Source organism: Meriones unguiculatus, assembly GCF_030254825.1.
Source record: "Meriones unguiculatus strain TT.TT164.6M chromosome 13 unlocalized genomic scaffold, Bangor_MerUng_6.1 Chr13, whole genome shotgun sequence".
Lineage (NCBI taxonomy): Eukaryota > Metazoa > Chordata > Mammalia > Rodentia > Muridae > Meriones > Meriones unguiculatus.
In genome coordinates this window covers 2,500,072-2,644,250 of record NW_026843580.1, presented here as the reverse complement: position 1 = coordinate 2,644,250, position 144,179 = coordinate 2,500,072, and the positions used below count along the sequence as shown (strand labels likewise).

Below are 144,179 nucleotides of genomic sequence, written 5' to 3'. Positions count from 1 at the left end.
CACTGAACACATTCATAGGGTTTCTCTCTGGTGTGTATTCTTTTATGACTGTGGAGACCACTACAACATGAAAAGGCTTTACCACATTGACTACATTCAAAGGGTTTCTCTCCGGTGTGTGTTCTTTTATGCCTGTGGAGATGACTGAGTCGTGAAAAGGCTTTACCACACTGAACACATTCGTAGGGTTTCTTTCCGGTATGAAGTCTTTCATGGCTTCGAACATTACTGCCATGTACAAAGGCTTTATCACATTGGTTGCATTTGTATGGTTTCTCTCCAGTGTGTGTTCTTCTATGCCTCTGGAGAAGTCTGTGTTGTGAAAAGGCTTTCCCACACTGATTACATTCAAAGGGTTTCTCTCCAGTATCTGTTTTTCTATGGACATGGAGTTTACTGTGTCGTGAAAAGCCTTCCTGACACTGATTATATTTGTATGATTTCTCTTTGGTGTGACTTCTTTTATGTCTTTGGAGATCAGTGGGCTCTGTGAAGGCTTTCCCACACTGGTTACATTCATAGGGATTCTCATAAGTAGGTGTTCTTTCATTCCTGCAAAGGTAATAAGTATTCATGTAAGCTTTACCATGTTCATCACGTGATGAATCTTTTTATCGGTGTAAATTAAGTTGGCAACTGGGTCTTATTGTAAAATGAAGATACATCTTTACCACTTTGTTTACATTCATAGTCTTCCCCTTGACTGTGGGTGTTTCTTACCTTCCAAGACACCTCTGATGGTGAGAAACTATTACACTTACAGCATCATTTTTCTATACGTGGGTTTTCACATATTTCAAAGGACCTAGGAGAGCTCAGCTTCACCACAGCGAATGCATTCATAAATTTTCCTATATTCGTCGTCACACTGAATTTGTAAAGTGAACTAGAATGAACACAGCAGTTTCCACAGGGCCAGTAATCATCGGGATTTCTTGTAGTGTGACTTCTTTGGCTATGTTCCTGATGGGTTTGGAAAACTAATTGAGTGTATTACTTTAATTATTAATAGTGCCCTGCTTTGCCTAGACTTTCTGAATGTGATACAAGTTTATGATTCATTTGTTGTTAATCATGAATGAATGAACACATGAACAAACATTAATTTATAGTGTTGTGACTATCGTGTGTTCTAGTGTACATGAGTAGAGTGAAGTCTGGAACACAATAGCCTATGGCGATGAGCATCTGGAAAAGGCCCATTCAGGAAGAGTGGGCTTTGCTGGATCCTTCCCCAAAGCATTTCTACACAGAGGTGATGATGGAGATCTATAAGATCATCACTGCTATTGAGGAGACAATAAATATTATTTAACAACTAATTTATAAGTTAGTGATGAATAAGGATCAATGAATTAAATGTAAATTTGCACTGCATTCAGAAACCAGATGGTTTCAGTGCAGAATTCTACCAGTCCTTCAAAGAAGAGCTAACTCCAGTTCTCTTTAAACTATTCCACAAAATACAAACAGAAGGAACATTACCAAACTCATTCTATGAAGCACATTCACCTTGGTACCTAAACCTCACAAAGACCCAACAAAGAAAGAGAATTTCAGGCCAATCTCCCTTATGAACAATGATGCAAAAATACTCAACAAAATACTTGAAAACTGAATACAAGAACACATCAAAGATATCATCCACTATGACCAAGTAGGCTTCATCCCAGGCATGCAGGGGTGGTTCAATATATGGAAATCCATCAATGTGATCCACCATATTAACAAAATAAAAGAAAAAACCCACATGATAATCTCCTTAGATGCTGAAAAAATTTGACAAAATCCAACATCCATTCATGTTTAAAGTCTTGGAGAGATCAGAGACACAAGACAGAGATCTAAACATAGTAAAGGCAATATACAGCAAGCCTATAGCCAACATCAAACTAAACAGAGAAACTTAAAGCAATCCCACTGAAATCAGGGAGAAGGCAAGGCTGTTTGTTCTCTCCATATCTCTTCAACATAGTACTTGAAGTCCTTGCTAGAACAATAAGACAGTTGAAGGAGATCAAGGGGATACAAATCAGAAAAGAAGAAGTCAAAATATCACTGTTTGCAGATGATATGATAGTATATGTGAGTGACCCCAAAAACTCTACCAGGGGACATCTACAGCTGATAAACACCTTCAGCAGAATTACAAAATTAACTCAAAAAAATCAGTAGCCCTCCTGTATACAAAAGACAAATGGGCTGAGAGAGAAATCAGAGAAACACCCTTCACAATAGCCATAAAGGATATAAAGTACTCTGGCTAAAATGCTCAATCCCTATCCAGAAAGGCAAAGAGGCTGGACATCAGAAGAAGGAGAAAAGAGGGAACAAGTCAGGAGCCTGACACAGAGGACCTCTGAAAGGCTCTGCCCTGCAGACTATCAATGTAGATGCTGAGACTTATGGGCAACCTTTGGGCAGAGTGCAGGGAATCTTAGGAAAGAAGTGGGAAACAGTAAGATCAGGAGAGGATAGGAACTCCACAAGGAGAGCAACAGAACCAAAAAATCTGAGCACAGGGGTCTTTCCTGAGACTGATACTCCAACCAAGGACTATGCATGGAGATAACCTAAGACCCCTGCACAGATGTAGCCCATGGCACTTCAGTGTCCAAGTGGGTTACATAGTAATGGGAAGAGGGATTGCCTCTAACATGAACTGATTGGCCTGCTCTTTAATTACCTCCCCCTAAAGGGGAAGCAGCCTTACCAGGCCACAGAAGAAGACAATGCAGCCGCTCCTGATGAGACCTAATTGACTAGGATCAGAAGGAAGGAAAAGAAGTCCTCCCCTATCAGTGGACTTGGCGAGAGGCATGATGCAGAGGGTGGAGGAAGGGAGGGATTGGGACAGGAGAAGGGAGGGAACCACAGAGGGGATGAGAAGTGAATAAAGTGTAATTGATAAAGCATTTAAAAAAGCAAAAAAAGAAAGAAAACAGTCGATCCGAGATGGCGGCGACCAGTGTGTACTGGACTCAGGAGGCGGAGACTCGGCAGCTGGTGAGTGGAGGGGCAGCTGAGCCAGAACATCGACCCTGAGGCTTCCCGGGCAAGAGGGACAACGCATGAGCTGGGACCATTGGGATCCGGGTCATCTGCGGCCCCTCTGGGGACTGAAGGTGGGAACGTTCCATCTCCTGCTCGTCCCTTTGTCAGGTCTCCTTGTCCCCAGCATGGGGGCCCCTGTCCTGCAGGTCCACCTGTGGACTCCAGGCAGACAGCTCCCGGAGCGCAGGCCGAGCTGGATCCAAGGACACCATGACAGGCCCATGGGACACTCGAGGACTCAGAGACTCTGCACGCTCAGTGCCCATGGACGCTGCCAGCACCACATTCCAGACACCTACATTCCCCAGCACTCGTCCTTCACGGCACGCTTTCACATGCGTGCACACGCGTGCTCCCTGCCCTCCTGAACCCGCATCCACACACGTGGACCTTCTTCCCTTACCTACAGCTGAGGCACCAGTGCACACTACCAAACCACTGGGTCTCTCTCACCTTCCTCGCTGGAGAAGGACGAAACCAGTCAGGACTACAGCATTTGAACAAAAGGCGAAGGTCACGGAGAAGCCGATGGCTAGGAGTCGGCACAGGGACACATCCAACAGAGATCCGGACATCATGGCTTCACCAGTGACTCCCCAAATCAATGGATACTCCAATTCATCAGAAACAGGGAAATGACTTTAAAGCCGTGCTTATACAGTTATCAGAGGCACAGAAAGAGGAAACGCACATATTTCTCAAAGAAATAGCCAAGAGGAAACAAAGTTCTCAGGGAAACAGCCACACAAATGAAGGTAAATGAAGAGGAAACAAACGAAGCTCTTAAGGAAATATAGACAAATATGGCCAAACAAATGGAGGCTCAAATAGACGCACAACTAGTGACATACAGAACAGAAATGAACAAAAAATAGACACCATCCCAGAAAGACAGGAATCCACATTCAAACCAATGAAGGAAATGGTGCAAGGCATGAAAACAGAATTAGAATCAACAGAGAAAACACAAACAGAGAAAACCCTGGAGATGGAGGACTTGGAGAAAAGATCGGGAACCACAAAGCTAAATGTCACCAATTGAATTTAAGAGATGGAAGAGAGAGTCCAAGGTGCTGAAGATCCACTCGAAGGAAATGAGACTTCTCTCAGAGAGAAAGGAGAATCGGAAAAGTTCCAAACAGAAAACATCCAAGAAATCAAGGATGCCACATACAGACAAATCTAAGAATAACAGGGATGGATGAAAAAGAAGATTCCAGGCTCCAAGGTCCGAAACGTATTTTCAAGAAACTCAGAAGGAATTTTCCCCAATTTAGAGAAAGAGTGGTCCCTAAACAAAGAGAACACCAAACAGACTAGACCGAAAAAGAAACTCCTCAGGTCACATCGTAGTCAAAACACCAAATCTACAGAACAAAGAAAAGATATTAAAAGCAGCAAGGGAACAGGGCCCAGTAACAGATGAAGGTAGACCAATCAGAATCACGCCAGACACCTCAACAGAGACTGCGAAAGCCAGAAGGGCCTGGGCAGAGGTTGGGCAGACTCTACGGGACCACAGATGCCGACCCAGACTACTCTACCCAGCAAAGCTTTCACTCCACATAGGTGGAGAAAACAAAATATTCCACGACAAAACTAAATTTAAACCATCTCCACACAGAACCTGAGACGTACAGAAGATACTGGAAGAGAAACTCTATTCCGATGGAGACAACTACAGCCGGGGAAAAACAGGACACAGTGAAAATGAAAAGAGAACAAGCAATGGGTCACAATAACAGCACCAACTCCACAGGAAAAGGGACTAACATTCATCGGTCAGTATCGTCTATCAACATCAGCAGACTTAGCTCTCCAATGAAAACACACAGACCGACAGAATGGTTCCAGGATGCGACACTCTGTTGCATCCGAGAAACGCACCTCTGCAACCAAGATAAACACTGCCTCGGAGTAAAAAGATGGAAACGGGTTTCAAGCTTGGATTCAGGCGTGGTGGTACATGCTTTAAATCCCAGACTATGGGTGTAAAAGTAGCAGGTAGAAGGGGGCAGCCATATTGGAAAGTGCTAATTCAGTGGCAGCAAAGGTGACAAACTCAGAAAAATATTGGACAGCATAGGATGCATGAATCTCTCACGAAAGAGAAAGGAAACGAAGCTCCCAAAAGGGGTGCTACCTGGAGGGAGGAGGGAGTTTTACGGGGACAGTAATAGACAGACAGGCTGGAGACAGAGAGCTAAGGGCAAGATCAAATGAGCCAGAGAATGAAAAAGAGCCTGAAGGTTAGAAGAGATGGACGGAGTTAGTCTGAGACTAAAGAAAGCAATTTAGAGGACAGCAGAAGAGACAGAGGTAATAAGTGAAGTGGGAGAGGAGTTTGAGCCAGAATCAGCCATCTGTGAGCTCAGAAAGAACAGGACAGGGTGGGCACATCAAGCAGTCATTCTCGGAGGCTGAGCATCTTCTAGGCCTAAGGTAGACTGTATGGAACCTAGAAGCTGCCCTGCCCAGGCTAAGGGGAGCAGACAGAGGGGCAGTAATCTTCAGACTCTAATTTCTAGATGGAATAAAAGTCCTCTTTACAGTAACATCTGTTCAGCAAGGGTTTCACTGTCCTCTTCTATATGGAAATGCCTTGCAAACATAAACAGGAGAGCTGTCATCGAGGAAAGTGGGTTTGGGAGAATTTAATATGCCTTAATACTCTTAGTGTGTTGGGTTTGCTACACCATTGCTTTTCTTTAAGACTCCTGGGACACATGGAAAGTTTTTCAATATTTATATCAGCTTCCAAGAGATCATTACCTTCCATATCTTCTAGAACGTTGACACTGTTCTTCAATATTATGGTCTTCCCATTTGTAGCCTAAAATATGCACCAGAAAGGGTATGATTTCTTACTGAAAAGTAGGCAAAATTTAAGTTACTCTCTTCAGTGAACCTTAGAAACTTGCCTGATTTTTTCTCCCTCATTCCAATTGAAATTACCTAAGAGCATCAATGAGAAAAATCAGCAACAGATGTCCCCTTTACCCTAATAGTGAAGGAAAATACACTGTCCTACCTATGGCTGTGAGGTGCTGGCAGGTGTCCAGCATCACGTCTTGGTAGAGACTCCTCTGGGAAGGATCCAGCAGAGCCCACTCTTCCCGGGTGAAGGTCACATCCACATCGTCATAGGTCACCGAACTCTAAACAATGCCGACATAGGTATGAGAGAAGGCACAATGGTGGCAACAGCATAAAAGCCTACTTCATCGACAACACATTCACACGATTCCGGTGCTTCCCCGACTTATGTCCTGACGGAGACGTTCTGACAAGCTCACCCAGTCGTTTTGGAAGGGAACTAAGTGAGGAGGCTCGCCTCATTTCCTCACCCTTTGAACCCTTTGAACAGCATAGAGCCTCACGAGAGGATTGCCAGCTAACAGACGTGAGGGAAGGGAGACAAGGAAGCTGACGAACAGCACAGACCGCAGATCACAGAAACGGCCTGCACGTTAGTGACTGCAATAATCATGGGCAAGCAGGACGAACCAGCTCATGACCTCAGTGCCAGCAGTCAGGAGGCAGAGGTAGGTGTATCTCATTGCGCTGGAAGCCTGTCTGGTCTCCAAGACAACTCTCCTGACATGAGAGGAGGTAGAGTTAGGGTCTGTATCTGCTGCAAAAGCCCTTCAGCTAAGGAAGACACAGAGAATGTCGTGCACTTCTGAAGTTCCCACAAGGAATGACACACTCAATGCCGTCCTGTATCTGTCTTCCGGGAACCTCAAGTCCCAGCTTAAGCTCTTACAGGAAGGGGCGCTCACTAAAAGGCACAAGCGGACAGATGGAGACATTAGTCCGGGAAGAGTTGGTCGTAGGGGAGCAACCTGAGGCAGCTGAGGGGGCTCAGCAATGGAAACTAACTGGGCTCCTTGGCCAGCATCCGCACGGAGGCTCACAGCCACCTGTTACTCCAGACCCTGAAGCTCCGAGGCCAGCGGCTGGGTATTGTGAGGACCACGAGAGGCACACGAGAGGTGCCCAGTCACACATGGGAGCACAATATTACTCCTATTCACTCCGTTAAAACCAAACAGACACGAGGAGGGAAGAACGAGACACGCCTGCAATCCAACGACTCAGAAGACTCAGTATTGATGTCACGAATACAAGACACCCTGAGAAACTGAATACACTCCCGGCCAAACATCGGAGCTCAGGAGTGGATGTGGGTAAAGATCAGGACGGTAGCACATGCTTGACATGCACAGAAAGCTGCACACCCCATCAGCCAGAAAATCAAAACAAAAACTGCCAGGCATACTGGGCCCCACTGAGTCCCAGCCCTCTGGAGCCAGGGCGAGGTGGACCTCTAGCTTTGTGGCCGGGCTGATGGCGTCCCTGCATCCAGGACAGCTGAAGCTACACAAAGCCTTGGTCTTCAAAAACAACAAAATCAAAAACATAAACACCTCAGGGTACCGAAACGGCTCAGCAACAAAAAACAATTTCTCTGGCTCTTTCTTGTGATTTAGAGATGGATAGAAGGGAACAGAGTGATCCGTGTCCATCACGACACGCCAGACGGAAACGAAGGGAAATGGTTTGCGATCACAGATGCTCGGATCCAGTCCCCAGTGAGGAATCTGGACAGGTCCCTCCTGCAAAACCTTCCACAACTTCCTCCAAAGATGCACATGAAGAAAGAAACGCTCAGTGACATTCTCCGACTTCTGTGGCCTTTCACCACCCTCTGGTGCTGAAGACCCAGGTCTCAGGCTCCCCCAGCACTCTGCAAGAACAGCAGTGGCCGCTCCCTCTCCTGGGTCCACATCTCCCGTGGATTACACACTCCCACTTTCTGTTCCGTTCAAGCCCTCAGGGCACCAACAGACCCTTGAGAACAGAACTCCCACAAGAAAGGAGTCCTGAGACCTACGACCAATAAAACAGAGAGAGGAGATGGGGAAACAACGAGGCAGAGGGTTGGTTCTTTGTGGGAACAAGATAGACGAACCCTCACCTAAAGCAAATGAAAGACAGAGAGGAAACACCTAAAATAATAGCCTCGAAAATTGTATTAAGAGTTTCTGTTTCTTTGAAATCCCGCTTGTGTCATGTGAGTGTTTTTCTTTTAACCCCAGGTGTGGAGTCCCTGAAGAAGGGAGAAGCTGCTGCTCTTCCTGAGCTGTTCACCCACTCTGCTGCTCTATTTGTTGCTGCTGGGCTGCTGGGCTGCTGGGATACTAGGCTGCTGGGCTGCTGGGCATCCTGGTGATGCTTTGTTTGTCACTGCTGGGCTGCTGGGCTGCTGGGCGTCCTGGGGACTCAGAGGTGTCGCCTCTTAGCAGCTTGAAGAGACCTTTATTTCTTTCCCCTCTGGCCTTCCCTCTCCTTTACCTAGTGGGGGCTTTGGAAGGAATAATGGTTGTCAGGGAGGAACAGGTTTAAGAACCCAAACACAGGGCTGGAGAGAGGGCTCAGGCTTGGAGCACCAGCTGCTCTTCCAAAGACCCCCAATCAAGGAGACTGAAACAGAGCACGCTGTGTGCTGTCCGCTGCTTCGGCGGGCTTCTGGGTCCCACAACCGGGACAGGTTTGCACCAAAGACCCCAGTGACCCTAATTGGCGTCAAGTAGCCGGAGATCTGTGCTCCTCATCTGTACGAGCTGTTTTCCCTCCTAACTGGGGGTGGTGGGGGGAAGGGAGGTAGAGGTACCTAAGAACCACAAACAAAGTAGGTATCTGGGAAGGGAAAGCCTGCAGTGCTGCTCTCAGCAGTATGAAATATAATTCCTAGTTGAAAAAAAAAGCCTCATGTCACACTTTTTGTTTTCTCTCCGTACAAACCTGTGATGTTCCTGCTCATTTCATTCCGAAGCAACACTTTTGTTTCTTAAAAAAAAAAGAAAGAAAGCAACCGCACCCGTGTCCCTTCCCTCCGAGGCCTCTGTCCCCGCGCCTCACTCCTCAGGCCACCCGTGCCTGTGCCCTTACATGGAAGGACCCACTGCTGTGTGGCTACATGCGAAAGCCAGAACCCACGTGTGTTCTGGACGTATTTCATCAGACAGGAGCCTGCTCTCGAGTCCGGAGGTGAGCTGCTGGGGGGATCTCCATCCCTGACTGCAAGACATGCTAAGAGCAATAGTAATCAAAGCTGCCTGCGGCCCGCATAGGCATGGGCAGGGCGGTCCATGGAAGCAGAGACCCAGAAATAAGTGCACGCACGCAGACTGCCTTCTCAGGGCAGCCCCGAGATCACAGTTAACAGACAGGACAAGACCTGTGGAGTGATGGGCTGCTGCTGGGAGGGAGAGCAAACCTGTACAAGCCCTTTGGAACTTGATCTGTGGCTTTCTCAGAAGCCTGGGAGAAGCCACACCACTGGGCCCAGCCACCCCGCCCCTGGGCGCTCGCCACCAGGAGGATGCTCCTAGCCCAGGGCAGCGTTGCCTCTACCAACCAGACACCGGGAACAGCCCATCTGCCCCTCGACCGGAGAATAACGGGTAAAGAACTGATCCATTTACACCACAGAGTGCTGCCAGCCACGGGGAACAAGGAAACCGGGAAATCTGCAGGAAAATGGACGCAGCCAGAAAAGGTCTTCACGAGCAACATCACAGACCCGGGGAGACAGCAGAAGACAGTACTAAGCCTCAAGGACAACATGAACAGGACAAGGAAGGTCCCTCTCAGATGCTCTAGCAGAGGAGAGATCCAGGGGCTCAGCACAGGCTGCCTCAGCTCTGTCCTCCTCTTGGGGGGCAGACAGGGCCTTTCCTGGTGAAGAGCTGGTTTAGTGGTGTCATCCCCTCTCCCAGGGCACACATTCATCCTACAAGGCCCAGGCCCTGCCTGTGCACATCTCATCGTCTCAGGGCTGAGAACCCCGCAGCCACCCTCAGCCGGACACAGACTGTGGCAACTGAGGCCCAGAGGGACTATGGTGGACTCTAGAGGAAGGAGTGGCAGGTGGGGGGGGGAGGGGAGAAGGAAAACAATAAAAATTAGACGACGTGGCTCTTCCTAGGCCTGGGTCGGGAAGGTACAGGCTGGGACCCCCGAGGTGAACACGATTGGGAGCCATGGGGGGGGGGTAGACAGGGAGGAAAGAGACACGCCAAAGCAGGGGACTGTGACAGTGAGTCATAGATGAAACAGAGCAGGTGGATTTCAGGGAGGAGGGTGGCTGGGTGAAGGGTCCTGGGCCACAGGACCGTACGTGCCAGCCAGGTCCGGTGATCAGGGAGGGACTCAGGAATGCTGGGCAGCGTGCACCAGCCGTGTCCCGTGAACAAAGATGCTGGGCAGTCTCAGGCCTGGGCCAGAGGGCTGCATGTGCCAGCCAGGTCCCGTGAACAGAGATATTGGGCAGCTCCAGCCGTGGGCCGGAGGGCTGCATGTGCCAGCCATTGCCGTGTCCTGTGAACACAGACTCTGGGCAGCCCTGCTGGCCAGTTCTCTCTGAAGTGTTAGACAGGCGCCTTGGCCGTCTGTCAAGGGAGCCTCGTCTCCACAGTGTCCAGGCAGCCACCTCTGCTCTGGCCACTGCCCATCCCGCCTCTACCCCGTGGGACTCGGCCTCCCTCAGGCCAGGACAAAGGGCCTCGCGGCTGATGGCTGCGGGCTTGCCCGGGCAGGACCACCCAGCCCAGCTCAGGCTCGGCCTCCTGCTTGCCAGGGACCAAGAATCTCAGGCACGCAGTTAGGATGGATGCTGGTGCCAGGGGCTGCCATCAGCTCTGACCACCTGGATAGATTGCTTCAGGAGACTGAGAACCACCCCCACCCGACTGGTTTAACAGTTAATGATAAAACCACGGAATGCCTCAGATGACCTCTGGCCCCTCTCCCTCCTGTTTTACTACCTCATTCTTTGAACATAAAGGTAAAGCCTCGCCCTACAATAAACGGATTTGACAAACCACCCCTTGGTTCCCTTCCTTTTCTCTCGCCCGTTTTTCTTTCAGGCTTGGTTTTCCTCGAATCCCACAAATAATCTGAGGCCCAGAGGGGCTGTGGACTCCAGAGGAAGGAGTGGCAGGCGGGGGGGGGGGGGCGGGGAGGGAGCTCATTATCCCGGGGAAGGCACAGGCGGGGACCCCGAGGTGAACACACCTGGGAGCCACGGGGGGGGGGGGGAAGGGGAGGAGGGGGACACGCCAAACTAGGGGACTGTGACAGTGAATCCTAGATGAAACAGAGCGGGTGGATTACAGGGAGGAGGGCAGCTGGGTGAAGAGTCCTGGGCCACAGGACCTTGCGTGCCAGCCAGGTCCCATGAACAGGGAGAGACTCTGGGATGCTGGGCAGTCCTAGCAATGGGCCTGCCGGGGACCAAGAGTCCCAGGCATCTAGTTCTGGTGACTGGAAAATCACTGCCCAGGTATATAATCAACTTCAACCACCTGGACGGGACCTCCTGAGACGTTGCTAGACCCCCCCCCCCCCCCGCCCTGACTGATTTTATCGATCCCAGGAAGAGCCACAGAATGTGTCACTTATGCAAGAGATAATTTGCCCCCTTTCCCCGCTTGGGAGGGTAGTCGCTCCCTTATTTCAAAAATGTAAAAGTACAGCTCCAGCGAGCAGGAAACAGACCTCGACAACTCATGGCCTGGACTCGTTCCTTGTCTCTCGCCCGTTTTTCTTTCAGGATTGGCTCTTCTCGGACCCCACGAATTACTAGGTCCCGCGTGTAGGGGCCTGGGCCGGAGGGCAGCGCGTGCCAGCTGTGTCCCGTGGACACAGATGCTGGGCAGCCCCGCTGGCCAGTTCTCTCTGGAGTTAGACAGGTGCCTCGGCGTTCGGTCCCAGGTGCCGAGCCTCCACAGTGCCCAGGCCACCACCTCTGCTCTGGCCACCGCCCATCCCACCTCTACCCCGTGGGGCTGGGCTCGGCCTCCTGCCCCTGGGGGCGGCCTGTGGGGGACTCACCATGTCGCCTCCCGGGACCCCGCGGCTGAGTTCAGGCCGCTGCAGGCCAGACACTCCGGACAGCTCCAAGCCGAACCCTCCCTTCCTCCGCTGCAGGCCTTGCCTGGAGGCCCTGATGGGCGAGGAGTCCTGAGCGCAGAGCAACTCCCCTGGGGTCACCGGGGACTGGAGAGACACAGCACAGCGCTGCCTGGCTCAGCAGGGGTGGAGGCCTATTTGCTAGTCAAGGGAGCAAGGCGGGCCAGGCTCAGGGGGACCTGACCCTGAGGGGCCTGTCAGCTACTGCCACAGCAGAAAAGCTCCTCCCTCTCCCTGCCCATCCCCAGCTCCTCCCTCTCTCTGCCCATCCCAGGCTCCTCCCTCTCCCTGCCCATCCCCAGCCCCCTCCTCCCTCTCCAGGATCATCCCCAGCCTTCTCCCTCCCTCTCCTTGCCCAAACCCAGCTCATTCTTCCTTGCCCATCCCCAGCCCCCTCCTCCCTCTCCCTGCCCATCCCCAGCTCCTCCCTCTCCCTGCCCATCCCCATCTCCTCCTTCTCCTTGCCCATCCCCAGCCCTCTCCTCCCTCTCCCTGCCCACCCCAGCCCCCTCCTCCCTCTTCTTGCCCATCCCCAGCTCCTCTCTCTCCTTGCTCATCCCCAGCTCCTTCCTCTCCTTGCCCATCCCTAGCCCCCTCCTCCCTCTCCGTACCCATCCCCAGCCTTCTCCCTCCCTCTTCTTGCCCATCCCCAGCTTCTCCCTCTCCTTGCCCATCCGCAGCCCTCTCCTCCCTCTCCCTGTCCACCCCAGTCCCCTCCTCCTTCTCCCTGCCCACCCCAGCCCCCTCCTTCCTTTTCCTGTCCATCCCCAGCTTCTCCTTCTCCTTGCCCATTCCCAGTTCCTCCCTACCCTTGCCCATCCCCAGCCTCCTCCCTCCCTCTTCTTGCCCATCCCCAGCTCCTCCTTCTCCCTTGCCCATCCCCAGCCCCCTCCTCCCTCTCCCTGCCCACCCCAGCCCCCTCCTCCCTCTTCTTGCCTATCCCCAGTCTAAAGAGTGCCACTTTGTGGCCAAAGGTGGCGAAAATGTGGGGGTCTGTTAGACTTTGGCTGGGGTAGGATTGCGTGGAACCTTTTGGTGATGTAAGACCTCGTGTCTCACAGCTCAGCAGCTCAGGATCATGCCCTTCCCAGGAACACTCACAGACCACAGCTCGATGCAAAAGCAGGAAGTTTATTCCAATCGTGATAGGGTCGCCCCTCCAAAGACAGGAGACAACCCCGAACATGCAAAGCACAGGGTTTTTATACCTGAAAATCAGACCACTTTTGCTCTATACATTGATTTGTCAGCAAGAATAGCATGAAGATAGTTTACAGCTGGTTGTTTATGGTTTATCTCAGAACAGTTCATCCTGCCCTTCAAGAGGTATGCGCACCTGGATTCAATTCAAATAATCACAGTTGTTTTTCTCTTTCCTGGGTGGTCCCTCAGTGACAGGGGATAAATCTTTGAGTTTTCAGGTGAGCTGCTTGCCTTTAAATAACCCTCCCTTCTTGTCTGGCTTCTTGCCTTTCCCACGACCACCTCTTCATTCCCTCTAGCCTTCCCGAGCTTTCGCTCTCTTTTCCTTTTTGGCCTCTGTGGATACAGTCACTGTAAACATTAAATGAAAACTCATTTCCTTCAAGCAGGGTGTCCAGCTCCTGGCCAGGACTTTTCAAATATGAGCCCTTGTGCAAATGAAGTAGGGAAAAACAAAACAAAACAAAACCAAAACAAGGCCTTCGTGAGCTGAGCCATCAAGTGATCTTAGTTTTATTGCTACTCACAAAGGTGGAAATCTGGACACACGATGCCGCTGGACAGACTTCTTGAGGGCTTGGCCCGGCCCAGGCATCTAGATTTTCTTGTCTCCAAGTTTTAGGGAGCCTGGGACATGAGTTCTTCCTTTCTGCCTGTAAACTTGGCCTTTCCCTGCCTATCTCTGATGAAGCACTGAGGAAGTAAACAGGGCTCAAGCGATCAGGTACAGTCCCACAGGTCTGTGCTTGCCTTCCTAGAACGAAGGGTTTGAGTCTCAGGCACCACAGGACACAGGGTCTAGCTTCTTCACCCACTCTGGAAATCACTGAAAGTCTGTCTCCATTTCTAGGCTCTTCTAGATAGGCACACCTGTTGCCTCCGCTCACGAGCCTCTGAGACCTTCACTCCCCACCTGACCATCCTGGTAGTTTTCCTCCAAAGCATACACCATGAAATTCCAGCATCCTGGAATGTTTTATTCATCGATTGTGCCTTCAAACGAGCACATTGATAGCGAATTGCACTAGCTCCCCTCTGAGGCGACCTCCAGAGTTGCCCAGACTCAGTTCACACACCTCCCAGCTAGGTATTGCATACGTGACTTACTTCACTGTGCAGAATTGATGCTGTCTGGTTTATGAGACACGGGTATGAGATATTGTGGCTCCCCCTCTTCCTGGATCACTTACTCTGATGACACCCACTGGCACACCATGGGAAACCCAGGCACCACACACTGGTAACTTGGGTGCTGATTCTCCAGGGCCTTGCCAAGTCTTCAGGAGACTGCAGTGTCTGAGACCAAAGCAGGCACCTTACCTGGGTCTCCCCTGAATCCTGACCCGTGGAAAGCAGGAGACAGTTTTTACCTGTGTTCTAAGCTGCTGGCTTCAGGGGTGGTTTGTTATGCAATAGCTGGTAATAAATGCCTCATTATTTTAAACATTAGAGAATTTTTGTAGGATAAAAATTATTCAACAGTTTCCCAGACTTGCTTGTCTGTGAAGCTATTTTCAGGTAACACCTTCTGGCACCCACATTTTGGGAATTACTTTATCCAGGAAAAAATTAATTAGGGGAACTGGTCTAACTGGTCTAAGTTGGCTGTTTCTTCTTTCCTTTCTCCTGCCTCAAAAGAGGAAAACCCATCTTGGCCTCACCACACTCTGTGGTGAGAAGGATGAGAAATCTACAGAACCCAGCTGGACCAATGAAGGCTGGAAAACCAGAGGACATTGGTCCAGGGTGAGAAGGAACTTGACAGTGTAAGAGTTTGTGGGACTGGCAGGGAAAAGGACTAGAATGTTTCTATATGGAAGTAAGGGACAGGAGGAACCAGGGATTAAGATCATTTCATCTGAATGTCCTCAAGATCCTCTGAACTATTTAAGAGTTTGGGTGGCACAGGAATGCCTTGAGAATATTGTGGGGATAGTGATCTAGAAGGCCAGCCTGGGAGAGTATTAGGGTCACCAACAGAGCTCTGTCAAGCCAAAGGCACTATAATGGAGGACAGAGGCTTAGATCTCAGAGGAGGATATTCCATTCAAAATGTGTTTAAAGAGAAGTAGAAGAATGTGCCTCTCCCCAGGACAAACATGATCCTAGAGAGGGTAGAGAAGTAGCTGGCATCAGTCAGGTATTAGAATGTACCAGCTGTCCTGCCTTTCTTCCAGGATTTTGCAAAGAGGCCTGTTGATACAAACTGACCATCTCAAGCCTGGATCATCTCCAGCTTGCTGCTCCTACTGCCAACACTGCCTCCTCCTCCTCCCTCCTTTTCTTCTCCTTCCTCCTCCTCCTTGTAATGAAAGTTTTGGTTTCATTGTAAACTCAGTTATGTTATGTAAATATGTTTTTGTTTTAATCCCAAGTGTGGGATTTTAGTTTGGGCTATAGTTTGTCCAATAGTTGATAATTGTCTCATTTTGGGTGTGCCTTTACCAGCCGGTAATAGCCTGCAGCATGGAGAGGGGCATGGTCTAGGACTCTGAGAGATATAAATATATATGGGAGCCTGGATTGAGAAAGTGTGGCATTCAGTGTTGGCATGTGGCATGTAGCAGTGTGAAGTGAACAGAGACAGAGTGCAGGGAATCATATGAAAGAAGGGGGAGTTAGTATGACTTGGAGAGGATAGGAGCTCCACAAGGACCAAATATATCTGGGCGCAGGCATCTTTCCTGAGACTGATACTCCACCAAGGTCCATGTATGGATCTAACCTAGAACCTCTGCTTGGATGTACCCCTTGGTAGCTCAGTAACCAATTGGTTTTTCCTAATAAGGCGAACAGGGACTATTTCTGACCTGAACTCAATGGCGGGCTCTTTGACCTCTCCACCCCTCCATGGGAGGAGCAGTCTGGCTAGGCCACACAGGAGTACTTTGCAGCCAGTCCTGAAGATACCTGATAAAACAGGGTCAGACGAAAGGGGAGGAGGTCTTCCCCAATCAGTGGATTTGGAAAGGGGCAGGGAGGAGATGAGGGAGGGAGGGGAGGATTGGGAGTGAATGAGGGAGCAGGATACAGAGTTAATAAAATGTAACTAATAATAAAACTAAAAATAAAAAAAAATAATAATTTTGTCAGAAAATAACAAGAATAATTTTTTTAAATTTTTATTCTTGGTTCTAGATTATCTCCATGAAAGATCCTTGGTTGGAGTATCAGTCTTAGATAAGACCCCTGTACCCAGATTTTATGGTTCTGTTGCTCTCCTTGTGGAGATCCTGTCCTCTCCAGGTCTTACTATTTCACACTTCTTTCATAAGATTCTCTGCACTCTGCCCAAAGTTTGGCTATGAGTCTCAGCATCTGCTTTGATACCCTGCAGGGTAGAATCTTTCAGAGACCCTCTGTGATAGGCTCCTGTCCTGTTTCCTGTATTTTCCCTCTTTTGATGTCCATCCTCTTTGCCTTTCTGGATGAGGATTGAACATCTTACTCAGAGTTGTCCTTCTTGATTAGTATCTTTAGGTGTACAGATTTTTAGTAGGTTCATCCTCTATTATATGTCTAATATCCCCTTATGAGTGAGTATATATCCTGTGTGTCTTTCTGCTTCTGGGATAGCTCACTCAGGCTGATCTTTTCTGATCCCACCATTTGCCTGCAAATTTAATGATTGCCTTGTTTTTAATTGCTTTGTAGTATTCCATTGTGCAAAAGTACCACAATTTCTGTATCCATTTCTCAGATGAGGGGCATCTGGGTTGTTTCCAGCTTCTGGCTATTACAAATAAATTCGCTACAAACATAGTTGAGCAAATGTCCTTGTTGTATTCTTGAGTATCTTTTGGATATAGGCCTAAGAATCATATAGCTGGATCTTGAGGTAGAACTATTCCTAATTATCTGAGAAAATGCCAGATTGATTTCCAAAGTGGGTTGTACAAGTTTACATTTCCACCATTAGTGGAGGAAGGTTCTCCTTTTTCCACAACCTCTCCAGCATGTGTTGTCTCTTGAGTTTTTGATCTTAGCCATTCTGATGGGTGTAAGGTGAAATCTCAGGGTTGTTTTGATTTGCATTTCCCTGATGAGTATGGATGTTGAGCATTTCTTTATGTTTTTCTCTGCCATTCGATATTCCTCTATTGAGAATTCTCTGTTTAGCTCTGTACCCGTTTTTTAAATTGGATTATTAGATTTGTTGCTGTTTAACTTCTTCAGTTCTTTTAAAAATATTTTTAATTTTAATTTTTATTAATTACACTTTATTCACTTTGTATCCCCTGTAGCTCCCTTTCCCCACACCTCCCAATCCTACCCTCACTTCTTCTTCTCAATGTATGCCTTTCCCCAAGTCATACATTGGGGAGGTCTTCCTCTCCTTCCTTCTCATCCTAGTCTCATCAAGAGTGCTTGCATTGTCTTTCTCTGTGGGCTGGTAAGGCTGCTCCCCTCTGAGGGAGAGGTTATCAAAGAGCAGGCTAATCAGTTCATGTCAGAGACAGTCCCTGTTCCCATTTCTAGGGAACCCACTTGGAGACTGAGCTCTCATGGGATACATCTGTGCAGGGGCTCTAGGTTTTCTCCATGAATGGTCCTTGGTTGGAGTATCAGTCTCAAAAAAGACCCCTCTGCCTAGATTTTTTGGTTCTGTTGCTCTCCTTGTGGAACTCCTGTCCTCTCCAGGTCTTCCTATTTCCCAATTCTTTCATAAGATTCCCTGCATTCTGCCGAAAGGTTGGCCATAAGTCTCAGCATCTGCTTTGATACCCTGCAGGGTAGAGCCTTTCAGAAGTCTTCTTTGGCAGGCTCCTGTCCTGTTCCCTGTTTTCTCTTTGTGATGTCCATCCTCTTTGCCTTTTGAATGGGGATTAAACATTTTATCCAGAATTCTTTTTGATTAGTTTCTTAGGTGTACAGATTTTAGTAGGTTCATACTATATTATATGTCTAATATTCACTTACTTAATTTGTTGCTGTTTAAATACTTGAGTTCTTATTTTTTGTGCTATTTTATTTTCTTATTTTTTTTAAAATTTTTATTTTTTTAATTATTTGCAATTTGTTAACTTTGTATCCCTGCTGTATTCCACTCCCTCTTTCCCTCCCAATCCCACCCTCCCACCCTCATCTCCTCCCTGCCCCTTTCCAAGTACATTGATAAGGGAGAACCTCCTCCCCTTACATCTGATACTGGTTTATCAGGTGTCTTCAGGACTGGCTGCAAAGTCCTCCTCTGTGGCCTAGCAAGGCTGCTCCCCCCTGGGGGGGGTGTCAAACAGCCTGCCATTGAGTTCATGTCAGAAACAGTTCCTGTTCCCCTTATTAGGGTACCCACTTGGATACTGAACTACCAAGGGCTACATCTGAGCAGGGGCTCTAGGTTGCATCCATACATGGTCCTTGTTTGGAGAAACAGTCTCATAAAAGACCCCTGTGCCCAGATATATTTGGTCCTTGTGAAACTCCTATCCTCTCCAGGTCATATTAAACCCCCCCCCACTTTTTTTTGATTCCCTGCATTCTGCCGGAGGTTTGGTTATGAGTCTTGATACACTGCTAGGTAGAGTCTTTCAGAGGCCTTCTGTGGTAGGCTCTTGTCCTGTTACTTGTTTGCTCCTACATCCAATCTCCATCCCATCTGTCTTTCTAAGTGAAGATTGATCATCGTACCCTGGGTCCTCTTTCTAGTTTATCTTCTTTAGGTGGACAGATTTCAGTATATCCTATCTTATAGGTCTATATAAGTGAGTATATACCATGTGTGTCTTTCTGCTTTTGGGATACCTCACTCAGGATGATCGTTTCTAGGTCCCACCATTCGCCTGCAAATTTCATGATTTCCTCATTTTTAATTGCTGAGTAATACTCCATTGTGTAAAAGTACCACAATTTCTATATCTATTCCTCAACTGAGGGTCATCTGGGTTGTTTTCAGGTTCTTGCTAGTATAAATAAAGCTGCTACAAACATGGTTGAGCAAATGTCCTTGTTGTGTACTTGAGCCTCTTTTGGATATATGCCTAGGAGTGGTATAGCTGGATCTTGAGGAAGCACTATTCCTAATTGTCTGAGAAAGCGCCAGATTGATTTCCAAAGTGGTTGTACAAGTTTGCATTCCCACCAGCAATGGAGGAGGGTTCCCCTTTTTCCACAACCTCTCCAGCATGTGTTGTCACTTGAGTTTTTGATCTTAGCCATTTTGGTGGGTGTCAGGTGAAATCTCAAGGTCGTTTTGATTTTCATCTCTCTGATGGCTAAGGACGCTGAGCATTTTTTAAGTGTTTCTCTGCCATCTGTATTCCTCTACTGAAAATTCTCTGTTTAGCTCTGTACCCCACTTTTTAATCGGATTGCTTGATTTGCTGCTTTTTAACTTCTTGAGTTCTTTATATATTCTGGATATCAGCCCTCTGTCAGATATAGGGTTGGTGAAGATCCTTTCCCAGTCTGTATGCTGTCGTTTTCTTTTGATGACTATGTCCTTTGCTTAACAGAAGCTTTTCAACTTCATAAAGTCCCATTTATCGATTGTTGCTCTTAGAGCCTGTGCTTTTTGGTGTTCTGTTCAGGAAGTTGTCTCCTATGCCAATGAGTTCCAATGTCTTACTCACTTTTTCTTCTAACCGATTTAGTGTATCTGGCTTTATGTTGACATCTTTGATCCACTTGGACTTTAGTTTTGTGCAGGGTGATAAATATGGATCTATTATCATTTTTCTTCATGTAGACATCCACTTGGACCAGCACCATTTGTTGAAGATGCTGTCTTTCTCCCACTAAATGGTTTTGGCTTTTCTGTCAAAAATCAAATATCCATAGGTATGTGGGTTTAATTTTCGGTCTTCTATTTGGTTACATTGATTCACTGTTGTATTTCTATGCCAATACCATGCCATTTTTATTACTATTGCTCTGTAGTACAGCTTGAGATCAGGGATGGAGATGCCTCCAGATGATCTGCTGTCTGTATTGATGATCTGTCCATCGTTGAGAGTGGGATGATGAAGTCTCCCACTATTAACTTGTGTGGTTTGATGTGTGATTTAAATTAGTAATTTTTAAAATGAATGTGGGTGCCCTTGTGTTTGGGGTATAGATATTCAGAACTGAGACATCATCTTAGTATATTTTCTTTTGATGACAATGATTAATTTTGGTTGAAAGTATACTTTAGGGGCTGGAGAGATGGCTCAGAGGTTAAGAACACTTGCTGTTCTTCCAAAAGTCTTGAGTTCAATTCTCAGCAACCACATGGTGGCTCATAAACGTCTATAGTAAGATCTGGTGTGCAGGCAGAATGTTGCATAAATAATAAATAAATCCTAAAAAAGGTCTACTTTACTAGATACTGGAATGGTTATTCCAGCTTGCTTCTTCAGCATGTTAGCTTAGAAAACCTTTTTCCAGCCCTTTACTAGGAGGTACTCTTTCTACTAGGAGGTCCATCTTTCTTGTACCCAGCAGAATGAAGGATCATGTTTTCCAAAAATATAGAATGCTTCACAAATTTTCATGTCCTCTTTGTGCATGGGCCATGTGAATCTTTTCTGTATCATTCCAATTTTAGTATATGTGCTGCCAAACATAACATACTTTATTGAAATGAAAGGAAGAATTATGAACCAATGAAATCACATTGTATTGTGAGAGATTAAGATATTGTGGGACACTGAATAAGAGATTAAAAATGGTGGGATACTTGTTTCAGCCATTGTATTTAGTTAACTAATATAAAATAGTTTTAATTTTTAATTACATTTGAAATGAATATTCCTTATTGAATGGGTTTTGTGCCTGATGTCAACACAGCAGTTCTTATCTGGCCTTATCAAAATGATGTAGCACTTGGGTACAAAGATCAAGCCAAGGAGTGCTGCACTGGAGGCCAGAATAGAGAAGACTTCCATAGCCACCATGACCTTCCCCTTTGTGCTGTGGTAGACAGGGAGGAAAGTGACCCAAACACAGAAGAATACCTGCATGCTGAATGACAGATACTTGGCTTCATTGAATGTGTCAGGCAGATTCCTGGACAAGAAGGCCATGGTGTAGCTCCCAAGTGCCAAGGAGCAGAGGTATCCCAAGACACAGTGGAAAGCAACTGCTGAACCCTTGTTGCATATGATGATTATGTGGGCATGTTCAGCATGAGCATCTTGATCAACAAAGGGTGGAGAGGTAAACAACCAGACTCCATAGAGAATAAGTTGGGTCAGTGTGCAGAAAGGTATGATGAAATTAGGGGCTCTTGATACCATTAACCACCTCACCAATCTAGCTGGAACAGTGACCTTGAATGCAATAACCACTGTGATAGGTTTGGCCAACACTGTGGAGAGAGCCACAGTGAACAAAATCCCAAACACTGTCTGCTGCAAGATGCAAGTGGCTGTGTTGGGCTGTCCAATAAAGAGCAAGGAACTGAGGAAACAGATGATGAGTGTCAAGAGCAGGGTGTAGCTGAGAGCCCGATTATTGGCCTTGACAATGGCTGTGTCTCTGTGCTTCACAAAGACTACTAGGACCGCAGCTGTGAGTGCAGAGAAGCACAGTGCTGTGATGGTGAGAGCCATCCCCAAGGGGTCTTCGTAGGCCAAAAATCTCACAGTTTTCTTGAGACAGTGGTTCTTCTTTGGGTCTGCATAGTGACTTTCTGGACACTTCACACACTGCTCCATATCTGTTTAGAAATCAAGTGTCTGTGATTCAATCCTCAGGTAGTCCCCTTCCCTCTAAGCTGTTACTCAACCTCAGCTCATTGAAATGTTCCTTGACTCCCTCTCCTTTATTGTTTAAGAAACATATACTTAAATACTCTATGAATCATTTCAAATCTATAAAGCAATCTTTACTTATGGTGACAAAAATCAAAGAAGCTCAATGCTATTACTCTGTGTAGGTTGCATCTGTATTATAAGTCATAAAATTACCGAATAATAGTGTATATTTCTAATTGGATTCTTACATCCCCTTGTGAAAATAATCTCTAATTCTGGTCATGTATTTTGTACAATATGGACAACAGTGTTTGTAATTAATTAACAAAATTAATTAACAAAAAGTATTGCTCTATAATATGAGACTCACATTTATTTATTTTCTCATAATCCAATAATAGTCTAGTTTGTTTCATACTCTTAATAATTTTAAAATAAAGTATACCATTTTGTTCTTAAAGCTTAAATTCTGCACTACTAATATGTTGTTATATTTAGCTACAGAAAATTTTGATATATGGTGAGAGAGAACTTTTGAAATATTTCTAGTCATTCAAAAAAAAGAAAATCTGAATACTTTGTTTCTAAATATTTGTGTCATTTATCTTGAATTAAAAACATATACACCTCTGTTTTTAACGCCATATTTCTATTACATACCTCAAACCTTTGTGAATTTCTGACAACCAACACCACATCAATGGATTTCCTCATGTTTAATATTTTCGTTAAATATTTATCAAGTGTATTTTCAGGACAATAAAATCTCTGTTTTACTCTCTTGTTTGTTTTTTCATTTCTCAAGATATTTTCTCAACTATTTTCAACAGTCACAGCTTATTTCTTTGCTTCTGTTATGAGTGATTTGTTATTGATTTTCTATTGTACAATGTATGCTTTAGGCATAGAATTCTATCTCTGACTTAAGCTACATGATATATGATTATTAGCTAATTTATAGAAAATAACACTTCTTTCTAAAAATAGGCTTTGCTTATTCTTTAATAATGAATCAGTGAATCTTTGAATTTTTATTTTTATCATGTGTTTACCATACTTTGATTTATGTATTGTTTCAAAATATAGTCACTAAGAGAAAACTGTGAATGATTTAGTATATTCATGACTGAAGTACTCCTACTTTTGCATATTGAATATATTTATGGACACACAATGTAAAATGCACAGGAGGAATATTCATCAAAGAATATTTCCTTCCTGGTACTATAAGCCCACATGAAATTTCATGGTTGGGGGAAGGAGGTCATATCATATAAGGAAGAATGAAATGCTGCCATTTAGCTTAATCTACTTATTGTCAAACAATCTTCTGAATGTTTGTGATTACACACATTGCAAAGTAACACTCTCCTTACTCAAAGAAGCCTTTCACAGTGATCTGTGCTGAGGGTGGAGAAGTGTGACTGTGGAATATCCTGAGAAGTAGTTTTGCCTTAATCCCCATCAATAAACAAGGACTTCTATAGCATCTGCTCTGACACTCAAGAAATGTAATGGAAATGAATGCAAAATGCATATAAAATGAGGACTGTGAATTGCCTGCTTCCAGGCTACACATGTATTGCATTAAGAATTACATCAACTAATAGGGATAAGTTCCTGGTTGGTTCTGTTAAGTATGAGCTGAAGAAAAATGAGGGGATTTTCTTCCTTTCCCTGCTAAACTATGTCCTGCAAAGACACCCAAAGAAAGGACAAGTTAATAATTTTGCTTGTGTAACAATTGAAGACTACATTATTTTCCAAGGTACAATCTGAATCCAACGGTCATGCAGATGACCATGATGAAACCAAATAGGACATAAACAAAAATAAAAAAAAGAAACTATTAAAGGGACTGTTAAGGATGAGTGTTGAGAAGTGTTGATAGGGGGAGCATGCCTGCAATATATTAAATACATGTGGAAAATTGTAAAGGAGTAAACTTGACAAAATAAGCCAAATGGAAGCCATGCCTGCCAGAAAACCAGATAGACTGCCTGCAACATTCTTCTCTCTCTGTTCCTCCAGACCCCATTTCTCAATCACATCCTTAGTGGTTCAACAGAACACCTGCTGCAACCTCTCTTGCTCCCTGTCCACATTTTCTGTGGATTCCACAGACATCCCCGTCCTATTTTACTTCTCCCCACTATTAGCTGCATCCTAGCATCCAACTCCAATAGGAAGATCCTGGGGAAGCAGTGGGCATTCCTGCCAGAAAACCAGCTAGGCTGCCCACAGGCTTCTCTTCTCTCTCTGATTTCCCAGGCTCCAAAGCAGACCAGCCTTGGCAGCTTTCCATGCACCTCTTATCTCCTGTGGATTCCACAAATCTTCCGCCACTATCCTTTCTCTCCTTGCTTTTTGTTATGTCTCAGATCCCGTCTCAGTCAGGCAGGGCAATAAGAAGTCTAAAGCAAACCTATGTTTTTTAAAGAATAAAAGAGGGAGGACTCTTGCTAAAATGCTCAATTCCTATCCAGACAGGCAAAGAGGCTAGACATCAGAAGAAGGAGAAAAGAGGGAACAAGTCAGGAGCCTGACACAGAGGACCGTTGAAAAGCTCTGCCCTGCAGACTATCAATGTAGATACTGAGACTTATGGGCAACCTTTAGGCAGAGTCCAGGGAATCTTAGGAAAGAAGTGGAAACCATAAGATCTGGAGAGGACAGGAACTCCACAAGGAGAGCAAGAGACCAAAAAATCTGAGCACAGGATTCTTTCCTGAGACTGCTATTCCAACCAAGGACTATGCATGGAGATAACCTAAGACCCCTGCACAAATATAGCCCATGGCAGTTCAGTATGCAATTGGGTTCCATTGTAATAGGAACAGGGACTGTCTCTGACATGAACTGATTGGCCTGCTCTTTATTTTCTTCCGATTGAGTAGGAAGCAGCATTACCAGGCCACAGAAAAAGACAATGCAGCCACTCCTGATGAGACCTAATTGCCTAGTATCAGAAGGAAGGAAAAGAAGTCCTCCCCTATCAGTGGACTTGGGGAGGGGCATGCAGGCAGAGGGTGGAGGAAGGGAGGGATTGGGATAGGAGGAGGGAGGTAATCACAGGGGTGGAGATACCAATTGAGTAAAGTGTAATTAATAAAGAAAAATAAAAATAAAAGATCATCCTGAGTGAGGTAACCCAGACACAGAACGACACACATAGTATGTTCTCACTTATAAGTAGATTTTAGCCATAGTACACAGAAAGTATACTATGTGGCACAGGCCCAAAGACAATAAGGAGCATTGAGGACTCACAGGTGGAGGCAAAAATCTCACTCAGAAGGGAGATAGGACAGACATAGGTAGTGGTTGAAGACAGGGAATAATGTAGGAATCAGGCACAGAGAGTTAAGAGGGTAGAGATCAGACCTGGGGAGAATGAGAGTGAGAAGACAGAATGCTGGTAGACAAAATAGAAACGAGGGTAGGTGTTTCTCTGTGACAAGCTGGAGATCTAAAACAGGGTAGGCTCTTTGGAGGATATGATATGTACTCAAACCAAAACTCCTAGTAGTAAAGGTCATAGAGACAGAAGAGGACACCCATTTCTAGTCTTTTATTCACTCTTAAATATCCTACAACTTAAAGTCCTTCCTTTGTGCTTAATCCCTGTCAGCTGGTTTCTTTTTCCACCTCTTGACCTAGGGTTTACTTTATATAATCCTGTTTACAAAAAGCTCCTGGAATAAAAGGTATGTGCTAAGGCTGAATCACACTAGAAGTACTTTTACAGTACACAGAAAGCTCTAGCATCAAAAATTGAGCCACATTTAAAAAGAGATTTTGTTTTTTATATTTCTGAAACTCAGGGTTCACGATGGGATTCATTATCCTGCAACACAGACACACACACTGACACTTCTTAGGAGATCTAATTCCCCCAGTCTCATTTCCAGTGGTATACCAGATATTTGTTCCCCCTTCTTCTCTGACTCCATCCATTACAGATCACATGGACTTTCTCCTCCAAATTTCCTTCCCCCTACTCATTCCAGAATGGCATCCCCATAATCAGGAGGCATTCCCTGTGAACACACCAGTTGAGCAAGCAAGTAAAACAGGCAATACACAGCCCCTACACTCTCTAAAATCCAAAGAGACAACAAAAGCCAAGGAACAAAACACCCATTTAACATAGACAAATATCCAGAAATCCTCTCCTAGACATATAATCACCCCATACCAAGATGCCTAGGTGATGGCATAACAACAAAATCAATAACAGCCAAGGCAATATGTCTACACTAGCACTCAGGTATGCTAAAACAGCAGATCCTGAACATTCCAACTTAGCTGATGCAACAGTAAAAGACCTTAACACAAACTTTGTAAAGATGGTAGAGGTCCTTAAAGAGAAATAGAATAAATCCCATGAAACAATGCATAACACAAACCGAAAGTTGGAGAAAATGGCCAAATCTCTTAAAGAAAGCCAAAAAAATCTAAAACAACTGAAGGAAACAAAAGTGTAAAAGAACTGAAAATGGAAATAAAATCAATAAAGTAAATACAAACGAAGGAAATTCTGGGAATAAGAAACAGAGGAAGAGGAAACTACAATCAAGATATCTTGTATGAAAAATAATTGTTTTCAATAAAAAACAAAATAGTAAATAAAGTCGAAATAAATAAATGAAGTGTTTATGGAAGGCCTTGGGAGGAGAAAAAATAACAATGGGATTATGAAGTTGCAGTATAAATTTTAAAAGAAGAAATAGCAAAAATGAAAAAAAAAAAAACACATTAGCAGAAACAGAGGTCCAAGATGAGCACCAGATTTCACAAAGAGACATATCTAGGTGTGAAACTCCGAAGAACTTAAAAGAAACTCCGCAGATCTAAAATCACAAGTCTAACTTAATACAGTAATAATGATTGACTTCATTGTAGCACTTCTAACAACAGTGGCCCTAGAGAACTCCTAACAACTTAGGCTATTGCCAAAGATATTTGTTGCTCTCCACAAACAGAAGATAGGTGAAATTCTGACATCCCATTTTTCACCTTTAAGAATGCTTAAGAACAAAAATATATTTATCTGCTCATAATGGCAAGATGTAGAGTAGGAACTCTCCTTCCTTACTGGTGGGAAGGAAAACTTGTGCAGCAAATTGTAATCAGTGAGCTATTTTTATCAGAATGATGAGAATCAATCTTCCTCAAGATTCATCTTTACCACTCTTGGGAATATAAACAAAAGATGCTTCATCCTTCCACAGGGTTGCTTTATTAACCATGTTCACTGCTGTTCTATTCACAAATCCAGAAACTAGATACAACATAAATGTCCCTCAACAGAAGAATGAATAAAGCTTATACGACACATTCACATGATGCCCTCTAAATAAGCTGTTTAAAAATGACACTGAAATTTTTAGCTAAATAGATGGAGATAGAAAAGATTATCTGGAGTGAGGTTAGCCTAATGAAGTCCTATTGAAATCTCCTAATGAAGTCTCCAAATAGTGGGGGGATAGAAACCCAACTGGCCATCTCTTGTCAACTAATGCAGCTTCAATTACCAGGATGGGTTTCATGATCTTGAGCTGTTGCCTAAAAAGATGAAATGGAAATCCCAAGGAAACCAGCCTGCTGCCAAGACAAGAGGTGTTCCTGAACAACCTGACATCAAGGCCCCACAGTGAAAGACAAACACAACAAAGCAACTCATTAAACATGAAGAGGTTAAAATGGTGCTACGTAGAACCTTCACCCTCCAGGTTCTAACTGTTTATGGCACAGAATGGTACTTTTAAGTTGCCAAAAGATGTGTGCTTACACCAACGTAACTACCAAATTTTGGTATATAACCAGCCTTATCTACAGAATATGCTAGGTAATTAATTGTGGCACCAACCTTGAGGGAATAACAAACCAATATCTGTTTATACTCATGAATCTCTGCATGAGATGATACAAGTTCCTGATACTATTTGAGCGACCAAGGACCAGAGACTTGATAACTCAGAGACCTTTGGTCAAACCAATGTTATTGTTCTAAAAAATGATGTTTGATTATTTTCTGCCATACTCACAGATTAGTGCCTTATTCAGTCTAAAAAACCAGAAATCACAGAGCCCACACTTTTCTTTATCAGGTCCACTGCACATATACTAGAGCTTCCAGTTTAGCACTTTTATTGTACTCCTGAAAGTGTAAACAAGTGAGTCTCTGATTCCTATGCCCTCTCTTGGGGCTTTTAATTTTCTATTGTATTGTCTTCTCCAACTTTGATATGATGGGTTTTTATTTTACCTATTTAGATGTTAATTTCTTATGTTTTGTTATTATTTCTCAGAAACCCGTTTTATTTCTAGTGAGACACAGATAAGTGGATCTGGATGAGAGAGAAGGTAAGGGGAAACTGAGAGAAGTGGAGGACGGGGAAATTCATTTGTATTATATTGTGTGAGAATGAGTCTATATTTAGAGAAAGGGAGGTAGATTAAAAAGAACAAATTATAGGAAATTATCTATTTTCAATATGATACCTTATCATAAAAATAAAATACATGTACTTGGGAGATCAAACCCAACTCTTCAGTCACCTGCAGTGTTGAAAAACACTTGTACTAAGAATAAACATAAATGGGATGTGAGAAATCCAAGCCTTAAGCGAATTATGAATGTGACTATAAAGAAATGAGACTCAAAACACTGTGTCTATTCTGGAAAGGAAGAGACTGTTATTATTCTTTAGGAAAGAATATTTGCAATGGATCAGCAATGTAAGTCAAGGATGCCTTTAATGTCTAGAGTGTTTTATCTATGCATTATCTATGTATCTATGTCTGCATATGTCTAATATCTATCTATCTAAAAGAAAATAAAAGTAACAACAATGTTTAAATTTCTAATCAAGAAAACAGTTTATGTCTTCTCTCCAGTCCAGTACCATTTGCTTAGGTATTTGAGATAACCTGTGTAGAGATAGGATAATCCTCTGTAAGCCTGTATTGACCTGTTTCATTTGAAATCTCATTTTCTTCACAAGGAGTGCAATCATAGCAGCAGACAGCCTTGCCTTCCTGGGCGGCTTTCCTGAATCCTGGCCTACAGCTCTCACTGCACACAGACTGTGGAATCTGAGAGAAATAAAAGTTATTAGCAAATGCTCTGTCTCTTGTGAAAAATCCAAGTTATTAGAGAATTTCTGAGTATCACTGAATAATAAATTTGCAAATTAGTACTCATACTATTGAAAACAATGGGTTTGGGTATTGTTGATTTTGGCAGCTTTGGAGCTACACGGAGCACATGTTTAAAACTTGGTACAATATATAAAGCTGCTGTTAAGAGTAGATCATTAATGTAATGTTCTAGAAAGTCACAGTATGGCTCTAGAAAGCTGTCTGTCTATTTGCCAATAGGGTGAGCTTTATATCCAATGTGGTTGTGAAGGCTGAGAACTTGACAGAACTTGGCTTCAACATGGAAACAAATCTTTGGGCATTTCTGTGAAAAGTTTCATGTGAGGGGAAAAATCCACACAAAATGAAGCCAATATTTTATTGGCTACTATCACAAATAGAGTAAACAGAAGATAGAAGGGGAGCAACTACGTTCTTTAATCTCTGATTTCCTTCTGTGAATTTGATATCATCATCTAATTTGCCTCCTAAAACAAACTTTTTCCATCATGATACGTTGCATGCTCAGTGTCAGCCATGCTCAGTGTTCTCTCTTCAGTTGCTTTTCTAAAATATTTACTTATACTAGAAAACCAAATATCACAATATCACACACACACACACACACACACACACACACACACACGTCATGCAATTCTACCTTTGGAGTGGCTGGCAAAACAAAATGTCACATTTTCTCTCACTGAATATTCTTAGGCTGCATAACCAATTAACTTCCTTTTAATGTTTGGAGGCAATGGCAACAATCTAATAGACACTCTGTTCATAAGTACTTCTTGAGCTTCTACATAACCAGGCTATCAAAGCTGATAATGAGACTCATAGTGAAACTTTGGGCAGAGTGCAGGGAAACTTATGGAAGAAGAGACAGATAGAAAGACCTGGAAGGGACAGGAACTGTACAAGGCGACCAACAGATTAAAAAAATCTGGGCCCAGGGGGACCTGAAAATACTGATACTCCAACCAAGGACCATGCATGGAGAGGACTTAGATGTCCTGCTTAGAGGAAGCCCATAGACTGCTCAGTTTCCAAATAGGTTCACTAGGAAGGGCTGTCTCTTATATGAGCTCAGTGGCTGGCTCTTTGATTACCTCCCCCTTTGAGGGGTGGTGTTTGCAGCCTTGCCAGGACACAGAGGAAGATGATGCAGGCAGCCCTAATGAAACCTGATAGGCTAGGGACAGTTTTCTTCCTTATCAGGTGTCTAAAGAAAGGGCATAGAGAAAAAGTAGGGAGGGTGGTAGGATTAGGTGGAGATAAGCAAGAGAGCTACATCAGGGCTACAAAGTGAATAAATTGTAATAAACAAATAAATAGGTAGATAGATAAAAGAAAAAAGAACTGTATGAGCTTGAAGAAAATCCTTTGTATTGTTCAGAGGCAGGGAAAAAGAAAGTAGTTCATATTGGCTGTGATTTTGGGTGGTTCTTTAATGGTAGTTAAATATTGATTGGTACTGAATGACTGTCCAAAGATCATTACATCCTGAAAATTATTTTCCATTTCATGAAAAATCAAAGCAATGAGATGAATCACATCTCACCTTTGTAAACCTTATTGGCCATTGAATCAACTGCTCAGATAAAGACAACTGTTGAACCTGAGGAGCATATGAAGAAAAGTTTCCTACTTTCACCTTTAATCCAAAACCCTTTGGAAAATTCCAAAAGTTGAGAATATCATATACTGAGTCTATTTTCCTTCCCTCATCCATTACTGTGTGACTGCTCACATGATTTTCCAGAAGGGTGTTCTTTAGGAAAGGGTGGAGCTACAAGAGAATCAGAAACATATGTTGAACAACATCACAGTTAATACAAATACTTTTTAAAAGGTAATTCAATGAAATCTCAGTGGTTTTAACCCCTCACAATATAAAGAAAATTTGAAGGAGGCATCAAATTAATGTTATTTGGTTGAAATGCACTAAGTTTTAAAATTCCCATTCTGTTCCAGAGATATCACTGTGCAAAGCATGTTTAAGACAACAGATTATGTTAATTGAGATCATCCATATTGCTTTGAAAAAGGTAACCAATGTTTGAAATATATTTAGAGCTTCTATTCTTCAAATGAGGGCCCTGAAGTCTAAAGTTCACTTTAAGGTGACCCTTCATTTCAAAACCCTATGGCAGTGCTCGGAAGCATACCAAATTAAGAATTTACTTCATCTACTTCTGCTCTGAGTAATCCTGATGGGAAACCCCCAATTTTCACAATGCAGAGATTATGAAGAAACTATGAGGCAACTTGTTATATGAATTTAACATTAACTTTTGTTTTTCTTTGTTCCTGGCATGACATTTACAAAAGACATTTACTTAGGATTTTCTACTGCCCTCTATGCAGGGAAACAAAATATTCTCCATTGCTTATGACAACATATGTAAAATCCATGATACCTGATTTGAGTGACTTAGAAAATAATAAAAATGTCATATTGCAGATTTTAAAACATACAAGAAGGAATATTACCTGCCAGGGGAAGAATTCCATTTCTTTTCCATTAGCATGTGGTTGTATCTGTGTTTGTTGAAAGTTCATCTCATGGAGACTGTAGGCCACAGCATACACAGAATTGTATATATTGTAGCTCTCTTCTCTCATAGCTGGATCAAAAATGTGTCTGGTCAGTAACTTGAAAGAAGCATTGGGTTGGCAGTTTTCCAAAAGTTGACAGTCAAACTCAGAAAATGAGCACTTGAAGAACAAATACCAAAATTTAGGAAGATAAGTGTCTTCAGGGTATTTGTAGGGATTAACTGTTTGAATGAAATTTGTAAACTCAACCATCTCTTTATGATGGTGTGTAAAAATAAGACTCCCATGAAATGAGTCTACCATGAAATAATCAGCATGGCTGACAGCATCCCACTGAGAGTTTAAGACCCAGACTTTCCATGTCATAAACAGGTGCCCAATGTGTCGCATTAAGCCTTGTGAAGATCCAATGTCTCCATAAATAACATTTGCTGAGGATTCCTGAATCTCCTCCAGATTTATCAATAATTCATTGGAATATGAATTCATGGTGTCAGAGATCAATTTCAAAAAGGCTATGCAGATGCCATTACTCTCCATATCTTTTCTCAAATCTGTCAGCATCTGATTTCCTCTGTGGTCATCTGGGAGGATCAGACCAACCCAGGACCATCTGAAATGAAGCAGCAAAGAGACTATGGCAAGTGATAGATATGTGTCCTTGGGGGCCATCTGATAGAGAGAATTAAACCTACCTTGGTCATTCAAGGTAGAATCAAAAGGCCCAAAAGAGAGCTATAGAAAAACAAAATTGGAAATAAGAGGAAGAACATTGACATCAAACAAAATCTCACTGCTGAGTCAAAGGGTCAATACATTTGGGATGAAGATGGGATTTTCACATTTTAAAAGTAAAACCCAATACAGAGTTTTCCACACACACACACACACAAAATTACTGACATGTCTCCAGTTTAAAGAAACTACCTGGCCTCATCTAATTCTCCTTCCTTTTTATTTCAAGTAATGGAAATGTGGTACTATCATCAAAACCTTCATATTTTCCTTTCACAGCTGGTTAATTCAAGGGCCCCTATTTTACATTTTCAGAGCCCTATAATGTCAACAAAGGATATTTGAAACTCCCCGTTCCAACATTGTATCCCTCACCTGAGGTATTTTGTAGAGTTGTAGCAGGGTCCCAATATGTGCAGCTGTTGCCCATGATGTTCCTGTGAGAGCAGCAGGTGATTTTCTCTTCTGTCCACACTCATAATTAACAATATTGTTCATACCCATGAGCCAATGAAAGGCTCCCATAAGAATAAGCTGTTCAGAAAATGCAATATTATGTAGCTCAAAGCCCAGAGTTGTGTTGGGTAGAAGGTGAGGGTTTCTGTTGATCTCCTCAATGGCAAATACAAGGGCCAGAACAAACTGGTAGTTCTTAAACCTATACCTGCATGGGTTTCACAAGATTACACAGAAGAAATTAAACATACAACCTTCATATTTAATGCAAGAACTTTTAAAATTCAAACACCAATATTTCTGTAAAATCATTTTACTGTCTTCTCATTAATGACTGGAATTATAGTGGACATTTTATGTAGATAGTATGAGGTAAGATTAACACTCATTAACTATGGTCCCAGGAAGTATAATTTATTATTGTATTTTTTATTTAGTTTTATTTTTTATGTTTGGGAAAAAAGTAATTATTCATGAATAAGGTTTATGAGTGTCAATAACTATAAATGAAAGATATCAAGGTCATTCCAAACTGTGTACCTTATTGTACACAGTGTCTCTTAATCACTTGTTTAAGTATTGACAGACTGACTAGTTTATTTGATTGATTGAGACAGAGTCTTATCGTAAAGCATTAGCTGTCCTGGAACATGTTTACATTAAACCCCACCTGGCCTTGAAATCACTAATTCTCTTTCTGCATAACCTGTCCTTGAGCTGTGAAGAAGAAAGAGTAGCACACCAAATGACCTCATATTTTCTTGATTGTGTTCAGCACATAAGCCTGGCACTCTGGCTAGCAGACTTGTAGAGAGTTACCTCTCCCAGTTTCTACCCTCCATATGATCACTGAATAACAAGAAGGCATTCATGTTCCTTGGGAGTTCTGAACTTAGGTCCTCATACTTGAACCTAGGGTGTTTTACCTTATAAGGCAAGCCTTGATTTGTCTACTAAAAACACACTGAGGACAGAATTCACACTCTTAATAATGCCAAATCCCCCCAAACAAAGGGATAATATTTTATTTTAGTGTTAAAATGTGCTGTTCACAATGCTATATTCTTAAGATTAAATTTAGTAAATTGTTTTTCAGTTGACTGTAGAAATACTTTGTATTAAGACATTTTTAACTGTTCATTGAAAAGCAATATTTATTATTTTTGGAAAGATCTACACAGAGACTGCTTCTACACTAAATATAACTGAAAAAAGAGATTCAGCACATCTTTACATGTAGAATTTTAGTCAGAGTTCTGGCCTTTTATTCACATCCATTTTTTTTTTGTTTTCTTTTTGTCTTTGTGTCATTTTTGTATTCTCCATCAAATGTTTGCATCTCTGATTCTTTGTGCTTCTCTACTCCTTTTCCAAAACTTTTATTGCTGCCTGGCATAGCTGTTGGTCTGCCTAATATCTGATATGCATGCATCTCAAAGAAAAGTGTATTTTTTTCCTCCTCAATATTCCTATTCTGGATTGTTGCAGAGAATTACATATTGTATGCCATTGTGTTTCTTTTAATCCTCATAGATTTGTCTAGAATTTTCACACAAAATGAAACAAAAGAAAACACTTAATATATATCATAATTCAAAACGAATAAAGAAGGATGCAATTATGTTTAGCAGGGTACAAGCATGAAAACCAGAAAACTTAGGAGCACTATGACAGACTACACAGACTGAAGTAGGAATGCAGACACTAGGAATGAAAGTATTTTAATTAAAGCTCTATTAGAAAGACTTTTATTTGAAAAAAACACCAAGCACCACAATCAACTAGACCAGAAAACTGTATAACTCTGTGAACTTGTATACAATTAGAATAATTATTCTGAATCACATTAAGAAAGTCAAATACAGATCTTCTGTCCTCTTGCCCTTGGTCTTCCTAGGTTTGTTCTCCACCCTCTTAACTCTCTGTGACTCTTCTAACTTGTTCCCTCTCTTCAGTCACTACCTCCATCTATTCTACTCCCCTTCTGAATGAGAATAACATCATCATTTATATCCTCCTTGCTACTTATATTTTGAGTCTGTACCTTGTAATATGATTATGAAGCCAGAACGAGAAGTCAAAAGGACTGTAGAGAGAAAATGAAACCGAGGGGGGTATCTCTGACAAGCTTGAAACCTAAGTCACGGTAGGCTCCTGAGAGAATATGATGTGGAGTCAAGCAGAGACACCTAGTAGCAGAGGCCATAGAGACTGAAGAGGATGCCCTTTAACTAGACTAGTCTCAGCACAGGGAGGGGAACACCAATAACCCCACTAATACATTGACCCCAAGTTTTTCCTGCCTACAAGATGTGCAGGAATAAAGATAGAACAGATAGAGAAAAGATTAAGAGAACGTCCAACACATTTCTGTCCCAACTAAAGACATATACTATAGGAGAGTACCAACCCCTGACACTTTGAGGGATATTCTGCTATATTAGCAAGACAGGAGCTTGACAGAATTGTCCTCTGAGAGTCTATACCCAGCAGTGATTCAAAACAGATCTGAGACTCACAACCAAACATTGGGTGATTCATAGGGCATCTGGTGGAAAAGAGGGAGGGAACATAAAATGACGTGGCAGTGACAGGAGCTCCAGAAGAAGACAAACAGAGTCAACTATCCAGGACCCAAAGGGGCTTGCTGAGACTGAAGCATCATCCAACCATCATTCATAAAGTGGACGTAGGTCTCCTACAAAGATGTAGCAGATAGGCACATTGGGTCTCATGTGAGTCCTCTAGTAAGGGAAGTGGGGAAGCATTGGAAAGAGATTCACTTGCTCTTTGATCACTTTTCCCAAATGGGACTGCCTTACCAGGCCACAGGGGAAGAGGACATGCTCATTCCTGGTGAAACTTGGTGAGCTGGGCTGGATGGGAAAGGGACCTTCCCTATTCTGAGAAAAAGGAAAGGGGGAAAGGGGAGTGTGGGACTGGAAGGAGAGGAGGGATAGGGTTACAATAAGGATGAAAAAAAAAAACAGTGTATCGTTCATATTCATCATCTAGAATATATATCAGCAATGTATAAGATTGGATCCTTCAAATTTAATGGTAAGAGTTAATTGCTGAGGGCACTACATACTCGGGGAAATCTAGCTGGTCCTCACCTGGATACTTTTCCTCTCCTGGTTAGATTCATGATGCTGAAAGGTTCAATGTATGCCACTAAAGAAAACAAAAGTAGTCATCTCTCTCACTCATCTGTGAACCATGAAGGAACCAGTACTCACTTATCTTATACCACATGCCTTCTGGTACAAAAATGGCATACATGTTACATGAGGAACAAACTTTTGTCTCATTTACTATAAGATCCACTCCTTAGATCTTATGTGCTGGGCAGTATAAAACTGGCCAGAGTCTGTGATTAGGGACATCATAGAACCCAAAGGAAAATTTAATACTGTTATTCTGCTAAGTCAATAAGTATGAAATGAACTTCTAATGACTTATTGTTGTACCCATGGATTAGTACATTGCTCTGTCTTCATCTGCAGTAGATGTCAAATAATACAGAAACCATAAGTGATCATAGTACAGGTAAAATTACCCATGAGGTGCTCATCCATAAATGAGGCTTATCTATAACACCCCTGACAGCAAGCCTGAGGGATCATGGCTGAAGAGAAGTGGGAAGATTGTAAGGGCCATAGGCTACAAATGAACTCAAGAAAAACAATAGTTTCTGTCCACAACAGGTTAGTTGCCCCTTTGAACTCACAACAATTATGAAAGCATATACAAGAAGAAGTGTACTCAAATAAGACCAAATATCAGCATGGAAAAGGAGATGGTCATGGAATCTCACATTTAGGGGTGATGTTTCTAAGATCTGAGTTTTTACTGGGATAGATATAGCCCCTATGGATAAGTCCCCTATCAGTGGACTTAGAGAGGGGCAGGGAAGAGATAAGTGACAGAGTATGGGACTGAGAGGGAATGAGGGAGAGGGCTATACCTGGGATACAATGTAAATAGACTGTAACTAATATAAAAAATAAAAATTTAAGTAAAAAAATCAGAGGAAAATTTATGATTTCAACATAAAATATTTCAAGCTGTACTACAGAGCAACAGTAATAAAATCTGCATGGTGCTGGAATAGAAACAGACTGGTAGATCAATGGAATTGAATTGGAGACCCAGGAATAAATCTACTCACCTACAGACATTTGATTGTGACAAAGAAGCCGAAGCCATATAATAGATCTTCAATAAATGGTACTGGTCTAACTGGATTTCTACATGTAGAAAAACACAAATAGAAGTGTACTTATCACCCTGCACAAAACTCAAGTGTAAACGGATCAAGGACCTTAACATAAAACCAGACACACAAAATCTATTAGGAGAGAAAGTGTGGAAGAGCCTTGAACTCATTGGTATAGGTGACAACTTCCTGAACAGAACACCAACAGCTCAGGTTCTAAGATCAACAATTAATAAATGGTATCTCTAGAAACTAAAAACCTTTTCTAAGGCAAAGAATACTGTCAACAGACCAAAACAGCAGACTACAGTTGGAGAAAAGTTCTTCACTGATCTTAACTCTGTGTTAGGGTCAGTATAATTATATATATATAATTCCCAACAGAGGAATCTCTGATGTGTGAGACCTACTCAAGGAAATGCTCATAGCCATTAGTAATCAGAGAAATACAAATCAAAACGACTCTGAGATAACATCTTAAACCCATCAGAATGCTTAAGATAAAAAACGGAAGTAAATAGCACATTCTGGAGAGGATTTGGAGATAGGGGAACACTTCTCCATTGCTGATGGGAGTGCAAACTTCTATGACCACTTTGGAAATCAATCTGGTGCCTTCTCAAATTTTGGAATAGCTCTAATTTAAGGGCCAGCTATGTCACTCCACTCCTGGGCATATACCCAAGAGATACTCTATCATAGTAAAACATTTGCTCAACTATGTTCATAGCAGCTGTTTTGGACAGACACTGTCTTGCCAGGTTTTCCTGGCAGGGCTGCCTTGCCTGGTCACTGTGGTAGAGGGAGCACTCAGTCCTGATAGACTTGATGTGCTGGGATGGCCGGGCTCTCCTTTTCTGAGGAGGTGAGGAAGGGGGATACAGGAAAAAAGGTAGAAGTATGGGACCTGGAGGAAAAAGAGGGAGGAGTCATTATTGGGATGTAGTGTTAAGAAATTAATTAATTAGAAAAGAAATTCAGAACTATTTATTTATTCAGTTAGGGGAGAGAAAAATGAACCATTATAAAATTAAATAATCTCTTAACCCACTGACTTAAAAAAGGATTAATCTAGAAAGGTCTGAATTCACAACTATATCTGTAAGTAAGAGTTTGAAATAAATGGTAGAACAATCCCCATTCTGCTGACAATGACTGCACTCACTTGAGCCAGACCCTAGCAAAATCCATTACAACAGAGAAGTTGGTCTATACTTGATGGGTTAGTGTTGTGTTTCTGGTTGTGCTGGAAAATACCTCACTGTATTACATCTTCTTTGTCCTGAGAAAAGCAAAACAAGCAAATACAACCCAATTTTGAATTAAAAGAACAATCTGGAGATGAAAAAAGATCAGTGGATGCAGAAGAGCAGACATCTACATTGGACTTCTCAAGCAGATGAATGAAGTCCAGACACATGATAGTCTTCCATTAAAGGATTTAGAGGACACTCAGGGGCCATTCTGACTGTACAAGAAAAGACCACAGGCCTGCTATTCACAGAATTGGAGACCTAAATTACAAGGCTACCAGCAAAATCAAAAAAATTTGCTCAGGATCAAGACAAGGTTAAGGGAGGAACCATTTTCACTACTAATACTCAGAAAGATAAAAATGAATAAGGAAATCCAAGAATGATTTTTAGACACCACATCAACACCACATCAATGTCCTAGAAAACTTGCAGTTGCACTATTTTACCTGTTTTTCCCAGAAAAAAATATAATTTAAATATTTTTAAGTATATTCAAAAATATGATTGGGCATTGCATTGAATAAGATAGTATTATTAAACTTTTATAGTAAAAATACTGTTTTCATGTCATGAACTACTTTGATTATATTTTTGACTTGTAAAAAGTTGAGTAAATTTTACAGGATACAATGCTTTTATTCATCATGGACAAGCAAGACACTCTTGGCTCATGTAACTGCAAGCATAATCTTTTCCCATATGGGCTTGCTGTTATGTGATATAAAGAAAATATGTATAGTTGTGCCTGAGCCACTGAAATTAGAGAGCAGAAGGAGAGTAACAAGAGGCATTTCTTTTATAATGAAATAAAAGGTGTCCACCCAACAACAAACGTTCCCAGTCTGCTGGGACAAATTTGTGATTTTAGCTGAGATAAAATATGATTTTTAAGAAATTAAATCTACCTTGAATTACTGCATCAAGATATGAATTATTGCCTTAGATATGAAATTTTAGATATGTACTCATCTATGCTGTTAGTTTTAAACTAATTTTGTTACCACTGCCAAATATCTTAAGAATTTTTATATCTGAACATATTTGTTCCTCCACTGTCCTCGATGTTTGATTTAGCACCCCACCAACATTTTAAGAAATATTCAGTAATGCCACACTAAACACAATTCCCCTTCACAACTATATTTTATTTTGTAAATTTTTACCTATTGTCTTCTTACTGATTTCTCAAGTGTTCAGATATTTGCAAGGTTCATTGCTTTACTTTAGAGTCTTTTTGAATTAATCTGTGCAAATATGGACTGTGTTTACGGTATAAGCACGGTTTATTTTCTCTATAAAAACACACACTTGAATATTTGTCATTAATTTTCAAGGAAACTGCTTATAGGACATCATTCCTTAATTTTCATATTTCAGAAAAAATTAGAAAAAATAAAACAAAACAGCTTTAAGTGACCACCCTCAAAAAAGAGCGTCCTAGTGAGCACACAAATATAAATGGGAAAAAGCACTGGAAACTTATATGGCAAAAAGGTAACCATTTACCATCAGTCTCAGCATATAAAGGACAAACAACGAAACACTGAATAGGGAAAAAAATAGACAAACAAAGACATGTGTTGAGAAGAAATGTGATCCCCAAGTTTAATTGTGACATTCCTATTGAGAAATTAGCTGCATTAACACAGTCAATCCTTGTCACTCAAGCATCATTCTAAGTACTCAGAAAACTCTGCATTCAGTGACATCATCTCTTCTCACAAGAGCACATCTGAACTTAAAGGAAGTACAGAGGTACCATTCATACTTACATTGAATAATCCATACTCTGAAATCATAACACTGAAAATATTAAATCCATCTGGCATTGCAAGAGTTTAAAATGTATACCATTAAATTGCAACATCATATGAGTGAGAAAAGCAAAATGAATGACACCAAAATTATCACTTTTCCTTTGAAAGAGGAAAGAAAGAGAAAATATACTTGAAAAGATTTGAGAATGAGAAAGTGATTGCTGAAAACAGAACAATTTTAATCCATACATTCTTTAAAACACAAGAAATCTGAACTCTGAAAATCAATAATTTTACTTACTGTATGTGAAGGTCCTGGAAAAAGTATGTGTACTTTGTATCAGGAATATTGTTGCGCGTGTAGAAAACATGAAGGGGGAAAATGCACCAATCATTACATCTCCTCCACGATGAAAACTTTCTTTGATTGTTACATAGCAGTCATTGTCAGTAAAGGTATACACAAGGTTCGGAATATACAGGAGCCCAAAGATAAAGATCCAGAACATCCTATTGACACATATGTATGTCCAGCCAAAGATTGTTGGATACAGATCTAAGGATGTCGATCAGGTATATATTAAGCTCAAATGTTTGTGAACATGTGTGCTTCTCACTTTGTTAATAAGCACAGCTGTCACACTTATCACCCCAAGTTCTTTTTGAAACTTCCTCCACTGCCATTGAGAGTTCTGAAACTCTTCCCTTAGGCTCTGCATCTGAGGCCCTGTGTTCTGCTTGAAAAACAAGTGGCAAAAATATGTTTGGATTTTCTTCTCCAGCTACAGGCACTGTGATATCAGCCAACAGGATAGACAGCAAGAGCTTAGGGATCAACTTCCCTATTGGGCTGTTTTGGACAAGTTTGAAGTGGGAAACTTTTCACAGAATAACAATTTCTCATATGCAAACCTGTTATATCACGTTTGCCATGGCAGGTTAATTGGGAGAAGGCCTGAAAATGTCCATTCACTTTACACACAGGCAAAATAACTGGTCCATGCTTTTCCAAAGCAAAAATAACTAATAGACTCTACTCTTCATACTATTAAGTGTCTCAGAATTTTCTTTAATGATGCATCTGTAATGTGTATCTGGAGAACAATGTGATACCTGTACCCAACACAATCAGCTTAATGGAAAAGCCAATAGACCTGATGCATTCCTCACTTCCAAGTCATCTACTTAATTTCAGTGCAAAAATCAAGTTGCTTTTTACATGCTGAGATTTGATCTTCTCCACTCTTATTCTTTTCTCTTATCCTGGGTTAACCATGAAGTAGAACTGCCAGTGTAACTCATCCTGGCATCTAGAGCAGTGTGTTCATGCACTAATTACCCTGCATTAAGGTGTGTGAAAGATCCTTTTCCTTTCTGTAATAAGTATACTAATTCAAAGGCTTTGCAGTGTGTCTTTTCACCATATCTTCAGAGGAAAGCTATCCTGAGTGGATCTCTCTTCCCTAGCCACCAGGACTTTAGGGTAATGAATGTACTGTGTACTGTGATATGGTAGTGATAGAATGCCCCATAAAATAAATCAAATACCCTAAGAACAAGTTGGGTTAAGAGGATGAACAGAAACCTAAGTGATACAGCAATAATTAAAAAAAACACTATAATAAGAAATATTAACATGTCAAACTGTAGCTTATTTGGTCTTTTCTTTTATGTTTCAATTTAACAGTATTCAATAAGCACACAATACACAGAACCTGTCTATTATAAGACTGTATGGAATATAAAGGATCAGGGAAACCTGCTTTTCAGTAAATCACAGTTAAGTGCAGTCCTGTGTAATAAAGCAAAACTGGTTGTCAGTTACCTCAAAGATGCTTGTTCCTTAGACACAGAGCACTAAATATGTAGAGTACAAATTTCATTGACTCATTTTTCAACAAGATTCTCTGAAGCAGGATAAAAACAAGTGGTTGTGAGGGAAAAGTCTGGTAACAGGACTGGACATTTTAAAAATCTTTTATTTCTTGGTGTTTTCTGACAAAAATTATTGTTAGTATGTCTGAAGTGAGTGATTATGAAAATAGAATCTCTTCATTGTTGACACAGACATTATAGTCCAAGAAGAACACAATATGCAGCAAAGAAGTTTCTCACAAGTACTTAAGGATAAATACTGAAGAAAATTAAGTTAGTTAACAAATACATGAAATTGACTGTAAAGACTGGGTTTATGTCTTGACTTTCAAGATGGAACTGTGCAGCCCTGTATCCTATGTCCACATCTCTAGGTATATATATAAGAGATTGTATTAACACTATGCTTATTTTCATATCTTTCCATTTTTGAGTTTTGAGAGTAAAGTTAAAAAATTAAATCTCAACCTGTATTCTTTGGGGTCTCACTCAAAACAACAATAGGTCCTGTAGTAACTATATCTGGCAGATTCATGGAATCTGTAGGTATCTTGTATGACTCAGAGTCAAATATAACTTCAAGATCTCTTAGTAGCATTCTTTAGTTACCTTATTCACATGTGAGAGACAGGAACACTCTACATTGCCAGAGGGAATAAAATTGCTAATTGTTTTTCTTAACTCTTGAAATCACTGGGCTGCAGCCATGAAAGAGAAGAGCTAAATCAAAGTTTATCCTCACATACCAGATAGAATAAATCAAGGCCCCAACATTATTGTTAGAGATGTTGTTCCATATAGAAAGTAACTGGCCCTTGTTCCATAAGTTTTGGGATCTACTCCCAGCACTAACATGATGACTTACAAGTTTTTGTAACTTCAGTTGCAGATTATCCAATGCCCAGAGGAGCTCTGCTCAAGCTAAGGGTGAAGAATATTGAAAATGGAGCTGAAGAACAAGGGGAAATCTTCCTTCTCTTTAAGCATTTCCTTCAGAAAAAATAAATTAAGTTCTTTTTCAAAATGTGTGTGTTCCTTTAACTGTTCTGTCCACTCAAATTCTAGTTGCCTAGATAGTTCTCTGAAGATGTCATTCAGATTGACTTTTGAAATTTTATTTCCAAAATCTTATTATATAGCATGTATAAACCTATTACATACTCATATGAATTTCTTTTCTAGTAAATGTCTTTTTAGTATGAAATATATCACTAAAAAATGTGTACAGAGATATGTAATCTGATGAACTCTAACAGGGCCTTGATTCCCAGTTTCTGTGGATTGTTAGGAGCCTGACTTCAATGAAAGCCTGGTTCCCAATTGAAAAACTTTCATAAAGGAAGCTTATTTTTCCCAATTAACTGATGCAGATGGTGACCTGTTATCAGGTGTATTTAGGATAAACAAATGGTGCTGTCAAGTTCTCTTAGGGGAAAGACTAATTAAGGACTAATTGCTGTGACTCTTGAGAATGTCTGTGTAGGAGGTCACATTGGCATGACAACAGAGAAGGGTGAGGCCTGCCTGTGTCTTTGCAGTCTCCTAGGGCTTTACCCTAGGAGACGTTTGCGACATGTGTGACGTGTGTTACATTCTGGCTAACAGCTTACTAAGGCTGTTTTCTTTCTGATTTACCTTTGTAAAGTGAGTGATTATGAAAATTAAGTTAATAATTTCTGCAGGCAACAGTCATGCATGTCCAATACAGACATGTATTTGGGAAAAAACAGTTCATATAAAAGAAAAATATTAAAAAATATTTAAAATGTGCCTAAGAGTTGTATGAATTGCCCCATTCTGAACACTGTAAACACTTCTGGTGAAAGACCAACAGTGATTTGAAAAAAATTGCAGCCAACAAACTAACTTGAGATGTAAAAATCCCAATTCAGAACTTACATCATTCTGTTTTAACTACTATGTAACTCATTAATATATGAAAAACCATGTTAGTATGTCTCGTTCAGAAATTGAAAATCCTGTTGAAATGACTCCCTAATAAGAATGATATGGACGGTATTACTAACAAAGCATTCAAATCCTGATGGTAAATATGGTCAAAGTACTTGAAGAGCACAAAGGTAACAATAATTAAATGAGGAAGTCAATCCATGACATGAAAATTGGTTTGAATTTTTCAGGAAAACCCACACTGAAACAATGATGGAAAGGAAAAGCCAGCAAGCAAATACAACTTCAGTGTAAGGCCACACTAACAGAATTATGTTGAAAACACAGAGTTGAAAATAGGAGACCTGTGGGCTTAGGTTTTCCCAAACATACCTTGGGGGTCCTAAATGTCTCTTCATTCCTACCTTCCCCCGACCTTAGTTAGGAGAGAAATCCAGATACATGGAAAGGAAATGTCGGCATCTTACCCTGCTTCCTGCTGGTTAGGTTCTTTGGGGCAATACCAATCTCAGTCACCTGGATTCCAGCAGTCCAGTTGAAAAGCAAATGACAGCATCAATCTCAAAGTGTTATCTGGGGTGTTTTTTTCTTGCAGAGTCTAGAAGTGAAGCTTTGTAAAGGAAAGAAAGTGTAGCAAAGGAATGTGAAGTGATGCGAAGTAATGCAAAACAAAGCGATACAAAGTGAAGTGATGCAAAGCAAAGAGAAGTGATACAAAATGTCCTCTCTCTGTGGGGTTCTATAATTTCTCAGAGTACACACCAGGATGTTTTCCAACTGGCCCAAACCATACCCCTTGCACTACACTGTTTGCTGCAGCCAAAGATCAGGAGCCCACTCATGAGTCTGTTTTCAGTAGTGGATAAAGCACTTCCACATCCCACATTTGGAACCAAAAGGAAAAACATTTAGATAACACAACAGAGTTTTTTTGAACTTTATTTTTATTTTTATTGATTACAGTTTATTCACTTTGTATTTCCCTGTAGCTCCCTCCTATCTCCCCTCCCAATCCCATCCTCCTTCCCCTTCTCCACCCATGTCCTTCCCAAGTCCACTGATAGAGGATGTTCTCCTCTCCTTCCTTATTATCCTAGTCTATCAGGTCTCTTCAGGAGTGGCTGCATTGTCTTACTCTGTGGCCTGGATACAAAGAAAGGCACACATGGTATATACTCACTCATATAGACCTATAAGATATGATTAACATAATGAAATCTAAAGAAGATAAACAAGAAAGAGGACATGGGGTAAGATGATCAATCCTCACTTAGAAAGACAAATGGGACGTGCATATGACGTAGGAGAAAACAAGTAACAGGACAGGAGCCTACCGCAGAGGCCCTCTGAAAGACTCTACCTAGCAGAGTATCAAAGCAGATACTAAGACTCATAAGCAAACCTTCGGCAGAGTGCAGGGAATTATATGAAAGAAGGGGAAGTTAGTATGACATGGACAGGATAGGAGCTCCACAAGGACTAAATATATCTGGGCACAGGGGTCTTTTCTGAGACTGGCACTCCACCAGGGACCATGTATGGATATACTCTAGAATCTCTGCTTGGATGTACCCTGTGGTAGCTCAGTAACCAATTGATTTCCCATAGTAAGGGGAACAGGGACTATTTCTGACAGGAACTCAATGGCAGGCTTTTGACCTCCCCACCCCCCAATGGAGGAGCATTCCTCCTAGGCCACAGAGGAGGACTTTGCAGCCAGTCCTCATGTTACCTGATAAAATAATGTCAGATAAAAGGGGAGGAGGTCCTTTCCAATCAGTGGACTCAGAAAGGGGCAGGGAGGAGATGTGACGGAGGGAGGTATTGGGAGGGAATGAGGGAGCAGGATACAGTTGGGATACAGAGTTAATAAAATGTAACTAATAATAAAAAATAAAATAAAATAAAAAATAAAGTACAATTATCTCTTTCTACAAGTGTTCGGTAGGACTATGTGGTATACCAGTAATGTGCATCAGATTATAATATGCAAAAATTTCTTCATCTATTGGACACATATGTGGGTGCACTATCAGCCTTAATTTGTGTAGGTATTCCCATAATTGCCATTATTTCCAATAATTGTTTATTACACAAATCAGCCTTTTCAGAACTTAAAAGTGTTGCCTATGGGAACCCTGAGTGTGTATCAATGGTATGATGTACATACCTTGTTTTCTAATTCTGCAAAATGAAACACATCTATCTGCCATATTTCATTTATTTGATACCTCCAGGGTTACTTCAATAGATAATGGAGTTTGTTTATTAAGAGAACACATGAGACATTTTTTTTTATCACTTGGCAACAAGTGATAGAATTTTTTTCTTTAAACCTTTACTGTTAACATGATATTTTTCATGAAATTTTGAGGCTTCTAACACACCTCCTATTAGTAATTGGACAATTTCCTCATTTTCTCGTGCCAATCGACCTGACAAAAATTTATGAGATCGAATATGAGCAATATAAACTGGATAGTAACTACCTCTGATGGCTTGTAGCAATTGCACGAATAACAAAGTCAATTCTGAGTTATGAGGAATAAATTTTGCAGTTTCTATACGCAAAACATTTCTTTCTACATATTGAGAGGCAGTAATTACATTAAGAGATTCAGGAAAATCTAACAATACCATAAGGATTGGATAGAATTCTATTTTTTGATCTGAGATCTATGGGCTTTTGATCACCTTGCTTAATTTGTCTGACATATATCCTGTCATTCCCATCTTGTTTGCATCATTATAGAATATGCTGCAGGTATGGGTGTTGCTTTTACAATATGTGGAAGAATCCAATTACTTCTTTTAAAAAACTGTAGATGTTTGCTTTTAGGATATTTGTTATTAATTTCTCCTGAGTAGTTACTGCAATCCCTTTGCCAATCTACATTTATAATACACAATGACATAATCTGAGCATTAGTAAGAGGAACTACAATTTCAGCCATGTCTGTCCCTGACAATGGATGTGGTCTTGTTCTACCTTTTATACTTCAGAAACCTATTCAATGTACATCTTAAAATTTCTCTTTGTTTTTTATATATTAATTTTTATTTTTATACTAATTAGAGGTTATTTACTTTGCATCCCAACTGTCACCCCCTCCCTCATTTCCTCCCAAACCCACCCTCCCTCCCCCCTCTCCTCCTTGCCCCTCTCCAAGTCCACTGATATGGGAGGTCCTCTTCTCCTTCCATCTGACCCCAGTACCTCAGGTATACTCAGTATACCTCTGAGCCCAGTAGGAGAATTAATTGAAGCAAAATGACTAAAATACAATCAAGATTAGGATAATGTTCTTTGATCCACATATGCATCTTGCAGCCTTTGTTCTACAAGGAAAATGCAAATCAAAACAACCCTGAGATTTCAGCTTACACCCATGAAAATGGCCAAGATCAAAAACTCAAGTGACAACACATGCTAGAGAGGTTGTGGAGAAAGGAGAACCCTTCTCCACTGCTGGTGGGAATGTGAACTTGTACAATCACTCTGGAAATCAATCTGGCGCTTTCTCAGACAACTAGAAATAGTGCTTCCCCAAGATCCAGCCATACCACTCCTAGGCATATATCAAAAGAGGCTCAAGTACACAAAAAGGACATTTGCTCAACCATGTTTGTGGCAGCTTTATTTGTAATAACCAGAAGCTGGAAACAACCCAGATGCCCCTCAACTGAAGAATAGATGCAGAAATTGTGGTACATCTACACAATGGAATATTAATCAGCAATGAAAAATAAGAAAATCATGAAATTTGCAGGTAAATGGTGAGATCTGGAAAGGATCATCCTGAGTGAGTTGTCCCAGAAGCAAAAAGACACACATGGTATATACTCACTCATATAGACATACAACATAGGACAAACCCACTAAAAGCTGTGCATCTAAAGAAACTAAGCATGAGAGAGGACCCTAACTAAAATGTCCAATCCCCATCCGGAAAGGCAAAGAGGATGGACATCAGAAGAAGAAGAAAACAGGAAACAACCTAGGAACCTACACAGAGGACCTCTGAAAGCCTCTGCCCTACAGACTATCAAAGCAGATGCTGAGCCTTATGGGCAACTGTTGGGCAGAGTGAATGGAATTTTAGGTAAGAACTGGGAAATAGTAAGAGCTGGAGAAGACAGGGTCTCCACAAGTAGAGCAACAGAACAAGAAAATTGGAACACAGGGAACTTCCCAGAGACTCATACTCCAACCAAGGACTATTCATGGAGATAACCCAGAACCCCTGCACAGATGTAGCCCAGGGCAGTTCAGAGTCCAATTGGGTTACATAGTAATGTGAAGAGGGACTGCCTCTGACATAATCTCATTGGCCTGCTCTTTGATCACTTCCCCCCTGGGGGGAGCAGCCTTACCAAGCCATAGTAGAGGACAATGCAGCCACTTTTGATGTGAACTGATGGACTAAGATCAGAAAGGAGAGGAGAACCTCCCATATCAGTGGACTTGGGAAGTGGCATGCATGCAGAGGGAGGAGGGAGGGTGGGATTGGGAGAGGAGGAGGGAAGGGCTTATGCGGGGATGCAGAATGAATAAAGTGTAATTGATGAAAAATTTTAAAAAAAGGGAAAAAATAATTTAAGAACCTTAAATGACTTTCAAAAGTGGAGGAAAACATAGAGTTAGTCAATTTACATGGAGCACGTCTTGTCCCTGGGGGCAATGGTCTCCTGAACCTACTCAGACCTCGGACACCACCACTGCTAGCTCTAGATCTGATGCAGGATGTTCCAACGAGGGGGTTAAGGCTTCTCATAATATTTCCTACAAGCCCACACCTGTTTGTTTATATCCCCCATTTTTATTCATTATTAGCCAGATAGAGCCAAGTAATTGTGGTAATGATACTTGCTTTTTTGCCCAATGCTGGAATGCTAGTGAATTTAGGTATGCCCTGGTTATTCGCATACCTCGCTGGGTGCCTGTGCCCGTTGATGCCCCTCACGCTATGACTCTCTTCAGACAGAAAAGGGATCTTGGAACTACAGCCGCCACTGTTACTGCCATCTAATTGGTGGCTGTTGGAGCTACCACCGCGGCATTAAACATGAGTCATACTGTGCAGACTGCTCAGATCCTGAATAATCTTTTAGCCAATGTAGCTCAAGTCTTAGATGTACAAAAAGGAATTAATGCTCAACTAAAAGGAGGCTTGATGGTGTTCAATCAGAAGATTGACCTCATGCAGGAGCAAATTGATACCCCATGGCAAATCGCTCAACTTGGCTGTCAATGAAAGTATGCTGGACTTTGAGTCACTAGCATACAACATGAGAATTTTTCCTGTGCTGCAAATTTGTCTAAACAATTGTCTAGCTATATTTTAGGTAATTGGACTGGAGAATTCGATACTATGATGGAGCAGCTGAGAGTGGCCATTGTCATGGTAAATTCTACCAGAGTGGACACAGGAATAGCCACAGGATTATCATCATGGATTGCTGCAGCCATGAATCATCTGAAGGAATGGGCGGGCATGGGAACATTAGCAGGCCTTCTGGTGTTGGTCACCTTGGTTTGCCTGTTGTACATATGCAAGATTAGAGTCTCACAACAGCGTAATGCAGCCATGACCATTCAGGCCTTTACAGCCATTGAAGCAGGACAGTCTCCCCAAGCATGGTTGGCTACCATAAAAAGCCAAAATGTTACGCTCAGGATGCGAGGCTAAGCACTGCACTCAGGGTCAGCCGCTTTGGACCCAGAGAAGAGCATGTCTGATTGCATGAGGGTTGATGCCCCAGGTCCCGCCTCTGAGAAAAAGGTATCAGAAGGGTCTGATGCTCTTTGGGTGGATGACACCTAAATGAACATCAGTACAAAGTCCCAATTTATTTCTAATATCAGAGATCAGACCTCTACTCTTGCCTGATGCATCTAAAACAAAAAGGGGGAACTGTAGAGAGCTGCGGAATGCTATACCTTAAAGATGGAGCTGGTTTCCGCCTTCCACCTTCCCGATGGTGAGTGCTCTCTGTCACAAACAACTCCACATTTGGCTAAGGTTGAGGATCTGGCTTGCTTCCATGTATGTGGACCTATCTGCATTGCCCACGTGGCATGCTGAGGTTGGCTACCCAGAGGCTACTTAAAGTGGGCTGGCTTTCCCCAGGGTCAGATGATTGTTCAAGGTTCCTGAATAAACTGCTTTGAAAAAAAAGAAGAATGTAAAAGAATCCCAGTTTGTAAAGGTGCCATTGGTTGAATGACTCATTTCACTGTCCTGAAATCTGTTATCATCCTCCATATTCCTGATTTCTTTTTTGTAACAAACACAGGGGAATTCCATGGGCTGGTAGACTCTGCTATATGTTGAGCCTCTTCTACCAGCTGGTCAAGTGTGTGCAATTTTTCTTCTGTTATGGGCCACTGCTCTTGCCACACAGAGACCTGTGTGACTTGATAGCAAGTTCAGGGGTAGGGCTATTGGTATTCCAGCAGTGGCCCCTTGTATAATTTGAAAACTCAATCCCTGTGATACCCTGTGCTTGGACAGTAGGCACAGCTTGAGATCGTTCTTGATTACACACATCAATACCTTCCCCAGGATCATCTAACATTTCACCCTCACTTTCATCATTTGTTGTCTCTGGGACTGCAGAAATATTAATTTGAGCACACCATTGTTGTAAAAGATTCCTTCTCCGTGAAATTATGGGTATATCAGCCACATAAGGTCTCAACTTCCATGTTTGCCCTTGTGGTCCCACACATTCAATGCACCATACACTGGCTCTTATTTGAGATAAGGGTCCTGTTTTCAAAAAAATATGGAAGGCTTCACAAATTTGCAAGTCTTCTTTGTGCATGGGCCATGCAAATATTCTGAGTATTATTCCAATTTTAGTATATGTGCTGCCAAAACTAGCATAATTTGTTGAAATTAAATGAAGAATTATGAGCCAACAAAAATCACAATCATATAAGAGATAAAGAGATGGTGGGACACTTGCTTCAGCCATTGTATTTATTTATTTATTTATTTTTTATTTTTTTATTTTTCAATGCAGTTTATTCAGGAACATTGAACAATCCTCGGACCCCGGGGAAAGCCAGCCCACAGCTTAAATAGCCTCTGGGTAGCCAACCCAGGCGTGCCACAGGGGCAATGCAGATAGGTCCACATACATGGAAGCAAGCCAGATCCTCGGCCTTAGCCAAATGTGGAGTTGTTCGTGACAGAGAGCACTCACCATCGGGAAGGTGGAAGGCGGAAACCAGCTCCATCTTTAAGGCATAGCATTCCGCAGCTCTCTACAGTTCCCCCTTTTTGTTTTAGACGCATCAGGCAAGAGTAGAGGTCTGATCTCTGATATTAGAAATAAATTAGGACTTTGTACTGATGTTCATTTAGGTGTCATCCACCCAAAGAGCATCAGACCCTTCTGATACCTTTTTCTCAGAGGCGGGACCTGGGGCATCAACCCGCATGCAATCAGACATGCTCTTCTCTGGGTCCAAAGCGGCTGACCCTGAGTGCAGTGCTTAGCCTCGCATCCTGAGCGTATCATTTTAGCTTTTTATGGTATCCAACCATGCTTGGGGAGAATGTCCTGCTTCAATGGCTGTAAAGGCCTGAATGATCATGGCTGCATCACACTGTTGTGAGACTCTAATCTTTCATATATACCACAGGCAAACCAAGGAGACCAACACCAGAAGGCCTGCTAACACTCCCATGCCCGCCCATTCCTTCAGATGATTCATGGCTGCAGCAATCCATGTTGATAATCCTGTGGCTAGTCCTGCGTCCACTCCGGTAGAATTTACTGTGACAATGGCCACTCTCAGCTGCTCCATCGTAGTATCGAATTCTCCAGTCCAATTACCTAAAATATAGCTCGACAATTGTTTAGACAGATTTGCAGCACAGGAAAAATTCTCATGTTGTATGCTAGTGACACAAAGTCCAGCATACTTTCATTGACAGCCAGGTTGAGCGATTTGCCATAGGGTATCAATTTGCTCCTGCAAGAGGTCAATCCTCTGATTGAACACCATCAAGCTTCCTTTTAGTTGAGCATTAATTCCTTTATGTACAACTAAGGCATGAGCTACATTGGCTAAATGATTATTCAGGGTCTGAGCAGTCTGCCCAGTATGACTCATGGCTAATGCCCTGGTGGTAGCTCCAACAGCCGTCAATGAGATGGTAGTAACAATGGTGGCTGTAGTTCCAAGATCCCTTTTCTGTCTGAAGAGAGTCATAGCGTGAGGGGCATCAATGGGCATAGGCACCCAGTGAGGCATGCGAGTAACCAGGGCATACCTAACTTTACTAGCATTCCAGCATTGGGCAAAAAAGCAAGTATCATTACCACAATTACTTGGCTCTATCTGGCTAATAATGAATAAAAATGGGGGATAAAGACAAACAGGTGTGGGCTTATAGGAAATATTATGAGAAGCCTTAACCCCTCGTTGGAACATCCTGCGTCAGTTCTAGAACTAGCAGTGGTGGTGTCCGAGGTCTGAGTAGGTTCAGGAGACCATTGCCCCCAGGGGCGAGACGTGCTCCATGCCAATTGACTAACTCCATGTTTTCCTCCAATTTTGAAAGTCATTTAAGGTTCTTAAATTACTTTTTTCCCTTTTTTCTTAAATTTTTCATCAATTACACTTTATTCATTCTGCATCCCCCCATAAGCCCCTCTCTCCTCCCATCCCAATCCCACCCTCCCTCCTCCCTCTGCTCGCATGCCACTCCCCAAGTCCACTGATAGGGGAGGTTCTCCTCTCCTTTCTGATCTTAGTCTGTCAGTTCACATCAAAAGTGGCTGTATTGTCCTCTACTGTGGCCTGGTAAGGCTGCTCCCCCCCCCAGAGGGAGGTGATCAAAGAGCAGGCCAATCAGATTATGTCAGAGGCAGTCCCTCTTCACATTACTATGTAACCCAATTGGACTCTGAACTGCCCTGGGCTACATCTGTGCAGGGGTTCTAGGTTATCTCCATGAATAGTCCTTGGTTGGAGTATGAGTCTCTGGGAAGTTCCCTATGTTCAAATTTTCTTGTTCTGTTGCTCTCCTTGTGGAGACCCTGTCCTCTCCAGCTCTTACTATTTCCCAGTTCTTACCTAAAATTCCGTTCACTCTGCCCAACAGTTGCCCATCAGGCTCAGCATCTGCTTTGATAGTCTGAAGGGCAGAGGCTTTCAGAGGCCCTCTGTGGTAGGTTCCTAGGTTGTTTCCTGTTTTCTTCTTCTTCTGATGTCCATCCTCTTTTCCTTTCTGGATGGGGTTTGGACGTTTTAGTTAGGGTCCTCTCTCTTGCTTAATTTCTTTAGATGCACAGGTTTTAGTGGGTTTGTCCTATGTTGTATGTCTATATGAGTGAGTATATACCATGTGTGTCTTTTTGCTTCTGAGACAACTCACTCAGGATGATCCTTTCCAGATCCCACCATTTACCTGCAAATTTCATGATTTCCTTATTTTTCATTGCTGAGTAATATTCCATTGTGTAGATGTACCACAATTTCTGCATCCATTCTTCAGTTGAGGGGCATCTGGGTTGTTTCCAGCTTCTGGCTATTACAAATAAAGCTGCTACAAACATGGTTGAGCAAATGTCCTTTTTGTGTACTTGAGCTTCTTTTGGATATATGCCCAGTAGTGGTATGGCTGGATCTTGAGGAAGCGCTATTCATAGTTGTCTGAGAAAGCGCCAGATTGATTTCCAGAGTGGTTGTACAAGTTTACATTCCCACCAGCAGTGGAGAAGGGTTCCCCTTTCTCCACAACCTCTCCAGCATGTGTTGTCACTTGAGTTTTTGATCTTGGCCATTCTCATGGGTGTAAGGTGAAATCTCAGGGTTGTTTTGATTTGCATTTCCCTAATGGCTAATGAGGTTGAGCATTTCTTTAAGTGCTTCTCTGCCATTCGGTATTCCTCTACAGAGAATTCTCTGTTTAGCTCTGTTCCCCATTTTTTAAGTGGATTACTTGGTTTGCTGCTTTTCAGCTTCTTTAGTTCTTTATATATACTGGATATGAGTCCTCTGTCAGATAAAGGGTTGGTGAAGATTCTTTCCCAGTCTGTAGGTGGTCGCTTTGTTTTGATGACGGTGTCCTTTGCTTTACAGAAGCTTTTCAGTTTCATGAGGTCCCATTTATTGGTTGTTGCTCTTAGAGCCTGTGCTGTTGGTGTTCTGTTCAGGAAGTTTCCCCCTGTACCAATGAGTTCTAGGGTATTTCCCACTTTTTTTTCAAGCCGATTTAATGTGTCTGGTTTTATGTTGAGGTCTTTGATCCACTTGGACTTCAGTTTTGTGCAGGGTGACAAGTATGGATCTATTTTCATTTTTCTACATGTAGACATCCAGTTAGACCAGCACCATTTGTTGAAGATGCTATCTTTTTTCCATTGTATGGTTTTGGCGTCTTTGTCAAAGATCAGGTGTCCATAAGTGTGTGGGTTTATTTCTGGGTCCTCTGTTCGGTTCCATTGATCCACCATTCTGTTTCTATGCCAGTACCATGCAGTTTTTAAAACTGTTGCTCTATAGTACAACTTAAGATCAGGGATGGAGATACCTCCAGAAGATCTTTTATTGTAGAGGATTGTTTTAGCAATTCTGGGTTTCTTGTTATTCCATATGAAGTTGAGAATTTTCCTTTCCAGGTCTGTAAAGAATTGTGTTGGTAATTTGATGGGCATTGCATTGAATCTGTAGATTGCTTTTGGTAAGATGGCCATTTTTACTATGTTAATCCTACCAAGCCATGAGCATGGGAGATCTTTCCATCTTCTCATATCTTCTTCTAATTCTTTCTTCAGAGATTTGAAATTTTTTTCATACAAGTCTTTGACTTTCTTGGTTAGGGTTACTCCGAGGTACCTTATGTCATTTGTGGCTATTGTGAAGGGTGTTGTTTCCTTAATTTCTTTATCAGCCCTTTTGTCTTTTGTATACAGGAGGGCTACTGATTTTTTTGAGTTAATTTTGTATCCTGCCACTTTGCTGAAGGTGTTTATCAGCTGTAGGAGTTCCCTGGTAGAGTTTTTGGGGTCACTCACGTATACTATCATATCATCTGCAAATAGTGATAATTTGACTTCTTCCTTTCCAATTTGTATCCCCTTGATCTCCTTCAACTGTCTTATTGCTCTAGCAAGGACTTCCAACACTATGTTGAAGAGATATGGAGAGAGTGGGCAGCCTTGTCTTGTCCCTGATTTCAGTGGGATTGCTTTAAGTTTCTCTCCATTCAGTTTGATGTTGGCTATAGGCTTGCTGTATATCGCCTTTACTATGTTTAGATATGTGCCTTGTATCCCTGATCTCTCCAATACTTTGAACATGAATGGATGTTGGATTTTGTCAAAGGCTTTTTCAGCATCTAGGGAGATTATCATGTGGTTTTTTTCTTTCAGTTTGTTAATATGGTGGATCACATTAATGGATTTCCGTATATTGAACCACCCCTGCATACCTGGGATGAAGCCTACTTGGTCATAGTGGATAATATCTTTGATGTGTTCTTGGATTCGGTTTGCAAGTATTTTATTAAGTATTTTTGCATCAATGTTCATAAGGGAGATTGGCCGGAAATTCTCTTTCTTTGTTGAGTCTTTGTGAGGTTTAGGTACCAAGGTGACTGTGGCTTCATAGAATGAATTTGGTAATATTCCTTCTGTTTCTATTTTGTGGAATAGTTTGAAGAGAATTGGTGTTAGCTCTTCTTTGAAGGTCTGGTAGAATTCTGCGCTGAAGCCATCTGGTCCTGGGCTTTTTTTGGATGGGAGACTTTTGATGACCGCTTCTATTTCTTTGGGGGATATAGGTCTATTTAGTTGATTTACCTGGTCCTGGTTCAGCTTTGGTAAGTCAAATCGATCAAGAAAATTGTCCATTTCATTTAGATTTTCAAATTTTGTGGCATATAGACTTTTGAAGTAAGTCCTAATGATTGTTTGGATTTCCTCAGTGTCTGTAGTTATATCCCCCTTTTCATTTCTGATTTTGTTGATTTGGGTGGTGTCTCTCTGCCTTTTAGTTAGCCTGGCTAAGGGTTTGTCGATCTTGTTGATTTTCTCAAAGAACCAGCTCTTGGTTTCATTGATTCTTTGAATTGTTTTATTTGTTTCCAATTGATTGATTTCAGCCCTGAGTTTGATTATTTCCAGCCGTCTACTCCTTCTTGGTGTGTCTGCTTCTTCTTTTTCTAGGGTTTTTAAGTGAGCCATTAGGGTGCTTGAATGAGCTGTCTCGAATTTCTTCTTGAAGGCACTTAGTGCTATGAACTTTCCTCTTAGCACTGCTTTCATTGTGTCCCACAAGTTCGGGTATGTTGTGTCTTCATTTTCATTGATTTCTAGAAAGACTTTAATTTCTTTCTTTATTTCTTCCCTGACCCAGCTGTCATTTAGTAACAAGTTGTTCAGTTTCCATGTGTGTGTAGGCTTTTTGTTATTTCTGTTATTGTTGAGGTCCAGCTTTATTCCATGGTGATCAGACAAGATACATGGGATTATTTCAATCTTCTTGTATTTGTTGAGGCTTGCTTTGTGACCCACTATGTGGTCTATTTTGGAGAAGGTTCCATGAGGTGCTGAGAAGAAGGTAAATTCTTTTGTGTTTGGGTGTAAAGTTCTGTAAATGTCTGTTAGGTCCATTTGATTCATGACCTCTGTCAGAGACATTGTTTCTTTGTTTAATTTCTGTTTTGTTGACCTGTCCTTTGTTGAGAGTGGGGTGTTGAAGTCTCCCACTATTAATGTGTGTGGATCTATATGTGCTTTAAATTTTATCAATGTTTCTTTCACAAATGTGGGTGCCCTTGTATTTGGGGCATATATGTTCAGGATTGTGATGTCTTCCTGGTGGAATTTTCCCTTGATGAGTATGAAGTGTCCTTCCCCATCTCTTTTGATTAATTTTGGTTGAAAGTCTATTTTATCAGATATTAGAATGGCTACTCCTGCTTGCTTCTTGGTTCCGTTTGCTTGGAAAGTCGTCTTCCAACCCTTTACCCTCAGGTAATGTCTATCTTTGTGTCTTAGGTGTGTTTCTTGTATGCAACAGATTGCTGGGTTTTGTTTACGTATCCATTCTGTTAATCTGCGTCTTTTTATTGGAGAGTTGAGTCCATTGATGTTGAGAGAGATTAATGACCAGTGGCTGTTAGATCTCTTGATTTTGATGTTGGCTGTGGTCATCAGGTTGTGTGCTTGGTTGCTTTTTGTTTTACTGAAGTGAGGTTATTTATTTCCTGTGTTTTCTTGAATGTAGCTAGCTTTCTTGGGTTGTATTTTCCCTTCCAGTGTCTTCTGTAATGCTGGATTTGTTTGTAGGTATTGTTGAAATTTGTTTTTGTCATTGAATATCTTGTTTTCTCCATCTATGAGGACTGAGAGTTTTGCTGGGTATAGTAGCCTTGGCTGACATCTGTGTTCTCTTAGGGTCTGCATGATATCTGTCCAGGCCCTTCTGGCTTTCATAGTCTCTGTTGAAAAGTCAGGTGTGATTCTAATGGGTTTGCCATTATATGTTACTTGGCCTTTTTCCCTTGCAGCTTTTAGTATTTTTTCTTTGTTCTGTATACTTACTGTTTTGATTATTATGTGGCGGGAGGATTTTCTTTTCTGGTCAAATTTGCTGGGTGTTCTGTAGGCCTCATGTATTCTAATTGGCCTCTCCTTTAGCTTGGGGAAATTTTCTTCAATGATTTTGTTGAAAATATTTTCTGGGCCTTGGAGAAGGGAGTCTTCTTTTTCCTCTATACCTATTATTCTTAGGTTTTGTCTTTTCATATTGTCTTGCATTTCTTGGACGGTCTGTGTCAGGAATTTTTCAGATTTAACATTTTCTTTGACAGATACATCAATTTCTTCCATTGTATCTTCTACACCTGAGATTCTTTCTTCCATCTCTTGTAGTCTGTTGGTTATGCTTACCTCTGTAGTTCCTGTTTTCTTCCCTAGATTCTTCCTTTCCATTATTTCTTCCATTTGTGTTTTCTTTAATTTTTCCAATTCTATCTTCAGGTCTTGAGTTGTTTTGTTTACTTCCTTCACCTGTCTGATTGTACTTTCCTGTTTTTCTTTTAGTTCCTTCAATCTGTTTCTTTCATTTCATTCAGTGTTTTAAGCATTTCCTTTCTAAAGGCCATAAACTGTTTGGCTGCAGCTTCCTCTATTTCTTTATGGATGGCAATATTCTGTTTGAGTTTATCTTCCTCTATGTCTTTACGAATCTTATTTGTTTCCTCTGTTATCATCTTCATGAGCATACTTGTTAGGTCATCTTCTTGGATTTCAGTTATGGTGGGGTGTCCAGGGCTACTTGCCCCTGGGTAACTGGGTTCTGGAGATGCCATATTGCTCTGTCTTTTGTTGCTTGAGCTTTTACGCTGGCCTCTACCCATTGTGTTATCTTAGGAGTTTGGGGTTATTTTCTGGTGGTTCCTGGGGATCCTGTGGTGGAGAGAATCCCCTTTGCAGAAAGCTGGATTTTCCTGAAGGATGTCTTCTCAGCTTTTTGGGTATAGTCCCTGGATGGCTGGTGTTTTTTCAGGAGTTGCTCACCTCAGGGATATAGACCTGAGTGGTAACTGTGGTCTTTGTTAGTCGAGAGGGTTCTCCTCTCACCCAGGGAAGTCCTGAGGGCAGCTGCCCTGTTTCTGGGTTTCTTGTTGCAAATTTAATGATCAGCTGCTGTGACCCAGTTGGACATCAGGCGCGCCTCAACTCTTTGTGCTTGTGTCTGGAGCACAGCTGAGTGCTGGCGCCTCGGCCCCACTAGACTACTAGACTTTTTCTAGGGAAGGATTGGGTGATTTAGATCAGTACAGTTTCCTTCCTTCCTCGTGGATTCTCTGGAGACACGGACTCCTAGTGTCTTTTTTTGCCCTGGTGCACACTGCTCAGTGTCCGCCAGCTGGCTGGCCACAGAAATTTGCCTGTGCCTGGAGCACAGCTGTGTGATGGCGGCTCAGTCTCTGCCAGCTGTCTGGTGCGCAGAAACTGCCTGTGTCTGCCTTTGTGGCTTTTGGGAGTCTGAGTGGCTCCCTAAGCTGGGTAATTTTCCGGGGACCTTTTCAGGTTGGGGGTGAGCTTAGTGCTCTGAGATCAGACCCGCCGTTTCTATCTCTGGCGGCGAATCAGGCGCGCAGGCAGGCAGGGCTCTGTGCCGGAACCTGGGTCCCCGGCTCTGGCTCCGGGCTGGCTCCTGGGGTGCCCGTGGAACCCGCCCGAGTCTTTTCCAGGGGATGTCTGGGTGACCTAAGGCCGGTCCCAATCGTTTCCTGTACCCTGGGGTTATCTCTCGACTGAAAATTCCAGTCTCTGATAGTGTGGTGCCCAAGGTTCAGTCTGGGACCGTGACCAGAGACACTGGCATGTGGCTCTGGGCTGGGGCTGGGGCTGGCGGCCGGCAGCCAAGCGTCTGGCGGAACCGGGATCTCTTCCGTGGTTTAGCCGGGTGAGTTAAAAGCTGATTGAATCCCCCACCGTGGGGTATCCTCTCACCTGGGAAACACAATGACTGTGTTTTATGGCCGAGAGTTCTGATTGCTGTTCACTGTGCTGATCCTGCTGTGCTGCTGCTCAGAATGAGAGTCCTCCCGGCGCCGCCATCTTGCCCCTCCCAGCCATTGTATTTAATTCACTAACATAGAATAATTTTGTTTTGAATTACATTTGAAATGAATATTCTGTCTTGAATTGGTTTTGTGCCTGATGTTAAGACAGCAGTTCTTATCTGGCCTTATCAAAATGATGTAGCACTTGGGGGCAAAGATCAAGCCAAGCAGTGTTGCACTGGAAGCCAAGATAGAGAAGACTTCCATAGCCACCATGACCTTCCCCTTTGTGCTGTGGTAGACTGGGAGGAAGGTGACCCACACACAGAAGAATACCTGCATGCTGAATGACAGAAACTTGGCTTCATTGAATGTGTCAGGCAGATTCCTGGACAAGAAGGCCATGGTGTAGCTCCCAAGTTCCAAGGAGTAGAGGTATCCCAAGACACAGTGGAAAGCAACTGCTGAACCCTTGTTGCACACAATGATGATGTGGGCATGTTCTGCATGAGCATCTTGTTCAACGAAGGGTGGAGAGATAAACAACCAGACTCCACAGAGAATGAGTTGGATCAGTGTGCAGAAAGGAATTATGAAATTAGGGTCTCTTGATACCATTGACCACCTCACCAATCTAGCTGGAACAGTAACCTTGAATGCAATAACCACTGTGATAGCTTTGGCCAACACTGTGGAGAGAGCCACAGTGAACAAAATCCCAAATGCTGTCCGCTGCATGATGCAGGTGGTTGTGTTGGGCTGTCCAATAAAGAGCAAGGAACTGAGGAAAAGGATGATGAGTGTCAACAGCAGGGTGTAGCTGAGAGCCCGATTATTGGCCTTGACAATGGCTGTGTCTCTGTGTTTCACAAAGACTACTAGGACTGCAGCTGTGAGTGCAGCGAAGCACAGTGCTGTGATGGTGAGAGCCATCCCCAAGGGGTCTTCATAGGCCAAAAAGCTCACAGATTTCTGGAAGCAGTGGTTCTTCTGTGAATTTGCATAGTGGCTTTCTGGACACTTCACACACTGCTCCATATGTGTTCAGAAATGAAGTGTCTGTGATTCAATCCTCAGGTAGTCCCCTTCACCCTAAGCTGTTACTCAGCCTCAGCTCTTTGAAATGTTCCTTGACTCACCATCCTTTATTGTTTCAGAAACATATATTTAAACACTTTATGAATCATTTCAAATCAATAAAAACATCTTTACCAATGTTGACAAAAATCAAAGAAGCTCAATTCTATTTCTCTGTGTAGGTTGCATCTGTCTTATCAATCATAAGATTAATGAATAATAGTGTATAATTCTAGTTGGGGTCTTACATCCCCTTAGGAAAATAATTTCTAATTCTGGAATTGTATTTTGTACAATATGGATAACAGTATTTGAAATTAATTAACAAATTTAATTAACAAAAATATTGTTCTCAAACAGGGGACTCACATTTATTTATTTTCTTATAATCCAATAATACTCTACTTTGTTTCATACTCTTAATAATTTTGAAATAAAACATATAATTATGTTCTGGAAGCTTCAACAGTGCACTACTAATATATTTTTATGTTTAGCTTTAGAAAATTTTAACATATGGTTAGAGAACTTTTGAAATATTTCTTTGTTCTTTGTTCCTAAACATTTGTGTCTTTTATTTGGAATTGAAAATATATACCCCTCGGTTTATTATGCCATATTTTTATTACATACATTCAACCTTTGTATATGTTTGACAACCACCACCACATCAATGGATTTTCTTGTGTTTAAAATTTCAGCTAAACATTTCCAAGTTTATTTTCAGGACAATAAAATCTCTGTTTTACTAACTTGTTTCTTTTTCTTTTCTCAAGACATTTTCTCAATTTTTTTCAACATTCAGAGCTTATTTGTTTGATTCTGTTATGAGTGATTTTTTGTTGATTTTCTATTGTACAATGTATGCTTTAGGCATAGAATTCTATCACTAACTTAATCAAGGTACATGATATATGAATATAAACTAATTTATCGAATTTATATAGAAGAACACTTCTTTAAAACTGGTTTTGTTTATTCTTTAATATTGAATCAGTGAATCTAATTTTTTATTTTTATCATGTGTTTACCATACTTTGATTTACTTATGGTTTCAAAATATAATCACTAAAAAACTGTGAATGGTTTAGTACATTGATGACTGAAGTACTACTTTGTGCAAATAGAACATATTTGTGGACAAACAGTGTAGCTAAAATGCACAGCAGGAATATTTATCAAAGAGTATCTCATTCCTGGTACTATAATCCCACAAGAAATTTCATGATTGGAGGGATGGAGGTCATATCATATAAGGAGGAATGTGATGCTGCCATTTAGCTTAATCTACTGATTTTCAAACAATCTTCTGAATGTTTGTGATTACACACATTGCAAAGTAACTTTGCAATAAGTTACTCAAATAACTTACTCAAATAAGCCTTTCACAGTGATCTGTGCTGACTGCCAAGAAGTGTGACTATGGAATATCCTGAGTAGAAGTTTTGCTTTGATCCCCATCAATAAACACGGACTTCTAAAGCATCTGCTCCAACACTCAAGAAATGTAAGGAAATGAATGCAAAATGCATATAAAATGAGGACTGTGAATTGCCTGCTTCCAGGGTACACATGTGTTGCATTAGCAATTACATCAACAAATAAGGATAAGTTTCCTGGTTGGTTCTGTAAAGAATGAGCCGAAGAAAAGTGAGGGGATTGTCTTCCTTTCCTGCAAAACTATGTCCTGCAAAGACACCAAAGAAAGGACAAGTTAATAATTTTGCTTGTGTTACAACTGATGACTACACTTTGCTCCAAGTTACAGTCTGAATCCAATGGTCCATGATGAAATAAAATAAGATATACACGAAAATGAAAAGAATAATGAAACTGTTAAAGACGTGGTTAAGGATGAGTGTTGCTTCCATGTATGTGGACCTATCTGCATTGCCCACGTGGCATGCTGAGGTTGGCTACCCAGAGGCTATTTAAAATGGGCTGGCTTTACCCAGGGTCAGATGATTGTTCAAGGTTCCTGAATAAACTGCATTGAAAAAAAAAAAAAGAATAAAGCTGCTATGAACATGGTTGAAGAAAAAAAAAAGAAGTGTTGGTAGGAGGAGCATATCTGTGATACACTGAATACATGTGGAAAATTGTAAAGGAGAGACGGTGACAAAAAGCCAAATGGACACCATGCCTGCCAGAGAACCAGATAGACTGCCTGGAACATTCTTTTCTTCCTGTTCTTCCAGACCCTATTTCTCAATCTCATCCTTAGTGGTTCAGCAGACACCTGTTGCATCTTCTCTTGCTACCTGCTCCATTTTCTGTGGATTGCACAGGCATTCCTCTCCTATTTTACCTCTCCCTACTCCTTGCTATGTCCCAGCTTCCAACTCCAGAAGGAACACCCTGGGAAACCACTGGTCATTCCTGCCAGAAAACCAGGCAGGCTGCCCACAGACTTCTCCTAGATCAAATGCCCTATTATCATCCCAAGCCCCAAAGCAGACCAGCCTTGGCAGCTTTCCATGCACCTCTTATCTCCTGTGGATTTCACAAATCTTCCCCCACTATCTTTTCTCTCCTCACTTTTTGCTTTGTCTCAGATCCCAACTCCATCATGCACCCCCTGATAACTAAAGACAGGCTCTCTTCAGGGCAACAAGAAGTCTAAAGTAGGTCTATTTTTTATTATAATATATTGTATTTATTAATTACACTTTATTCCCTTTGTATCCCACTTGTAGCTCCCTTCCTCTTTCCATCCCAATCCCACAGTCCCTCCCTCTTCTCCACCCATACCCCTACCCCAGTCCACTGCTAGGGTAGGTCCTTTACCACTTCTATCTGATCCTATTATATCAGTTCTCATCAGGAGTGGCTGCATTGTCTTCCTCTGTGGCCTGGTAAGGCTGCATCTCCCTCAGGGGGAGGTAATCACAGAGCAGCCCAATCAGTTTATGTCAGAGACAGTTTCTGTTCTCATTACTAGGGAATCCACATGGAAAAATCCCAGTCATTCAGTTTTACCAAGAAAGAGGAGTCACATGTTGTTATGAAATCCTTTTAGTTTAGGGAAGCAGAGACAGCACCCAGCTGACCCTTTTACTCAGCCTACACTAAGCCTACATTCCAGATGGAAACAAACCTTTCACATTCAGCTCATGTGCCAGAAGGAAGAGGCCCCTTCTTCATTCTCTTTTTTCCTTCTCCTGAAAGGGTGTAATTTTTTATTTGATTCTATTTTTATTCACCTTACATTCTTGTAACCCCATCACTTTTCTCCTCCTAGCCTTACCCTTCCTCTCTTTCCGATTCTCTACCCTTTTGCTCAGAGAAGGAAATTTCCCTTTCCTAACCTCACAGCTCATCAAATTGCATCAGGACTGAGCATGTCTCTTCTGCCAAAACCTGGAAAGACAGTCCTGTCAGGGAAAAGTGATCAAAAAGCTGGCAAGTGAGTCCATGTCCAGTGAAGTCTCCATTTTCCTTACTAGAGGACCCACATGAGGTCTAAACATAATAGATACAGAAATCTTTATATCTCTTCATAATGGGTGACGTCATGACTGTCTTTCTACATAGTTTCCAAGTGGGAATTGTGTGCATCTCATGGCAGCTTTCTGAATGTCTTTGTACTGAAGACTGAGTACATGAACTTGAGTTCTGTGATTTGGCTCACGTGAATCAGGACAATGAGAAAGAAATTAATCTCATTAAGGGGATCTTGGAACGTCGAACATACTGTGAAATTTCCATGTAAATTATGGAAATAATGAAATAAAATTAAGGGAATGAAATTCTGAGTGAAGTAACCAGAACCAAAAACAAATATAGCATGCATTAATCTATGTGAGGCTTTTAACCTGTTAATTATTGATAAGCAGGCTACACTAGATATAGTCACTGAGCTTAGGTATGAAGTAGGGACTAGAAGAGAGAAAAATAATCTTAGGAAGTAGAAATAGAATGAATATTTATGGAAGAATAGGAGGTGAGACAGGAACTAGAAGATCAAATGAGGAATGGAGAAAAGAGGGGAGTACAGAAGCAAATGTGAGGATGAATAGGTAAAAATAAGTGCCATCTGGTGTTGTATTGGACACGAGTACAGTAGAAGCCTCTTAAATATACATATGGAGGAGCCCAACTTCAACTAGACATCTCTATACACCAAATGAACAATCTAGTGTGAAGAATGAGTTACATGTAATTGTGAGCTAATGGGGCCCCAGAGAACCCCAAACAACTTAGGCTATTGCCAAAGATATCTGTTGCTCTCCACAAACTGAGGATAAGCAAAACTACACTGACATCCCATCTTGCTCCTTTAAGAATGCCTAACAACGAAAATATAGGTACCAGCTCATGCTGGAAAGGATGTGGAGTAGGAACTCTCCTCCATTACTGGTGGAAGTGAAAACTTTTGCAGTACATTGTAATCAGTGTATTATTTTCTCAGAAGAATGAGAATCAATCTTAAAGATGGAGCTGGTTTCTGCCTTCCACCTTCCAGATGGTGAGTGTTCTCTGTCACAAACATCTCCATATTTAGCTAAGGCTGAGGCTCTGGCTTGCTTCCGTGTATGTGGACTTATCTGCATTGCCCATGTGGCATGCTGGGGTTGGCTACCCAGAGGCTATTTTAAGCTGTGGGCTGGCTTTCCTCAGGGTCAGATGATTGTTCAAGGTTCCTGAATAAACTGCATTGAGAAGAACAAAAAAAAAATCAGAAAGAAGGAGAGGAGGACCTCCCCTATCAGGGAGAGGCATGCATGCAGGAAGAGGGGGGAGGGTGGGACCAGGAGGGGAGGAGGGAGGGGCTTATGGGGGGATACAAAAGGAATAAAGTGTTATTAATAAAAGTTAAATAAACAATTTAAAAAAATAAACCCACGTACCTATGAATACTCAATTTTTGACAAAGCAGCCAAAACCATTCAATGGAAAAAAGATAGCATCTTCAACAGATGGTGCTGGTCTAATTGGATGTCTACATGCAGAAAAATGAAAATAGATCCATATTTATCACCCTGCACAAAACTAAAGTCAAAGTGGATCAAAGATCTCAACATAAAACAAGATACGCTAAATCTGTTAGAAGAAAAAGTAGGGAACAGCCTAGAACTCATTGGCACAGGAGACAACTTCCTGAACAGAACTCCAACAGCACAGGCTCTAAGAGCAACAATCAATAAATGGGACCTCATGAAACTGAAAAGCTTCTGTAAAGCAAAGGACACTGTCATCAAAACAAAACGACTGCCTACAGATTGGGAAAGAATCTTCACTAACCCTTTATCTGACAGAGGGCTAATATCCAGTATATATAAAGAACTAAAGAAGCTGAAAAGCAGCAAACCAAGTAATCCACTTAAAAAATGGGGAACGGAGCTAAACAGAGAATTCTCTGTAGAGGAATATAGAATGGCAGAGAAACACTTAAAGAAATGCTCAATGTCATTAGCCATTAGGGAAATGCAAATGAAAACAACCCTGGGATTTCACCTTACACCCATCAGAATGGCCAAGATGAAAAACTCAAATGACAACACGTGTTGGACAGGTTGTGGAGAAAGGGGAACCCTCCTCCATTGCTGGTGGGAATGTAAACTGGTACAACCACTTTGGAAGTCAATCTGGCGCTTTCTCAGACAATTAGGAATAGTGCTTCCTCAAGACCCAGCTATACCACTGCTAGGCATATACCCAAAATTTGCTCAAGTACACAATAAGGACATTTGCTCAACCATGTTTGTAGCAGCTTTATTTGTAATAGCCAGAACCTGGAAACAATCCAGATGTCCATCAACAGAGGAATGGTTACAGAAATTGTGGTATTTTTTTTTCTCAATGCAGTTTATTCAGGAACCTTGAACAATCTTCTGACCCTGGGGAAAGCCAGCCCATAGCTTAAATAGCTTCTGGGTAACCAACCCCAGCGTGCCATGTGGGCAAATTGTGGTATTTTTACACAATGGAATACTACTCAGCAATCAAAAAGGAGGAAATCATGAAATTTGCAGGCAAGTGGTGGGATCTAGAAAAGATCATTCTGAGTGAAGTATCCCAGAAGGAGAAAGAGAAACATGGAATATACTCCCTTACATAGACCTAAAAGACAGGATAGACATAATGAAATCTATATACCTAAAGAAGATAATCAAGAAAGTGGACATGGGGTATGATGATCTACCCTCATTTAGAAAGACAAATGGGATATGCATTAAATGTATAACAGGAGTCTACCACAGAAAGCATCTGAAAGACTCTACCTAGCAGTGCTCCAAAGTAGATACTAAGACTCATAACCAAACCTTTGGCAGAGTGCAGGGAATCATATGAAAGAAGGGGAGTTTGATGAGCTCCACAAGGACCAAACATATCTGGGAACAGGCTCTTTTCTGAGATGGACACTCAACCAAAGACCATGAGAGGATAAAACCTAGAACCTCTGCTCCGATGTGACCCGTGATAGCTCAGGAATCAATTGGTTTGCCATAATAAGGGGAACAAGGACTATTTCTAACAGGAACTCAATGACTGGCTCTTTGACCTCCCCACCTCCCAAGGGAGGAGCAGTACTGTTAGGCCACAGAGGAGGACTTTGCAGCCAGTCCTGAAAATACCTGACAATAGGGAGTCATATGAAAGGGGAGGAGGTCCTCCCCTATCAGTGGACTTGGAAAGGGGCAGGGAGGAGATGAGGGAGGGAGGGTGGGATTGGGGAGGGAATGAGGGATACAGCTGGGATACAGAATTAACAAAATGTAACTAATGAGAAAAATAAAATTAAAAAAATGTAATAATAAAATAAATAAATAAATAAACACACCTAAGTCACAAAGATAGGCATTACATGAGGGTAAAGGGCTGGAAGATGGCTTTCCAAGCAAATGGACCCAAGAAGCAAGCAGGAGTAGCCATTCTAATATCTTATAAAATAGACTTTCAACCAAAATTAATCAAAAGAGATGGGGGAAGGACAATTCAAGAGAAAATTCCACCAGGAAAACATCACAATCTTGAATATCTAGGCCCCAAATATGAGGACACCCACATTTGCAAAAGAAACATTGATGAAACTTAAATCACACATAAATCCCCACACATTAATAATGGGAGACTTCAACACCCCCCTCAACAAAGGACAGGTCAACAAAACAGAAATTAAACAAAGAAACAATATCTCTGACAGAAGTCATGAATCAAATGGACCTAACAGACATCTACAGAATCTTACACCCAAACACAAAAGAATTTACCTTCTTCTCAGCATCTAATGGAACCTTCTCCAAAATAGACCATATAGTTGGTCAGAAAGCAAGGCTCAACAGATACAAAAAGATTGAAATAATCCCTTGTATCCTATCTGATCACCATGGACTAAAGCTGGACCTCAACATCGACAGAAATAGCAAAAACCTACACACACAGAAACTGAACAACTTGCTACTAAATGACACTTGAGTCAGGGAAGTAATAAAGGAAGAAATTAAAGTCTTCCTAGAATTCAATGAAAATGAAGGCACAACATACCCAAACTTATGGGACACAATGAAATCAGGGCTAAGAGGAAAATTTATAGCACTAAGTTCCTTCAAGAAGAAATTCAAGACAGCTCATTCAAGCAACTTAATGGCTCACCTAAAAACCCTAGAAAAAAAAAAGAAGAAGACACACCAAAAGGAGTAGATGGCTGGAAATAATCAAACCCAGGGCTGAAATCAATCAATTAGAAACAAATAAAGCAATTCAAAGAATCAATGAAACCAAGAGTTGGTTCTTTGAGAAAATCAACAACATAGACAAACCATTAGCCAAGCTAACTAAAAGGCAGAGAAAATCAACAAACTTAGAAATGAGAAGGGGGACATAACTACAGACACTGAGGAAATCCAAACAATAATTAGATCATACTTCAAAAGCCTATATGCCACAAAATTTGAAAATCTAAATGAAATGGACAATTTTCTCAATGGATTCCACTTACCAAAGCTGAATCAAGACCAGGTAAATCAATTAAATAGTCCTATATCCCCTAAGGAAATAGAAGCGGTCATCAAAATTCTCCCCTCCAGAAAAATCCCAGGGATACATGGTTTCAGCACAGAATTCTACCAGACCTTCAAAGAAGAGCTAACACCAATACTGTTCAAACTATTCCACAAAATTGAAACAGAAGGAACATTGCCAAACTCATTCTATGAAGCCACAGTCACCTTGGCACCTAAATTTCACAGAGACCCAAAAAAGAAAGAGAATTTCAGGCCAATCTCCCTTATGAACATTGATGCAAAAATACTCAACAAAATACTTGCAAACCGTATACAAGAACATATCAAAGATATCATCCACTATGACCAAGAAGGCTTCATTCCAGGTGTGCAGGGGTGGTATAATATATGGAAATCCATCAACATGATACAACATATAAACAAACTGAAAGAAAAAAAAACACATGATAATTTCCTTAGATGCTGAAAAAGCATTTGACAAAATCCAACATCCTTTGATGTTTAAAGCATTGGAGAGGTCAGGAATACAAGGCACATATCTAAACATAGTAAAGGCAATTTACAGAAAGCCTATGGCCAACATCAAACAAAACGGAGAGAAATTTACAGCAATCTCACTGAAATCAGGGACAAAGCAAGGCTGCCCAATCTCTCCATATCTCTTCCTCATAGTTCTGGAAGTCCTTGCTAGAGCAATAAGACAATTGACGGAGATTAAGGGGATGCAATTTGGAAAGGAAGAAGTCAAATGTTCACTATTTGCAGATGATATGATAGTATACTTGAGTGACCTACAGCTGATAAACACCTTCAGCAAAGTGGCCAGATACAAAATTAACTCAAAAAGTCAGTAGCCCTCCTGTATACAAAAGACAAAAGGGCTGAGAAAGAAATTAAAGAAACAACACCCTTCACAATAGCCACAAAAGACATAAGGTACCTTGGTGTAACCCTAACCAAGCAAGTCAAAGACTTGTATGAAAAAAAGTTCAGGTCTCTGAAGAAAGAATTAGAAGATATCAGAAGATGGAAAGATCTCCCATGCTCCTGAGTTGGCAGGATTAACATAGTAAAAATGGCCATCTTTCTAAAAGCTATGTACATGTTCAATGCAATTCCCAACAAAATACCAACACAATTCTTTACAGACCTTGAAAGAAAAATTCTCAATTTCATATGGAATAACAAGAAAACCAGAATTGTTAAAACAAATCTCTACAATAAAAGATCTGGAGGTATCTCTGTCTCTGACCTTAAGCTTTACTATAGAGCAACAGTAATAAAAAGTACATGGTACTGGCATAGAAACAGAATGGTGGATCAATGGAACTGAACAGAAGACCCAGAAATAAAGCCACACATTTATGAACACCTGATTTTTGACAAAGATGCCAAAACCATACAATGGAAAAAAGAGAGCATCTTCAACAAATGGTGCTGGTTTAACAGGACATCTACATATAGAAAAATCCAAATAGATCCATAATTATCAGCATGCACAAAACTAAAGTCCAAGTGGATCAAAGACCTCAACATAAAACCAGACACATTAAATAGGTTAGAAGAAAGTGGGGAAGACCCTAGAACTCATTGGTACAACTCATTGGAGACAACTTTCTGAATAGAACACCAACAGCACAGGCTATAAGAGCAACAATCAATAAATGGGACCCCATGAAACTGAAAATCTTCTGTAAAGCAAAGGACACCGTCATCAAAACAAAACAAATGCCGACAGATTGGAAAAGAATCTTCACCAACCCTCTATCTGACAGAGGGCTAATATTCAGTATATATAAAGACCTCAAGAAGCTGAAAAGCAACAAATCAAGTAACCCTATTAAAAATGGGGAACAGAACTAAACAGAGAATTCTCGAAAGAGGAATATCAAATAGCAGAGAAACACTTAAAGACATGCTCAATGTCCTTGCTTATCAGGGAAATGCAAATCAAAAGTACCCGGAGATTTCACCTTACACCCATCAGAATGGCTAAGATCAAAAGTTTTCTCCCGTACCAATGAGTTCTAGGGTATTCCCCACTTTCTTTCTAGCCTATTTAATGTGTTTGGTTTTATGTTGAGGTCTTTGATCCACTTGGACTTTTGTAGGGTTATTATTTTAGAAATTCTGCCAATTCATAAGTATGTATAGTCTTTCTATTTTCTGTTTGTTTGTTTTTCTCTAGTGTCTTAAAGGTTTCCTTGTATCTGTTTGGTACATATGACATATTATGAATTGTGACTCCAGGGTTCCTCAGTTTGTTTATTTACAGATAACCTGTTTGTTGACAGTAGAGGTTTATTGATTATCACTGTGTTTGGGTAAATCTTCTGTTTTAGAACTGTGTTTCTTTTTATGAAAGTGGGCATTTGTGTTTGGTATATTTTTTAAATGAGTATGTCGTGTGCCACCTTCAGTCTATTGATTAATTTTAGATTTTTAAAAATTTTTTATTTTTATTTTTATTATTAGTTACATTTAATTAACCCTGTATCCCAGCTATATCCCACTCCCTCATTCCCTCCTAATCCCACCCTCCCTCCCTCATCTCCTCCCTGCCCCTTTTCAAGTCCACTGATTGTGGAGGACCTCCTCCCCTTTCATCTGACCCTGTTTTATCAGGTATCTTCAGGACTGCAAAGTCCTCCTCTGTGGCCTAGCAGGACTCATCCTCCCTACTTTTTACTCTATTAATTTTGTGTGCTTTTTTGTTTTCCCACATGTATGTCTGCACATGATATGTATGTATGCCGCCTGCAAAAGCTATAAATAGGCATTGGATTCTTCAAAACTGTAGTTACAGAAAGTTGTGAGCCACCATGTCAATACCAGGAATAAATCAGCCAGTGATTTTAAATGCTGAGTCATGTCTACAACAACAGGGTTGGACCCTTGATTTACTCTGTCTGGTACTTAAGGATACATCCTTGACTCAGGTAATTTTTTTTCTTAGGTATAGCCCATGGCTTTCAGCTTTTAGAAAAAGAATCTCCAAAAAGGTTCTTCTGATGGTGTAGAGTGGTCCTGGGTCTCAAATATTGGCAAGGGCACTAAATGATGTTAGTAAGTAATGTTACTATTATCTTTCACCAATGTGTGGTGCCTCCAGATTTCCTGGCTCTTCCAGTTTTGGTCTCTATAGGTTCTGTTGTTGTATGAGGTTTTGAGTGAGACCCAGAGAAATACAGGTCAAGGGGAAGTGTAGACTTACTTATTTTTTAATTTTATTCTTATAACTAGAAATTGACCAATATGAAAATAAATGTAATATTAGCATTGTTTACTGTTCTAGCAAGAGATAAGGACTTGGAACTCAATGCTGTACAGTTACACATTAAAAGCAGGAAGGAACCTAATTTTTCCAGTCACTATCTTATGCTTACTATTGAACCAACTTATTTTTCTTCAATGTTTATCCTTAAATTCTCGTGAGTAACTAATTTTCTGCATCTCATGTTCTTTTCTGACTATGATGTCAGTATCATAAATAAATCTCGACTGTATTTTTATAATCACTCACTTCACACATTGTAAAAATTTTATCAGAAAATAACAAGAATAAAAAGATTTTTTAAATGTGCAGTCCTGTTACCAGGATATTTGCTCAAACTGGTGTGTTTAAGTATCATGGATGTCCTGAATCAAAAAAATATTTTGAATAATTTGTCAATAAATTTCCTATTCTTCAAACTGAGTTCTCATTGTCTAAGGGAGGGTCTGTTTTGTGTTGATGAAACACAGGTTTGTTTTATTACTTAGGATTGCACTGAAATGTGACTTACTGAACACCAGGTTTTTCTATGCCTTTTCATTACATATAGTTTTATGATAGACAGTTTCTGCTATTATCTACTCATTGAATGTTGTTAATCTGAAACAAAAAATAAAATCCCAACAAGCTATGGTTTCATCAGTTAACATTTCTTAATATAGTACTTTTTAGTTTCATTTTGTGTTTTTGTCACTCTACTCACCCTTTCTTAGATAAGTCAATTTATTTTGGGGGCCATTCTTTCATTACCACATCACAATACATAGCACATTCACTGCCCTAATTACTGGTTGCTAGAAAATAGAGTTCTACTTTACATAGCTTTCCTCAGATTATTAGATGAAAGAACACACTCTAATGCCTTTAAAATTTTATACTTTTTTTTTGAAGAACAAAGAATAATTTCTCACACACCCAAATTATTTCAGAGCATGGTAAGCAGAGCATGGTGAGCACACTGACTTAGGTGCAGGGATGGATTACAATGATGCTTCTACTCAAAGATTAACCCTGAAAGGAATTAAGAAAAAAAAAAAAAAAAGACTAAGACTGGAGAAGCTCAAATCTCAGAAAGTAAACAGGAGACTTGATTATTTTTACTGAAATTAAGAAGATAATTTGGAAATGAGGACTGCAGGAGGACTACTGTTTTTTCCAAAGTGATAAAGAAGCTGATTGTGTTGGGTGCATTAATCATATTATTTTGCATGTACAAATGTGTTGGGGCTGGGCAGATGGCTCAGATGGCAAGAGGTTAAGAGTACTGGCTCGTCTTCCAAAGGTCCTGAGTTCAATTCCCAGCAACCACATGGTGGTTCACAACCATGTATAATGAGATCTGCTGCCCTCTTCTGGCATATCAGCATACACACAGGCAAAACACTGAATACATAAGTAATAAATGAATCTTAAAAAAACTGTAATAATGAAAAACAAAAACAAATGTGTAATAAAAGAAAGTTCTGAGGCACCTATAGTCAGTACAAAGAGTAGACTCCATTGGTTGTCTTACACTGAAAAGGCATGAACCCCTTATTTTCTTTGTGTGTACATGGCAGGAATATTTTCTGGCCTTCTCCCGATTCTCCTATCACAGGAACCTCTGCTGTAGCATGTTTTCATCAGCTGAAGGTGTTTTCCTAAGAAAAGTTCCTTGTTTCAAACTTGGCCAAAACAGCCCAATCAGAAAGTTGATCCCTGAATTACAGCTGTCTACATTCTTGGATGAAATCATGATGCCTGTGGTTAGAGCAGAAAATCCAAAACATATTTTCCAACTTGTTTTCAAGCATAAACCAGGACCTCAGATGCAGAGCCTAAAGGAAGAAAGAAATTCAGAACTCTCAATGGCAGTGGAGGAAGTGTCAGGAAGTACTTGGGGTGATTAGGGTGACAGCTGCACTCATTAACAAAGTGAGAAACACACATGTTCACAAAAACTTGAGGTGAATATATACCTGTTAAATTTGTATTCACTAGTCTTTTGGCTGAGTCTATATGTATGTTAACGTGATGTTCTGGATTTTTATCTTCTGGGTCTTGTATATTCCCAATTTTATCTGGGCCTTTTCTAACAAGGGATGCTATGTAAGTATAGAGGAAGATTTTTACCATCAGGGAGATATGATGATTGGTGCATTTTTTCCTCTTCATATTTATTACACACGGGGCATTTTTCCTGATACAAAGAACACATTCTCTCCTAATGAAATTGATATAGAGTAAGTACAAGTATTTATTATACAAGTGCAGAATTCATGTGCCTGAAAAGATTTAGTTTAAAACTTCCTTATTTTTTTCACATTCTCTGTTTTCCATTCTTAAATCTCTTCAAGTATATTTTCCACTTTTTGTTTCAAAGGAAAAGTAATAACTTTCATGTTATTCCTTTTTTTTTCATATGACAGTGGAATTTCATGATCTTCTTTTGTCAGACTTGTAATGCCAGACTAGTTAAATATTTTCAGTGTTGTGACATTAGAGTGTGGATAATTTAATCTAATAATGGCCTGTACTTCTATGCTTTCTTTAAGTGTAAATGTGCTCTTGTGTGTGCAGTCGATGTTGCTGAATGCAAAGACTACTGAGTGCCTGGAATGTTGCTTTACTGACAACTCTTGATTATGTTTCATGGAGCTTACTTCACAACAGGACAGTTACCATGACATTTTGGGGGCAATTTTGTACTCCACACATATCTTTGTATATGTGGGTTTTGTTTTGTTATCTTTGTTTTGCACAGCAGTGTTTTGATTTTATGATTATTTTTTTGCTAATCTTTTTTTTTCTCAGACAGATTTTAAAAATTTTTCTGTTTGCTATGTGTCCAGTGTTTTGTCTCATTTATGGATGTGCTCACCAAAATGATCTTTCTGTGATGGTGTCCACTTAAGGCTGTTTTTAGCTTTTCTTTAATATGCAAGAGTATGTAATAGTGTCAAAAAATTCTGTTTTTCTTACACAAGTTAATGGCAAATATTAAAGTGTGACTCTCTATAGTATAGAGGAAATAAAGTGAGCTTAACCATACAGCCACCCTGAATCTTTTAAATCAGTTCAAAAACACTCTGAAATAGAGCAATAGTGTTTGTAAATACATGAACACCAGTAGAAAGACAAATGATACAAATTTACAACATAAAATATCCTTATGAAGGTGAATTGTCTTGGTGTAACATTATTGTGTATTTGTTAAAGCCATGGTGGGGTGCTAATAAAAAAAATCAATGACCGTAAAGGAAGAAATATTTTCATATATTAAAAAAATCATCAAATATTTGAGGGTGGTGACACATTTGGTTTTTAAATAACATAGCATAGACCAACACAGATTCAAAATTTTATAACTAGACTCAATAATTCATATTTTGATGGAGTAATTCAAGGTAGATATAATTTCTTAAGAATCATATTTTATAAGACTGGGGACTTTAATGCTGGACAGAGCCTCTTCTACTTTATCATAGCTAATCCTTTATTACTCTCCTCTTCCTCTGGTCTCTACTTTCAGCTGCTCAGGTAACTATATTCACGTATATGTGTTTTTCTCTATATGATGCAGCTACAAGCCTGTACTTGAAAAAGTGTATACTTTTGATTACACGAGTTATGTATATGATGGATGAAATGATAATATCATGTAAAAAAATCAACATTTATATAGCTAAAATAGTCAAAGTGTTTCATGTCACGAAAGCAGTATTTTTACTATAAAAGATTAACAATTTTCTCTTCTATAATGCATTTCCCAAACTTATTTTTCTGAATACACTTAAACAAATTTGTATTATATAGTTGTTTCTGGAATATATAAAAGTAGACCAAACAGAGCAAATGCAAGTGTTCTAGGATGTTGATCTGATGTCTAAAAATCATCCTGGATTATGTTCTCCATTGTTTTATTCTTATGTGTATTAGCAGCGAAAATGGTTCCTCCTCTAACTCTATCTTGATCCTGAGCACTTTCCTCCATTCTTGCCTGTAGCCTTATAGTTAGGTCTCTCTTTCCAAAAATTATTACAATGTGGCCTTTACTTTGTACAGAGTCAGAATGGCCACTGAGAGTCTTCTAAATCATTTCCTGAAGGTCTATAATGTGTCTGGCCTGCAATTATTTAACTGAGAAGTACACCTTTGGTGTCTGCTCTTCTGTTTCCACTGATCTTTCTTCATCTCCAGAATCTTCTCTGAATTGGCATTCTGTTTGTATTTGATAACACCCCTTTTCTTGGGACAACTAACAAAGAAGATGTAATATACAGACATATTTGAACACCACCACAGACACAAACACAAGCAGCCCATCAGCTGTACACCAATTTCTCTGATATAAAAGATTTAGTCGGAGTCAGGCTGAGGTGAGTGCAGCACTGTGGTGATTGTTCTACAGCTTCTCACAGATGCTCCCTTACAGAAACAAATGTGAATGCAGAACCTGCACATTAATTTTCATTTAAAGTAGTGGATTAAGAGATCATTTCATCATATTCTATTTCCACTTAAACTGAATAAGTATATAATCAATGAAGTATGCTCTTATTTTTCTATCTAAATTATCTGATGAGTAGACATTTAGAAATAACACAGGAGATTTCTCAGACTTATGTTCTTTAAAACTGATTTGTCTGCCTATTCTGCTACTATAATTATCCTAATAAGAATATTGTAGGAGGACTGACATGCTCTGCCATTTGCAGACAAATAGTGGAATCTAGAAAAGATCATTCTGAGTGAAGTTTCCCAGAAGGAGAAAGACACACATGGTACATACTCACTTATATAGACCTATAAGATATGATAAACATAATGAAATCTATACACCTAAAGAAGATAAACAAGAAAGAGGACCCAGGGTAAGATGATCAATCCTCACTTAGAAAGACAAATGTGATGTGCATTAGATGTAGGAGAAAACAAGTAACAGGACAGGAGCCTACCACAGAGGGTCTTTGAAAGACTCTACCTAGCAGTGCATCAAAGCAGATGATAAGACTCATAACCAAACCTTTGGCAGAATGCAGGGAATCATATGAAAGAAGGGGGGGTTAGCATGGCATGGAAAGAATCAGAGCTCCATAAGGACCAAATATTTCTGGATACAGGGGTCTTTTCTGAGACTGATACTCCACCAAGGACCAGGTATGGATATAACCTAGAACCTCTGCTCGGATGTAGCCCGTGGTAGCTCAGTAACCAATTGTTTTTCCCATAGTAAGGGGAACAGGGACTATTTCTGACAGGAACTCAATGGCAGGCTCTTTGACCTACCCACCCCCAGGGGAAGAGCAGTCCTGCTAGGCCACAGAGGAGGACTTTGCAGCCAGTCCAGCAGATACCTGATAAAACAGGGTTAGATGAAAGGGGAAGAGGTCCTTCCCAATCAGTGGATTTAGAAAGGGGCAGGGAGGTGATGAGGTAAGGAAGGTAAGACTGGGAGGGAATGTGGGAGCGGGATACAGAGTTAATAAAACGTAACTAATAATAATAATTTTTAAAATGAATAAAAAATTAAATAAAAAATAAATAAAAAAGAATACTGTAAACAACCACGTATTAAGATTTTTTGAGCATTCATTAACTCATACTTTTTTTTTCTTTTCCATAATTTTATTTTTCTCATTAGTTACATTTTGTTATTTCTGTATCCCAGCTGTATCCCTCATTCCCTCCCCAATCCCACCCTCCCTCCCTCATCTCCTCCCTGCCCCTTTCCAAGTCCACTAGTAGGGGAGGATCTCCTCCCCTTTCATATGACTCCCTTTTGTCAGGTATTTTCAAGACTGGCTGCAAAGTCCTCCTCTGTGGCCTAACAGTACTGTTGCTCCCTTGGGAGATGGGGACGTCAAAGAGCCAGTCATTGAGTTCCTGTTAGTAATAGTCCTTGTTCCCCTTACTATGGGAAACCAATTGATTCCTGAGCTATCACGGGTCACATCCGTGCAGAGGTTCTAGGTTTTATCCTCTCATGGACTTTGGTTGAGTGTCCATCTCAGAAAAGACCCTGTTCCCAGAAATATTTGGTCCTTGTGGAGCTCCTATCCTTTCCGTATCAGACTAACTCTCTTTCTTTCTAATGATTCTCTGTACTCTGCCAAAGGTTTGGTCATGAGTCTTTGCTTTGAAAATACTGCTAGTTAGAGTCTTTCAGATGCCCTCAGTAGACTCCTATCATACGTTCAATGCACATCCCATCTGTCTTTCTAAATGAGGATTGATCATCTTACCCCATGTCCACTCAATTGATTATCTTTTTTAGGTGTATAGATTTCATTATGTTTATCATATCTTATAGGTCTATATAAGTGAGTATATCCCATGTTTGTCTTTCTCCTTCTGGGATATTTCACTCAGAATGATCTTTTCTAGATCCTACCATTTGCCTGTAAATTTCATGATTTCCTCCGTTTTGATTGCTGAGTAGTATTCCATTGTGTAGAAATACCACAATTTCTGTACCCATTCTTCCATTGATGGACATCTGGGTTGTTTCCAGGTTCTGGCTATTACAAATAAAGCTGCTATAAACATGGTTGAGCAAGTATCCCTTTTGTGTACTTGAGCAAACTTTGGGTATATACCTAGCAGTGGTCTAGCTGGGTCTGGAGGAAGCACTATTCCTAATTGTCTTAGAAAGCGCCAGATAGATTTCCAGAGTGGTTGTACCAGTTTACATTCCCACCAGCAGTGGAAGAGGGTTCCCCTTTCTCCACAACCTCTCCAGCATGTGTTGTGCCTTGAGTTTTTCATCTTGGCCATTCTGATGGGTGTAAGGTGATATCTCAAAGTCGTTTTGATTTGCATTTCTCTGATGGCTAATGAGGATGAGCATTTCTTTAAGTGTTTCTCTGCCATTCGATATTCCTCTGTCGAGAATTCTCTGTTTAGCTCTGTTCCACATTTTTTAATTGGATTACTTGGCTTGCTGCTTTTCAGCTTCTTTAGTTCTTTGTATATGCTGGATATTAGTCCTCTGTCAGATAAAGGGTTAGTGAAGATTCTTTCCCAATCTGTAGGCAGTCGTTTTATTTTGATGACGGTGTCCTTTGCTTTACAGAAGCTTTTCAGTGGTCCCATTTATTGATTGTTGCTCTTAGAGCCTGTGCTGTTGGTGTTCTGTTCAGGAAGTTGTCTCCTGTGCCAATGAGTTCTAGGCTGTTCCCCACTTTCTTTCCAATTGATTTAGAGTATCTGGTTTTATGTTGAGGTCCTTGATCCACTTTGACTTTAGTTTTGTGCAGGGTGATAAATATGGATCTATTTTCATTTTTCTGCATGTAGACATCCAGTTGGTCCAGCACCATTTGTTGAAGATGCTGTCTTTTTTTCCATTGAATGGATTTGGTTTCTTTGTCAAATATCGAGTATTCATAGGTGTGTGGGTTTATTTCTGGGTCTTCTATGCAGTTCTGTTGATCCTCCTTTCTGTTTCTATGCCAATACCATGCAGTTTTTATTACTGTTGCCCTGTAGTACAGCTTGAGATCAGGGATGGAGATATGTCCAGATGATCTGTTGTTTTACAGGATCATTTTGGAGATTCTGAGTTGTTTGTTTCTCCATATGAATCTGAGAATCTTTTTTTTTCAAGGTCTGTAAAGAATTGAGTTGGTATTTTGATGGGAATTGCATTGAGCCTGTAGATTGCTTTTGGCAGGATGGTCATTTTCACAATGTTAATCCTACCAATCCCATGAGCATGGGAGATCTTTCCATCTTGTGATATCTTCTTTGATTTCTTTCTTCAGAGACTTGAAGTTTTTCTCAAACAGGTCTTTCACTTGCTTGGTTAGAATCACTCCAAGGTACTTTATGTTATTAGTGGCTATTGTGAAGGGTGTTGTTTCCCTAATTTCTTTCTCAGCCTTTTTGTCTTTGGTATACAGGAGGGCTTCTGATTTTTTTGAGTTGATTTTGTATCCTGCCACTTTGCTGAAGGTGTTTATCAGCTGAAGGAGTTCTCTGGTTGAATTTTTGGGGTCACTCATGTATACTATCATATCATCTGCAAAAAGTGACACTTTGACCTCTTCCTTCCCGATTTGTATCTCCTTGATCTCCTTTAGTTGTCTTATTGCTCTGGCTAGGACTTCAAGTACTATGTTGAAGAGATATTGGAGAAAATGGGTAGCCTTGTCTTGTCCCTGATTTCAGTGGGATTGATTTAAGTTTCTCTCCATTGATTTTGATGTTAGCTATAGGCTTGCTGTATATTGCCTTTACTATCTTTAGGTATGTGCCTTGTATCCCTGATCTCTCCAAGACTGTAAATATGAATGGATGTTGGACTTTGTCAAATGCCTTTTCGGCATCTAAGAAGATGATCATGTGGTTTTTCTCCTTCAGCTTGTTTATGTGGTGGATTACATTGATGGATTTCCATATGTTGAACCACCCTTGCATGCCTGGGATGAAGCCTACTTGGTCATGGTGGATGATATCTTTGATATGTTCTTGGATTCGGTTTGCAAGTATTTTATTGCGTATTTTTGCATCAATGCTCATAAGAGTGATAGGTCTGAAGTTCTCTTTTTTTGTTGGATCTTTGTGTAGTTTAGATATCAAGGTGACTGTGGCTTCATAGAATGAGTTTGGTAGTTTTCCTTCTGTTTCTATTTTGTGGAATAGTTTGAGGTGAATTGGAGTTAGCACTTCTTTGAAGTTCTGTGCTGAAGCCATCTGGCCCCGGGCTTTTTTTGGAGGGGAGACTGTTAATGACTGCTTCAATTTCCTTGGGAGATATAGTGCTATTCAGTCTTTCTACCTGATCTTGACTTACTTTTGGTAGATGGAATCTTTCAAGAAAAATATCCATTTCATTTAGATTTTCAAATTTTGTGGCATATAGGCTTTTGTAGTATGACCTAATAATTGTTTGGATTTCCTCAATGTCTGTGGTTATGTCCCCATTTTCATTTCTGATTTTGCTGATTTGCATAGTTTCTCTCTGCTTTTTAGTTAGTTTGGCTAAGGGTTTGTCTATCTTGTTGATTTTCTCAAAGAACCAGCTTTTTGTTTCATTGATTCTTTGGATAGTTTTATTTGTTTCTGATTGATTGATTTCATCCCTTAGTTTGATAATTTCTGGCCGTCTGCTCCTCTTGGAAGTATCTGCTTCTTTTTTTTCTAGGTTTTTCAGTTGGGCCAGTACGTTGTTTGTATGTGATGTTACGAAGTTCTTCTTGCAGGCACTTAGTGCTATAAATTTTCCTCTGAGCACTGCTTTCAATGTGTCCCATAAATTTGGGTATGTAGTGCCTTAATTTTCAATGAATTCTAGGAAGTCTTTAATTTCTTTCTTTATTTCTTCCTTAACCCAGCTGTCATTGAGTAGTAAGTTGTTCAGTTTCCACGTGCGTGTCGGCTTTTTGTTGTTTCTGTTGTTGATGTCTAGCTTTAGTCCATGGTGGTCAGATAGTATACAAGGGATTATTTCCATCCTTTTGTATCTGTTGAGGCTTGCTTTGTGACCCACTATATGGTCTATTTTGGAAAAGGTTCCATGGGGTGCTGAAAAGAAGGTGTACTCTTTTGAGTTTAGGTGAAAAGATATGTAGACATCTATTAGGTCCATTTGATTTAGGGATTCTGTGAGTGCTTTTATTTCCATATTTGGTGTCTGTCTAGTTGATCTGTCCCTTGGTGAGAGTGGAGTGTTGAAGTCTCCCACTATTAAGGTATTAGGATCAATTTATGATTTAAGCTTTAATAATGTTTCATTTACGAATGTCGGTGCTCTTGTATTTGGGGCATAGATATTCAAGATTTGATGTCCTCTTGGTGGATTTTTCCTTTGATGAGAATACAGTGGCCCACCTTATCTTTTTTGATTAACTTGGGTTGAAAGTCTATTTTATTAGATATTAGGATGGCTACTCCAGCTTGTTTTCTGGAACCATTTGCTTGAAAAACAGTTTTCCAGCCCTTTACTCTGAGGTAGTGTTTATCTTTGTTGCATAGGTGTGTTTCTTGGATGCAACAGAATGTTGGATCCTGTTTCCATAACCATTCTGTTAGCCTGTGTCTTTTTATTGGTGAGTTGAGTCCATTGATATTGATAGATAATAGTGACCAATGCATGTTAGTTCCTTTTGTAATGGAGTCGGTGATCTAACCCTGTTTCATTGCTTGTTTTCTTTTCATTTTTGTTGGGATATTATCTGTATGCCCTGTTTTCTTGGGTGAATTTGTTTTCATTGGATTGGAGTTTTCCTTCTAGTATCTTCTGTAGGGATGGTTTGCTGTGTAGATATTGTGTAAATTTAGTTTTGTCAGGGAAAATTTTGTTTTCTCCATCTATGTTGATTGAAAGCTTTGCAGGATATAGTACTCTGGGTTGACATTTGTGATCTCTTAGAGTCTCCATGATACTTGCCCAGGCCCTTCTGGCTTTCATAGTTTCTGATGAGAAGTCCAGTGTGATTCTGATAGGTCTACTTTCATATGTTACTTGGCCTTTTTCCCTTGCTGCTTTTAGTATCTTTTCCTTGTTCTGTAGATTTAGTGTTTTGACTATGATGTGACGTGATGTGTTTCTTTTCTGGTCTAGTCTATTTGGAGGTCTGTAGGCCTCTTGTATATTTATGGACATCTCTTTCTTTAAGTTGGGAAAATTTTCTTCTATGGTTTTCTTGAAAATATTTTCTGGACCTTGGAGCCTGGAGTCTTCATTTTCATCAATTACTTTTATTCTTAGATTTTGTCTTTTCAAAGCATCCTTGATTTCTTGGATATTTTGTGATTGGAACTTTTCTGATTTTACTTTTTCTTTAAGAGAAGTATCCATTTCTGCAAGTGTGTCTTCAGCTCCAGAGATTCTCTCTTCCATTTCTTGTATTCTGTTGGTGATGCTTACTTTTGTGGTTCCTGATCTTTTCTCCAAGTTCTCCAGCTCAAGGGTTTTCTCATTTTGTGTTTTCTTTATTGATTCTAATTCTGTTTTCATGCCTTGCACCATGTCTTTCATGTGTTTGAATTTGAATTCCTGTCTCTCTACGATGGCCTCTATTTCTTTGTTCATTTCCTTTTTATATGCCACTAATTTTTCCTCTACTTGTGTATCTATTTGTTTGGCTATGTTTGCCTGTGTTTCTTTAAGGATTTTGTCTATTTCTTCTTTCTTTACCTCCATTTGACTGGCCAACTCTTTGAAAGATTTGTTCATTTCCTCCTTATGAGCCTCAAATACTTGGGCAAGCATGGCTTTAAAATCATTTTCCTGTGCTTCTGATGAATTGGAGTATCCATCGATTTTGGGGTTTGCTGGTGAAGTTATGATGTCCTGATTTATGTTGGAAGTGTTCTTTTGCCTACCCCTGGCCATTGGCTTATCTGAAACCTTCCCTGTTTGTTTTTGGATTCTGCAGATCAGACTAGTACTGTCTCTCTCTGGCATCTGGAGAGTTCTTCAGGAAGCTGAGCACTCTCAGCATGTGCTGAGGACTAGCTGTACCTGTGGGAGGAAAGTACACAGGTGCAAACGGGGCAAATGCAAGCGTGTGTGTGTGTGTGTGTGTGTGTGTGTGTGTGTGTGTGTGTGGACGTGTGTCTCGAGGGACAGAGTGATGGCTAATGTTGAACCCTTGAGTGTGTGGGAGGGGCTCTGCACTCTTTATGTCGCAGGAGCTAGTGATGATCGCAGTGCAATTTCTGGCATTAACTGCTTTAACTCCTCAATTAGACCCACAGAGCAGGAACTTCAATGCCCCTAGTGCCCCTCTGTTTTTCTAAGTGAGTATGTGGGTGGGAGGGGGTTCAATGCCTGGCTTCTGTTTTAGAAGGACCCAGGATCTGGGGATCTGCAGATTCTCAAGGGTGCACTCACTTACAGGCAGATCATTTGGCAGAGATCGGGGTATCTGGAGCTCTCTGCTCTCTGGTTTGGCCCTGCTTCTTTGATGTGCTCTGCCAGTTCTGTGCTGTTGTCACTGCCAGGTTCTGAGGTCTTGTTGCAGCTGGGGATTTCAGGGTGGTCACGTCAGTAGGGATCAGGGTAACCAGACTCTCTGTTCTCTGGTTTGGCCCTGGTTAGTCTTAAACTGGAGGGCTGTTGTGCCCTGCCAGCTCAGTGCTCATCTGCCGCCAGGTTAGAAAGTCCCGCTGTAACTGGATACTGGTTCGCTAGTCCCGATGCTTTCTGGGAAGTCCTGGGGTCTCTTCACTGTGCTCTCCAAGCTTGGGAGGCCCAGCACCTGGTGTGTCTAGGTTGTATGACGTTTCTACCTGGTTTTTGTGAGTATATAGTGTATTTTCTGTCACTGTGGGAATGGGCAGGCTGTACTTTTAATGATGGCGATCCTGTGGAGCTAGTATGGCATCTAGCAGACTTGGGCCCTGGGAGGATGGTGTAGCCGGGTGCGAATCTGGAATCTGGGATTCCGGGACAAGTACTGCTGGCCTTTGCCTGCCGCTAAAGAGCTTAGAGCTCCGCCTCGGCAGCTGTATACCCCAGGCAGTTAGGTCTGCGCTGAGAAAGACCAGCCTGCTTTGCTGAGGAGGAGGGAGTTCTGGGGGAGGGGAGTGCTGCGAGATCAAAGGATAGTTTCTCTCCTTCCGCAAACAAGTCCCTGGGTGACCTGAGACCAATGTTTTCACCTCCTGCGATGTTCCCTGTTGTTTAGAAAGCCTCACCGTTGTTTTCCTGGGTTAGAGGGCCTTCCATTCACCAACTCAGAAGTTTTGGTTTTCCACTGCTCAGAAACTGTGTGTGCTAGTCACCATCTTGGCTCCGCCCCCTTGAGTTAATTTTTTTATCCAGCACTTTTATGAGGGTGTTTATCAGCTGAAGGAGTTCTCTGGTAGAATCTTTTGCATCACTTATGTATACTACCATATCATCTGAAAATAGTGATACTTTGACTTCTTTGTAGTTTGTATCCATTTGATCTCCTTCAGTTGTCTTCCTGTTCTAGCTAGGACTTCAAGCACTCTGTTGAAGAGATAGAAAGTTAGTGGGCAGCCTTAAATTGTCCCTGACTTCAGTACGATGGATTTAGTTTTCTCTCTATTTGATTTGATGTTGGCTTTAGGCTTGTTTTATATTACCTTTACTATTGTTTAGGTATATGTCTTGTAAAACTGATGTCTCCAATACTTTAAGCATAAATAGGTGTTGTATTATGTCAAGTGCTTTTTCAGTATCTAAGTAGATGATCCTGTGTTTTTTTTTTTTTCTTTTAGTTTTTTATACAGTGGATTACATTGTTGTTTTTCTGTATATTGAGCCATCCCTGAATGCCTGGGATGAAGCCTACTTGTTCATCGTGAATTTTATTTTTTATGTGTCCTTGGTTTTGGTTTGTGTGTATTTTATTGAGAATTTTCTCATCAATGTTCATATGGGAGATTGGTTTGATACAGTTTCTTTGTTGGATCTGTGTGTAGTTTAGGTAACAAGGTGATTGTGGCCTCACAGATGACTTTGCTAATGTTCCTTCTGTTTCTATTTGTGGAATAGAAGAATATTTTGAAGAGTATTGATATTAGCTATTTTTGAAGGTCTGGCAGAATTCTGTGCTAAAACCATTTGGCCCTAGACTACTTTTGGATGGAAGATTTTTGGTGACTGCTTCTATTTGTTAGGAGATACAGGACTATTTGATTTGTTTAACTTATCTGGATTCATGGAAAGTAAAATCTATCAAAAAATGGCCATTTCGTTTAGAATTTCAAATTTTGTGGCATATAGGCAGAAAATTGTTTTTATTTCCTCAGTGTCTGTTGTTATGTCCCCTTTTCATTTCTGATGTTGTTGATTTGGATAATGTCTTTCTGCTTTTGAGGTAGTTTGGCTAAGGCTGTGTCTATCTTGTTGATTTTCTCAAAGAACCAGCTCCTGCTGTCATTTATTTTTGAGTTGCTCTCTTTGTTTCTAATTTATTGATTTTTTCCCCTGAGTTTGATTATTTCCAGCTGTCTAATTATTTTGCACGTCTCCTTTTTTTCTAGGGCTTTCAGGTGTGACATTAAGTTGCTTGTGTGCGGTGTCTCCAGTTTCTTTATTAATACACTTTGGACTATGAACTTTCTTCTTCACACTTCTTTCTTTGTGTCCTATAAATTTTGGTACATTGTGCCTTCATTTTCATAGAATTATAGGAAATCATTAATTTTTTTTCTTATTTCTTCCCTAACCCAGCTTTCATTGAGTAGAGAGTTGTTCCATTTTCATGCACGTGTAGACATTTTATTATTGTTATTGTTGTTGACGTCTAGGTTTAGTCCATGGTGGCCTGATAAGATACAAAAGATTATTTCAAACTTCTTCTATATTTTGAGGCTTGCTTTGTGGCCTACCATGTGGTCAATTTTGGAGACATGAACTGCTGAGAAGAAAGTGAATTCCTTTGTGTTTGGGTGAAAAGTTCTGTAGATGTCTGTTGGGGCCATTTGATTTATGACCCCTGTTATTGTCATTGTTTCTCTATTTAGTTTCTCTTTCATTGATTTGTCTTTTGATGAGAGTGGGGAGTTGAAGTCTCCCAGTATTAATGTGTAGAAATTGATGTGTGGATTAAGTTTAATAATGTTTCTTTTATAAATGTGGGTGCCCTTCTATTTGGGGCATAGGTATTTAGAATTGAGATATCATTGTTGTTTATTCTTCCTTTGGTAAGTATGAAATGTCCTCCCTCTCTTTTTATTAATTTTAATTGAAAGTCTATTTTATTAGATATTAGGGTGGCTACTCCACCTTGTTTTTGAGACTTTTTGCTTGGAAATGCATTTTTACAGCGCTTTACTTTCATTTAAATGTCTTTCTTTGTGGCTGAGGTCTTTTTCTTGTATAGAATGATGTGTCCTGTTCCAAATGCCTTCTGTTATTTTGTGTCTTTTTATTTATATACTGTATATTTGAGGGGTGTAGTTACCTTCCTGGGTAGAAGTTTTCTTTCTAGTATCTTCTGTAGGGCTGACTTTCTGCATAGACATTACTTGAATTTGGTACTCTTCTCCATCAGGGGTGAATGAAGGCTTTGCTGGGTATAGTAAGTACTCTGATAATTTTATAGTATTTTCTGATACCTTAAGTTGTGTGAAAGGAAGTAACATGTAATGAAGTAATGAAGAAATTGCTTTCCATAAGATTGGGCTGTAGGGAAGTCTATAAGGCATTTTCTTTCTTAGTTATTGATGGGGGATGGCTCAGCTCATTGTGAGAGGGCTATTGATGGGCTGGTAGTTCTGATTTCTATAAGAAAGCAGGCTGAATTCTAGGAAGACTTTAATTTCTTTTTTTAATTTCTTCCCTGACCCAGCTATCACTTTTTAGCGATTTGTTCAGTTTCCACATGTGTGTAGGTTTTTGCTATTTCCATTGTTGTTGAGGTCCAGCTTTAGTCCATGGTGATCAGATAGGATACAAGGGATTATTTCAATCTTCTTGTATCTGTTGAGCCTTGCTTTGTGACCAACTATACAGTCTATTTTGGAGAAGGTTCCATAAGGTGCTGAGAAGAAGGTAAATTCTTTTGTGTTTGGGTATAAGATTCTCTAGATGTCTGTTAGGTCCATTTGATTCATGACTTCTGTCAGAGATATTATTACTTTGTTTAATTTCTGTATTGTTAACTTGTCCTTGGTTGAGAAAGGTGTTGAAGTCTCCCACTATTAATGTGTGGTTTAAGTTTTATTAATGTTTCCTTTACAAATGTGGATGCCCTTGTATTTGGGGCATAGATGTTCAGGATGGTGATGTCTTCCTGGTGGAATTTTCTCTTGATGAGTATGAAGTGTCCTGCCCCATCTCTTTTTATTAATTTTGGTTAAAAGTCTGTTTTATTAGATATCAGAAAGGCTACTCCTGCTTGCTTCTTGGGTCCATTTGATTGGAAAACTGTCTTCCAGCCCTTTATTCTCAGGTAATATCTATCATTGTGACTTGGGTGTGTTTCTTTTTTTTTTTTTTCAATGCAGTTTATTCAGGAACCTTGAACAATCATCTGACCCTGGGGAAAGCCAGCCCACAGCTTAAATAGCCTCTGGGTAGCCAACCCCAGCATGCCACGTGGGCAATGTAGATAGGTCCACATACATGGAAGCAAGCCAGATCCTCAGCCTTAGCCAAATGTGGAGTTATTCGTGACAGAGAGCACTCACCATCGGGAAGGTGGAAGGCGGAAACCAGCTCCATCTTTAAGGAGCGGCATTCCGCAGCTCTCTACAGTTCCCCCTTTTTGTTTTAGATGCATCAGGCAAGAGTAGAGGTCTGATCTCTGATATTAGAAATAAATTGGGACTTTGTACTGATGTTCATTTAGGTGTCATCCACCCAAAGAGCATCAGACACGTCCGATATCTTGCAAATCTGTCTAAACAATTGTCTAGCTATATTTTAGGTAATTGGACTGAAGAATTCGATACTATGATGGAGCAGCTGAGAATGGCCATTGTCACGATAAATTCTACCAGAGTGGACGCAGGACTAGCCACAGGATTATCATCATGGATTGCTGCAGCCATGAATCATCTGAAGGAATGGGTGGGCATGGAAGCGTTAGCAGGCCTTCTGGTGTTGGTCTCCTTGGTTTGCCTGTGGTATATATGCAAGATTAGAGTCTCACAACAGAGTAATGCAGCCATGACCATTCAGGCCTTTACAGCCATTGAAGCAGGACAGTCTCCCCAAGCATGGTTGGCTACCATAAAAAGATAAAATGTTATGCTCAGCATGCGAGGCTAAGCACTGCACTCAGGGTCAGCCACTTTGGACCCAGAGAAGAGCATGTCTGATTGTATGCGGGTTGATGCCCCAGGTCCCGCCTCTGAGAAAAAGGATGTGTTTCTTGTATGCAACAGATTGTTGGGTCTTGTTTACACATCCATTCTGTTAGTTTGTGTGTTTTTTAATAAATTAATTCATTTATTTTTATTTTAGTCTGTGTCTTTTTATTGGAGAATTGATTCCATTGCTGTTGAGAGAAATTAATGACCAGTGACTGTTAGATCCTTTGATTTTGATGTTGGATGTGGCAGTGTGTTTGCGTGCTTGGCTACTTTTTGTTTTGCTGTAGTAAGGTTAATTATTTCCTGTGTTTTCTTGAAAGCAGTTAATTTTCTTGGGTTGTATTTTTCCTTCTAGTGTCTTCTTTAACACTGGATTTGTGGGTATGTATTGTTGAAATTTGTTTTTGTCGTTGAATATCTTGTTTTCCTGTCTATGAGGACTGAGAGTGTTGCTGGGTATAGTAGCCTGGGATGACATCTGTGTTCTCTTAGGGTCTGGATGATATCCATCCAGGCCCTTGTGCCTTTCATAGTCTCTGTTGAGAAGTCAGATGTGATTTTCTGATGGGTTTGCCATTATATGTTACTTGGCCTTTTCTCCTTGCAACTTTTAGTAATTTTTCTTTGTTCTGTATACTTACTGTTTTGATTATTATGTGTGTGTGGGGATTTTCTTTTCTGGTCTAATTCATTGGATGTTCTGTAGGCCTCTTGTATTTTTATAGGCCTCCCCTTTAAGTTGGGGAAATTTTTCTTCTATGATTTTGTTGAAAATATTTTCTGAGCCTTGGAGGAGAGAATCTTCTTTTTCCTCTATTCCTATTATTCTTAGGTTTTGTCTTTTTATGTTGTCTTGGATTTCTTGGATGGTCTGTGTCAGGAATTTTTTAGATTTAACATTTTCTTTGATGGATACATCAATTTCTTCCATTGTATCATCCACACCTGAGATTCTTTTTCCCATCTCTTGTAGTCTATTGGTTATGCTTACCTCTGTAGTTCCTGTTTTCTTACTTGAGTTCTTTCTCTCCAAAATTTCCTTCATTTGTATTTTCTTTCTTTTTTCCATATCTATCTTTAAATCTTGAGCTGTTTTTTTTTATTTCTTTCACTTGTCTGACTGTATTTTCCCTCAAATCCTTGAGCTGTTTTTTTGAAAAGTCCTCTGTTTCTTTTATTTCTTTTAATGATTTAAGTATTTCCTCTCTAAATGCCACAAACTGTTTGCTAAATCTTCCCACATTTCTTTGCGGATAGCCATAATCTGTGTTTCTTTAGCTTCCCGTATTTCTTTATGAATTACCTGATCTGTTTGTCTTTATCTTCCTCTAGTTCTTTACACATTTTATTTGTTTCTTCTATTATCCTCTTCATAAGCATAGATGTAAGGTCATCTTATTGAATTTCATTTATACTGGGGTGTCCATGGCTGCTTATCCCTGGATAACTGGGTTCTGGAGATGCCATATTGCTCTGTCTATTGTTGGTTGAGCTTTCATGCTGGCCTCTACCCATTTTGTTATCTTAGGTGTTGAGTGTTAGTTTCTCATTCTTCCTGTAATCCTGTGGTAGGGAGAATCCCCTTGGCTGGAAGATAATTTTTCCTCGAGGAGGCCTCCTCAGATTTGGATATGGTCACTGAATGGCTGATGTTTTACAGGAATTGCCAAAGCTCAACTCGGGTGTATAGACCTGAGTGGTAACTGTGGTCTTTGTTAGTCAAGGTGGCTTTCCTCTCACCCCAAGAAGTCCTGGAGACAGCTGCCCTGCTTCTGGGTGTCTTGCTGTAACTTTAGTGAGCTGATGCTGTAACCTGAGTGCCCAGTGGCTTGGTCACTTTAGTTAGGGATAGCTGGTTGTCCCTTGGAGCAGCATCTGGGGGCTGATCTCGGGGATCCCAGCCTTCTGTAGGTCTGAGGATGGAGCTCAATGCCCCAGTACCCAAGCGGTAGTCAGTGGCAGGTGAGCACAGCTTGCATGCATGCAGCAGGAGGCTAGAGCCTGGAGCCTTTGGATACCCAGAAACTTTTCCAGTGTTGGGTGTCCTGAGGAAGGGCCAGAAGTTTTCCTCACCGTGGGGTTTCCTCCCAACAGAGAGACCCAGTCTGTGGTGTCTGGAGTGGCAGGTAGAGTGCACAGCCACTTGTGGGTGGTGACTGCAAGCTGGTGACTGGGCAGGAACCTGGAAAAATTTTCCAAGAAGTTTTCCATGTATGGTGATGGGGTGGCGGGTGGCGGCCAAATGCACTAATGTCGGCCCTGCTGTTTCCCTCACTGTGTGGTTTTCTCCTGAGAGGGAAACCCAGTATCTGGTGCCCTGGGACCCACAGTTCTGTCTGTGACAGATAGTCAGGCAAACAGCAGGTCTCTGGGCTCATGCCTTGTGCTCCGCTCTGGGCTGGAGGCTATGGACCCACCAATCTGTAGAACATTTTCCAGAGATAGACTGGGTGATCTGAGGTCAGTCCCATTTGCTTGATTCACTGTGTGGTTTTCTTATGACTAGGACCCTCAGTCTCTGGTGTTTTGGTGCCCACAGTTCAGCTTGGGAAGGTGATCAAGACACAAAGGAGTACGGCTCTGGTCTGGCAACTGAGTGCCTGCAGAACCCAGGATCTCTTCTGGGTTTTAGCTGGGTGACCGGAAAATGGAGCCAATTGATTCATACACTGGGGGAATCCCAAACTTATGGGACACAATGAAAGCCGTGCTAAGAGGAAAGTTCTTAGCACTAAGTGCCTTCAAGAAGAAATTCGAAACATCTAAGGCAAACAACTTAAAGACTCACCTAAAAGCTCTAGGGGGAAAAAAGGAGGCAGACACACCAAAAAGGAGTAGATAGGTAGAAATAATCAAACTCAGGGCTGAAATCAATAAATTAGAAACAAATAAAACAATTCAAAGAATCAGTGAAATCAAGATCTGGTTCTTTGAGAAAATCAACAAGATAGACAAACCCTTAGCCAAGCTAACTAAAAGGCAGAGAGACACTATCCAAATAAACAAAATCAGAAATGAAAAGGGGGACATAACTACAGACACTGAGGAAATCTAAATGATCATTAGGTCTTACTTCAAAAGCCTATATGCCACAAAATTCGAAAATCTTAATGAAATGGACAATTTTCTTGATTGATTCCACTTGCCAAAGCTGAATCAAGACCACTTAAATCAATTAAATAGTCTTATAGTCCCTAAGGAAATAGAAGCAGTCATCAAAAGTCTCGCATCCAAAAAAGCCCAGGGCCAGACGGTTTCAGCACAGAATTCTGCCAAACCTTCAAAGAAGAGCTAATACCAATACTCTTCAAAAATTCCACAAAATTGAAACAGAAGGAACACTACCAAACTCATTCTATGAAGCCATAGTCACCTTGGTACATAAATCTCACAAAGACCCAACAAAGAAAGAGAATTTCAGGCCAATCTCCCTTTTGAACATTGCTGTAGAAATACTCAACAAAATAAATACAAACCAAATAAAAGGACACACCAAAGATATCATCCACTATGACCAAGTAGGCTTCATCTCACGCATGGATGGATGGTTCAATATGTGGAAATCCATCAATGTGATCCATCATTTAAACAAACTGCAAGAAAAAAAAAAACACATGATGTTCCCCTTGGATGCTGAAAAAGCATTTGACAAAATCCAACATCCATTCATATTTACAGTCTTGTAGAGATGAGGGATACAAGGCACATACCTAAACATAGTAAAGGCAATATACAGCAAGCCTATAGTCAACATCAAACTCAATGGAGAGAAACTTAAGCAATCCCACTGAAATCAGGGACAAGGCAAGGCTGTCCACTCTCTTCATATCTCTTCAAAAGTGTTCTTGAAGTCCTGGCTAGAGCAATAAAACAATTATAGGAGATCAAGGGGATAGAAATTGGAAAGGAAAAAGTCAAATTATCACTATTTGCAGATGACAAATAGTCATCTCATTGACCCCAAAAATTCTACCAGGGAACTCCTACAGCTGATAAACATTTTCATCAAAGTGGCTGGATACAAAATTAACTTAAAAAAATCAGTAGCCCTCCTGTATACAAAAGACAAAAGGGCTAAGAAAGAAATTAGGGAAACAACACCCTTCACAATAGCCACAAAGGACATAACCCTAACCTTGGTGTGACCCTAACCAATCAAGTTAAAGACTTGTATGAAAAAATTTCCACTCTCTGAAGAAAGAATTAGAAGAAGATATCAGTAGTTTGAAAGATCTCCCTTGCTCATGGCTTGGCAGGATTAACATAATAAATGGCCATCTTGCCAAAAGCAATCTACAGATTCAATGCAATTCCCATCAAATTACCAACACAATTCTTTACAGACCTTGAAAGAAAAATTCTCAATTTCATATGGAATAACAAAAAACCCCTCAGAATTGCTACAATCCTTTACAATAAAAGATCTTCTGGAGGTATCTCCATCAGGTATCTCCTGATCTCAAGGTGTACTATAGAGAAACAGTAATAAAAACTGCATGGTTCTGGCATATAAATCGGCTGGTGGATCAATGGAATCAAATAGAAGATCCAGAAATAAATCCACACACTTATGGATACCTGATTTTTTACAAAGATGCCAAAATAATACAATGGAAAAAAAGATAGCATCTTCAAAAAATGGCACTGATCTAACTGTATGTCTACATGTAGAAAAATGCAAATAGATCCATATTTATCACCCTGCACAAAACTAAGATCCAAGTGGATGAAAGACCTCAACATAAAACCAGACACTAAATGTGTTAGAAGAAAAAGTGGGGAAGAGCCTTGAACTCATTGTTAAGGGAGACAACTTCCTGAACGGAACACCAACAACACAGACTCTAAGAGAAATGATTAATATATGGGACCTCATGAAACGGAAAAGCTTCAGTAAAGGAATGGACACTGTTGTTGTAATGCCAGGTTCATGGGACCGTCAGCAACAACCAGGAGACGACTTGATGCAATTGCTAGAGAGCTTTATTATGAGAGCTTTAGAACTCGGGGCCCAAGTCTCCCTGACACAGCAGTAGAGAAGTGAGACCTCTGGATCTGAGTGAACAGATTTTTAAAGGAAAAGTCTGTGAGCAGGAGGTTTCCATGGCAGCAAGCAGGGAGGCACAAGCCTTGGCGTTACAGAATTAGGTGAAGTTTAGTAGGGGTGACCTTTTCTGAGGCACACAATCACAATGTCTAAGGCATATAATCATAATGGCTATTTTTCTAAACCATAACCAAAATATTGGGGAGAAATTTCCCACCCAATTTCCAACTGATAACCATTGATTATTGCCAGGGAGTTTGTCTCTATTTTCTATGAAGCATTTATTCTGTGATATTTCCTGGAGCCTGTTGCTAGGAGAGTTAACTTTGTTTTCTGCCAGGTGTAGTTTTTGTGATATTTCCTGGTACCTGAATTCAGCTCCCAGTCAAGATGGCTCTTTATTTCAAAATGGAGTTATACTCAGGCTAACTATACCCAGGATAACTTAAACTCTTCATTTTCAAAGCAAAACGACTGCCTACAGCTTGGGAAAGGACCTTCACTAACCCTATATTAGAAAGAGGGCTAATATCTAGTATATATATAAAGAACTTAAGAAGTTAAATAGCAATAAAACAAGTAATCCAATTAAAATGCGGTACAGAACTAAACAGAGAATTCTCAATAGAAGAATATCGAATGTCAGAGAAACACTTAAATGTTCAATGTTCTCAGTCATCAGGGAAATGCAAATCAAAATGACCCTGAGATTTCACCTTATACCTGTCAGAATGGCTAAGACCAAAAACTCAAGTGACAACACATACTGCAGAGGATGTGGAGAAAGGGGAACCCTCCTCCACTGCTGGTGGGAATGTAAAATTCTATAGACACTTTGGAAATCAATCTGGCCATTTCTCAGACAGTTAGGAATAGAGTTTCCTCAAGTTCCAGCTATACCACTGCTAAGGCATATATCCAAAAGATGTTCAAGTATACAACAAGGACATCTGCTCAACCATGTTTGTAGCAGCTTTATTTGTAATAGCCAGAAGCTGGAAACAGCCCAGATGCCCCTCAGTTGATGAATGGATACAGAAAATGTGGTACTTTTACGTAATGGAATATTACTCAGCAATTAAATACAAGGAAATAATGAAATTTGCAGGTAAATGGTGGAAAAGATCATTCTGAATGAGATATCCCAGAAGCAGAAAGACACACAGGGTATATCCTCACTCATAAGTGGATATTAGAATATGATATAGGATAACATACTAAAATCTGCACACCTAAGGAAGCTAATCAAGAAGGAGGACCCTGGCTAAGATGCTCAATCCCCATTCAGAAAGGCAAAGAGGATGGACATTGGTGGAGGGAGAAAACAGGGAACAGAACAGAACAGGAGCCTACCACAGAGGGCCTCTGAAAGGCTCTACCCTGCAGGGTATTGAGGCAGATTCTGAGACTCAGCCAAACTTTGGACAGAGTGCAGGGGATCTTATGAAAGAAATGGGAGATAGTAAGACTTGGAGAGGACAGGAGCTCCACAAGGGGAGGGACAGATCCAAAAAGTCTGGGCACAGGGGTCTTTTCTGAGACTGATACTCCAGCCAAGGTCCACTCGTGGAGATGACTGCACTCCTGCACAGAGGCAGCCCCTGGCAATTCAGTCTCCAAGTGGGTACCCTAGTAAGGGAAACAAGGACTGTCTCTGACAGGAACTGATTTGCCTGCTCTTTGATCACCTCCCCCTGAGGGGGGAGCAGCCATACCAGGCCACAAAGGAAGACAACACACCCAATCCTGATGAGACATGATAGACTAAGATCAGATAGAAGGGGAGGAGGACCTCCCATTTCAGTGAAATGGGGGAGCTGAACAGATGGGAAAGAGGGAGGGAGGGTTGGATTGGAAAGGGAATAGGGACGGTGCTACAGGGGGATACAAAGTGAATTAACTGAAAATAATAAAAATAAAAAATTAAAGATAAAATATTAAAAAAAATAAAGCAGGCTGAGAAATCCTTTTTGAGCAAGCCAGGAATATGAAGCCCTCTGTCTCCTCTATTTTAACCCCTGCTTCCACATTTTTATCCTGTTTGAGTTCCCTACCAACATTTTTCAGTAATGAACTATGAAGTAGAAGCCTAACAAAAATTTTCCTCCACATCTTACTTTTGCTCATTTTCATATTATCTAAATTCCAGCCCTGAGAGTCCTAGAAATTGACTATGTAGACCAAGCTGGTCTAGAACTTTGTGAGATTTGCCTGCCTCTACCTCCTGAGTGGTGTGATTAAAAGCATCCACTACCATTCCTTGATTCCATCCCAGCAATAGTAAATATTAAGAATACACCAAAAAATACTTCTTTCACCAGTTTGCTTTTTTTTGTTTTGCTTTTATTTTTACTTTTTTATTTTAACTTTTATTAATTACACTTTATTCACTTTGTATCCCCCCACAAACCCCTCTCTCCTCCCTTCTTAATTCCACCTTCCCTCCCTCTTCTCCATGCATGCCCCTCCCTAGTCAACTGATAGGGGAGGACTTCCTTTCCTTCCTTCTGATCCTAGATTATCAGATCTCATCAGGAGTGGTTGCATTGTCTTCTTCTGTGGCCTGGTAATGCTCCTTTCCCCTCAGGGGGAAGTGATTAAAGAGTAGGCCAATCAGTTCTTGTCGGAGACAGTCCCTGTTCCCATTACAATGGAACCCACTTGGATACTGAACTGCCATGGGCTACATCTGTGCAGGCATTCTAGGTCATCTCCATGCATGGCACTTGGTTGGAGTATGAGTCTCTGGAAAGACCCCTGTGTTCAATTTTTTTTGGTTCTGTTGCTCCTCTTGTGGAACTCCTGTACTCTCCAGATCTTTTCTGGAGAAAAGATATTGTTTCCCACTTCTTACATAATATTCCGTACACTCTGCCCAACAGTTGGACATAAGTCTCAGAATCTGCTTTGATAGTCTTCAGGGAAGAGCCTTTTAGAGGCCCTCTGTGGCAGGTTCCTAACTTGTTTCCTGTTTTCTTCTTCTGATTCCATCCTTTTTGCCTTTAGGGATGGGGATCGAGCATTTTAGCCTGAGTCCTCCCTCTTGATTAGTTTCTTTAGGTGTACAGATTGTAGTAGGTTTATCCTATATTATATGTCTATATGAGTGAGTATATACTGTGTGTGTCTTTCTGCTTCTGGGATAGCTCACTCAGGATGATCTTTTCCAGTTCCCACCATTTACCTGCAAATTTCATGATTTCCTTGTTTTTCATTGCTGAGTAATATTTCATTGTGTAGATGTACCACAATTTCTGTATCCACTCTTAAGTTGAGATCATCTTTCTTTTGCTCCTTTTCATATTTTCTAAATTTTAGCCCTGACAGTCCTAAAAATTACTGTGTAGACCAAGCTGGCCTAGAACTTTTTGAGATCTGTGTGCCTCTGTCTCCTGATTGCTGGGATTAAATGCATCCACTACCATTCCATTATTTCATCACAGCAATAGTAAATATTAAAAATACACCAAATAAACACTTTTCTCACCAGTTTGCTTTTGATCATGCTGTTTCATCTAATGAATACTAATCTAATCTAATATACTTTGCTCAGGATTCTTTATTTTACTGTGTGTGTGTTTCATGTGCTGTTTCTTTTTTTTTTAATTTTTAAATTTTTTTGATACAGGATCTCTAACTTTACATAGCCCTGACAGTCCTGCCTGGAATTTATTATGCAGACTTGGCTGACCTACAACTCTCAAAGATCTGCTGCCTCTGCCTCATGAATGCTGGAATTAAAGGAAAGCCTTGCCATTCCCAGCTAAGTTATTTTTACCCTTTCTTTGTGCTTTGTTTCTCTTTCCTTCCTTCCTTCCTTCCTTCTTTCCTTCCTTCCTTCCTTCCTTCCTTCCTTCCTTCCTTCCTTCCTTCCTTCCTTCCTTCTTTCCCTTCTTTCTTTTCTTTCTTTCTTTCTTTCTTTCTTTCTTTCTTTCTTTCTTTCTTTCTTTCTTTCTTCTTTCTATCTTTCATTGAGATAAGGTGTTATGGCAGCCCATTTGGAGTTATTGGGAAATTGGAATGCACATCTGTGCAGTGGAACTCAGCCTTTCGGCCCTAGTTACTATCTAAGCTTGGAGGCTAAGAGATTGACTCTGGCAATTTCACAGCAGAAGGCTCTGACCGGGAGAACTAAATAGTAAATTCCTTGCCACCATGGTAACCAGCCAGCAGGCTCTGTGTAGCCTTGAGTGAGCTCTCCTATGTTTTGACCAAGTAAAGCTCCTACCTGAGAAACTGCTTATACTTTTCTGCCTACTTAAATGTAAACCTGAAGTCCATTAAACTGACACCTTGATCAAAGCATAGACTTGGTGTCCCTCTTTTTGTCGCCTTGTCCCTCTCTCCCTAGCCTTCACTCAGGAGGTGTCCATGTGTCACTGCTGGTTGGAGATAGTGAGTGCCAAAACCCGGGATTCGGAGATTGAGGACCAGCTGAGGCCAATTATACACTCCACAGTTGCGCATGCAAAGCAACTGATTCAGGTACAATCAGGTGGCCATTATTGGGGGCAAGGAACTAATAAGGCATGATTTATCAGATCCCTTAAACAGGTTCTTAAGACACAAGGAGTACATTTTAAAACAAAAACTCGGCAAAACTTTTTGGATCAGGGAAATCATTTTTGCCCATGGTTTCCAGAAAGTGGTAGTTTAAATTTAGCTATGTGGGACCCGAGTTGGGGAAAAGTTAAAAGAAAAGGATGTTGGAGCTACAACTCTTGCATTATGGGCTTTGATAAATGAGACTCGTAAGGGAGAAAAATTAGATGAAAGTACTAAGGAGACTATGAACTCTGTCAGAGTGCATTTACAAGAGGTTGGGGAAGAAAAAAATGTCCCAAAAAGAAGAAGGCAAAAAAGCACCTCAGGGATCTTCTGATCCAGATGATTGGGCGGCTAAAGAGGAAGAGGAGCCTCGAATGAGAAAAAAGAAAAATTTGTATGGGTCAGTACAGAGAGCCTTACAAAAAATTCAGAAGGATGATACTAATGAGGAAAAAGATTTAGATACAGAGGATGAGGCTAAATTAGAGGAAGAGGCTGCTAATTCTGACTGGATCCTCCTCCTCCTGTATGGAGTTGGTTCCATTTAAACAAACTAAAAAGAGATATAACGTTATGTCACCTATAGAACAGGTTATGGACAGGGCAAGAAAAAGAGGAGAATATTTTTCTGAGTTTTCTATGGCATACCCCGTGATGGAAATTGTGGATCCACAAGGTAACAGAGTTAGATAACATGTTAGTATTGAATTTAAATGGCTTAAAGAACTAAAGTCAACAGTTTCACTGTATGGGCCTACAGCTCCCTTTACTGTGGCTCTTTTTGAAACCATAGCAGATAATAACTTGACACCCTTAGACAAGAAGACCTTTATTTGTGCAGTTCTATCCAGAGGAGATTATTTGCTGTGGTCAGCAGATTTTAGGGAATTCTCTCTCAAGACCGCTACGCTTAATGTTCAATCTAGAAATCTTGCTTGGAATCGAGACATGTTATTAAGAGAAGGGCAATATGAAGGAAATCATAATCAAATTAATTACCCTCCTGCTGTCTCTACTCAAATTACAGCTACAGCCCATCATGCCTGGCAAAAATTAACTTCCAAAGGAGAAATGAGTTCAGCATTAGCCGATACTAAACAGGGATCTGATGAGCCTTTTCACAAGTTTGTAGACAGACTGTTAAAAGCTGCAGGCAGAATTTTGGGGGCTCCAGAAGGGGGAATCCAGTTTGTGCAACAACTGGCTTTTGAAAATGCCAACATAGCTTGTAAAGCTGCTATTCGGCCTTACAGAGCCCAAACTGATTCATCATAGGGTATATTTGCCTATGCGCTGATATTGGTCCCGCTTACCAACAAGGATTTGCTATGATTGGTGCTTTAAAGGGTATCACAGTTCAGGAAATGTTTATGCAAAAAGGCAAGCAATGAGGAAGTTGTGTTAATTGTGGACAGCCTGGACATACTAAACAAAATTGTCCTTCTATGCAATCTCAACCTCGATCTCTAGGAAACTACCCTAAATGCAAGCAAGAAAAATATTGGGCCAATGAATGTAGATCTAAATTTGACAAGGATGGACAATTTATAACATGTTGGGATCCAGATGCTCCTCTCCTATTACTTGTATTTCAAACACAGTCAACTCCTACTGGATTATTATGGCAATGTAATCCTCTATTGTGGATCCACTTGTCAGCTAGTCCCAGTAAAGTCATTTTGCCTTATTATGAGGCTATTGTGTCATTGTGTCGGGACGCACCCAGAAAAGGGCTTACTTTGGAATTGAGCCTTCCAACATTATTATACCATATAATAAAGCTCAGACTAATTGGCTTTACACCAATTCAGATGAGTGGTTGCTTTCTTTGGCTGGATTTACAGGACAACTAGATAATCATTACCCTTCCAATAAGATTATTCAATTTTTTACTTTACATAGTGTTGGTTTTCCTACCATAGTTAAAAAAAACCTTTAAAAAATGCTTGCTCTATTTTTTTCTGATGGTAACGCTAAAGAAAAAGCTGGCTATACTGTTCATGGGTAAAAAGTTATTTTTCAAGTTCTAGGGTTATCTATCAACTTGCAGAATCGGTGGCTATCCACGCAATGTTACAACATATTTTTGAGCCTTTCAATTTACTGATAGTGTTTATATTGTTCAAGCTATTCCCAAGCTTGAAACAGCAATCAGATTCTTTCTACCACTCTGGCTAGTCAAATGTTTGCTCTGATTGATGGACTTATTCAGGTCTGTCATAATCCTTTCGCTAATATTCATGTTAGAGCCCATTCTGACCTTCCTGGACCTCTTGCTCTAGGTAATCAGACTATTGATAAAGCCTTAATAACCTTGGCTCAAAAAACACCTATACAAAAAGCTCAATTGGCTCATATATTGCATCATCTTAATAGTCACTCCTTACGTTTAACTTATGGCCTTACCAAAAAACAAGCCAGAAAAAATGTTAAAAAATGTAACAATTGTGATGCTTTCCATCCAGTACCTCATCTTGGGGTTAACTCCCAAGGGCTGACTCCACTGACTCCAGGTCAGCTATGGCAGATGAATGTGACTCATTTTTTTTAGGTTTTTATTTTTTATTTTTTTTAAAATTTTTCATCAATTACACTTTATTCATTCTGCATCCCCCATAAGCCCCTCCCTCCTCCCCTCCCAATCCCACCCTCCCTCCTCCCTCTGCTTGCATGCCACTCCCCAAGTCCACTGATAGGGGAAGTTCTCCTCTCCTTTCTGATCTTAGTCTATCAGTTCACATCAAAAGTGGCTGCATTAACCTCTACTATGGCCTGGTAAGGCTGCTCCCCCCCAGGGGAGGTGATTAAAGAGTAGGCCAATCAGATTATGTCAGAGGCAGTCCCTCTTCACATTACTATGTAACCCAATTGGACTCTGAACTTCCCTGGGCTACATCTGTGCAGGGGTTCTGGGTTATCTCCATGAATAGTCCTTGGTTGGAGTATGAGTCTCTGGGAAGTTCCCTGTGTTCCAATTTTCTTGTTCTGTTGCTCTCCTTGTGGAGACCCTGTCCTCTCCAGCTCTTACTATTTCCCAGTTCTTACCTAAAATTCCATTCACTCTGCCCAACAGTTGCCCATAAGGCTCAGCATCTGCTTTGATAGTCTGTAGGGCAGAGGCTTTCAGAGGCCCTCTGTGGTAGGTTCCTAGGTTGTTTCCTGTTTTCTTCTTCTTCTGATGTCCATCCTCTTTGCCTTTCCGGATGGGGATTGGACATTTTAGTTAGGGTCCTCTCTCTTGCTTAGTTTCTTTATATGCACAGGTTTTAGTGGGTTTGTCCTATGTTGTATGTCTATATGAATGAGTATATACCATGTGTGTCTTTTTGCTTCTGGGACAACTCACTCAGGATGATCCTTTCCAGATCCCACCATTTACCTGCAAATTTCATGATTTCCTTATTTTTCATTGCTGAGTAATATTCCATTGTGTAGATGTACCACAATTTCTGCATCCATTCTTCAGTTGAGGGGCATCTGGGTTGTTTCCAGCTTCTGGCTATTACAAATAAGGCTGCTACAAACATGGTTGAGCAAATGTCCTTTTTATGTACTTAAAAATGGGGAACAGAGCTAAACAGAGAATTCTCTGTAGAGGAATACCAAATGGCAGAGAAGCACTTAAAGAAATGCTCAACCTCACTAGCCATTAGGGAAATGCAAATCAAAGCAACCCTGAGATTTCACCTTACACCCATGAGAATGGCCAAGATCAAAAACTCAAGTGACAACACATGCTGGAGAGGTTGTGGAGAAAGGGGAACCCTTCTCCACTGCTGGTGGAAATGTTAACTTGTACAACCACTCTGGAAATCAATCTGGTGCTTTCTCAGACAACTAGGAATAGTGCTTCCTCAAGATCCAGCCATATCACTACTGGGCATATATCCAAAAGAGGCTCAAGTACATAAAAATGTGACTCATTTTATGAAATTTGGGAAATTAAAGTTTATTCATGTAACTATTGATACCTGTACAGGATTTATTTTTGCTACCTTGCATTCTGGAGAAGCTGCACGCCACATTATAGATCATTGTTTGGCTGCATTCGCTGTTCTTGGTGTGCCAAGAAATGAAATCTGACAATGGACCAGCTTATACCAACAAGCCCTTCCAATTTTTTTGTAAAAAAATAAATATTAAGCATGTGACAGGTATTCCTTATAACCCTATGGTCCAAGGCATAGTTAAACATGCCCATGCCACCATTAAGATATATTTACAAAAGACAAAATTGAGGGAATTATGTCCTCCTTGTTCACCCAGAGTTCAATTAAATCATGTACTTTTTATTTCGAATTTTTTAACCTTGGACAAACATCGCAAATCTGAGGCTGAACATTTTTAGCACCCTGAAATGGCATGCCATTATGCCATAGTGAAATGGAGGGACCCCTTAAAAAATACATGACATGGACCCGATCCCGTTTTGATTTGGGGATGAGGTTATGTTTGTGTTTTTTCACAGGTTGAAGATGATGCTCTCGATGGCTGCCAGAGAGACTGGTATGATAAGTGGATTACATCAAGAAACAAGATCATTCCCAAAGTTGCCACAAACTAATCCAGTTGGGGTCCCACAACCATGGGAAATCAGTGTTTTGGATAATCAAGAAGACAGAGGTTAGGCGAATTTGTCACACAGAGACAACACCAGAATGGCTTTGAATCTGCGGCGGTTTACTGAAATCAAGCCAACACTTTTATAAAGAAACACCTTAAAGTTGACATACCTCCTGGAACATTTACAAAGTTTACATTTTAACAAAAAGGGCAACCTGGTATAAAGTAGTCTCTACAAAAAAATCTTGGCCTAAAAGCTTTTTTTATTTTTTTTAATATTATTCTTTTCTTATCAGTTACATTTTATTAACTCTGTATCCCAGCCGTGTCCTGATCCCTCATTCCCTCCCAGTCCCTCCCTCCCTCCCTCATCTCCACTGTGCCCCTTTCCAAGTCCACTGATAGGGAGGACCTCCTCCCCATTCATCTGATCCTGTTTTATCAGGTATCTTCAGGACTGGCTGCAAAGCCTTCCTCTGTGGCCTAACAGGACTGCTCCTCCCTTGGGGGGTGGGGAGGCCAAAGAGCCAGTCATTGAGTTCCTGTTAGAAATAGTCCTTGTTCCCCTCACTTTGGGAAACCAATTGGTTACTGAGCTACCACAGGCTACATCTGAGCGGAGGTTCTAGGTTATATCCATACATGGTCCTTGGTTGAATGTCAGTCTCAGAAAAGACCCTGTTCCCAGATATATTTGGTCGCTGTAGAGCTCCTATCCTTTCCGTATCAGGCTAACTCCCCTTCTTTCTTATGATTTCCTGTACTCTGCCGAAGGTTTGGTCATGAGTCTTTGCTTTGGTATCTCCATCCCTGATCTCAAGCTGTACTACAGGGCAACAGTAATAAAAACTGCATGGTATTGGCATAGAAACAGAAAGGAGGATCAACGGAACTGCATAGAAGACCCAGAAATAAACACACACACCTATGAATACTCAATATTCGACAAAGAAGCCAATTCCATTCAATGGAAAAAGATAGCATCTTCAACAAATGGTGCTGGACCAACTAGATGTCTATATGCAGAAAAATGAAAATAGATCCATATTTATCACCCTGCACAAAACTAAAGTCAAAGTGGATCAAGGACCTCAACATAAAACCAGATACTCTAAATCAATTGGAAAAAAAAGTGGGGAACAGCCTAGAACTCATTGGCACAGGAGACAACTTCCTGAAAGAACACCAACAGCACAGGCTCTAAGAGCAACAATCAATAAATGGGACCTCATGAAACTGAAAAGCTTCTGTAAAGCAAAGGACACCATCATCAAAACAAAACGACTGCCTACAGATTGGGAAAGAATCTTCACTAACCCTTTATCTGACAGAGGACTAACATCCAGTATATACAAAGAACTAAAGAAGCTGAAAAGCAGCAAACCACGTAATCCAATTAAAAATTGGGGAACAGAGCTAAACAGAGAATTCTCGACAGAGGAATATCGAATGGCAGATAAACACTTAAAGAAATGCTCATCCTCAGTAGCCATCAGAGAAAAGCAAATCAAAACGACCCTGAGATATCACCTTACACCCATCAGAATGGCCAAGATGAAAAACTCAAGGCACAACACATGCTGGAGAGGTTGTGGAGAAAGGGGAACCCTCTTCCACTGCTGGTGGGAATGTAAACTGGTACAACCACTCTGGAAATCTATCTGGCGCTTTCTTTTTTTTTTTTTATTTTGTTTTATTTTTTTTTATCAGTTACATTTTATTAACTCTGTATCCCAGCCGTGTCCCGATCCCTCATTCCCTCCCAGTCCCTCCCTCCCTCCCTCCCTCATCTCCACCGTGCCCCTTTCCAAGTCCACTGATGGGGGGGACCTCCTCCCCATTCATCTGATCCTGTTTTATCAGGTATCTTCAGGACTGGCTGCAAAGCCCTCCTCTGTGGCCTAACAGGACTGCTCCTCCCTTCGGGGGTGGGGAGACCAAAGAGCCAGTCATCGAGTTCCTGTTAGAAATAGTCCCTGTTCCCCTCACTTTGGGAAACCAATTGGTTACTGAGCTACCACAGGCTACATCTGAGTGGAGGTTCTAGGTTATGTCCATACATGGTCCTTGGTTGAATGTCAGTCTCCGAAAAGACCCTGTGCCCAGATATATTTGGTCCTTGTGGAGCTCCTATCCTTTCCCCATCAGACTAACTCCCCTTCTTTCTTATGATTCCCTGTACTCTGCCAAAGGTTTGGTCATGAGTCTTTGCTTTGAAAACACTGCTAGTTAGAGTCTTTCAGATGCGCTCAGTAGACTCCAGTCATACGTTCAATGCACATCCCATCTGTCTTTCTAAATGAGGATTGATCATCTTACCCCATGTCCGCTCAATTGATTATCTTTTTTAGGTGTATAGATTTCATTATGTTTATCATATCTTATAGGTCTATATAAGTGAGTATATCCCATGTTTGTCTTTCTCCTTCTGGGATATTTCACTCAGAATGATCTTTTCTAGATCCCACCATTTGCCTGAAAATTTCATGATTTCCTCCTTTTTGATTGCTGAGTAGTATTCCATTGTATAAAAATACCACAATTTCTGTACCCATTCCACCGTTGATGGACATCTGGGTTGTTTCCAGGTTCTGGCTATTACAAATAGAGCTGCTATAAACATGGTTGAACAAGTGTCCTTTTTGTGTACTTGAACAAACTTTGGGTATATACCTAGCAGTGGTATAGCTGGGTCTGTAGGAAGCACTATTCCTATTTGTCTTAGAAAGCGCCAGATAGCTTTCCAGAGTGGTTGTACCAGTTTACATTCCCACCAGCAGTGGAGCAGGGTTCCCCTTTCTCCACAACCTCTCCAGCATGTGTTATCGCTTGAGTTTTTCATCTTGGCCATTCTGATGGGTGTAAGGTGATATCTCAGGGTCGTTTTGATTTGCATTTCCCTGATGGCTAATGAGGATGAGCATTTCTTTAAGTGTTTTTCTGCCATTCGATATTCCTCTGTCGAGAATTCTCTGTTTAGCTCTGTTCCCCATTTTTTAATTGGATTACTTGGATTGCTGCTTTTCAGCTTTTTTAGTTCTTTGTATATACTGGATATTAGTCCTCTGTCAGATAAAGGGTTAGTGAAGATTCTTTCCCAATCTGTAGGCAGTCGTTTTGTTTTGATGACGGTATCCTTTGCTTTACAGAAACTTTTCAGTTTCATGAGGTCCCATTTATTGATTGTTGCTCTTAGAGCCTGTGCTGTTGGTGTTCTTTCAGGAAGTTGTCTCCTGTGCCAATGAGTTCTAGGCTGTTCCCCACTTTTTTTTCCAATTGATTTAGGGTATCTGGTTTTATGTTGAGGTCCTTGATCCACTTTGACTTTAGTTTTGTGCAGGGTGATAAATATGGATCTATTTTCATTTTTCTGCATGTAGACATCCAGTTGGTCCAGCACCATTTGTTGAAGATGCTGTCTTTTTTCCATTGAATGGAATTGGCTTCTTTGTCGAATATCGAGTATTCATAGGTGTGTGGATTTATTTCTGGGTCTTCTATGCGGTTCCATTGATCCTCCTTTCTGTTTCTATGCCAGTACCATGCAGTTTTTATTACTGTTGCCCTGTAGTACAGCTTGAGATCAGGAATGGAGATACCTCCAGATGATCTGTTGTTGTACAGGATCGTTTTAGAGATTCTGGGTTTTTTGTTTCTCCATATGAAGCTGAGAATCTTTTTTTCAAGGTCTGTAAAGAATTGAGATGGTATTTTGATGGGAATTGCATTGAATCTGTAGATTGCTTTTGGCAGTATGGCCATTTTCACAATGTTAATCCTACCAATCCATGAGCACGGGAGATCTTTCCATCTTCTGATATCTTCTTCAATTTCTTTCTTCAGAGACTTGAAGTTTTTCTCAAACAGGTCTTTCACTTGCTTGGTTAGGGTCACACCAAGGTACTTTATGTTATTAGTGGCTATTGTGAAGGGTGTTGTTTCCCTAATTTCTTTCTCAGCCTTTTTGTCTTTGGTATATAGGAGGGCTTCTGATTTTTTTGAGTTGATTTTGTATCCTGCCACTTTGCTGAAGGTGTTTATCAGCTGAAGGAGTTCTCTGGTTGAATTTTTGGGGTCGCTCATGTATACTATCATATCATCTGCAAATAGTGACACTTTGACCTCTTCCTTTCCGATTTGTATCCCCTTGATCTCCTTTAGTTGTCTTATTGCTCTGGCTAGGACTTCAAGTACTATGTTGAAGAGATATGGGGACAATGGACAGCCTTGTCTTGTCCCTGATTTCAGTGGGATTGATTTAAGTTTCTCTCCATTGAGTTTGATGTTAGCTATAGGCTTGCTATATATTGCCTTTACTATGTTTAGGTATGTGCCTTGTATCCCTGATCTCTCCAAGACTTTAAACATGAATGGGTGTTGGACTTTGTCAAATGCTTTTTCGGCGTCTAAGGAGATGATCATGTGGTTTTTCTCCTTCAGTTTGTTTATGTAGTGGATTACATTGATGGATTTCCGTATGTTGAACCACCCTTGCATGCCTGGGATGAAGCCTACTTGGTCATGGTGGATGATATCTTTGATGTGTTCTTGGATTCGGTTTGCAAGTATTTTATTGAGTATTTTTGCGTCAATGTTCATAAGAGAGATAGGCCTAAAGTTCTCTTTTTTTGTTGGGTCTTTGTGTGGTTTAGGTATTAAGGTGACTGTGGCTTCATAGAATGAGTTTGGTAGTGTTCCTTCTGTTTCTATTTTGTGGAATAGCTTGAGGAGAATTGGAGTTAGCACTTCTTTGAAGGTCTTGTAGAATTCTGCGCTGAAGCCATCTGGTCCAGGGCTTTTTTTGGAGGGGAGACTGTTAATGACTGCTTCGATTTCCTTGGGAGATATAGGGCTATTCAGTCTTTCTACCTGATCTTGACTTAGTTTTGGTAGATGGAATCTTTCAAGAAAATTATCCATTTCATTTAGATTCTCAAATTTTGTGGCATATAGGCTTTTGTAGTATGACCTAATAATTGTTTGGATTTCCTCAATGTCTGCTAAGGGTTTGTCTATCTTGTTGATTTTCTCAAAGAACCAGCTTTTTGTTTCATTGATTCTTTGGATAGTTTTATTTGTTTCTAGTTGATTGATTTCAGCCCTTAGTTTGATTATTTCCAGCCGTCTGCTCCTTTTGGGTGTATCTGCTTCTTTTTGTTCTAGGGTTTTCAGTTGGGCCATTAAGTTGTTTGTATGTGATGTTACGAATTTCTTCTTGCAGGCACTTAGTGCTATAAATTTTCCTCTGAGTACTGCTTTCAGTGTGTCCCATAAATTTGGGTATGTTGTGCCTTCCTTTTCATTGAATTCTAGGAAGTCTTTAATTTCTTTCTTTATTTCTTCCTTAACCCAGCTGTCATTGAGTAGTAAGTTGTTTAGTTTCCATGTGCGTGTCGGCTTTTTGTTGTTTCTGTTGTTGTTGAGGTCGAGCTTTAGTCCATGGTGGTCAGATAGTATACAAGGGATTATTTCAATCCTTTTGTATCTGTTGAGGCTTGCTTTGTGGCCCACTATATGGTCTATTTTGGAAAAGGTTCTATGGGGTGCTGAAAAGAAGGTGTACTCTTTTGAGTTTGGGTGAAATGATCTGTAGACGTCTATTACGTCCATTTGATTTAGGGATTCTGTGAGTGCTTTTATTTCCCTATTTGGTGTCTGTCTAGTTGATCTGTCCCTTGGTGAGAGTGGAGTGTTGAAGTCTCCCACTATTAAGGTATTAGGATCAATGTATGATTTAAGCTTTAATAATGTTTCATTTACGAATGTCGGTGCTCTTGTATTTGGGGCATAGATATTCAAGATTGTGATGTCCTCTTGGTGGATTTTTCCTTTGATGAGAATATAGTGGCCCTCCTTATCTTTTTTGATTAACTTGGGTTGAAAGTCTATTTTATTAGATATTAGGATGGCTACTCCAGCTTGTTTTCTGGAACCGTTTGCTTGAAAAACAGTTTTCCAGCCCTTTACTCTGAGGTAGTGTTTGTCTTTGTTGCATAGGTGTGTTTCTTGGATGCAACAGAATTTGGATCCTGTTTCCTTAACCATTCTGTTAGCCTGTGTCTTTTTATTGGTGAGTTGAGGCCATTGATATTGATAGATAATAGTGACCAATGCATGTTAGTTCCTTTTGTAATGGAGTCGATGATCTAACCCTGATTCATTGCTTGTTTTCTTTTCATTTTTGTTGGGACATTATCTGTATGCCCTGTTTTCTTGGGTGAATTTGTTTTCATTGGATTGGAGTTTTCCTTCTAGTATCTTCTGTAGGGATGCTTTGCTGTGTAGATATTGTATAAATTTAGTTTTGTCATGGAATATTTTGTTTTCTCCATCTATGTTGATTGAAAGCTTTGCAGGGTATAGTAGTCTGGGTTGACATTTGTGATCTCTTAGAGTCTCCATGATACTTGCCCAGGCCCTTCTGGCTTTCATAGTTTCTGATGAGAAGTCTGGCGTGATTCTGATAGGTCTACCTTCATATGTTACTTGGCCTTTTTCCCTTGCTGCTTTTAATATCTTTTCTTTGTTCTGTAGATTTAGTGTTTTGACTATGATGTGACGTGATGTGTTTCTTTTCTGGTCTAGTCTATTTGGAGTTCTGTAGGCCTCTTGTATATTTATGGACATCTCTTTCTTTAAGTTGGGAAAATTTTCTTCTATGATTTTCTTGAAAATATTTTCTGGACCTTGGAGTCTGGAGTCTTCTTTTTCGTGAATTCCTATTATTCTTAGATTTTGTCTTTTCATAGCATCCTTGATTTCTTGGATGTTTTGTGATTGGAACTTTTCTGATTTTACTTTTTCTTTGAGAGAAGTATCCATTTCTGCAAGTGTGTCTTCAGCTCCAGAGATTCTCTCTTCCATCTCTTGTATTCTGTTGGTGATGCTTACTTTTGTGGTTCCTGATCTTTTCTCCAAGTTCTCCAGCTCAAGGGTTTTCTCATTTTGTGTTTTCTTTATTGATTCTAATTCTGTTTTCATGCCTTGCACCATTTCTTTCATGTGTTTGAATTTGGATTCCTGTCTCTCAACGATGGCCTCTATTTCTTTTTTCATTTCCTTCTTATATGCCACTAATTTTTCCTCTACTTGTGTATCTATTTGTTTGGCTATGTTTGCCTGTGTTTCTTTAAGGATATTGTCTATTTCTTCTTTCTTTGCCTCCAATTGACTGGCCATCTCTTTGAAAGACTTGTTCATTTCCTCCTTATGAGCCTCAAATAATTGGGCAAGCATGGCTTTAAAATCATTTTCCTGTGCTTCTGCTGAATTGGTGTATCCATCGATTTTGGGGTTTGCTGGTGAAGTCATGATGTCCTGATTTATGTTGGAAGTGTTCTTTCGCCTACCTCTGGCCATTGGCTTATCTGAAACCTTCCCTGTTTGTTTTTGGATTCTGCAGATCAGACTGGTGCTGTCTCTCTCTGGTGTCTGGAGAGTTCTTCAGGAAGCTGAGCACTCTCAGTGTGTGCTGAGGACTAGCTGTACCTGTGGGAGGAAAGTACGCAGGCGCAAACGGGGCAAATGCAAGCGTGTGTGTGTGTGCGCGCGCGCGTGTGTGTCTGTGTGTGTAAGTGTGCGTGGATGAGTTTCTCTAGGGACAGAGTGATGGCTAATGTTGAACCCTTGAGTGTGTGGGAGGGGCTCTGTACTGTATATGTCGCAGGCGCTAATGATGATCGCAGCGCAATTTCTGGTATTAACTGTCTTAGCTCCTCAATCAGGCCCACAGGGCAGGAACTTCAATGTCCCTAGTGCCCCTCTGTTTCCCAAAGTCGGTATGTGGGTGGGAGGGGGGTTCGATGCCTGGCTTCTGATTTAGAAGGACCCAGGATCTGGGGAACTGCAGATTCTCAAGGGTGCACTCACTTACAGGCAGGTCTCTTGGCCGAGATCGTGGTATTGGGGGCTCTCTGCTCTCTGGTTTGGCCCTGCTTCTTTGATGTGTTCCGCCAGTTCTGTGCTGCTGTCACTGCCAGGTTCTGAGGTCTTGCTGCAGCTGGAGATTTCAGGGTGGTCACTTCAGCAGGGATGGGGTAATCAGGCTCTCTGTTCTCTGGTTTGGCCCTGGTTAGTCTTAAACTGGAGGGCTGTGGTGCCCCGCCAGTTCAGTACTGCTCCGCTGCCACGTCCTGCTGTAACTGGAGACTGGCTTGCTAGTCCCAATGCTTTCTGGGAAGTCCTGGGATCTCTTCGTTGTGCTCTCCAAGCTTGGGAGGCCCAGTGCCTGGTGTGTCCAGGTTGTATGACGTTTCTGCCTGGTTTCGGTGGGTATATAGCGTATTCTCTGTCACTGTGGGATTGGGCGGGTCGTACGTCAGTGATGGCGATCCTGTGGAGCTAGTATGGTGTCTAGCAGATTCGCGCCCTGGGAGGATGGTACAGCTGCTGCGCGAATCTGGGACTCCGGGGTACGTACTGCTGGCTTTTGTCTGCCGCTAAAGTGGTTGGGGCTCCGTCTCAGCGGTTGTATACCCCAGGCAGTTAGGTCTGCGCTGAGAAAGATGAGTCCGCTGTGCCACTGTGCGGAGGAGGAAGGAGGTCTGGGGGAAGGGAGTGCAGCAAGAACAAAGGATCTTTTCTCTCCCTCCCCAAGCAAGTCTCCGGGTGACCGGAGGCCAAAGTTTTCACCTCCTGCGATGTTCTCTGGTGTTCAGAAAGCCTCGCTGTGGTTTTCCTGGGTTGGGGGTCCTTCCATTCTCCAACTCAGAAGATCAGGTATCCCACTGCTCAGAAACTGTGTGTGCTAGTCGCCATCTTGGCTCCGCCCCCCTATCTGGCGCTTTCTAAGACAATTAGGAATAGTGCTTCCTCAAGACCGAGCTAGACCACTGCTAGGTATATACCCAAAGTTTGCTCAGGTACACAAAAGGGATACTTGCTCAACCATGTTTATAGCAGCTCTATTTGTAATAGCCAGAACCTGGAAACAACCCAGATGTCCATCAATGGAAGAATGGGTACAGAAATTGTGGTATTTTTACACAATGGAATACTACTCAGCAATCAAAAAGGAGGAAATCGGAAATTTGCAGGCAAATGGTGAGATCTAGAAAAGATCATTCTGAGTGAAATATCACAGAAGGAGAAAGACAAACACGGTACATACTCACTTATATAGACTATAAGATATGATAAACACAATGAAATCTATACACCTAAAAAAGATAATCAAGAGAGCGGACATGGGGTAAGATGATCAATCCTCATTTAGAAAGACAGATGGGATGTGCATTGAACGTATGACAGGAGTCTACTGAGGGCATCTGAAAGACTCTAACTAGCAGTGTTTTCAAGGCCTAAAAGCTTTTACTCAAAGTAAACAAAGGGCATAAAAGTTTTATTGCTACTAATTAGTGAGTGGAAAGGCAGGGACTGTTATGGCCCTCCGAGCCAAGTCAGCTAAAGATTTACAGTCCTCCTTAGAGATAAGATGCTCGAGGTAGCCTGTCCATAAAACTCATAGTATAATATAGAACCTTCTGACCTCCTATGTTTACTTATCTTCGTTCTGCCTCATCATAAACACCTGTGTAAAGCTCTTACTCCTTTATTTCCTACAATGTTTGGATTTTTTACAAGCAATTTCTGATACTGAATCTGACTCATTACTTTTCCTAAATTTTTATTTTTCTTTTACCCTGTTCTTGCTAAAGCTTTTAATAATCTATCAGAAATATGTTTCCTTAAATAGTTAATTGTGCTGTTCCAAGAGAAACAACAAAAAGCTCATCAATCCAACCCTGCAAACGAGGAAGCATAGGAATCTCAGAATACGTCTTTTTGGTTTAGGTGGTCAGGGTGGACACTTTGCCAGGGACCTCCAGGAAGTTCATTCCCGAGGGAAACATATTGCCCATCTAGCAGCACAATTTATTGTTATGCTACACAGACAACACTAGAGTGGGTGTGGCACAAAGTGACGATATTGCTGTTCCTGTTGCAGCTGATTCATCCAGTGAAGGCTGAATTACAACTTTGGGCTTTAGTGCCAAACACCCCTCTTGATCTCCCTGTACATGTTAGTGCACCTTTGTTTCCTGCCTTGTATTCTAACAATGATAGCTTAGTCTTACCTTTTTCTTCTGCAGATACTTCTACAGATATTTCTGGGTTTTATAATTTTACTGATTCAGTTTGTTTTAGGATTGCTGGTTCATTCATTGGGCGTTCTTATATTAAGCTTTATCTTCCTTGTGTTCAACTTTACTATGGAAGACATGCTGATAGTTATAGGCTAAAGCCAGATTTGGGAAATAAATTATTACTGACTAATATTCAAGTTGCCATTAGCTATTGTAATTTAACTGATCAGCCTACCTTAGTAGATTTACCTAGTTGGCCTGAAGGGAGTATTTATTCTACCTCTGTAGGTCTTCCTTTACCCTAGGTTCATTGTTTACCTCCTCATCAGCCCTTGAAGGCATTCAATAAACCAGGATTATGGGACAGACAACACACTGACCCTGTGGCTGATGCTAACGGCATACCTATGAAGTATCCATGGGTAATGGGCCCATATTACTTATGTGGAAAGTTGAGTTGCATGGACATTAGATCTCTCTGCTTTTTTAATACGACCATTGTAGAAAATGGTGCTATGCGTTTTAATGCTATTGCAGGCAAACCTTTATCAGTAGCCCCAAAAGTTACTCTTACTCTTTCTCCTGCTAAGGTTTATTTAAAGCCACCTTTTTTTTTCTTTTTACTAGTTAGCAGTCCATTGGTATCTGCAGAAATTCATTGTTCTATAGCCTCTTGCAGAATTTCCTCCTGTTGGAATGTCAAGTTTTTTTACAGGAGTTGTTAGGACACCTGCTAGCTTGTGGGTACCAGTTGTTTCCCCAGATGATTATCATAAAGTTGGACTTATGACTGTTACTAGATTTAAAAGAGGTTTTGGCATTACTATGGCTATTACAGCAGCACCCTCACAGGAGGAATCACAGATGCAGTGGCTCTTTCTCAAAATACCATTACTGCTGCAGCATTAAATCAGTTAATACCACAGCTACTGCTTATCAAACTCAATTGCTTGTCAATAATCATTTTCATCAGGCCATTCTGGTTTTGCAGCAACAAATAGATTTGTTGTCAGAAGAAATTAAAGTAGTAAGAAACATGACTATATATTCCTGTGACCCTCATTATGGTAAATTCTGTCTTACCCCTTTTCCTGTCACTAACATGTCCTCAGCTAGACAACAGCTTTCCACTCTTATTAAGGGCCATGGGATTCAAAGTATGTACAATTATCTGCTCAGCTTGCTAATGATCTTACTAAGTTACAGGAGAATGTTGTGGAGCCACTGGATATAGACTCTTCCTTCCTGACATGCATTTGGATACATTTGAAGAAGCTTCTTGATCCATCCTGAATGTTCATTTATGCATGTTTGGCTGGTCTGATACTATTTATCTTTGTAGTTGCCAGATGTGTCCACTTAGCTCCACAGCACCAAGCTAGATTTAATGAGACCATGCACAAAGTCTTTTTGGCCATGGAACAGAAGCATGCTGTGACTCCCTTGACCCAGGTAGGGGCTTAGCTTGCCCAGCTCACACATCAGCTTTAACCTCCCCTTTCCTGTGTGATGGGCCAGTTAGTTCTGGGTGATCGGATATATACCAACCAAAGACACAGAAATCCCCCTATAAGTGGGATTCTCCCATGACAGGTAAGACATTTATTGGGAATCACCCCCACCTAAGACAGACACGGTCCCTTTGTTTTAATTCGAAAGGGAGGAATTGTGGCAGCCCAATTGGAGTTACTGGCAAAATGGAAAGTGCATCTGTGCAGTGGAACTCGGCCTTTCGGCCCTAGTTACTATCTAAGCTTGGAGGCTAAGAGATTGACCCTGGCAATTTCATAACAAGAAGGTTCTGACCGGGAGAACTAGATAGGAAATTCCTTACTTCCATGGTAACCAGATAGCAGACTCTGTGTAACCTTGAGTGAGCTCTCCTCTGTTTTGACCAAGTAAAGCTCCTACATGAGAATCTGCTTGTACTTTTCTGTCTAATTAAATGTAAACCTGACATCCATTAAACTGACATCTTGATCAAAGCATAGACTTGGTGTCCCTCTTTTTGTCGCCTTGTCCCTCTCTCCACAGCCTTCACTCAGGAGGTGTCCAGGTGTCACTGCTGGTCAGTGATAGGGTTTCCCTGTGAGACTTGTTTTCTTTGCCTGCTGGCTTCCTTCCTTCCTGCCTATCTGTTTTTTTTTTTTTTATTCTTTTTTTCCTTTAAACAGGGTTTCCTTGTGAAACTAACTATATACACCAAGCTGGCCTTGAACTCAGATAAACAACTGCCTTTGCCTTTTGAGGCCTAGGATTAATGGTGTATAGCATTCTAAGTTTAAAAAAGATAATAGTTTGTTTATGTTTTTAAATTTGCCTGTTTATTTTGTAAAAAGAGAGGAGTGCATGGATTTAGATAGGTAAGATGGGAGGAAAAGCAAAATGCAAAAATCTTTTCATTATACAAAAAAGACATTACACATGTTCATGAAAATATATAATATATATTAATCAAAATGAATGTTTAAACAATATATGGAATACAAATTTCAAATTGTGAAAAGAATAAGAAAGAATCAAATGAAATTGTGTTGCATTTCAAACAGAGTTTAAAACATGAATATAATATAAAGTCATTAAGATATGAATTCTTGGCTGTAAAGTTTCCATTTCCTTGCTTTGTGTTTGGACGCTTGGAGCCCCTCTTCTGCTTTCTCATGAAACATGTACTAGAGATGGTAGTCTATAATTTGTTCCAAGGGCCTTTGCTTACATGCATAAAGTTTTGAAAAATGACACATATCATCCAATTACAGATACATTTTAATTGATTCTGTCTATTGGCAAACTTTATTTATTTCTTGTTTCTCACAGTTCTGAAAATTATTCTCAGATATAATTTTATTGTATATTTGAATTTAAATATTAACTTTTTAATTGTTTCATACAAATATTTTGATCATATTCACCAATACCACTATATCTTCCCAGGTTCACTCTGTCCATCTTTAACCCCTTACTCAGCTAACTCTGAATTTCAACTACAGTCTGTGTTCCACCATTACTCCTGTAACTTGAGCCTTCCCTTAAGTGTGGTTGACTTCTTAGGGGTTACAACAGTGAAGAAACTCTCTCTCTCTCTCTTTCTTAGTAGCCATCATATCTCAATAAATCTCAGGTAGGATAGAAATTTCCTGCCCATCACCCTCACATTCCGGCATTTTGTAGTGTTTGAGAATGGTCTTGTACATGATTTTATCATTACTGTGAGTTCAAACGTGCAACTAGCCTATCACAGAAAGTAAATATTGTTTCCATGAGTTTATACACAGTCTCTGACCCTTCAAATCTTCCAACTTCTCTTCAAACAGGATGCTTCAGCCTTCATGATAGGGTTTATGACATGTATGCCTCATTTAAGGATGAATTTAATAGTCTATTATTGTCTGTACCATGATCAGTGATTTGTTTCTGTATTATGTGACATCTACTACAAAAAGAAACTCCTATGATGAGAATTGAGGGATGTACTAATCCGTGGGCATAGCAATCAGTCATTAGTTGATTTCATAGTGGGCCCACTTAGCAGAATAAAAGTATAAATTGCTCTCCTTGGGTCTCTTCCTTAGGCAAAGACACCTGGTCATTTTTATAGTGCCCATATGTATTCCATACCATGGAGGGGACCTTATGTCAAATAAGAAAAAGGGCGGCTCCACATAACCTGTGTGCCCATTTTTGTACCAAAGAACATATCATATAAAGCCAGTCATTACTGGATCCCTCATGGTTCAGAGATGAGTGAGAGTGATGGTTGCTTTTATTTTCTTTGGTAGCATCCATAACACCTTTAAGCACTGTGAATCTAGGCAGCAGAGATAAAGCATCCAAGTGAGTACCAGCTAGATTTCTCCATGTTCTGTCATTCAAATATGTAGTGTCCTCAACAAAAGAGTCATATCATCATGTTCGGCAGGATCCAATCTTAGACCTTCTTGATACATATTCTAGATAATGAATATGAAAGATGTACGGTATTTGATATTCTTAACATGACTCAGAATCATTATTATAATTATATACAAGTTAACTGAGATGTACAGACTCCTGATCTGATTAATTTTGGCACCTTGCTGCACTCTGCCCAAAGTTTGGCTATGAGTCTCAGCATCTGCTTTGATATTCTGCTGGGTAGAGTCTTTAAGAGGCCCTCTGTTTTCTCCTTGATCCAATGTCCACCCTGTTTTTCTTTCTGAGTGAGGATTGATCCTCATGGACAGTTTTTTAAATGTTTTTCTGCACATAAAAGATTAGAAAACAAAATTTTAATTGACCATAATTAATGAGTGTTAATACTGCAAGATCTTACCTGATTCTAGTTAAAATTCTCATTCTACTTTCAGTTACTCATAAAAAGATGTTAAAATATGGATTTTATAGAAGTATTGACATTTGAGTAATAAAAGCCATTGCACTGAGTACTAAGATTGTAAGGTCTATGTTTTTCTCCTTTGTGATTTTATTACATCTATGCAGGTATAAGTTTAAGAACTACCAGTTTCTTCTGATGCTGATATTTGCCATTGAGGAGATCAACGGAAATCCTCATCTTCTACCCAACACAACCTTGGGCTTTGAGATACATAATATTGGATTTACTGAAAAGTATATCCTTATTTGCCCCTTTAGTTGGCTCACAAGAGTGAAGAATCCTGTACTTAATTACAACTGTGCAAAAAAGGGAATGTCACCTGCTGCACTCACAGGAACATCATGGGCAACATCTGCTCACATTGGGACATTACTACAACTCTACAAAATACCTCAGGTGAGGGATGAGGTGTGAAACCTAAGAGTCATGTATTCTTTGTTAACAGTATAGGTGTCTGAAAATGTGAAAAAGATGCATGAGATAATCCACTATCAAAGGCGAATGTGAAGGTCCTTGATGATAGATCCGTATTTCTAGTACTTGAAATACAAAGGAATAAGAGGTGGCTGAGCCTGTCAGTAATTTTTTTGTGAAAAACTCTGTATTTTTTTTTTTTTTTTTTGCCTTTTAAAAAATGGCAAAACTATCTTCATCCTAACTGTTTACATTTGTTGATTCAAGATGGAAATTGTGTTTAATGCCAGTGTTCTTTATCTGGTTACCATTTTTTTTTCTACAGCTCTCTTTTGGGCCTTTTGATTCTACCTTGAATGACCAAGGTCAGTTTAATTGTCTCTATCAGATGGCCGCCAAGGACACATATCTATCACTTGCTATAGTCTCTTTGCTGCTTCATTTCAGTTGGTCCTGGGTTGGTCTGATCCTCCCAGATGACCACAGAGGAAATCAGATGCTGTCAGACTTGAGAAAAGATATGGAGAGTAATGGCATCTGCATAGCCTTTTTGAAATTGATCTCTGGAAACATGAATTCACTTTCCAATGAATTATGGATAAATCTAGAGAAGATTCAGGAATCCTCAGTAAATGTGATAGGTATATATGGGGACATTGGATCTTCACAAGGCTTAATGAGACACATTGGACACCTGTTTATGACATGGAAAGTCTGGGTCTTAAACTCTCAGTGGGATGCTGTCAGCCATGCTGATTATTTCATGGTAGACTCATTTCATGGGAGTCTTATTTTTACACACCATCATAAAGAGATGGTTGAGTTTACAAATTTTATTCATACAGTTAATCCCTACAAATACCCTGAAGACACTTATCTTCCTAAGTTTTGGTTTATGTTCTTCAATTGCTCATTTTCTGAGCTTGACTGTCAACTTTTGGAGAACTGCCAACCCAATGCTTCTTTGGAGATGCTGCCCAGACACATTTTTGACCCAGCCATGAGTGAAGAGAGCTACAATATATACAATGCTGTGTATGCTGTGGCTTACAGTCTCCATGAGATGAACCTTCAGCAAATACAGAAGCAACCATATGCTAATGGAAAAGAATTAGAATTCTTCCCCTGGAAGGTAATATCCCTTCTTGTGTGTTGTAATATCAGCAATGTGACATTTTTATTATTTTTTAAGTCACTCAAATTGGGTATTATAGGGTTTACATATGTTGTCATGAGCAAGGGAGAATATTCGTTTCCCTGTCTAGATGGCAGTACAAAATCCTAAGTAAATGTCCTTTGTAAATGTCACGCAAGGAACAAAGAACAAACAACAGCCAATATTAAATTCATATAACAAATTGTCTCACAGTCTTCTTCATAACCTCTGCACTGTGAAAACTGGGGGTTTCTAATGAGTATTTCTCAGAGCAGAAGAACATGAAGTAAATCCTTAATGTTTGGAACACTTCTGAGCACTACCATAGGGTTATGAAATGAAGGGTCACCTTAAAGTGAACTTTAGTCTTCAGGGCCCTCATTTAAAGAATGGAAGCTCTAAAGATATTCTAAACATTGGCTAACTTTTTAAAGCAATGTAAATTATCTCAATTTACATAACATGTTGTCTTAGCTGTGCTTTGTGCAACGATAGATATCTCTAGAACAGAATGGAATTTTCAATACTTAATGCATTTCAATCCAAGTATCATTCATTTGGTGGCTCCTTCAAATTTACTTTTTATCATGAAGGGTTAAAACCACTGAGATTTCATTGTATTACCCTTTAAAAAATATTTGTATTTTCTGAGATGTATTTCAACATATATTTCTGAATCTCTCGTAGCTCCACCCTTTCCTAAAGAACACCCTTCTGGAAAATCATATGAGCAGTGACACAGTGATGGATGAGGGAAGAAACTTAGACCCAGTGTATGATATTCTCAACTTTTGGAACTTTCCAAAAGGTCTAGGATTAAAGGTGAAAATAGGAAACTTTTCTCCAATTGCTCCCCAGGGTCAACAGTTGTCTTTATCTGATCAGTTGATTCAATGGCCAATAAGCTTTACAAAGGTGAGTTGTGATTCATCTTACTGCTTTAACTTTTTATGAAAACTAAAATAATTTTCAGGATGTAATGATCCTTGTACTGTCATTCAGTACCAATCAATATTTAACTAATAAAGACTCCTTTCTCATTCCCTGCCTCTGATCAATAGAAGAGCTCATTTAATTAAGCTCATGCAGTTCTTTTTTCCTTTTATCTGTATTAATTTATTTATTAAAATTTATTCAATTTGTATCCCCTGATGAAGCTCTCTCCATTATATTCTACCCACCCTCCTTATTTTCTCTCTATGTCCTTTCTTTAGGCACATGATAGGGCTGGTCCTCCTCCCCTTCTAACTGACCCTAGCCTATCAGGTCTCATCAGGGCTGGCTGCATCATATTCCTCTCTGTCCTGGCAAGGCTGCAACCCACCCCCCAACCCTGGGAAGGTGATCAAAGAGCTGGCCACTGAGTTTATGTCAGAGAAACCTCATGATCCCTTCCTAGGAACCAACTTGAAATCTGAGCCCTCTATTGGCTTTCTCTGAGCAGAGTGTCTAAGTCTGCTCCATGCATGGTCTTTGGCTAGAGTGTCAGTCGTCTTTCCAGGTAACCCTGGCCCTAGGTTTTTAGCTATGTTTGTCTCCTTATTGAGTTCCTGTCCCCTCAAGGTCTTTTTATTTATCTCTTCTTCCATAAGGTTCCCTGCACCTCACAGAAATGTCTGTATAAAATTCTTCACACATACACTCAAAGATTCATTTCCATGGTAAAGCCAAGCCCTGTCAAGTTCTCAACATTCACAATCACAGTGGATATGAAAGCTCACTCTAATAGCAAATATAGAGACCGCTTTCTAGAGCCATACTGTGACCTTTTAGAACATTACTTTAATGACATACTCTTAACTGCAGCTTAATGTATCGTACCAATATTTAAGCATGTAGTCTACGTAGACCCAAAGCTACCAAAATTAGCAATACCCAAATCGATTGTTTTCAATAGCATGTGTAATCATTTGAAAATTTACTATTCAGTGATACTCAGAAATTCTCTAATTTCTTGGATTTTTCACAAAAGATTGAGCATTTGCCAATAACTTTTATTTCTCTCAGATTCCTCAGTCTGTGTGCAGTGAGAGCTGTAGGCCAGGATTCAGGAAAGCCACCCAGGAAGGCAAGGCTGTCTGCTGCTTTGATTGCACTCCTTGTGCAGAAAATGAGATTTCGAATGAGACAGGTAAATACAGGCTTACAGAAGATTTTCTTATCTGTGCACAGGTTATCTGCAATACCTAAGCAAATGGAACAGGACTGGAGGGAAGATAATGATCTTTTTCCTTGATTAGAAATTTAAGCATTGCTGTTACTTTTATTTTCTTTTAGATAGATATAGATATACAGATAAATACATACACAGATACAGAGATAATTCATAGATAGATAAAACACTGTAGACATTAAAGTCATCCTTGACTCACACTGCTGATCCATTGCAAATATTCTTCCCTAAAGAGAACCACTTTGCCCAAAAGTTAGCAGTCTCTTTCTTTCCACCATAGACAGTTTTGAGCCCCATTTCCTTATGGTCACATTTAAGATTCACTTAAGGCTTGGATTTCTCACATCCTATTTATGTTTATTCTTAGTACAAGTGTTTTTTAACACTTCAGGTGACTGAAGATTTGGATTTGATTTCCTTTGTACATATATTTTATCTTTATGATAAAGTTTCTTACTGAAAATCAATTATTTCATATAATTTGTTCTTTTGAATCTGCCTACCTTTTCCTAAACATAGACTCTTTCTCACACAATATAATAAGAATAAATTTCCTCTCCCTCTACCTCTCTCAGTTTCCCCTTACCTTCGCTCTCATCCAGATCCATTCATTATCTCTGTCTCACTAGAAAAAGAACATGGTTCTGAGAAATAATAACAAAACATAAAAAATTAACATATAAATAGGTAAAATAAAACCCATCATTTCAAGGTTGGAGAAGACAAGACAAAAGAAAAGTAAAAGCCCCTAAGTGCTAAACTGGAAGCTCTAGTATATGTGCAGTGGACCTGATAAAGAAAAGTGTGGGCTCTGTGATTTCAGTTTTTTAGACTGAATAAGGCACTAATCTGTGTGTTTGGAAGAATATAATCAAACATCCTTTTTTTAGAACAATAACATTGGTTTGACCAAAGGTCTCTGGGTTATCAAGTCTCTGGTCCTTGGTAGCTCAAATAGAATCAGGTATTTGTATCATCTCATGGAGAGATTCATGAGTATAAACAGACATTGGTTGGTTATTCCCTCAAGGTTGGTGCCACAATTAATTACCTACCATATTCTGTATACAAGGCTGGTTATATACCAAAATTTGGTAGTTGCATTGGTGTAAACACACATCTTTTGACAACTTAAAAGTACCATTCTGTGTCATGAACAGTTAGAACCTGGAAGGTGAAGGTTCTACGTAGCACCATTTTAACCTCTTCAAGTTTAATGAGTTGCTTTGTTGTGTTGTCTTCCACTGTGGGGCCTGTCTGTCAGACTGTTCAGGAAAACACCTCTTGTCTTGGCAGCAGCCTGGTTTTCTTGGGATTTCCATTTCATCTTTTTAGGCAACTGCTCAAGATCATGAAACCGTCCTGGTACTTGTAGCTGCATTATTTTTCAAGAGCTGTACAGTTGGGTTTTTTTTCTCCCCACTATTTGGAGACTTCATTACGAGATTTCAATAGGACTTCATTAGGCTAACCTTACTCCAGATAATCTTTTCTACATCCATCCATTTGCCTGAAAATTTCACAGTGTCATTTTTAAACAGCTTATTTAGAGGCCATCATGTGAATGTATCATATAAGCTTTATTCATTCTTCTGTTGAGGGACATCTAGATTGTTTCTGGTTTCTGGATTTGTGGATAGAGCAGCAGTGAGCATGGTTAATAAAGCACCCCTGTGGTTGGACGAAACATCCTTTGGGTATATTCCCAAGAGTGGTAAAGATGAATCTTGAAGCAGATTGATTTTCATCATTGTGAGAAAATAACACACTGATTACAATGTGCTGAACAAGTTTTCCCTCCCACCAAGAAGGGAGGAGAGTTCCTACTCTACATCCTTGCCTTCATGAGCAGATAAATATATTTATGCTCTTAAGCATTCTTAAAGGTGCAAGATGGGATGTCAGAATTTCACCTATCCTCTGTTTGTGGAGAGCAACAAATATCTTTTGCAATAGCCTAAGTTGTTGGGAGTTCTCTAGGGCCCCATTAACTAACAGTTATATGTAACTCATTCTTGACACAGGAGCTTTCATTTGGTGGCTAGAGATGTGTAGTTGATGTTGGGCTCATATATATATATATGTATATATATATATATATATATATATATATATACACACACATATATATCTTCTACTGTAATGGTGTCCAATACACCACCAGTTGTCACTTCTTTTCAGCTGTTCATCCTATCAATTGCTTCTGAACTCCCTTCTTTTCTCCATTGCACATTTGATCTTCTTGTTCCTATCTCACCTCATATTCATCCATAACTATTAACTCTAGTTCTATTTCCTAAGACTAACTTTGTACCTACCCTCACTGGCTATATCAAGTGTAGCCTTCTTACCAATACTTAACAGGGAAAAGCCTCATATAAATTAATACATGGTATGCTTGTTGTTGGGGCCTGGTTACTTCACTTAGGCTTTTATTCTATTAATTTTATTCCATTATTTCCATTAATTTACATGGAAATTCCACAGTATGTTTTTAGTTTCAAGATCCCCTTAATGAGATTCATTTATTTCTATTTGTACTGATTCACATGAGCCAAAACGGAAAATTCAAGTTCATATAATCAGTCTTCAATACAAAGTTGTTCAGAAAGCTGCCATGTGATGCACAAAATTCCCACTTGAAAACTATGTAGAAACACATTCATTACATCACCCATTATGAAGAGATATAAAAATATTTACATATTTATTATGTTTAATCTATACTTTTGTAATTTCTGTAATTAAACTCAGTTATACTGATGAAGATTTTCAGACCTGAAAGAATGTGATAAGAGTGATTAACTCACCTATACAAGTAAGCCTATGACTTTCAAACTAGGAGTGGTATAGATGGACCTTGAGGAAGCGCTATTCCTAATTGTCTGAGAAAGCGTCAGACTGATTTCCAAAGTGGTTGTACCAGGTTACATTCCCACCAGCAATGGAGGAGGGTCTCCCTTTCTCTACAACCTCTCCAGCATGTGTTGTCATTTGAGTTTTTTATTTTAGCCATTTTGATGGGTGTAAGGTGAAATCTCAGGGTCATTCTGATTTGCATTTCTCTGATGGCTAAGGATGTTGAGCAGCTCTTTAAGTGTTTCTCTGACATTTAATATTCCTCTACAGAGAACTCTCTGTGTAGCTCTGTACCCCATTTTTATTGGATTCCTTGATTTATTGCTTTTTAACTTCTTTAGTTCTATATATTCTGGATATCAGCCCTCTGTCAGGTACCGGGTTGATGAAGAACCTTTCCCAGTCAGTCTGTAGTAAGTCTTTTTGTTCTGATGACAGTGTCTTTTGCTTTACAGAAGCTTTTCAGTGGTCCCATTTATTGATTGTTGCTCTTAGAGCCGGTGCTATTGGTGTTTTGTTCAGGAAGTAATCTCCTGTGCCAATGAGTTCAAGGCTCTTCCCCACTTTTTCTTGTAACTGATTTAGAGTATCTGGTTTTATGTTGAGGTCTTTGATCCACTTGGACTTTAGTTTTGTGCAGGGTGATAAATATGGATCTATTTTCATTTTTCTACATGTAGACATCCAGTTGGACCAGGACCATTTGTTGAAGATGCTGTCTTTTTTCCATTGAATGGTTTTGGCTTCTTTGTCAAAAATCAAGTATTCATAGGTGTGGGTTTATTTCTTGGTCTTCTATTTGTTTCCATTGATCCCCCATTCTGTTTCTATGCGAAAACCATGCAGTTTTTGTTACTATTGCTCTGTAGTACAGCTTGAGATTATGGATGGAGATACCTCCAGATGATCTGTTGTTGTACAGGATCATTTTGGAGATTCTTTGTTTTTTATTTCTCCATATGAAGCTGAGAATATTTTTTTCAAGGTCTGTAAAGAATTGAGTTCGTATCTTGATGGGAATTGCATTGAATCTTTAGATTGCTTTTGGCAGGATGGCCATTTTCACAATGTTAATCCTACCAATCCATGAGCGTGGGAGATCTTTCCAACTTCTGATATCTTCTTCAATTTCTTTCTTCAGAGACTTGAAGTTTTTTTTCAAAAAGGTCTTTCACTTGCTTTGTTAGTGTCACCCCAAGGTACTTATGTTATTAGTGGCTATTGTGAAGGTTGTTGTTTCTCTGATTTCTTTTTTGGACATTTTGTCTTTGGTATACATAAGGGCTTCTGATTTTTTTTTTTTTAGTAGATTTTGTATCCTGGTTCTTTGCTGAAGGTGTTCATCAGCTGAAGGAGTTCTCTGGTTGAATTTTTGGGGACACTCATGTATGCTATTATATTATTTGTGAATAGTGACACTTTGACCTCTTCCTTTCTGATTTGTATCCCCTTGATCTCCTTTAGTTGTCTTTTTGCTTTAGCTAGGACTTCAAGTTCTATATTGAAGAGCTATGGAGAGAGTGAAGAGCCTTGTCTTGTCCCTGATTTCAGTGGGATTGATTTAGGTTTCTCTCCATTGAGTTTCATGTTGGCTATAGGCTTGCTGTATATTGCCTTTACTATGTTTAGGTATGTGCCTTGTATCCCTGATCTCTTCAAGACTTTAAACATTAATGGGTGTTGGACTTTGTCAAATGCTTTTTCTGGATCTAAGGAGACGATCATGTGGTTTTTCTCTTTCAGTTTGTTTATGTGGTGGATTACATTGATGGATTTCCATATGTTGAACCACCCTTGCATGCCTGGGATGAAGCCTACTTGGTCATGGTGGATGATAGATATGTTTGATGTGTTCTTGGATTCAGTTTGCAAGGATTTTATTGAGTATTTTTGCATCAATGTTCATAAGAGATATAGGTCTGACGTTCTCTTTCTTTGTTGGGTCTTTGTGTGGTTTAGGTATCAAGGTGACTGTGGCTTCATAGAATGAGTTTGTTAATGTTTCTTCTGTTTCTATTTTGTGGAATATTTTGGAGAGAATTGGAGTTAGCACTTCTTTGAAGATCTGGTAGAATTCTGCCATGAATCCATCTGGCCCAGGGCTTTTTTTTTTTTTTTTTTTTTTTTTGGAAGGGACACTGTTGATGACTACTTCTATTTACTTGGGGGATGTAGGACCACTCAGTCTTTCTACCTGATCTTGACTTAGTTATGGTAGTTGGAATCTATCAAGAAAATTGTCCATTTCTTTCATTTTAGAATTTTGTGGCATATACGCTTTTGTATTATGACTTAGTGATTGTTTGGATTTCCACAGTGTCCGTAGTTATGTCCCCCTTTTCATTTCTGATTTCGCTGATTTTGATAGTTTCTCTCAGCCTTTTAGTTAGTTTGGCTACAGGTTTGTCTATCTTGTTGATTTTCTCAAACTACCAGCTCTTGGTTTCATTGATTCTTTGAATAGTTTTATTAGTTTCTAATTGATTGATTTCAGCCCTGAGTTTGATTATTTCCAGCCATCTGCTCTTCTTGGGTGTATTTGCTTCTTTTTTTCCTAGGGCTTTAAGTTGGGCCATTAAGTTGCTTGGATGAGATGCCACAAATTTCTTCTTGAAGGCACTTAGTGCTATGAATTTTCCTCTGAGTACTGCTTTCATGTGTCCCATAAATTAGGGTATGTTGTACCTTCATTTTCATTGAATTCCAGGAAGTCTTAGATTTCTTTCTTTCTTTCTTCCTTAACCTTCCTTAACCTTTCATTGAGCAGCAAGTTTTTCAGTTTCCATGTGCTTGTAGGCTTTTTTTCTAATTCCATTGTTGTTGAGGTCCAGCTTTAGTCCATGGTGGTCAAATAGAATACAGGGGATTATTTCAATCTTCTTGTATCTGTTGAGGCTTGCTTTGTGACCAACTATATGGTCTATTTTGGAGAAGGTTCCATGAAGTGCTGAAAAGAAGGTATACTCTTTTGAGTTTGGGTGGAAAGTTCTGTAGACATCTGTTAGGTCCATTTGATTTAGGACCTCTGTAAGTGCCTTTATCTCTTTATTAGGCTTCTGTGTAGATGATCTGTCCCTTGGTTAAAGTGGATTGTTGAAGTCTCCCACTATTAAGGTGTTGGGATGTATGTGTGATTTAAGTTTTAATAATGTTTCATTAATGAATGTAGGCGGTCTTATATTTTGGGCATAGATGTTCAGAATTGCGATGTCCTCTTGGTGGATTTTTTTCTTTGATGAGAATGTAGTATCCCTCCTCATCTTTTTTGATTAATTTTGGTTGAAAGTCTATTTTAGTAAATATTAGGATAGCTATCCCAGCTTGTTTTCTGGGTCCTTTTGCTTGAAAGACATTTTTCCAGCCCTTTAATCTGAGGTAGTGTTTATCTTTGTTGCAGAGGTGCATTTCTTGGATGCAGCAGAATGTTGGATCCTGTTTCCGCACCCATTCTGTTAGTCTGTGTCTTTTTATTGAAGAGTTAGGGTAAGGGTTAGGGTCCATTGATGTTGATAGATAATAGTGACCAACGAATGTTAGTTCCTTTTATATTGGAGTCGGTGGTCTTACTATGTTTCATTGCTTGTTTTCTTTTAATTTTTCTTGTGAAATTATCTGTATGTTATCTTTTCTTGGGTGAAATTGTTTTCATTGGATTGGAGTTTTCCTTCTAGTATCTTCTGTAGGGCTGGTTTGCTGTGTAGATTTTGCATAAATTTAGTTTTGTCATGGAATGTTTTTTTTTTTCCATCTATGTTGATTGAAACCTTTGTAAGGTGTAGTAGTCTGGGTTGGCATCTGTGGACTCTTAGAGTCTGCATGACACCTGCCCAGGCCCTTCTGGCTTTGGTAGTTTCTGATGAGAAGTCCAGTGTGATTCTGATAGGTCTACCTTCCTGTGTTACTTGGCCTTTTTCCCTTGCTGCTTTTAATATCTTTTCTTTATTCTGTAGATTTAGTGTTTTGACTATGATGTGACATGATGTGTTTCTTTTCTGGTATAGTCAATTTGGAGTTCTGTAGGCCTCTTGTATATCTATGGACATCTCTATTTTAAGTTAGGGATAATTTTTCTTCTATGATTTTCTTGAAAATATTTTCTGGATCTTGGAGCCTGGAGTCTTCTTTTTCATCAATTCCTATTATTCTTAGATTTCATCATTTCATGGTGTCCTTGATTTCTTGGATATTTTGTGTTTGGGACTCTTCTGATTTTACTTTTTCTTTGAGAGAAATATCAATTTCTGCAAGTGTATCTTCAGCTCCAGAGATTCTCTCTTCCATCTCTTTCATTCTGTTGGTGATGCTTACCTTTGTGGTTCCTGATCTTTTCTCCAATTTCTCCAACTCCAAGGTTTTCTCAGTTTGTGTTTTCTTTACTGATTATAATTCTGTTTTCATGCCTTTCACCATTTCCTTCATTTGTTTGAATGTGGATTCCTGTCTCTCTACGATGGTCTCTATTTTTTTTTTGTTCATTTCTTCTCTATATGCCACTAATTCTATCTCTACTTATGCCTCTATTTGTTTGGCCATATTTGCCTGTGTTTCTTTAAGAATTTTGTCCATTTCCTCCTTTTCTGCCTCCAATTGACTGGCCAAATCTTTGATAGATTTGTTCAGTTCATCTTTAACTGTCTGAATTTGCATGTCTATTACTCTGAGAGAATTGTTTGTTTCCTCTTTATGAACCTCAAATAATTGGGTAAGCATAGCTTTAAAGTCATTTTCCTGTGCTTCTGATGAATTGGAGTATCCGTCAATTTTGGAGGTTGCTGGTGAAGTCATGATGTCCTGATTTATGTTGTATGTGTTTTTTCACCTACCCCTAGCCATTGGCTTATTTGAAAGCTTCCCTGTTTGTTTCTGGATTCTGCACGTCAGATTGGTACTATTTTTCTATGGCGTCTGGAGAGTTCTTCAGGAAGCTGAGAAAGGTCCTGCCGTGTCCTCAGCATGTGTGTTGGTGCACTATCTATACCTGTGGTAGGAAAGTACGCTGGTGCAGAAGGGCAAATGCAGGCTCACTTTCTGGTGTGTGTGTGTGTAGAAGTGTATCTCGAGGGACAGAGTGACAGAGAATGTTGAACCCTTGAGTGTTTGGGATGGGCTCTGCCTTGCAGGCTTCTAGGTGGTTATTTGTGCATGCACTGTATATTTAGCAGGCAGGCTCTGGTGATGGGCTCTGTGCATTAACTCCCTTAACTCCTCCGTTAGACCCGCAGATGAGGGGCCTCAATGTCCCTAGTGACCTTCGGTTTTCCACAGTGGGTCTCTGGGTGAGAGGGGTCTGATGCATGGTTTCTATTTTAGAAGGTCCCTGAATTTGGGGCTCTGCAGACACTCAAGGTTGCACTCACTCTCAAGCAGGTCACATCGGCAGGGATCGGGGTTTCCCGGCTCTCTGCTCTCTGGTTTGGCCCTGCTTGGTCTTATGCAGGAGGACTGAAATGCTCTGCCAGCTCATTGCTGCTGCAGCCACCAGGTTAGGAAATCCAGCTGCAGCTGGCGACTGGGATGCCAGTCCAGATGCCTTCTGGGAAGTCCTGGGTGCTCTCCACTGTGATCTCCAGGCCAGGGAGGCCCAGATCCTGGAATGCCTAGCTTGTATGGTGGGTTTGCTGGCTTTGCTGGCTCTATAGCCTATTATCCGTCTCTGAGGGTTCAGGTGGGCCATTCAGTCAGTGGCTGAGAGACCATGTGGAGCCAGTATGGCATCTAGCAGACCTGGAACCCTGGGAGGATGGTGCCATGGGTCTGGGACTCCAAGACCGCTAACGCTGACAGTTACAGCTAAGGGGCTAGGAGCTCCACCTCAGCCACTGGCTGCAGAGCCCAGGCCATGAGCTCTGAGCTGAGAACCTCGGTGAGCTGGCTGTGCCGAGAAGGGGGGATATCCGAGAAAAGGGAGTGCCAGGAGATCTAAGGATTGTTTCTCTCTTTCCCCAAACAAGTCCATGGGTGACCTGAAACCAAAGTTCTCACCTTGTGTGATGTTTCCCGTCTTTTAGAAAGCCTCTCCATCATTTCCCTGGCTTCAGAAGTCCTTCCACTCACCCACTCAGGTGTTCAGCTCTTCCACAGCTCAGAAACTGTGCATGCCAGTCGCCTTCTTCCATCTGGAATGTAGGCTGAGTAGAAAGGTCAGCTGGGTGCTGTCTCTGCTTCCCTAAACTAAAAGGATTTCACAACAGCATGTGGCTCCTCTTTAATAGTAAAATTGAATGATTGGCATTTTTATTCTTTTAAAATACAGGTCTACTTTAGATTTCTTGTTGCCATGAGGAGACCAGGTCTGGAATTTTCAGGGGTTACTTGATGGAGTTAGGCTCCAAGACAAAGGAAGAAGTAATGAGAGAAAAGACGGGGGAAGATTTGTAGAATCCAAGTAAGCAGTGCATGGAAAACTGCCAAGGTTGGTCTGCTTTGGAGTTTGGGATGACAGTGGGGCATTTGGTCTAGGAAATCAGAGAGAGGAGAAGCCTTTAGACATCCTACCCCCTTTTCTGGCAGGAATGACCAGTGGTTTCCCAGGGTGTTCCTGCTGGATACAGCACCGAGTGGGAAGAGGTAAAATAAGAAGGGAATGCCTGTGGAAACCACAGACAATATGGACAGTGAGAAAGAGAGTTTGCAGCAGGTGTTCAGTTGCACTAAGGATGAAATTGAGGAATAGTGTCTGGAGGAACAGGGAGTGAAGAATGTTGCAGGCAGTCTATCTGGTTTTCTGGCAGGCATGGCTTTCATTTGGTTTTTGTTGTTGTTGTTAAGTTCACACCTTTGCAATTTTCCACATGTATTCAAAATATCGCAGGTATGTTCCCCTCTACCAACATTTGTCAACACTCATCCTTTAACATCCTTTTAACAGTTTCTTTTTTCCCATTTTTGTGTGTCGTATTTGGTTTCATTATGGTCATCTGCATGTCCGTTGGATTCAGACTGTACCCTGGAATATAGTGTAGTCCTCAACTGTTACACAAGCAAAGTTATTAACTTGTCCTTTCTTTGGGTGTCTTTGCAGGACATAGTTTAGCAGGTAAAGGAAGACAATCTCCTCACTTTTCTTCAACTCATACTTAACAGAACCAACCAGCAAACTTATCCCTATTTGTTGATGTAATTGTTAATGCAATACATGGGTAGCCTGGAAGCAGGCAATTCACAGTTCATACCCTTTTTTGCATTCATTTCCTTACATTTCTTGAGTGTTGGAGCAGATGCTTTAGAAGTCCTTGTTTAATGATGGGGATTAAAGCAAAACTTCTTCCCAGGATATTCCACAGTCACAATTCTTTGCCCTAAGCACAGATGACTGTGAAAAGGCTTCTTTGAGTAAGGAGAGTGTTACTTTGCAATGTGTGTAATCACAAACATTTAGAAGATTGTTTGACAATAAGTAGATTAAGCTAAATGGCAGCATCACATTCCTCCTTATGTGATATGAACTCCCTCCCCCAACCATGAAATTTCATGTGGGCTTATACTACCAGGAAGGAAATACTCTTTGATAAATATTCCTCCTGCGCATTTTAGCTACATTATGTGTTCATAAATATATTCAATATGCAAAAGTAGGAGCACTTCAGTCATGAATATACTAAATCATTCACAGTTTTCTCTTAGTGAATATATTTTGAAACAATACTTAAATCAAAGTATGGTAAACACATGATAAAAATAAAAATTCAGATTCACTGATTCATTATTAAAGACTAAGCAAAGCCTATTTTTAGAAAGAAGTGTTATTTTATATAAATTAGTTAATAATCATCTATAATGTAGCTTTATTAAGTCAGAGATAGAATTCTATGCCTAAAGCATGCATTATACAAGAGGAAATCAGCAAGAAATCACTCATAACAGAAGCAAACAAATAAGCTGTGAATGTTGAAAACAGTTGAGAAAATATCTTGAGAAAATTAAACAAACAAGAGAATAAAACAGAGATTTTATTGTCCTGAAAATACACTTGATAAATATATTTTTTCTTTTTTTAACTTTTTTTAATTTTATTTTTTTCTTATCAGTTACATTTTATTAACTCTATCCAAGCCGTGTCCCGCTCCCTCATTCCCTCCCAGTCCTTCCATCCCTCCCTCCCTCATCTCCACCATGCCCCTTTCTAAGTCCACTGATAGGGGGGACCTCCTCCCCATTCATCTGATCCTGTTTTATCAGGTATCTTCAGGACTGGCTGCAAAGCCCTCCTCTGTGGCCTAACAGGACTGCTCCTCCCTTGTGGGGTAGGGAGGCCAAAGAGCCAGTCATTGGGTTCCTGTTAGAAATAGTCCTTGTTCCCCTCACTTTGAGAAACCAATTGTTTACTGAACTACCACAGGCTACATCTGAGCGGAGGTTCTAGGTTATATCTATACATGGTCCTTGGTTGAATGTCAGTCTCAGAAAAGATCCTGTGCCCAGATATATTTGGTCCTTGTGGAGCTCCTATCCTTTGCCCATCAGACTAACTCCTCTTCTTTTTTATGATTCCCTGTACTCTGCCAAAGGTTTGGTCATGAGTCTTTGCTTTGAAAACACTGCTAGTTAGAGTCTTTCAGATGCACTTAGTAGACTCGTGTCATATGTTCAATGCACATCCCATCTGTATTTCTAAACAAGGATTGATCATCTCACCCCATGTCCACTCTCTGGATTATCTTTTTTAGGTGTATAGATTTCATTATGTTTATCATATCTTATAGGTCTATGTACGTGAGTATATACCGTGTTTGTCTTTCTCCTTCTGGGATATTTTACTCAGAATGATCTTTTCTAGATTCCACCATTTGCCTGAAAATTTCATGATTTCCTCCTTTTTGATTGCTGAGTAGTATTCCATTGTGTAAAAATACCACAATTTCTGTACCCATTCCTTCGTTGATGGATATCTGGATTGTTTCCAGGTTCTGGCTCTTACAAATAAAGCTGCTATAAACATGGTTGAGCAAGTATCCCTTTTGTGTACCTGAGCAAACTTTGGGTATATACCTAGCAGTGGTCTAGCTCAGTCTTGAGGAAGCACTATTCCTAATTGTCTTAGAAAGCGCCAGATAGATTTCCAGAGTGGTCGTACCAGTTTACATTCCCACCAGCAGTGAAAGAGGGTTCCCCTTTCTCCACAACCTCTCCAGCATGTGTTGTCACTTGAGTTTTTCATCTTGGCCATTCTGATGGGTGTAAGGTGATATCTCAGGGTCGTTTTGATTGCATTTTCCTGATGGCTAATGAGGTTGAGCATTTCTTTAAGAGCTTCTCTGCCATTCGATATTCCTCTGTCGAGAATTCTCTGTTCAGCTCTGTTCCCCAATTTTTTAATTGGATTACTTGGTTTGCTGCTTTTCAGCTTCTTTAGTTCTTTGTATATGCTGGATATTAGTCCTCTGTCAGATAAAGGGTTAGTGAAGATTCTTTCCCAATCTGTAGGCAGTCGTTTTGTTTTGATGATGGTGTCCTTTGCTTTACAGAAGCTTTTCAGTTTCATGAGGTCCCATTTATTGATTGTTGCTCTTAGAGCCTGTGCTGTTGGTGTTCTGTTCAGGAAGTTGTCTCCTGTGCCAACCAGTTCTAGGCTGTTCCCCGTTTTTCTTCTAACAGATTTAGAGTATCTGGTTTTATGCTGAGGTCTTTGATCCACTTGGACTTTAGTTTTGTGCAGGGTGATAAATATGGATCTATTTTCATTTTTCTGCATGTAGACATCCGGTTGGACCAGCACCATTTGTTGAAGATGCTGTCTTTTTTTTCATTGAATAGTTTTGGCTTCTTTTTCAAAAATCAAGTATTCATAGGTGTGTGGATTTATTTCTGGATTTTCTATGGGGTTCAATTGATCCTCCTTTCTGTTTTTATGCCAATATCATGCAGTTTTTATTACTATTGCTTTGTAGTACAAGTTGAGATCGTTGATGGAGATACCTCCAGATGATCTGTTGTTGTACAGGATTATTTTGGATATTCTGGGTTTTTTGTTTCTCCATATGAAGCTGAGAATCTTTTTTTCAAGGTCTGTAAAGAATTGAGTTGGTATCTTGATGGGAATTGCATTGAATCTGTAGATTGCTTTTGGCAGGATGGCCATTTTCACAATGTTAATCCTACCAATCCATGAGCATGGGAGATCTTTCCATCTTCTGATATCTTCTTCAATTTCTTTCTACAGAGACTTGAAGTTTTTCTCAAACAGGTCTTTCACTTGCTTTGTTAGTGTCACCCCAAGGTACTTTATGTTATTAGTGGCTATTGTGAAAGGTGTTGTTTCCCTAATTTCTTTCTCAGCCCTTTTGTTTTTGGTATACAGGAGGGCTTCTGATTTTTTTGAGTTGATTTTGTATCCTGCCACTTTGCTGAAGGTTTTTATCAGCTGGAGGAGTTGTCTGGTTCAATTTTTGGGGTCGCTCATATATATCATCATATCATCTGCGAATAGTGACACTTTGACCTCTTCCTTTATGATTTGTATCCCCTTGATCTCCTTTAGTTGTCTTATTGCTCTGGCTAGGACTTCAAGTACTTTGTTGAAGAGGTATGGCGAGAGTCAGCTTGATAAATATTTAACTGAAATATTAAACATGAGGAAATCCATTGATGTGGTGTTGGTTGTCAGAAATTCACATAAGTTTGATGTATGTAATAGAAATATGGCATTCAAAACAGAGGTGTATATGTTATTAATTCAAGATAAAAGACACAAATGTTTAGGAGCAATGTATTCAGATTTTCTTTTTTTGAATGACTATTAATATTTCAAAAGATCTCTCACCATTTGTGAAAATTTTCTGTAGCTAAATATAAGAACATATTAGTGCAGAATTTAAGCTTTAAGAAAAAATGGTAAGTTTTTTAATTCTTTTTTTATTAATTACACCTTATTCACTTTGTATCCCTTCATAAGCCCCTTCCTCCTCCCCTCCCGATCCCGCCCTACCTCCCCCTTCTTCACACATACCCCTCCCCAAGTCCACTGATAGGGGAGGTCCTCTACTCCTTCCTTTTGATCTTAGTCTATCAGCTCACATCAGGAGTGGCTGCATTGTCATCTTCTGTGGCCTGGTAAGGCTGGTCCCCCCTCAGAGGGTGGTGATCAATGAGCAGGCCTATGAGATTATGTCAGAGGCAGTCCCTCTTCCCATTACTATGTAACCCACTTGGACACTGAACTGTCATGTGCTACATCTGTGCAGGGGTTATAGGTTATCTCCATGAATAGTCCTTGGTTGGAGTATGAGTCTCTGGGACGTTCCTTCTGTTCAAATTTTCTGGTTCTGTTTCTCTCCTTGTGGGGTTCCCGTCCTCTCTAGCTCTTACTATTTCCCACTTCTTACAGAAGATTCCATGCACTCTGCCCCACAGTTGGTCATAAGTCTCAGTGTCTGCTTTGATAGTCTGCAGAGCAGAGCCTTTCAGAAGCCCTCTGTGGCAGGTTCTTAGGTTGTTTCCTGTTTTCTTCTTCTTCTGATGTCCATCCTCTTTACTTTTCAGGATGGGGATTGAGTGTTTTTTTCAGGGTCCTCTCTCTTGATTAGTTTTATTTCAAAATTATTAAGAGTATGAAACAAACTAGACTATTATTGGATTATGAGAAAATAAATTTGAGTCTAATATTTGAGAACAATAATTTTGTTAATTAATTTTCTTAATAAATTACAAACACTGTTGACTATATTGTATAAATTACATGACCAGAATTAGAGATTATTTTCACAAGGGGTTGTAGGAATTCAATTAGAATTATGCACTATTATTAGGTAATCTTATGACTTATAATACAGATGCAACCGACACAGAGAAATAGAATTGACCTTCTTTGATTGTTGTCACCATAGATAAAGATGGCTTTATAGAGTTGAAATGATTCATAGAGTATTTAAATATATGTTTCTGAAACAATAAAGTAGGGTGAGTCAAGGAAAATTTCAATGAGCTGAGGCTGAGTAACAGCTTAGGGTGAAGGGGACTACCTGAGGATTGAATCACAGACACTTCATTTCTGAACAGATATGGAGCAGTGTGTGAAGTGTCCAGAAAGTCACTATGCAAATTCACAGAAGAACCACTGCTTCCAGAAAACTGTGAGCTTTTTGGCCTACGAAGACCCTTTGGGAATAGCTCTCACCATCACAGCACTGTGCTTCTCTGCCCTCACAGCTGCGGTCCTAGTAGTTTTTGTGAAGCACAGAGACACAGCCATTGTCAAGGCCAATAATCGGGCTCTCAGCTACACCCTACTGTTGACACTCATCACCTGTTTCCTCAGTTCCTTGCTCTTTATTGGCCAGCCCAACACAACCACCTGCATCATGCAGCAGACAGTGTTTGGGATTTCATTCACTGTGGCTCTCTCCACAGTGTTGGCCAAAGCTATAACAGTGGTTATTGCATTCAAGGTCACTGTTCCAGGTAGACTGATAAGGTGGTTAATGGTATCAAGAGCCCCTAATTTCATCATTCCTTTCTGCACACTGATCCAACTTATTCTCTGTGGAGTCTGGTTGTTTTCCTCTCCACCCTTCATTGATCAAGATGCTCATGCTGAACATGCCCACATCATCATCATATGCAACAAGGGTTCAGCAGTTGCTTTCCACTGTGTCTTGGGATACCTCTGCTCCTTGGCACTTGGGAGCTACACCATGGCCTTCTTGTCCAGGAATCTGCCTGACACATTCAATGAAGCCAAGTTTCTGTCATTCAGCATGCAGGTATTCTTCTGTGTGTGGGTCACCTTCCTCCCGGTCTACCACAGCACAAAGGGGAAGGTCATGGTGGCTATGGAAGTCTTCTCTATCTTGGCCTCCAGTGCAGCACTCCTTGGCTTGATCTTTGCCCCCAAGTGCTACATCATTTTGATAAGGCCAGATAACAACTGCTGTGTTGACATCAGGCGCAAAACCCATTCAAGAAGGAATATTCATTTCAAATGTAATTAAAAATTAAAATTATTCTATGTTAGTGAATTAAATATAATGGCTGAAGCAAGTATCCCACCGTGCTTAATATATTATTCAGTGTCTCACTGTCTCTTAATTTCTAATAATATCATGTGATTTTGTTGGTTCACACTTCTTCATTTGATTTCAATAGAGTGTGCTAGTTTTGACAGCACACATGCTAAAATTGGAATATATATAGAAGATTCACATGGCCCATCCATAGAGATGACAGGCAAATTTGTGGAGCATTCCATATTTTTTGAAAACAGGATCCTTCAATCTGATGGATACAATAAAGATAAACATTACCTTAGAGTAAAGGCCTGGAAAAAGGTTTTCTAAGCTAACAGACCCAAGAAGGAAGTTGGAGTAGACATTCTGGTATTTAGTAAAATAGACTTTCAACCAAAATAATTAAAAGAGATGGGAAGGGCACTACATTGTTATCAACTGTAACAAACCAAGATGATGTCTCAATTCTGCATGTCTATGTCCCATACACAAGGGTATCCACATTCATAAAAGAAACATTACTAATATAAATCACAGATCAATCCACACAAGATAATAGTCAGAGATTTCATCATTCCACTCTCACCAATGGACAGATCATCAGTACTGAAACTAAACAGAGAAATAATGAAAATAACAGACATCATGAATCAAATGGACCTAACATTTATCTACAGAATATTTTACCCAACACAAAAGAATATACATTCTTCTCAGCACCTCAGGGAATATTCTCCAAAATTGATTGTTTTAGACGCAGCAGGCAAGAGTAGAGGTCTGATCTCTGATATTAGAAATAAATTGGGACTTTGTACCGATGTTCATTTAGGTGTTATCCACCCAAAGAGCAAACCAAGGAGACCAACACCAGAAGGCCTGCTAACGCTCCCATGCCCGCCCATTCCTTCAGATGATTCATGGCTGCAGCAATCCATGATGATAATCCTGTGGCTAGTCCTGTGTCCACTCTGGTAGAATTTACCGTGACAATGGCCACTCTCAGCTGCTCCATTGTAGTATCGAATTCTCCAGTCCAATTACCTAAAATATAGCTAGACAATTGTTTAGACAGATTTGCAGCAGAGGAAAAATTCTCATGCTGTATGCTAGTGACTCAAAGTCCAGCATACTTTCATTGACAGCCAAGTTGAGCGATTTGCCATAGGGTATCAATTTGCTCCTGCACGAGGTCAATCCTCTGATTGAACACCATCACGCCTCCTTTTAGTTGAGCATTAATTCCTTTTTGTACATATAAGGCATGAGCTACATTGGCTAAAAGGTTATTCAGGGTCTGAGCAGTCTGCACAGTATGACTCCTGGCTAATGCCGTGGTGGTAGCTCCAACAGCCGCCAATGAGATGGCAGTAACAATGGCGGCTGTAATTCCAAGATCCCTTTTCTGTCTGAAGGGAGTCATAGCATGAGGGGCATCAACGGACACAGGCACCCAGCAAGGCATGTGAGTAACCAGCTAGTAAATTTACTAGCATTCCAGCATTGGGCAAAAAAAGCAAGTATCATTACCACATTTACTTGGCTCTATCTGGCTAATAATGAATAAAAATGGGGGATATAAACAAACAGGTGTGGTCTTATAGGAAATATTATGAGAAGCCTTAACCCCCTCGTTGGAACATCCTGCATCAATTCTAGAACTAGCAGTGGTGGTGTCCGAGGTCTGAGTAGGTTCAGGAGACCATTGCCCCCAGGGGCGAGACGTGCTCCATGTAAATTGACTAACTCCATGTTTTTCTCCACATTTGAAAGTCATTTAAGGTTCTTAAATTATTTTTTTCCCTTTTTTTAAAATTTTTCATCAATTACACTTTCTTCATTCTTCATCCCCCCATAAACCTCTCCCTCCTCCCCTCCCAATCCCACTCTCTCTCCTCCCTCTGCATGCATGCCACTCCCCAAGTCCACTGATAGGGGAGGTTCTCCTCTCCTTTCTGATCTTAGTCATCAGTTCACATCAAAAGTGGCTGCATTGTCCTCTACTATGGCCTGGTAAGGCTTCTCCCCCTCAGGAGGAGGTGACTAAAGAGCAGGCCAGTCAGTTCATGTCAGAGGCAGTCCCTCTTCACATTACTATGTAACCCAATTAGATTCTGAACTGCCCTGGGCTACATTTGTGCAGGGGTTCTGGGTTATCTCTATGAATAGTCCTTGGTTGGAGTATGAGTCTCTGGGAAGTTCCCTGTGTTCCAATTTTCTTGTTCTGTTGCTCTCCTTGTGGAGACCCTGTCCTCTCCAGCTCTTACTATTTCCCAGTTCTTACCTAAAATTCCATTCACTCTGCCCAACAGTTGCCCATTAGGCTCAGCATATGCTTTGATAGTCTGAAGGGCAGAGGCTTTCAGAGGCCCTCTGTGGTAGGTTCCTAGGTTGTTTCCTGTTTTCTTCTTCTTCTGATGTCCATCCTCTTTGCCTTTCCGGATGGGGATTGGACATTTTAGTTAGGGTCCTCTCTCTTGCTTAGTTTCTTTAGATGCACAGGTTTTAGTGGGTTTGTCCTATGTTGTATGTCTATATGAGTGAGTATATACCGTGTTTGTCTTTTTACTTCCGGGACAACTCACTCAGGATGATCCTCTCCAGGTCCCACCATTTACCTGCAAATGTCATGATTTCCTTATTTTTCATTGCTGAGTAATATTCCATTGTATAGATGTACCACAATTTCTGCATCCATTCTTCAGTTGAGGGTCATCTGGGTTGTTTCCAGCTTCTGGCTATTACAAATAAAGCTGCTACAAACATGGTTGAGCAAATGTCCTTCTTGTGTACTTGAGCCTCTTTTGGATATATGCCTAGGAGTGGTATGGCTGGAACTTGGGGAAGCGCTATTCCTAGTTGTCTGAGAAAGTACCAGATTGCTTTCCAGAGTTGTTGTACAAGTTTACATTCCCACCAGCAGTGGAGAAGGTTTCCCCTTTCTCCATAACCTCTCCAGAATGTGTTGTCACCTGAGTTTTTGATCTTGGCCATTCTCATGGGTGTAAGGTGAAATCTCAGATTTGTTTTGATTTGCATTTCCCTAATGGCTAATGAGGTTGTGCATTTCTTTTTTATTTTTATTTTTTATTTTTTTATCAGTTACATTTTATTAACTCTTTATCCCAGCCGTGTCCCGATCCCTCATTCCCTCCCAGTTCCTCTCTTCCTCCCTCATCTCCACCATGCCCCTTTCCAAGTCCACTGATAGGGGGGACATCCTCCCCATTCATCTGATCCTGTTTTATCAGGTATCTTCAGGACTGGCTGCAAAGCCCTCCTCTGTGGCCTAACAGGACTGCTCCTCCCTTTGGGGGTGGGGAGACCAAAGAGCCAGTCATTGAGTTCCTGTTAGAAATAGTCCCTGTTCCCCTCACTTTGAGAAACCAATTGGTTACTGAGCTACCACAGGCTACATCTGAGTGGAGGTTCTAGGTTATATCCATACATAGTCCTTGGTTGAATGTCAGTCTCAGAAAAGACCCTGTGCCCAGATATATTTGGTCCTTGTGGAGCTCCTATCCTTTCCCCATCAGACTAACTCCCCTTCTTTCTTATGATTCCCTGTACTCTGCCAAAGGTTTGGTCATGAGTCTTTGCTTTGAAAACACTGCTAGTTAGAGGTTGTGCATTTCTTTAAGTGCTTCTCTGTCATTCAGTATTCCTCTACAGAGAATACTCTGTTTAGCTCTGTTCCCCATTGATGAAGGGGATACAAATTGGAAATGAAGAAGTCAAATTATCACTATTTGCAGATGATATGATAATATACGGGAGTGACCCCACAAACTATACCAGAGAACTCCTACAGCTGATAAACAACTTCAGCAAAGTGGCCGGATACAAAATTAACTCAAAAAAAATCTGTAGCCCTCCTGTATGCAAAAGACAAAACGGCTGAGAAAGAAATTATGGAAACAATACCCTTCACAATAGCCACAAATGACATAAGGTACCTTGGAGTAACCCTAACCAAGGAAGTCAAAGACTTGTAAGAAAAAAAATTTCAAGTCTCTGAAGAAAGAATTAGAAGATATCAGAAGACAGATTGATCTCCCATGCTCATGGCTTGGTAGGATTAACATAGTAAAAATGGCCATCTTACCAAAAACAATCTACAGATTCAATGCAATTCCCATCAAAAGAATACTACCCATCAAAAAAAAAAAAAAAAACAAACAAACAAGGAAATCATGAAATTTGCAGGCAAATGGAACTAGAAAAGATCATCCCACATAAAATATCGGATAAACATACTAAAATCTGTATACCTAAAGAAGCTAATAAAGAAGGAGTACTCTGCGTAATATGCTCAATCGTCATTCAGAAAGGCAAACAGGATGGACATTAGAAGAGGGAGAAAACAGGGTACAGGACAGGAACATACCCCCGAGGGCCTCTGAGACTCCCCAGCAACATATCAAAGTAGATGGTGAGAATTATAGCCAAACTTTGGGCAAAGTACAGGGAATATTATGAAAGAAGAGAGAGATAGAAAGACCTGGAGGGGACAGAAGCTCCACAAGGAGAACAACAGAACCAAAACTTCTGAGCACAGGGGTCTTTTCTGAGACTGATAATCTGACCAAGGACCATGCATGGAGATAACCTAGAACCCCTTTACAAATGTAGCCTATGGCAGCTCATTGTCCAAGTGGGTTTCCTAGTAAGGGGAACAGAGACTGTCTCTGACATGAACTCAGTGGCTGGCTCTTTGATACCTTCCCCTCAGTGGGGAGCAGCATTACCAGGCCACAGAGGAAGACAATGCAGCTATTCCTGATGAAACCTGATAGGCTAGTGTCAGATAGAAGGGGAAGAGGACCTCCCCTATCAGTGGACTTGGGGAGGGACATGACAGGAAAGGAGGAAGGGAGGGTGGAATTGGGAGAGGCTGAGAAAGGGGGCTACAACTGGGATACAAAGTGAATAAACTGTATTAAATAAATAATTAATTATTAAAAATAAACAAAAATAAAAGTAAATAAATTTTTTAAAAAGAAATAATGAAAATATGAAGCAAACAAAATTACTGTTAAGATACTAAACTCAATGCAGAAATACAGGTATTGCAAAGTTCCTTTCATTGTAGCTGATTACACTTTGTATTAATGTAAGTACTATCAGAATACAGTGATGTTTATAGAGACTGGACATAGTGGGAAAATGAGCATATGATAACAGTTTTATGGGAGTATTTTGCTTTTGTTTATAGTTATTTATTAGAAACTCTGTAAATAGATGGTGTATTTCAAATTCTCAACATTTATAAAACATTTATAAAAAAGTTTCATTGGTAACTAATGTTTAAAGAGAATTATTTTCTGACAGATTCAAATATCAGACAATATATACATGGAACATGACAGTAAGCTCTCTTTAAATAATATCACTTTTAGTATTTTGTTCCCCATATCAAATTTGTTTGAGTAAAAAGAAATAAAATACAACTAAAATCTCAAAATTGCCTTTTATCCAGATGGTAGTGGCATATGGCTTTTATCTCAGGTCCAGGAGCAAAAATATATGGTCTACAGCCATACATCCCTATTTTTTTATTTTACTATATCTTATTTTGTTTTATTTTATAATTAGTCTTTAGATGCTTGTTTTTTTTTCTTAAGAGCCAGATTGGATGTGGATATACCCAGATTGGAACTGAGATGGTGATAAACTAAGAAAAATAGGTGGAAGCAAAAGTTTAATCAGATATACTGTGTTAAAAATCCATTTTTGATCCAAAAATAATTAAAAATGAAATATAAAAATAAAATCCTTCCAAGGGAAAGGAAAGCAAGCAAACCAAACCAAAAACATACTATTGATTTCCACTCAGGAATGAATGTGACCTACAGAACCATTAAAGTTACCATGTCACCCTGGTTATTAATATGATTCCCAGGCATTATAGCTTGGCAAGATTGTTGGATGTCTTCCTCCTTTTGAAGCTTGCACAGAGCCCTCTGCTACCATAAAAGTTGGTCCTCAAAGTGGAGGCCCTCCAGTCTGTTCCAGCTTTTGGCTTTGTTTGACTTGCATGCTATCTTCTGCAACAGGGACTTACATTTCACCTCTGGAGTAATCAACGGTGTTATATGAATTCACTTAATCATAGAAAAATCCAGCATGGCATGGGAGGGGCATAGGGTGATAAGAATCAAATAAATGGTCATGAGTCCACAGGAAATATAAAAGCAGAATTTGGCACAAAATGCTATTCTGGATTTATATGTAAGTTTGTGGTTCCATGAAGGTACTGTTGATGAAAATAGTCTTAATCTTGTGTAAGCAAAAAATTAAAAATATGTAATATGGTATCAAAAGAATCATGCTTTGATATCCTTAATACAAATTAATGAATGAACAATGGTATATAGACTGAAGCAATTTTCATAAATTAATCACATTGTAAAACACCATCAAATACTAATAATTTGATATTTGATTGTTATTATTGGTATTATATGCAATAGGATAATTCTCTTGGCAGAAATTTCATTGGTAGCTTTTGTACATATCGAGTGATGGATGAACAATATACAAGAATTCACGTTTATCTCTTATAAAAGACAGTGATGAGTCTCATTATACTTATGAAACGTTAATTTGAAGACAAATTAAGAAAGGTTAAACACATTTTATGGTTTATGATGAAGACAATTTTGAAAGAAAATTAGCTATCGATTTAAAAAGCCCAGCTTTTTACTCAAAATGGGTTTTACTTATTTTATATGAGTTAGTACATTACGATAAACCAGAACACACTCCATTCCTCAAGTATGAATATTTTTATTTTTGAGTACATGACTGAGCCACATTCTAAAATGAGTCAAGAGGACTGATCAAGAGTCACCCCACTGGGAAAGACGTCACTTAGGACATGTATCTGTGAATATAGCAAATAGAGAAAAATAAATAGGTCAATTTATCTTTTTAGCCCTTTAAGGAATTTAATTGCTATTTTTCTGAGATGGAGAGGGCAGTTAAGGTTCTTTATTAGTTTTATTTAACTTTTTTCAATCATACATGGAAAAATCCATTGAATTTACCTGTTTGATACACATTTCTGATGTTTTCAATTGGAATATCATGTTTTCTGGTTAGGGTCACATATTCTTCCCAAATTTCTTCAGTAAGATTTGTTCCTTTTGCTACATTTCAAGGAGTAAACATCACAAGAAATATCCATGAAAACCTACCTAACATGTAGAATCAACAATCCTCATTGTTCAAGGGGATAGCCTCCATAGTCACCCAAGCTCTACCCTATGCTGAAGCTGGTCACAAAAATCTTAATAAAATTGTGTCACAGTATAAAGGACACTTCTAGAATTTATCATTATATTCATTTTACAGTTCTTAGGACACTGAAGACACTCAAGAAAACTTTTCTATATTTCATCTAATATTTTGTATTTTCTTCAGTAGTAGTAGTAGCAGTAGCAGTATTTATAATTTATTCACTTTGTATCCCAGTTGTAGTTCCCTCCCTCATCTCCACCCAGTCCTACCCTATCTACCTCTCCCATAGTTCACTGATAGGGGAAGTCCTCCTGTCCTACTGTCTGACCCTAGGCTATCAGGTCTCATCAGGACTGCCTGGATCCT

General features: G+C 40.4%; 2 protein-coding genes, 1 long non-coding RNA gene and 3 other non-coding genes across 6 annotated transcripts; 2 read left to right on the top strand and 4 right to left on the bottom strand.

The window, feature by feature from the left end:
* Positions 1-5,838: 5,838 nt before the first annotated feature.
* LOC110541554 (uncharacterized) lies at positions 5,839-12,217 on the bottom strand. Its single transcript, XR_009588853.1, has 3 exons — positions 11,956-12,217; positions 6,086-6,212; positions 5,839-5,887 (listed from the first exon to the last, which is right to left on the bottom strand). It is a non-coding gene; the product is annotated as an uncharacterized LOC110541554 (long non-coding RNA).
* An 8,461-nt stretch (positions 12,218-20,678) lies between these two features.
* LOC132650504 (U6 spliceosomal RNA) lies at positions 20,679-20,783 on the bottom strand. Its single transcript, XR_009588854.1, has one exon. It is a non-coding gene; the product is annotated as a U6 spliceosomal RNA (small nuclear RNA).
* Positions 20,784-20,935: 152 nt separating this feature from the next.
* LOC110541553 (vomeronasal type-2 receptor 116-like) lies at positions 20,936-40,554 on the bottom strand. The gene is given in 8 exon segments (XM_021628281.1): positions 20,936-20,956; positions 20,958-21,874; positions 28,889-29,012; positions 30,625-30,852; positions 31,557-32,357; positions 32,733-33,021; positions 40,347-40,428; positions 40,431-40,554. Coding segments are annotated over 8 exon segments (2,586 nt in total).
* A 10,060-nt stretch (positions 40,555-50,614) lies between these two features.
* On the bottom strand, positions 50,615-50,721 carry LOC132650511 (U6 spliceosomal RNA). The gene has a single exon (XR_009588861.1). It is a non-coding gene; the product is annotated as a U6 spliceosomal RNA (small nuclear RNA).
* Positions 50,722-73,704: 22,983 nt separating this feature from the next.
* Positions 73,705-136,559, top strand: LOC110549242 (vomeronasal type-2 receptor 116-like). Its single transcript, XM_060375834.1, has 6 exons — positions 73,705-73,913; positions 117,136-117,427; positions 117,771-118,577; positions 119,289-119,516; positions 120,609-120,732; positions 135,628-136,559. Exons 1-6 carry the CDS (start codon positions 73,705-73,707, stop codon positions 136,557-136,559), a joined length of 2,592 nt encoding a protein of 863 aa, XP_060231817.1.
* Positions 136,560-136,716: 157 nt separating this feature from the next.
* On the top strand, positions 136,717-136,822 carry LOC132650508 (U6 spliceosomal RNA). The gene has a single exon (XR_009588858.1). It is a non-coding gene; the product is annotated as a U6 spliceosomal RNA (small nuclear RNA).
* Positions 136,823-144,179: the final 7,357 nt, after the last annotated feature.

Bases quoted from the DNA above. Each gene is read 5' to 3' on its own strand.
- LOC110549242 (XM_060375834.1), top strand. From the start codon at position 73,705: ATGTTCTGGATTTTTATCTTCTGGGTCTTGTATATTCCCAATTTTATC. The intron at 118,578-119,288 runs GTAATATCCCTT...AATCTCTCGTAG, and splicing joins TAGAATTCTTCCCCTGGAAG to CTCCACCCTTTCCTAAAGAA. The intron at 120,733-135,627 runs GTAAATACAGGC...ATTTCTGAACAG, and splicing joins TGAGATTTCGAATGAGACAG to ATATGGAGCAGTGTGTGAAG.